Source organism: Artemia sp. Qi Xiang Cuo, chromosome 14, assembly GCF_049724085.1.
Source record: "Artemia sp. Qi Xiang Cuo chromosome 14, ASM4972408v1, whole genome shotgun sequence".
NCBI lineage: Eukaryota > Metazoa > Arthropoda > Branchiopoda > Anostraca > Artemiidae > Artemia > Artemia sp. Qi Xiang Cuo.
In genome coordinates, this window is record NC_142807.1 from 26,645,415 (window position 1) to 26,789,593 (window position 144,179).

The 144,179-nt window shown below is 35.3% G+C and overlaps 2 protein-coding genes across 2 annotated transcripts; both read left to right on the forward strand.

Moving 5' to 3' along the window:
• The first annotated feature begins 5,995 nt into the window (after positions 1-5,995).
• sona (sol narae metalloprotease) lies at positions 5,996-79,466 on the forward strand. The gene is made up of 17 exons (XM_089100740.1): positions 5,996-6,205; positions 13,719-13,823; positions 19,963-20,026; positions 23,982-24,208; positions 31,771-31,860; positions 39,325-39,583; positions 44,938-45,055; positions 48,854-48,983; positions 53,977-54,119; positions 57,826-57,881; positions 61,369-61,495; positions 63,139-63,303; positions 72,699-72,825; positions 74,298-74,402; positions 74,773-75,011; positions 75,884-76,182; positions 79,179-79,466. The coding sequence occupies exons 2-17, from the start codon at positions 13,761-13,763 to the stop codon at positions 79,328-79,330; spliced, it is 2,364 nt and encodes a 787-aa protein (XP_088956866.1). The 5' UTR covers positions 5,996-6,205; positions 13,719-13,760; the 3' UTR covers positions 79,331-79,466.
• Positions 79,467-88,466: 9,000 nt separating this feature from the next.
• On the forward strand, positions 88,467-106,755 carry Manf (mesencephalic astrocyte-derived neurotrophic factor). Its single transcript, XM_089100631.1, has 5 exons — positions 88,467-88,603; positions 92,313-92,385; positions 99,428-99,552; positions 103,953-104,094; positions 106,476-106,755. Exons 2-5 carry the CDS (start codon positions 92,319-92,321, stop codon positions 106,640-106,642), a joined length of 501 nt encoding a protein of 166 aa, XP_088956757.1. The 5' UTR covers positions 88,467-88,603; positions 92,313-92,318; the 3' UTR covers positions 106,643-106,755.
• Positions 106,756-144,179: the final 37,424 nt, after the last annotated feature.

Below are 144,179 nucleotides of genomic sequence, written 5' to 3' on the forward strand. Positions count from 1 at the left end.
GCTCAGAAAAGTCAAAAATAGCAAATTAACCACCCCAAATGATAGGTTTCAGTCAACACACACCTACGAATGGCTAAGAAATCCAGCTCAGAAAAGTCAAAAAAATAGCAAGCCACACATCCCAAATCATAGGTTTCAGACACCACACACCTACGAAAGACTAAGAAATCCGGTTATGAAAAGTCGGAAATAGCAAATTACATATCCTAAATCATAGGTTTCAGACATCATTCACCTATAAAAGACTAAGAAACCTAGCTCAGAAAAGTCAAAAATAGCAAACTAGTCATCCCAAACTATAGGTTTCAGACAACAAACACCTATGAAAGACTAAGAAATCCAGCTCAGAAAAGTCAAAAATAGCAAACTACATATCCCAAATCATCGGTTTCAGTCAACACACACCAACGAAAGACTAAGAAACCTAGCTCAGAAAAGTCAAAAATAGCAAACTACTCATCCCAATCATAGGTTTCAGTCAACACACACCTATGAAAGGCTAATAAATCCAGCTCAGAAAATTCAAAAATAGCAAACTACATATCCCAAATCATAAGTTTCAGTCAACACACACCAACAAAAGACTAAGAAACCTAGCTCACCAAAGTCAAAAATAGCAAAGGACTCATCCCAAACTATTGGTTTCAGACAGCATTCACCTACGAAATACTAGAAAACCTTAGCTCAGAAAAGCCTGAAATATCAAACTATACATCCCAAATCATAATTTTCTGACAACTCAGACCTATGAAAGGCTAAGAAATCCAACTCAAAAAAGTCAAAAATAGCAAACCACCCATCCCAAATCATAGGTTTCAGACACCACACACCTATGAAAGACTGAGAAATCCAACTCTGAAAAGTCAGAAATAGCAAACTAAATATCCCAAATCATATGTTTCAGTCAACACACACCAACGACAGGCTAAGAAACCTAGATCAGAAAAGCCAGAAATAGCAAACTACTCATCCCAAACTATTGGTTTCTGACAACATTCACCGAGGAAAGACTAGGAAACCTTGGCTCAGAAAAGCCTGAAGTAACAAACTACACACCCCAAATCATAGGTTTCAGACAACACACATCAACGAAAGACGGGTGCACGGGGAGAGCCTTTGAGGGTCTGTGGGTCCCTTGACGGCCGGTGGTCCTTTGGGAGCTCGGGGGGACCTTTGGGGACCGGGGGAGGGCCTTTGGGGGTCTGAGGAGGGCGTTTGGGTGATAACATTTCGAAATTTTTACTTTTTAGTTTACTTTTTTTTGCGGCGCATCCCTGCGGCACATCCTGCGGCACTTTCATGGCCCAAAGTGCATCCCGGCTGCGCTTCTCGGGCCGGAGGGACCTTTGGAGACCGGGGGAGGGCCTTTGGGACACAGGGAGGGCCTTTGGGGCACAGGGAGGGCCTTTGGGGGTCCGGGGGGCGGTGGGGGGTCGGGGGCGGCGTTGAGGACCAGTGGAGGGCCTTTGGGACCCCGTTGGGCCTTGGGGCGCTCGATGGGCCTTTGGGGGGCCCGGGGATGTCCTGTGGGGGTCTGGGTGGGCGTTTGGGGGCGCCGGTGGCCCTTTAGGTGCCCGGGGGACCTTTGAGGACCGGGGGTTTCCTTCGGGGCTGGGGTAGGAGGATTGGAACCCTGTGGGGTTGGGTAGACGACCTCACAACACTGTTCAAATGAAACTTGTGTATTATAACGACCATAGAGTTTCACCATTAAATTCTCTTCTAAAATCTCTTCAAAAATCATCTTTTAAAATGTCTCTAACTGTTTCGCCGAAATAGTTCCATAACCTGTCTAAAACAGTTTCGCCCAAATAATCCCTAAACGTAATTCAGCGTGTTCCCTTTGTTTTTGGCATCTCTGCGCTAATGCATTTCAAATTAATAAGAAACCTGATTCCCGCGCTAAAACAATTCATCGGTAAGATGTTTCTTGGAGAATTGTTTCCATGGCCTTTGGCTATTAATATCCTTTGGAGTTCGACCAAAAGCGTTGTTTCCGAGGCAAAGACATTAATGACATGGATCTATTCCTGGAGAATCGTTTCTATGCGAAAATTTTTAAAGTCTGACAGATGATGTCATTGGTTGATTGATATGTCAAGAAAGGGGAATTAATTTGTTGTTTCTAAGGGGAATTATTGATTCACGATAGGTGAATTGAGGTCGATAGCACAGGTGTTCCAAGGTCGATGTTGTTGTTGTTGTAAGTGCACGCTCTCAGCGAATGTCAAGGTTGATGTTGTTGTTGTTGACACATTGGAAAAAGAGGTCATTGACCCCATTAACCACGTGTTCTCCCTAGGGAGGCTATGCCCATATTTGGTGTACTGACAGAGTTAGACTAAATTGTAGATGGCAGCAGGGGTGAGGGATAGGACCTTTACCCCCCATTCTACTCTCATCTGATTGGAAATTGAAAGTTCTGGTTCAGTTTTTGACAGTCAAAAGAGATGGGGGGGGGGGGGAAACTAGCCCCCTCCCTTGTCCCCTTTTCCCCAAATGCATCCGATAACAATTTTGAGATAGCCATTTTGTTGAAAATCGCTCAAAGGTCAGATTACAAAAACTGAGGTGTCGACACAATCCCCCCGGGCCCGGGGCAGGCGTTGTAAGTTCTGCCCTGGGATATATATGGTTCTTAAGAAAGGGATGCTCGTATAAGCTTCAGAGAGGACTCATTTGATTGAAATTGAAAGTTCGAGCTCACTTTTTTAAAATCAAAAAAGATCCGAGGGCAACTGTCGAAACAGCCCCCCAGGGTCAGGCGTTGTAAGCAATTCTCTGGGAGCATATATGGTTCTTATGGAAGGGATACTCGTATAAACTTCAGAGAAGGCTCATATGATCGGAAATTGAAAGTTCTTGTTCACTTTTTAATAGTCAAAGAGAGTGGAGGGCAACTAGCCCCCCCCCCCCGCTCCACGGCTATTTTCCTCAAACCCCTCTGATAAGAACTTTGAGAGAGCCATTTTTTTGAAAGTGGTTCAAAGGTCATATAGCCTAACGAAAATTCCGGGGTCGACACAATCCTTCAGGGTCTGGGGTAGGCGTTGTAAGTTATACCTGGGGGCATATATAGTTGTTATAGAAGGGATGCTCGTACAAGCTTCAGAGAGGGCTCATTTGATTGGAAATTGAAAGTTCTAGTTCAGGTTTAAGAGTCAAAAGAGATCAGAGGGCAACTGTCCCCCCGCGCCCCTTTTCCCCCAAATGCATCCGATAAAAATTTTGAGATAGCCATTTTATTAAAAATAGTTCAAAGGTCAGATAAAATCTCCAGTGTCGGTACAGCCCCACAGGGGCCGGGGACAGGCGTTGCAAGTTATGCCTTGGGGGCATATATGGTTCTTATGGAAGGAATGCTCGTATAAACTTTAGAGAGAGCTGAACTGAATAGCAATTGAGAGTTATGGTTCAATTATTAAGAGTCATAAAAGATCGGTGGGCACCTAGCCCCCCCCCACGCCCTTCTTTCCCCAAACCCATCTGATGCAAATTTTGAGACAGTCATTTTTTTAAGATACTTCAAAGGTCAGATAACAAAATTCCGGTGTCGACACAACCCCCCAGGGCAAAAGTCAAAAGAGCTCCGAGGGCAGCTAGCCCCCTTACCTACGCCTTTTTTTTCCAAACCCATATGATGAAAATTTTGAGATAGCCATTTTGTTAAAAATAGTTCAATGGTAAGACAAGAAAATTTTCAATGCTAAAGTAACCCCCCATGTCCCAGGGGCAGGCATTGTCAGTTATACTCTAGGCTTATATTTGATTCTCATAGAAGGGATGCTCGTGTAAATTTCGGAGAAGGCTCATATGATTGGAAATTGAAAGTTCTCGTTCATTTTTTAAGAGTCAAAGAGAGCGGAGGGCAACTAGCCCCCCCCCTCTCCATGGCCTATTTTCCTCAAACCCATCCGATAAGAACTTTGAGAGAGCCATTTTTTCCAATATGGTTCAAATATCATATAAAGAAAATTCAGGGGTCGACACAATCCTTCTGGGCCCGGGGTGGGCGTTGCAAAGTATGCCTGGGGGCATATATAGCTGATATGGAAGGGATGCTCGTATAAGCTTCAGTGAGGGCTCATTTGATTAGAAATTGAAAGTTCTAGTTGAGTTTTTAACAGTCAAAAGAGATCAGAGGGCAACTGCTCCCCACGCCCCTTTTCCCCCAAATGCGTCCGATAAAAATTTTGAGATAAATATTTTGTTAAAAAAAGTTCAAAGGTCAGAATAAAAATAAACTCCGGTGTCGATACAACCACCCAGTGCCCAGGGGCAGGGGTTGCAATTTATGCCCTGGGGACACATATGGTTCTTATGGAAGGGATGCTCGTATAAACTTCAGAGAAGGGTGATTTGAATGGAAATTGAAAGTTCTAGTTCAACTTTTAAGAGTCAAAAGAGATCGGTAGCCCCCCCCCCCCACGCCCTTCTTTCCCCAAACCCATCTGATACAAATTTTGAGATAGCCATTTTTTTTAAATAGTTCAAAGGTCAGATAACAAAAACTCCGGTGTCGACACAACCCGTACGGCCCGGGGGCATGCATTGTAAGCTATATCCTGGGGCCGTATATAGTTCTTATGAAAGGGATGCATTTATAAACTTCAGAGAGGGCTCATTGGAATGGAAATTAAAAGTTCTAGTTCATTTTCTCAGAGTCAAAAAAGATTGGAGGGCAACTAGCCCCTCCCCCCTCCATTCCTTTTTCTTCCTTTTTCTATTTTGTTAAAAATAGTTCAAGCATCAGTTATTAAAACTCCAGGGTAGACAAACCCCCCTCCAGGGCCCAGGGACAGGCGTTGTAAGTTATACCCTGGGGGCATATATGGTTCTTATAGAAGGGATGCTCGTATCGACTTCAGAGAGGGCTCAATTGATTGAAAATGGAAAGTTCTAGTTCACTTTTAAAGAGTCAAAAGATATCGAAGGGCAACTAGCCTTCCCCCAACCCACGCCCTTCTTTACAAAACCCATCCGTTAAAAATTTTATGATAGCCATTTTTTTTAAATAGTCCAAACATCAGATAATAAAAACTCCGAGGTTGACACAAACCCATTTTTTCACTTTGATATTGTTACTTTGATACCAGTCTTGTAACTTGGATGAACATTTGATTTTAAAAAGAGTTTGATTTTGAAATAAGGAATATTTGGAAACTTAAAACTTTTTGCAATAAAAAACGAACAAAAATTAATTTAAAAAAAAAGCTTTCCTAAAAATAAGTTTTTCAAAGACCAGTAAAGGCCATTTTAAACTTAAGCTCAGCACAAACAAATACCTTTGAAAATTCAAACTAAAAACGACCAGAAATTACTATTAAAGAAAAATGAAACCCAAAACGAACATAAATTAAATAAACAATCATAACAAAAAACATTCAACAAGTAATAATATAAATGAATAAATAGATCTTAAAGCGCGTAATGTTTGGATTGAATATGAAAATCAAGATTAAAACGAAAAAAAATATTTTGCCCCAAAGGTTTTGTGAATTGGTGCCACTAGAGTTGACATACCTATTTAACCTTAGAACAGCTAAAAATAGAAGCTAATATAAATTTTAGTACACATTATTCCTTATATATCATCGGATTATACGGCTTAAATCAGTTAAACGGATTATCTGATATATGGATTATTGGATAACTAGATTTGAATAATCGATTATATGCCGTGCGACGGCAAATCTGCTACACCGCGTGATTCTGTTCGAAACCTTATGGAAGCGTCGTAGAACTGTCTCAACTCCACTTTGTTGTAATAGCAGGCTAAGCATATTTTGATGCTGATTGGATTTTTCTTTGGATGGAAAAATATTGCAAAACGTAAGAGCCCCGTTACAGCACGAGGGTCTTTCTGCTTCGAACTTTGATTAGGACGAGTTTTTACAGATTACGCTAGCAAGGTGGGCGGTAAACGTAAAATGTTACACCGAGATCTGGCTAGTTATATTGTTGTGCAGGCATTGTTCATTCATATGACGGCTTTTGCTACACCTTGAGGCCAACTTGACTTGATTACAGGTGAACTAACCGATACCCAAGCAGCTTAGTGTGCGTCTAAATCTCGTAGTGGACTGTTACAACAATGGCAGAGACTTTATAACAAGTGTTGCGTTCCTGAGATTCAACTACTCTTCCAAACCGGATAGTCATCTGCTTCTTTGGATATATTTTTAATTAAAAATCATCAAATTAGGTAATGAATATTGTCATTTCACTCATGCAAAAATGTATGCGACCCCATTTGAGGAGTATATTCACTGGTAGTATTGTATAAAAATTATCGAAAATGGCGAATGTATTCTAAAGGACAAGGGAGAGTTTTCAAAAGTTCATGCAACTATTGGTCTATCTAGATATTATTTATAAGGTAGGGGTAATTGGCCCTCCAGGGGAAGGGGGTACCATCTTCTGAAAACGCTAGATTTATACTTAATCTGAATTTCTTCACCCCACCCCCTTGAAGGGGTTGAGCATGCAATATAAGTCGAAACTAATCCCTTAAAAGTTTAACCTGGCATAATCCACTTCCAATATGTGGAGAAATGGCTACAAGCTCCCTCAAAAATGACGAAGCTGATACGTAATAAAAATGATAGGGTACTAAAATTTAAGGAGTATCATTAGGTTCCTTATTTTATGCTCTTTCATATCACGCTCAATTTCTTTGTTAAAGGGTTTCTTGCATTCTTGATTCGTAAAAAACATTTGCCCTAAGTGATTGCAATTCAATTGTTGAATTTAAATATTATTTAAAAATTACTTAGAAATGTAGATGACAATGGAAGAAAACGGGATCATCTATTTAGTAGACACAGCCAACATATCATAAAATTAGATTTTCGTTGTTTTAGTGTTTATTGTTTATTTTTCGTTTTTTATATGTTCTATGGCTGTATCTGGGACCATCGGGATGCATTGTCAGAAAAGTAATCATGATATTTGAAAAGATCATAAAATAAGGAATCTAATGGATACTATTTGTTATTTAACAAGTTTCCTTTAGAAGTGACCATGCACTTTAACTTTGGTTTTTCTCAGTAAAAGCAAAAATCTTAAATTTTCGGAGCACTGAATGAGCAATATAAACCCTGAGTTGCATCATAAACCCTATAGTTAGTTACTAAACCAATTTATTGTAGTAAATTTCACTTGTTAAAGTTATTCGATAGTAAAATAACGGTATGGTTAGCTTGATACGCCTCATATTCAGGAGCAGGAATTTCTTTTTACGAGGGGAGGGGGCTAAATACGGTTTATTTCACAAACTTGTGAAAAATATATTTTTAATTTTAAAATATTTTGCATTTCCCGTCATTGTGGTTTTACCGTAAGGTGATGATCTCCTGAGAGTGACGATGTGGATACGATAGGGTTGAGTTTTTTTGCTCCTTGAAGGGATTAAGATTTTAATTTTGGATGTCAATACCAATTCTATGATAATAGTGAATTTTATTAAATTATTCTAGAATTTTTTTTTACTATTTTTCCTTTTTTTTATCCTTTCAAGTTGATGATATTTCCCTCCTGTTTCTTCTTTTCCGAAGGAGGAAGGTTTGCAACTGCAACTTTTTCCTGTTTCTTTTTCCTCATTTTTGCACTCTCTTACTTTTGATAGAAACATCATACTGTGACATTAACTGTCTTTTTGAAACCCTTTGGTTGAAATATCATTGTCTCTTTTTCAACCGACACATAAGATTGACTTAGTGAATTTTTGGTCCCCTATAGAGATGGGATTGAATAAGATATTCGGGACGATGGGCAAACATAAATCCCTCATTTCGGTTCTTTGCGTGTCAGCTAAACCAATCGTGAATTTTTTTTGTCAGAAAATAAATATTGATGAGCAAACGAATCAAATTAAAAACAGTTGTTTACCTTGTTTTGAAAAACAATAAGTACTTTATATGCATGAAGGTTGATAATCGGTACTTGTTACTTATAGAGGCCACACTAAAATTTTGTGCCTCAAATAGGAGACAATAACCAGTTTGCACGGTCTTTATGCCGGAGAATATTAGTTTTGGATCCGTAGGAAATTGAAATGTAGTTGTGTATTAATGAAATATTGAGTTGGTATTTTTGTTAGGTTACGTATTTAATATAATGCGGTCTGGGTGCCTCTCCCCCTTCCATAATTCTTTGTTGTAGTTTTCATAATTTTGTTGGTAAAATGTTAGATTATCATCATATTTTGTTTTTTATTTCATTAGCATTAACCAAACTTCACTCCTCGAAGAACTTGAGTGTGGTGGCTATAAGACACAAGTACCTGATAATCTTACATACATAAAAATAAAAATAGCATCTCCATATAACAATGAAACTCCTGAAAAGTCAATATGCGTATCTATCCGAATAGGCTAAAGATGGTCAAAGAAGGGCCAAAAATATAACTTGGTATTTTTGCAAGTTCAAATCTATCAAGTCCTCCAGCTGTTAATTTGTTGGGTGGATTTGACCCCATCTAGTGTAGAATATTTTGACTAGTGACTAATAAAACCTACAATTTGGTACTATCCTCCCCCGCATATAACACAGCATATTACCAAAATAAATCTGAAACCAGAAGCATATAGCTATGACTACCCTGACGAATTTGTCGAAAGGGGTTGGGCAAAAATAAAAAAAGCTTATTTTACCGAAAATTGATACATTTTTCTAAATATAAAAGTATCTTGCATTTTTGTGCATTTTTCCTTTTCTAAGGTGGTTTTGTTTCTTTTCTACAGCCTTGTAGGTGTTCATGTACATAGCTCTGTAAGGAATCGCTAAATGAACACAGATTCAGGGGGTAAACAGGAGTTTATAATCTTGTTAATTAGAGTGATCACCAAATCGATTTAGTTTGAATGAGTTAAGTATCAAGTCCAGCCATCAATAGATACAAAATGTTTATGGCTACATTTGAACAATATTTTGCACATCTCTACGAGTCCCTCATAAATTCACAGCTTCTACTCTAGGCCTTATTAAGGGAGGGGTTAGAGAGTTTGAACCCCAATCCCCCGGAATGTTTGTACGACTCGTAAAATCGTAACAAAAATGCATAAAACATATTTTTGACTTGTTTTTAAATTTTTTGTTAACCTTCCCCCCTGAAAAATTCCCCACTTTTTTCTAATAAAAATACGGGATATGGTCCTGCTTCTACTATCCTCTGCAGAAGATGCGACGTAGTATATACAACGCATCTTCAGTAAAGATTTCATTCAGAAATGCTAGTTGATTTTCTATGAAAGAAACTTTTCACTTTTCGTATACTAGTTAGTCATTATGGTTGGAACCTCAGTTAAAATAGTGTGCGCTAAAAACCTGTTTGGTTGGTTTTATGGCTCGATTCAGAAATTACTTCATTCACTTCTTGTCTATCCTGTAGAGTTAGCAACTGAAAATACTGGGTTGGATTTTTTTATTGGCATTTAACAAGTTTCCTAAGACAGGTGAAACTTAAAGAACAAGCGAAACAGATGATTCGCACCGAACAGTAATTATTCCAATACCAAACAAAGGATCTTTAGTTAAGCAAAATATCCAAAGGGTCACCAGGGTTGTCACCAAGGTCAGTTCCCTAAGTTCTACAATTGCTCAAATGTGTGTGCTACACAGCGATTTTCGGTGCTACAGTCAAAAAATAGACGGTAATAGTGCTAAAATAGCACTTTTGTGCTACAGCTGGCAACCCTAGGTATGTGCTACAGTGCTACACATAATGAAATAGTGCTAAAATAGCACTTTCGTGCTACAGCTGCCAACCTTCTATGCCGCGAAAGGCTCTTGGTCCGTTCGTGATTTTCTACTAGATGTATTGGCATATACCCGAAAGATATTTTTGTATTGCTTTTTTTAAGATATTACTGATTATCCACCTTATCATTGGTATCTAAATTTAGAAAGGTCATTTAAAGTGAAGATTGGGAGCCAAGGAGCAGACCATAACCTGATATCATCCACTTTCTTTTTAGAAAATTGCCATATTAGGTACAAATTGTCGGTATCTTTTTTTAAACTTCTAGCCTACTAGATACTTTTAAAATCCCCTTTTTATCATATTTTATCCCATTTTTGTATTAGTTATACAACTCCGTTGGATACTGTTCTAATATCTGTAAAACACGGGAGGCATCCACTCGACAAAAGCAAATATCTGGCGCTACATAATGCTGTATAAGCAAATATTCAGGGGTTTCTCACTCTGGGAACTATATTTAAACTTTAGTTTTTTGAGGTTTAGGGGGGAAAACCTAGGTTAGGTTACGTATTTAATATATGCTATGATTTACCCCCGCCCCCCTATTGTGCAAATATATAGCCCAATTTTGTTCATAAACTATTATACTTTCATCATATTTTGTTTTATTTCATTAGCATTAACCAAACTTCACTTCTCGCGTGTTTTACAGATATTAGAACAGTACCCTCCGTTGTTTGAAAAAGTGCCCAAAAATCTTTTATCTAAGAGCTTATAGTTCTCACATCGGAATATATTCCTGGATAAGATTAAAGCTCCCGTGGTTGGCTCTAATTTAAAACATTAAGCTTACCTCTTGATTTTAAATTTGACTAATTTTTTATTGACTCTGCTTTTACCTTTGCTTTCATTTGGTCTTTCAAAGGAATGCTTATACAAAAATCAACTCCAGCAGGAGAATATAACCATCCACATATGGACGTAGAAACTTATTTCAAGGAGGGCTAAATTTTGGGAAGAGGGGAAATATTACAAAAAAACTGCAGAAATTGGGTAATTATAAGAATAAGGAATTACCAGGAAATAGTAACAATGTGGAAGTTCAGGTCCTAAAAGTCCCCCCTCCCTCTTTTGCTTATATGCCTAGGTCCAATATTTCGGGAACGGACAAGTTTGAAAGAAAAACAGTTATTTGAAACATTTAGGAAGTTAAGCGGAAAATTTTAAACATGTCAGGATACCTTCTCGACCTCCCCACCCCCCCCCCCCCGCTCCATTTCCATGCAATTGTCTGTTTTCAGATATATGCTTATCTGATTAATCAAACAGTTCGTGGTAACGAACTGTAAGTAAGGAGCGACCCGGCTCAATGGTAACCGAAACTCTAAAAAACGGAATTTTGATACCAATAGATAAATCAAAAGAATCAGATTTTGATTATTATTTCGAATATATAAATTTCATCAAGTTTAGTCTTACCAATCAAAAGTTACGCGCCTGAGAAAATTTGGCTGATTTTTGAGAAAAGGGGAAAAGATCCCCTAAAAGTTATAGAAACTTAATGAAAATCACACCATCATATTCAGTGTATCAGAGAACCCTACTGTAGAGGTTTCAAGCTCCTATCTACAAAAATGTGGAATTTTGTATTTTTTGCCAGAAGAAAGATCACGGATGCGTGTTTATTTGTTTTTTTTTTTTTTTACAGGGGTGATCATTTAGACACAGTGGTCCAAGAATATTGCAGGAGGGCTCGGTGGAATAGAAATTAAAAGTTCTAGTACCCTGTTTAAGTGACCAAAAAAAATGAAGGGCAACTAGGCCCCCTTCCACGCTCATTTTTTTCCCAAAGTCACCCGATCAAAATTTTGACATTGCCAGGTCGTTCAACATAGTCGAAGATCTTACAAATATGTCTTTTAAGATGACTTAATCCCCCCACAGTTCCCAGGGGAATGGCTGCGAATTTTGAACTTTGCCCATTGCTTACATATTGTATTGGTTATTGGAAAGCATACAGACATTTTCAGGAAGAATTTTTTCTGGTAGGGGGGCTGAAAGAGGGGGCTACTCGGGAGAATCGTTCCGTGGAGGATGTTTCTTTGGGGTAAGGGACATTTCTATGAAGGGGGCGCCGGATTTCCAAGCATTATTTAAAATACGATCAGAAATTAAATTTAAAAAAACAAGTTTTTTCAACTGAAAGTAAGAAGCAACATTAGAACTTAAAATGAACAGAAATTATTACGTATATGAGGGGTTCTCCCCTAAGTCAATACCTCGCTCTTTACGCTATAGTTTTTTTTAGTGCCTTCAAAAGAGCTATCTATTCTAATTAACGGCCTTTGTGATTAAGGGGTCATTTTTCAAGAATTGGAACAAAATTTGAACTTTAGCTTAAAGAGCAAGGTCTTGACTAGGGGGAAAACCCCTTAATATACGTATTAAAAATATATGAATATAGAAGTTTGTTACGTAAGTTAATTCGTAAGGTACGTATATTTATTACTATAAAAACGTTTGTAAATAAAATTCAACAAGTTTCGAGAAAGCCATTTAACCAAACAAAAGTAAAATTAATATGCAAATTTCGTTTTAATTATTCATGCACGGTGAGCCAAAATCAAAACCTGCATTAATTAAAAAATGTTCACAAATTAAATAAAAAAAACAAGTTTTTTAAACTGAAAGTAAGGAGCGACATTAAAACTTAAAACGAACAGAAATTGTTCCGTATATGGAAGGGGCTTTCCCCTCCTCAACGCCTCGCTCTTTACGCTAAAGTTTGACTCTGTCTCAAAACTTTATTTTTAAAAAAAATAAAAACTTTAGCGTAAAGAGCGAGGTGTTGAGGAGGGGAAAGCCCCTTCCATATACGGAACAATTTCTGTTCGTTTTAAGTTTTAATGTCGCTCCTTACTTTCAGTTTAAAAAACTTTTTTTTATTAGTACAAGCTTGAAGATTTTCTCTTGTATTCTACTGACATTTCGCTACTTTCGAAAACTTGTCAGTTCTTTGACCTTAGCAATTCACTGGAAAAAGTCAAAGAATCAACACTTCTGAATTCCTCACTTTCTTTATTAATCTAAAAACAATTTTAGGTGTGGCTTCACTAGTTTTTATCCTTTTTCAAGTTCTTTCAGTTTATCCTTTTATGGGTGTTCACCATCCGATTTCTTGCAAAAATTATAAGCTGGTTGGGATAATGAAGTGTGTGTATATTTTTCTTTTTTTTTTTTTTTTTTTTTTTGTCTAGGTTTTATGTTCCAACGTGAACCCCATAAAAGGGCTTTCTAATCTCTTTACTTTCTTTCATAGTAAAATAAATTCATGGTTTTTGGGTATATAGCGGCTACAAGGGCGGATCCAGGATTTTTTTTCGGGGGAGGGGAGGTTTACTAATTTTTGACTCAGTTTTCGACTAATTTTACTGATTTTTATCTAGGTTTTACTAATTTTCGACTCGGTAAAAAATTTCGGGGGGGGGGGGCCAAACCCGGGAAACCCCCCCCCCCCCCCTGGATACGGCCTTGAGCGGCTATGTGCTTTCTATGTATTCAGTTTTTACTGAATCAAAGTTGAATTGTATGCAAGCCATCGTTACAAAGAGACGTTAATGGATTCCTCTTCACAACTAGTCGTTGAGCCCTCCTACAAAAATGAAGATGCTTGAAAAAAAAATTCTCTTTGAGCCTGGAAAGATTTTTTGGCCGCTAAATGTCACCCCAGCCATCTTCTAAAGATGTGGCACTTCTGAAGAATTACCATTTGAAGCTACTTGGATATATAAACACCAACTGTAGTCAAGGCCGTATCGAGGGGCAGGGGGAGGGTAGGGATTTTGATCCCCTCCCTGAAATGTTTATCCGACTCATAAAAACCTGACAAAAATGAATATAGACAAAATCTTTATGCGTTTTTTATCCTTTCCATCTAAAAGTCAAGGCCTTTACGTCGCTTTTTTCTGGGACGATTTAGAATTGGTTAGAACTTGATTTTATTTTCCTTTTGCAGGATTTGTGCATTTAATTAGAAATTCCCAATCGAAGCTCCACAATGGCACACCTTTTCAATCTAGTCATTTTATTACAATGTTCTTTCGGATGTTTAACTCTGAAGGTAAGGAAAGTTCACTTAATTTGCCCGCGAAAATATGCACATTTCATTGGCATAGATTCAAAATGCTAAGGTATTCTAATTTTCCTGGTCGCCTAATTGACAAGTTACCAAACATGGAACCAAATAGGAGGCTAATTGAGTAGAATTAAAAGTCAGCCATGCTCAGAATTTGTAATGATTGAATTATTTGAAATTATTGGTGACACGAAGCTCGTCTGACAGAATGGTTGAGATTTAAGGTCAATAGCGACCCTAGTATCATATGAAAAATATTAATTTCTTCTATATACTTAAAGTTAAAAAAAGAAACTAAAATTTTCGTGTTTGTCTAATCAATTAGCCCCATAAAATAGCACCATATAAAAAGATAATTGAGCAGGACAAAAGATTAGGATTAGTTGCACTTTAGTAACTAATACAAATTTTAAAGTTACTTGAAACCATATGAGTGACTTGAAAAGGCCACCCCTAAGAACGGCTGGGATTTGAAGTTACAAACGGTATAAACACAGAATGCCGTATATTTATTTCTTCTATACAATCAAGGAGGCACACTTGTGCCTCTATAAAGAGGCGACCCACCAAAATGTTAAGCGATTTCCGGTCCTAGCGGTCGCAGAGAGACAGCGGTGATCGCATTTTGTAGCCCAAGCTCAAACTAAGAAACGTGCAAAATTTCAACCCCCTCCGACTTTATCTTCATGGGTGAAAGTGGGCTGGAAGGTTCGACCCTCCGAACACTGCCCCCCGTTGACTTTGTCTGATTTAGAGGTTATGACTCTCTCGGGCCCAGGAGCTTATCCTTGAAATTTCAGCTCCATCCGATCACTCCTTCCCTGTTTTCCAAAAAAAAGATATAGACACTTAAACTTCATTTCTCTTTTTTTTATCAGCCACGCCTACAGGCCACAGTTGGCAACGGATCCGAGTGAATGAGGACTCATTCAAAGCGGAATTCGACCTGTTAGGGCCTTTTGATATTTTCAGACCGAAAAAATTATCCCCAGAATTTACATTTACGAAAAACCTCATTTTCCTATAAGAGCTCATGTTAATTTTTACCACCATCGCCCCCCTTTAACGGTGTCTTAGTGGGCTGAAATATAGAGAATAAGCTTTCCTGTGGCCTGAAAGCTTATCCTTAAAGTTTCTGCCCAATCCGATCACTCCTTCCCTGTTTTCCAAAAAACAAATCTCAAGTTTTGTGGGGGTTTGCTTGCGTCAAAAATATATCGCACAGAATAAAAATAAATGTAATGTCTCTGTGGTACAGTGGTCGCTATTCCTGACTGTCAGGCGGAAGATCCGAGTTCGATTCTCTGTCAGAGAAATTTTTTTATATATTGAATTTAAAGTTTAAAAAAGGAACTAAGTTTCTTTTTTAAATCCAATCTATTAAATCCTTCGGCTCAACAGGCGTCTCCAGAAGAATATCACAGTCGGCCTTCAGGTTACAGGTAAGTCTCCACTGCTTTGATAACATGGGGCCTGGGGCGGCTGATAAGAATCTTATTGTGCATTTGATTTGAGTATTCAGGAATTAAAAGCCTTAACACAAGAATCTTCAAAAGCGGGGGGTTTGGGAGGCGGCAGCCTCCATCTTTAACTCCTCAAAAAATCAGCTAACAATTAGACAAGCAATAATAAGTTATAAACTGTACAAAAACGTGCAGAAATTATTTGAAAAAAACTACGTTTTCTAAAGAGTTAAAGAGGCTGTCACAAGTTCGAACCTTAAAACGTACAGGGATTAGGAGGTGCAGTTGGGGGGCTGCCGCCCCCCAACCCCGCTTCCGTATATGAAAGGGGTTGTGCCCTCCTCAACGCCTCGCTCTTTACGCTAAAGTTTTTATTGTTTAAAAAAAAGAGTTGTGAGAAAGTCAAACTTTAGCTTAAAGAGCGAGGTGTTGAGGAGGGTACAGCACCTTTCATATACGGAAGCGGGGGTTGGGGGGTGGCAGCCCCCCAACTGCACCTCCTAATCCCTGTATGTTTTAAGGTTCGAACTTGTGACTCAGCCTCTTTAACTCTTTAGAAAACGTAGTTTTTTTCGAATAATTATATTAAGAATTCCCTTAGATTGTGAAGCTTGACCTAAGTAATGGTTGGAATTCATGGTCAGTAGCAATGCTATCACAAAACACATTTTTTTTTATCTCTCCCATGCTTAAAATACACTTAATAAGAAACCTAGGATATAAAACGTAAGGGCTGTATTAATTGTTTGACAGGCTAGCTAGGGAAACCATTGAGTATTGATTTATCCTTAAGGGTAAAAAAAGATGAAGAAGAATAAGAATTACAAGCAGAGATAGCTTCAAGGCCGTAGCCAGGATTTTTTTCGGAGGGGGTTTACTCAAAAACAATTTCGGGGGGGGGGGGTTACACAAAAAAAAACTAAAAAAACGCCTACAAAATTTGTCTATATCCGTTTTTGTTACGTTTTCCCGAGTGAGACAAACATTTCGGGGGGGGGGGTCAAACCGGGCAATCCCCCCTGGATATTACCCTGGATCGCTTACTAGTTATTTTTTTTTTCGAAGTAAGTAATTTCTGAGACCACACTGACTAATCCTGATAAAACATAAAATCGCGAAGAAAGGAACAATTAACCGTTACTGAGAAAGGGTCGTCCAATTTTAGTTTTTTGTTTTGTTTTAAGGTTTGGTTTTTTATATTTTTATCAGTTTTATTCAGCACTGAGGACGGTCAAGTGAAGGTCTTGACCGAAATATTTGCTTAATTTTTCAATTGTTTTCACTGGCTGTTAATTGTCCTCGTTTTCCTCCTTTCTTCGCGATTCTATATTTTATCATTTTTTCGAAGTACTAGTTATTTTTCTTATGTCTTTATTTTTTACATTTATGTCTTAACCAGGCTGTCAGGGGCATCAATTAATGAAGATGTAGGGGGGATTTATTTTCAAAATCTAAAGGGGGCATTTTTGTTGTTTTTCCCCTTTCAATTAGAGAACCAAGATAAAGGTATATTTCAATGAAAAGACGATGCAGATGTTTAGCAAATCTAGGGGAGAGGGTATCTAGGATAGCAAAAAACATCTTAAGGAATTGTGTATTTGCTTTTGAAGGAAAACGCTGCTTATTCACTTGAAAAACTCGCAGTGAATCTGAAATAATCTTGGCCTTACCAGATTAATCGTATTCTAGGGAGTTGTTATGTAAATGGGGATGATAAGCTACTTTTGTTGGCGCTGAAACCGGATTCTCTTGAGTATAGCCTATCACAAGATTTTGGTAACTTCGTAGTTAAAATTTAAGATAAATTAGAAAATAAGACGTAATTTTAAAGTTGTTGTATTTTTTACGTATTTATATTTTTTATATTTTGTAGTTTTATATTTTTTAAGTTGTTCATTTTTTTTATGATTGTGACTTTTTTAACCCCTCTCGTCATGATTTTCGTGCCCTTTAAAATGTCACAGTCTAACATTTTTCAATATCCGGTTATTTGCGAAAAACGTGATAAAGGAATTACCGAGCAGAACGTAAAAGCCCTTGTCTGGTGGTCTTATTAAAAAGACTTTATAATCACGGAACCTGTGTCTGCGTTTTTTTAATAACCGCATATTCTGCCATAGAAGTTTCGTTCTTTAGTATTAAATATTGCTATCCAAATTACCTTTTCGGGGCTCAGCATGGGGAATGAATTGCTCTGTATTTCTGGACACAATTTGTTGCAATAGTTCCAAGAAAATAATTTCATCACAAAATTCGTTAAACATTTCATAAGCATTAAGAATTAAAATTTAATTCTTTTACAAATGAAGTTTATGGAGTGAGTTTTTTTTTCAATTAATCAAAAGTCTTCTATATATATATTTAAAAAAAATGACAATATATCTTGGGATCCTGAATCATTTGCATGATATATTTATATTATGTTTTACACTCGTTTCTAAAAGTATATTACTAGTTCCGCTTATACTTCATGTATCGCTAGGATCTTGCCTTGGATGGACAAGACCCAGGTATTTCCTAGGGAGGCGAGCTTCGCGAAAACGTCTTTTTACGTTTTTCTAAGAATATTTGCCTATTTTATAAATCTCATTTTTTTATTCATTTACCTTGGCAGGAGGATGGGGGTGGACAACTACTTCTTCGGCCAACTCCATTTATGCTTTCGTTTCGTTGCTCTACTATGGACGCAGAACCTGTAGTAGCCTATTCAAGGGGAAGGGAGGATTGCCCCCCTCTTTCTCTAGATTTTTGGCCCTTTCCCTGATTTTAAAACACTTTTCTTTGTATTTTCATTGAAGAATAATAACGTGTGGTATTTTCATTAAAAACAAAATGAAAAAATAACAAAATCCTCCCCAGATTAAAAAAAATTACCCCCACCCACATTTTCTTGAACTGTCCTCCCTAGTTCCAACCTTCGACAAAATAGTCCTTTTAATGATTTACACTATAAGAAGCTTAGGTACCCTTTCTATTTGCGTTGCCAATCTCTGAAACAAGAGATTTCCTTTTAAATAGAGGGGCTCATTTTTAGGGCCTATTTGACATTGGCTGCTATGATCTAAACACCTGAACTAAAAAATAACTCGAAATGTAAGCTTCAAATGGATCAAAATATTTACGTCATCGGGCATAAATTTTCCAAGCCGGCAAGAAAGGTACCGACAAGGAACAGTAAGTAATCCATCAAAATGAAATGATTGCCTTGCCCGGAAGCTGCAATTCTAAATGTCAATAAATTGATCAGCTGGCGGTCTGGTAGTAAGTAGTTAGTATCTAAAAATTATGCTACAATTTCTGGGTGTTGTTTTATTGCCCTTCTCAGTTTGCCTTCTCTCTGCCAAAATCTAGTCTATTTGAAGGCTTACTATCAGAGTCAACCAAGCCCTTAAAATTAGTTTGGAGGTACTGAGCTGCAAGAGCTAAATCACTCAATCCTATTGTGGTTTAATAACTAAGTCTCTCAGAAATTATTCAGTCACGAAACAAAAACTTTTCCTATCGTAGGATACAGCAGATGAGACATGTATACAGGAAGGGTCTTTGGCCCATGCCCCCTGAAATTTAATGACGTCTTCAATTCTGTCTTATAGTTTCTTGTATCATTCACCTTTTTTTCGAGTTTTCTTTAGACTGCTTGCCAATATCCTTCCCAAAAATAATCTCGAATGCAGCCCACCTACTGTAGAAGTTATTATTGTCATTATACTTTTCTTATGTGTTGTATTTGAAGTTTGTAGATTCAGCGCTACGTGATTAAAAGCGAATTTGGTTCACCTTAATGCTGAGCCCTTCCTTTGGCACATGACTTCCACTGCAAGATTACCAATAAGTTTTGAAATAATAATCAAAATCTGGTTCTGGGGCATTATACCTAACACACGAAAGAAGTCAAGTTTGGTTAATGCTAATGAAATAAAATAAAATAGGATGAATATATAATAGTTTAGAAACAAAATTGGGCTATATTTGCACACTAGGGGGGTTGGTAAAGCATAGCATATATTAAATACGTAATCTAACCTAGGTACCTTTCCCTCAGGGACGTACGCAGGGGGGGGGGCTCCGGACCCGGCCCCCCCCCCGAAATATCACGATTTTTTTTTTCATTTTCCCATAATTTTCTGATTTTTCTCACAGAATAAGGGGTTTGAAGGATTTGGCCCCCCCCCGAAACAAATTCCTGCGTACGTGCGTGCTTTCCCCCCTTCTAAACCCCCCCCCCCCCAAAAAAAAGTTTAAATATTGTAAATTCAATGAGAAACCACGCTTTGCGATCAATTTAGATAGCAAATACCCGTTTTACGGGTCTCCATGTCTGCATTCCTTGGACAGTCTATAGCGCTGTGTTAGGTCCAGAAGAAATGTCTAAAGCTAAAAAGGCTAAATCATTGATTTAGTTTATCCATTTTTAAGATTTTGTAAATAAACAAAGGGAAAATGATAAATTTGGTGTTCCCCTATCTCATTTTGTATTTTTGATCACATGTTCATCTAGTAAGAAAATATATTATCGCAGGCTTCATTCAAATATCTTTATCAACAAGCAATGGTTAAGAGAAAATTCATTAAGGCCAAACCGTAAACCAATATAGATTATGTTGAAACTCGTGTACACTTCCCTGCTTCTGCATACTTCTAAGTAATTTATTCTGTTTTAGATTCACGAAGAAATGTCTTCAGATGAAATTCGGAGTCTATTTCATATAGAATCACATACAGAAGGTAAGGGCCAGGGAATTAACCTTTTGTTTATTTTATTCATTTCCTTATTTCTCAGAAAACATAGCCTACATCTGCTCTGTGTTCATATGTCTGGAAGACTCTTCGTAAAGCATATTTAAACAATAGCAGTGTCAATATTTAAGGTTTATGAGTTATGTAATATGCATTACAAAATATGGATTCTCTGTTTTACAAGTTATTGACACAATACTAAGACGCATATAAGTTTAAAAATTGTGCATTATCATGTGTGTTCGATGTGTGCTTCAACTGAATCCGAAATCCGAGGAATACTCCGTTCAATATTCCTCTTCATTTATAGTTTCTTCATCATAGTGTTAGCTTGCCTCTGATCGCTTTTTAACTCTGTATTTTTCAAGAAGGACGTATCTATATTGCTATTCTGATGTGATAGGAGTTGAAAACTCCAACCTTTGTTAAAGAGAACCGCTATCCGAAACCAAAATGCATCACAAATTCATTGAACAAGGTTCCTGCATTTTTGCATGCTTTGGACTGCACGAGACCATGCCCAAAAGCCAATCTTCGTTCAGTATTGTCTGCAAATGAGTGCTTACGAATTTTTTGGAACGGTAACACCGTGCATTTTCAAAGGTATTATGGGAAAAGCATCGTTTCCGATTCATCTTTCATGCCAAACAACCAAACTAAAGTGGCAATTTCGGTCTTGCATTTTTCCAATCCACTTTTGTTCAAACTCTACTATGGAGATTCACTTTAAGACCTTGTTCGCCGTAAAAAACTACTAGTTTTATTAGAACCAGTAGGATTAATTCCTAGGTAAGGGGACAGGTTTTTCTGCAGTAGTCTGCGAAAATTCTTGGTTTGTACAAACCAAAAGTCAAAAGGTCGACAGTAGAAACTGATTGGGTATCCTTTAAATATAGTTAGATATATGAGTAACTACCATCTATTTAAAAAAAAAACTTGGTGTGGAAACACACCCAAAAAGTGAAGTTAGGTTAATCCTAACGAAAAATAACAAAACATGATGATAAAATAGTACTTTAGAAACAAAATTATGGAAACCTTACCCAACCAAACGCAAACCTAACCCCCATCGCCACCCATAATGTGTAACAATGCCTTCTATCTAAGTCATCCATCACTTGTTTTTGTAGCTATGAAACCGGTTTTCTGAGATGTAACCTAAGCGTAATTTCTGAATGTGTTTTCAATAACCGACAAGAACCAAAAAAACATTTTTGTGCAGGAATATCCACGATGTCGTGTCTTTTTAAAGAGTTTATCTATCTACAAAACTATAAAATTGAAATCTTTGTCGAACTTTAAGGAAGGACAGGGCACCCAATATATCTTCCTGAGCATGGGAATTGTTTTTCTTATTCTTTGTAGAAATGACTTCGTCGAGAGATAAACGAAGTTAAGCGTGGTAAAGCATAATTGAAAAATAAGGTTTCATTTTTCGCCTCTTAATTTTTGTGGTGAAAAATTGCTGGAGCGTGTAAGCTCTTGAGAACTTCCGTTTTACGTATAATTTCAGCTGTCAATGAGATTTGGAGAATAATATTACTATTTGTAAAATTCAAGGGCTGCTTGTGAAGAAAGGCTCCATAACTTATGCGGTTGCATCGATACTGCTGTGACTACATGTCTCAAAATTGAATTGAGACTTTCAAAAATGCTGATTCTATTCTCCCAGAAATTTTTGTTTAAATTCTTGGAATTTAGAAGCTTAGAATTCCAAAAATAACCTTCATAATGTTTAGGAGACCCCTCTATCATTCAAGAATTTTTTTGTACTACACCACTAAACTAGATTATCAGAGCCTTATACCGGTGGAGTATAGCTAGGAGGGAGAGGTTGCACTTTTCCCCAGGCACAGCATCTATTGGAGCCCCATTTAGACTATTTATATACCGTATATTTCAAGAATGACAAGGCTGTTTACGTTTTTAAGAGTAGAGGGAGTGCGAAAATCAACATTGTCCTGGGTACCAGATCTATCTGTGCTCAGTTCCAAACAATAAGAAAAAAGCAATGTATACTCCAAATAAGGCACCTCTGGAAAGCACTGTTGGTGCGGTTCCCTCGACTTGTCGTATAAACGAACCTGCAAGTCAAGCTAAGACCGGGACATTGCAAACTTCAATTTAAGACTCGATTGTAAGCAGAGGATTTTTTTCTTGTCCGGTTAAGTAAACAGGAAGAAAGATTGCCAACGTGTGTGCAGATTCAATATTCTAGTGGTTAGCTACACCTTTCGCATGTTACCAACTGAGTCAATCTGAGAGACCACAAAAGCTGCGGAACACTCCGGGCTCATATAATTATCCAATATATTTAAGTAATAGCAAAAGGTTCACTGCACTTGCATAACTATATAATGATTCAGATTGTTTACAGTCTTTGTGAGTAGGCTACAATATTAAATATTTGTTAGGCCTTTTAAAGCTTGACCGAGCCAATGACCCATCTTCCTTGGGCTATATAGATTTATAGTATTTATGACTTTAATTTTGATTACCGATTTAAATAGGTCATACAATGAGCTGGTCTTTAGGGAATTAAATAATTTCTTGTGTACTGTATCTAAAAATTATAATTTGATTTTTCTTCTTTTTTTTGGGGGGGGGGGGTGTTCATGGTAATAGACTACTTGTCAGGCTTATGCAGGTCAAATACCTTTTTTCTGAAGTGCTGCTAAGTTAAACTGATAGCTAATTAGAAATTTGACCGCCTTTGGCTTCGTGTATACTTGCAAAGGCATTCACGGAGGATTTCTGGGTAAAGTGCATTAGATGGTCACTTTTATATACTATGCAAGGAAACCAGTCATGCAATGACAGACGAAACCCGCCAGAGACCGGTTATTTTCAAAGAGACCGCTATTAAGAAATGGAATACAGAGTAGTTTTCATTGCGTTTACGATATTTAAACTGTTGTTTTTTGGGGTTTAGAGGGGAGAAAAGGTACCTAAGTTAGGTTACGTATTTAATAAATGCTATTCTTTACCCCCCCCCCCCTAATGCACAAATATATAGCCTAAATTTGTTTCTAAACTATTATATATTCATCCTATTTTATTTTATTTAATTTCATTAGCATTAACCAAACTTGACTTTTTAGAAGCGACCATCTAATGCACCAGTACCGATTTCTCTTGGATAGGGGAGAGGTGTTTTGGGTGGTACCTAACTTCGCCAAAATAGTAAGAAACAAGGTGAACTATGTGAAAATATAGAATACACCATTGCAATTTTTAGTTCCGCGTTTTTCGTTCAGTCAGCTTGGACAGTGGTAAGAAGCCGTACCACGTCATATGACTGAGTATTCTAACACTAATCAAGCACAGAAATAGGGTGCGTAAAAAAAACTAGCTTAAGTCCCAACTGCTAGCTAGATTTTTTGGTTGATTTAGTGATTTTTTTCAATAATCTAGCAATTTATGTGGTGATTTAGTAATTTGTTTGTTTATGCAATTTAAAAAATCACTAGAAATAGTGAAAACCCTGAGCATAATGCAACTGAAGGTTGCCGGTCAAGATTTTAAGCTCTTAGGCCGTGTGCTCATTATGGCTTTTTCAGGCAAAGTCGCCCGTGCTTTTTTACTTTTTCAGGCAGCCTCAGTCTCTATTGGTACTTCTAAGGCTCAAAAGGGCACATTTGGAATGGCTTTTTCATAAAAGTATGTTTTTCGACGAAGAAAAGCTGTTTTTGCACTGCCGACTTCGCCTAAAAAAGCCATATTGAAGAAAGGGCTTTAGTCTACAGAACTTCCGTTGCAAAATCAAGATAAGCTGACTGGTCAACACAACTGATCACATATCATGAAAAGTTTGCTGTAAATTTTTAGTATAATTTAATTAACGCACAGCCACTAATAGGATTTCGAGAAACAGTATAATAATAATAAAGTTGTTTTTATCGTTAAGCATATATATTATTGCAATGAAGTTTTGTCTTTGTAGTTCCTGAATACGAAGTAGCACACATAAGATCAATAGCAAGGAGGAGTGCCCTAGAAGAGCACACTGAGGATGAGGTTCATAGACAAATAAATTTAGAAGCTTTTGGAAAAAAGTATCAACTGAAACTTAGAAGAAATGGGAATCTATTAAAAAGAAGAAATCAAGTTCGCCTTTGGGTTGCTGATTCTGGTGGAATTGGCAACATTAGCTTACAAGAAGTACCACAGGTTAGCTATTTATTTATATATCGTTTTGGAGATGGAAAAACGAGTATTTGGTTTAAATATAATCCAATATTTATTATGACCTCCATATTTCGTATTTCTAATCTCCTTTTATATGTTATTCAAAGGTACATTGTCGCTTTGTGATTAGCAAGATGGTATCTTCAGTTATAGGTGTCTTACAGCGTATTTTGTATCAAGAACAATGAAAAATCAACATAAGTGCTGGTCAACTTTTTTTTGCCATTGTTTCCCAAAAATTCGAAGCATGTGGATACTGAGAAGTTTGACGCTAGGTACGGTAAAGACCTAACTTTTTTATTCTACTTTGCCATCACTTGGTCACTTGCCCTAAACCTCGAAGCCATTTGACCTACCATCATGGTCATGACACCTGATTGACATCTGGGAGGCCGCGTGATTCAAATCCTTCTAATGGCAAATCATTTCCATAATAAGTTTCTACTATCAGTAGCTATAATGGAACAACTATAGCATAATAGGAAGAAAAAATATTAGCATTCAGACTGTAAGAGGTGTAGCAGATATATTAAGTTCTATGGTATAAATACCTATCTGATTCCAGTTGATACTCCGTTCCCTTCAAAGCCTTTCATTTATGTAAAGTGACCATCAAAAAGATGAGTGCATTGAACTGACACCTGAAGATAGAATATTTGAGAGTAAAAACTCAGGCAAAGATACCGCTCTCACACGTATACATGAGTTAACCAGCCCACGCGGCCACACCCTACTTCAATTTTACCGGCATATTGAACTTGTTAGCTTAATTAGTTTTGTCTCAAGGTTAAAAATACATCCGGGTGCTGTATCCCAGTAGTTGGAAAAATCCTACCAATTTGTCTGTTTCCCTAAAGGCTTTTGGTAACGCCAGACTATATGGCGTCGTTGAATAACTTGGACGATTCATTGAATCAGAGTTTTTTCATTGACAAGCATCGCATTCCTCTTAGTTTAATAGATCATGTAATTATGCGTATCTCGACTACTGTCAAATTTGAGGTCAGTTATTTGCTCTGTTTCAGACAGTTGGCTCTAAAAAATACTTTTAATTGTACTTTCCGAACGCGAAATATGGTCGAATCTGACAGGGATGTCTGTGTCAATGAAAACAAATCTTGATTATATCTTTTATATGGCCTGAAATGGACCTGTTTAAGGTTAGCACAATCCTCACCAAGATCTTCGAAATTTTACTTCCAACTTTATTATCTTCAAACGAGTATGAAGCATTCCAGTATCTAATCTTTACAAAATTTCTTATTGGATTTCCAACACTTTTTCTTGCTTTCGCTTTACAGCATCATTTTTATTGGGATAAAACGAATTTTTCATAATTATGTCAGTTTAGAATTTGGTCAAGATCATTTTATTGCTATAAATACTGTGGTAACAAATAATCACATTGAAGAAGTACACTATGGTATCTTTTCCTATTAATTTCTACTCGCTGGTTTGGACAAAAAAAAAAGAGAAAAAAAAAACTGATTTTGATTCCGAAATAAAATGTCATTCGGAGCCACAAATAAATAGTCCTTGGGATTTTGGGGGTTAATTTTATTCTGAAGAAACATAATCAAATAATAAATTACTTTTTTTCTCAAAGAAAATAGCTATACACGGATCCGACTGCTAGGGATGGATGTCAGACCTTTTTTGAAGGGAGAGATCCCGTTTGCGACAGGTGGAGTTTAACCCCCAATTCTTCAATTTTTCCTGGGAAATCATTGGGATCAATCTCCAGGGGGAGAGGAGTGTTGCACTCCCACCTTTATCCCACACTTTGTACAGGTATGCCAAAAAATTGGCGTTTCAAAGGGCAGTAAATTAGATCGTTCTATCGAATTAAAACCTGAAGTGATAATTGGAGTTTTTGTTCCCTAGTATTAAGTTACAGCATTGCCGGCTTAACTTAGCAAGTTTCTGATTACTTGATAGAGGAAAAGGTAACAAAAAAAGCTTGTATCCGCTGTCAATAAAGATAATAACCATAGGTTTCAAGAAAACAGCTTCTCCAACTAGAACTAATTTAAAAAGGTGTACTTTTCGATGCGTTATTATTTTTCCGAAGCGTTTTAAATGGCTCATCGTTCATAAAATTACTATAATATATATTCAGTAGTCAAATGCAATCATGGTAAATAAGGCAAGTCATGAGCCATGTCATCAGTCCATTTAATACTATTAATCTAACTTGATCACACAGTTGTCACAGGTCTCACTGATGTCGAACCTCTGAATTCCCTGTACAGTTCGTAAAGCGTTAGATTATAAATATATGTTCTGTTCTTGTAAATTTTGGAGAGATTCTAAGAAAGTTTTCTAAGAGGTACTGGACCAAGCAATATTCTACTTCATCTACTATAGTTTCTATTCCAAAAGAGTGGATGTTTACTCCACTCAGCACCCTTGTGCACGAGCATGACTTTAAAAACACGAAGAGAGAGGCGGGGGCTCAGTTGCATAAATATAGAGTGAAATAATTCTATTTAATTCTAGGGCTATTTTTTTAGTTTTCATTTAGTTTCATGGGGACTGCAAGGTTGATTCACCCCCTTGCTCTCCTCCAGATTGTGCTCTTGACTCGTATGAAATGTTTTGCCCAGTGGGGTATAAGAAAAGGTCTACAGACTTTTTTTTGAATTTTAGTCATTCTATGGGCTGTACATATGGCGATGTTGCTACTTGAATTGCAGCCGTCATCAACTATTAAAAGATGCCGTGTTTTTCAATTGTATTATGCATATATGCATACTTCTATACATGGTTGCAACCTGTTGCTCAGATAAGGGCATGGAATCTGTGTGTAATTTTTTGCCTTCCTTTGGTCCCTTTTCAATGAACAAGTGTATACGGACGATTCATTGATTATATCAACCACAGTGAGCCGGAATGGTTATCTGCCCTTCTTTTTTCTTTTAACCAATGTAATGAGCTAGTATTTGCTTAGTTTATCTTCTAATTTTTCTGTTAGAAAAATGATAACAAATGATTAATGATAGACAAAGAATAATAGATAATAACGAAAATATACGCTACCCATAAGTTTAATAATAAAGAACAACAGAGCGTAGGAGTGCAGAAAATTAATTTCTTGAGGAGGTGAGTGCCTATAATTGTATGATTTGCAAGAAATAGCTGTTTAATCAAAAGTGTCATGGATCTAAGCTTCTAATAAGTATAATTCGAAATTTCATTGTGCTTAACTGTATAATTTTACGCCATTTGCGCATTTTTTTTTTTTTAACTTAACATTTTATTTTTTTCTTCATTTTTTTGTGTGGCCATAAATGGGCCTTTTCGTACTTACCTGCATTAGCACTTTAGGCGATAATTGAAGTAGATGTGACGCTAAACAGGACCGATTGTTCGCGGAAGATATTCGCGACAAGGCTTGTCTTAACGGTAAAATATGCTGGTCTTGAAAAATGTCTTAAAACGAATACTGCAAATATCGATTAAAAAAAAAAAAATTACTTGGAATTTGACCGAGCTTCCGCCGTCCTAGTCAACTCATCTCTATAGACTGACATTATGAATTGGGTCTGAATCATGGTTTTGCATGACCTTCAAAAACATTATCCATTTCATGAAATTATTGATTTACAAAATAAAAAGAGCACTAAAATTCATAGTTTTTTTTTTTAATTCACGAGGACAATAATTTGAATTTGGGGCCAGAAATCAATAACCAGAAACGCTTCCTACTAGAAGATTTGATTCACTTTCCAAGTCGAGCTAATTCTTGCTAAATCTCGAATCTCGATGTGGAATATTGTTGTGAATATAAATAAATATGATATTTATTTCAACATTTTTGCCATCAGACATCAGACCCGAATATTACCTTGGATTCCTATTCGGCCCACTGTTTCAACGTCATCGTAGAATACATCGACGAATTGCATGCCATACGTATGACAAATTATATGTCAAAAACGAATGGATTAAGTCACTACCAGTACTGACCTCATCTAAGGCAATTCGGTTGCTTTAGATACTATTTTTGGGCAAGTTCCACGATCAAGCCGCATCCGGGCTCTCATCATGCTGTCCAGTAGACGACTAAACACGTCTTTCCAGACATTTTGTTCGAGGGTGGTAGGCTCCATGATGTCAAGCCAGTGACGATCCAAGCGTCGACAAATTTTCGGTAGCCCTGATTGACTCAAGCTGATATGTGACTATCGGGAGCCACGTCTTTTTCTGTCCTCTAGGTTCCTTCTTCCATCCTGGTGGTGGTAGGCATTTGAGGCAATTTTTGTTTATATGGTCTTCTGATCTCCGCACGGTTTGGCCAATCCACATCAGACTCCTTACCTTGACAACCTCAGATATTAGTGGGTAATCGCCACGTCTTCTTCTTTCTTCTTTATTCAAAACCCTGTCTGAATGGCGAATGTCTAATATGTATATCCACACGATGGAATATGCCCACATCCGACGCTTTCACTGCTTTCAGTGACCAGTTTTCATACCCGTAGGGAAAGTAAACAGAGTATCAAGGCCTCGTAAACACTGAGCTTTATAGAAGCAGAGGTTTTGCTGTACTTCTAATAAGAGTCCTTCAGGTGTAGAAACACCTTCTATACAGATCATATGCGATAACAGATCTCCTTCGAGGATCCGTAAGTTACGTTTATCATTGAGCCAAAATTTCTGAATGACTGAATGGCTCGACTACCATTTAGGGCCACAGAGGTGTCATCCATCCCATCCATCCGCATCGTTTTCGTCGTCGGTAGACTTATTTGGAGACTAGTCGAAGGGGCTCAGTTTCCCACTTCATTGATCATATCCATCAGCAACAGATTAAAAAAGTGCATCGACTTTATCAGCGCATTCTAGATCTGTATTGGAGAAGAACGGGCTAAATACTACATGTTTATACTTGTCGAAAGTCATAAGAGTCCAATCGAAGGCAAAGTTGAATAAAGTCGAGGAGAGGGTGCAGCGTTGATATATACCCTCTTAAATTAGGATCAGATTCGAAAACTCACTATCAAATCTAGCTTGAACCTTGATCTCATCATAGTTTGCCTTTAACAATCTGGCAATCGTTTCAGGGGCACCGTCTTCTCTCAAAGCTACCAACCTAGCGTTCCAATGGACATAATCGAAGGCAGCGATGAAATCAATGAGGACCTGGTTTTTCCCCTGCTGGTGTTTGAAACGGTGTCCTATGATAGCTAAAGGCTCCCTGAAAGTATTTTTGAAGATTTTTCTATTCACTGAAGATGTTCTTTGATGCCGCATTAATGCATTTATCTCATAAACTTTTAGCAACAAAAAATAATACAGTTTTTAAGCTTTGGATGCTTTGGACGAAATTCTCTAATCGACTATCCTGTTAATGAGAGTTGGTCCGAATAAGTGACTTAGTGACATAGAATATTTTAAGCTATCCACAGGCATTGAAAGGCTTGAAAAGGAAAGAAAATTAGGAAACCATAAGACTATAATGCATGAAGTAAAGTTGAGCAGTCAAATAATTGACATAACATATTATTTTAAGCGTGAATAATTTATTTCAGTAGATCTAATCTCACCATATTTTTGTTTTGCTTTTTTGTTTTTTTTTATCGCCCCTTCCCAATCATCCTCAAAATTACTCTGTAACATTTCAGCCAACACGGGGTAGAGCAGCTATTTGTAATTTGTTGGTATCCTAACGAAATATGGGCAAAGTGAATCAGGAGTGACCGAGAGTTAAGTTTATGTACAAGTTAAGAACATGTAACTTAGCTGAACAAATCTAGTCATTTAGTAGGCTTCAATCCAGAACTATATTTAGAATAGAACTAGCAAAAAAGTGTTCGATGAATTCATATCTTCAGTTATATTGTACAAAAAAGGAAGCTTTGGACGACCACTGAAATGATTCGATGTTTGATGGAGCAATTAGATTTACAAACTCTACTTTAAAAAGACTATGAAGTCCTTAATAGTAATATTGATCGGTGTATCTAATTAAATATAACTCTTAACGATTATCTTGCCTGTCAATGATTGAATGTTTCTCCGGCACAACACCTGAGAGGAACAGAGAGTTGAAGTAAGGGTCTTCTTAATTCAATATTTTGTAAGAGACTGACATACCTTATACCTTAAGACTGACAAAACTTGTAGAGCTATTGTGCTGAATCGCTTATAGTTTAGGCAAGAGGGAAAACCATCAAAAATCGTGCATAGCTCGTGGTGGGCGTGCCATTCATGGCGGCAGTTTGCCACACAGGACCTGAAGCATGCTTATCATAGTGTGACAAGGAGCGACTTGGCATGCAATGATACTTATTAAATAGCTGGCCAGCAGAAATTGGCAGCTGACCAACGGTTTAAGAACAGCAGCTAACGAACAAGCCTTAAATTGCAGACACTGACGATGATTAACATGTGTTCCAGAATGTTTTCCCAGTCGAGACAGTTTCATAAGCTATTTTATGATGAACTTTAGCACAGATCTCTGCTTGATATTTCTATCATAGAATCAGGAGACACGGCTAGAACTACCATTGCTAAGTAAATTCAAGCTCCATGAAAACACCTGCTGGGGTACAGTTACGTCTGAAATATAGAAGTTTCTTAATGCCAAGTGATTTTAATTAAAAAGAGCTGGCCTGTACATCATTAACATTCTTTTTACCTTTTCTAGAATTTCAGTGAAAAAAATCTATTTAATTACCGTACACATTTCCATTTATGTCATCCATCCAAAGCTGATGTACTAGGTTCTCATACATTCCATGTTCCTAGTATGGTCTCTTAATGATTTCAATTCATTGAACCTTTAGTAGTTCTTACATTTCGCCAGGATAATTGACTGTAATTTTACAGGGTCCGGAAGCTCCCAAAGGATACCAATATATATTTTCTGAAGGTTCCATTATTTTAAGACACTGAACCCTTTATAAAATGTCGGATGCCTTTACAAGTTCGCACTTGCATTGATGACTTTCCACAGTTGGTGGTCTTAAATAATTGCTACTTATGATATATGAGTAGCAATTAAGCTGGTCTTCAACTGTATTTATGCTAAATAAAAATGTTAAAATGTTTATGAATAATCAAAGGCAGTACAGAACCTATTTTTCCCTGAAGTACACCGTCTGATAAGTACTTGAAATACAGATATCCGTTACTTTAATTTAAACCATCCACTGAAAACCGATTAAAAAGTACCACCCCCCGTAATAAGGGGAATTTTTTAGCTGAGTTCATGGAAAATATTCCTAATGCGTTTTTGAGTGCGGCTCTGCTTTATAACGTTCGAAGAGAATGGATAGAGTATGCTGAGCCATTATTCTCAAATGGAAGTTACTCTTATCATTAAATTGAATCAACATGGTAAAATAGAAAGTTTTTTATCTTCTGTCTGACATCTTTTAAATTGAGAACTACAAAAGTATGATTTTATGGATGGAATTCACCCTTTATCCTCCCTCTTTTGAGAAATTTCTAAGGACCTATAGTAGAATATAATCCCTTCTACCATCCTCTGTTTCCAAGTACTATTAATATATGTTTTTATTCATTATATATTTTAGTCGGACGACATTGGTGATATCTATCAAGATATTGAAAATGAGGCTGCAATCATTGTTAATCATGACCCAGAGGATGATGAACTTCAATTGGTAAGTTTATATTCCCGATTATTCAGAGCCGAATCTAGGCGGGGAACAAAAGGGGGCAAGGGCCCGGGTGACACGCCCGGGAAGCGGCAAATAAAGTTAAAATTGTAATACTTATTGGCAAAAATTGTAATATTTACAGTATGATGGTGCAGCGGGGGGTGGCAAAGTCAACAATCGCACCCCCTTAGAAAAGGCCTATCCCCAGCTCCGTAATTCTTTCACCCCATTTTTGTCATTATAAAATGGGTTGAATTTAGTTCTGGTGATATCCCAAGGTTCAATTCCTTTTTCGGCCTTATTTGATTCAAGAATTTGTGTTCCAATTATGGATTACCCATTTCTTAAAAAAAAATTCCATCTCAATAAAATGGGAATAGTGTAAAAAATTTCGAACACACTGCTTAATATGCAATCCCAAGAATTAACTACCACCTTAAGTAGGCATCAAAAGCACAAACTTAATTTAATTTTTTCTCTTTTTTTACTTGATGTGATATATTCAAATATTCACGCTGTATAGTCTATTAAATTCGATAATGATAGTTTCTAATTAATTTTTTACCTTTTGTTATCTCTTTCCGCGAATAATTCTATTGAAATTATGTTTTTATCATAAATTTAAGATTGCTGAGCCATCTTCTACCTTTGGCAAAGAATAAGCTTAAAACAAGAAGTTGTTTTTTAATTCCGTCTTTCCAATTTTACTGGTAGTGCTGGAATGTTTGTATCGCTGATATAAAAACTGTTTAAACATTCACGAGAACGCGTTGGAATCTTGCTGGCTTAGATGTCAAAATTAAACTGTTTTAGTGAAGCATAAACCTTAGTCTCAGGGTATCTTTTGGAAAATTTTTGCCAACTAACAGCTAAACTTAACCAGGGGATATCCCGATTTTAAAACTTTTTGGGATACATTTCTTCGAAAACATTCGAATTCTTCCGCACAAGAAATAACAAATACTTGGAAATTGCTCCTTCCATTGTTCAATATTGGAATGAAGTCATACTATTGCTATTGTAAGATCTGAGCTAGGGAGGATTACACCCACCAAACCCTGTAGATCAGAAAATAAAAATGAAAAGTGGCACAGTTCACGGATATATAGGGTGTGTATGTGTGATTGTCAGAGACTAAGGGAAGGGCAATTTTGTAGTTTTCCTAATTTTTCTATGAAATGCCAAAAACGCGGCATCTTCAGCGAAAAAAAGGTTGTTTTTCCAAAGGTATTTTTCACAGCCTACTGGGATGGGGGCACAAATCTTGGGGGCGACTGTCCCCCATTGACACCACTGCTAACGGGGAGGGGTAGGTGCACGTATCCTTAGGGGAAAAGGAGGTCTAGAGAGTGATTGTTAGAAAGAATTTATAAATGATTTCCATACAATTTCTTGCCACGGTATTTGCATAAACTTGAATTTGAGCAAAGACTCTCCGGTCTATTCTAAATGAGGTGTGAGATAGTATCTTAAGATTCAAAACGATGGGGATCCACACAAAAGCTGAGAATCCCTATTCAAGAGCATCTTCAAAGTACGCTGCTAGTCCATCTGAATGCACATAAGCTGAAGTAAATTCGTATAGTAATTCTGTGTTTATGTCTTGTACATTCTTGAGAATACCAATATAACCATAAAGTTAACTTGAAATTTCTAAATTAGGATGGTCTCTGGCATTGAATGTACTAGGTAACAACCATGCTCTGCTGGTCACCATATCTTACAATAGCTTATCAATGAGAATGAAAGTGCACAAATCACTGTAAAAAATAAATAGAAATAAACAATCCTTGGGCATTTTAACGCGGACCAAATATAAGGTACCAAGTTTTAGCCCAGAAATGGACCAAATGTTTGATCAAACAAAATCAGAAGGCGCAGATAGCTTTACTCCACTTTCACCATCATCAAGGCAAAAGAACTCGGCAAGGACTACAGGTTGGTTCGGCAGAAGTTCAGATGGTTACTATGTTGACCACACCTTTTTTTTGAAGACCGTATACTGAGACTAGTAATTAGAAAGATGTTGCTGATAATATGTCCTGTTAAAGACAAAAATATGTGTGTAACCTAAAGAGTTGTATTACGGGTGAAATAATTGCCGGAAATTCCAAACTCCAAGATTTATCACGAGAAGCAATGTGCTGGATAACAATTTTTTCAATTTGTAAGCTATAATGCTTGTTACGAAGTTATAAAGATAACTGGACACAACGGGGAGTCCCTTTATAACATTTATCCGTTAAGCCCCAGCACCCAGAAAAAAGGTTGATTACCTTGGTGCCACTAGTTGGTAGGCTGGTAATTTCCCTGCCCCCTCTCTTAGAAAACCAAAGTTTACGAAAAAGGTGTCTTAATTGTTAATCACACAGAAAACATGAGATATGACACTTCCCCACATAGGCTTCATTTACTTGAGTTAATTCCCTGTGGTGGGCCAGCGTAGAAAAAGATGGAATTCTTTGCGTCAAATTTGAACGGCCCGAGGTTAGTCTGATGGGTTTCTCTTGTTTGCAAACGATCATTAAGATGAACTGACCTAAGTTATCCCCTATCTGGGACCGGAGCTTCCAGCTTTGTATTGAGGGGCCAAAAAAGTAATTCGGACAGTGTTTCTGTTGGTGTTTGGACTATGTGACCAAGCAATGGTCGAGTTCGTAATAACAAGCCTTTGGGAATTGAGAGTCTCGCTCATAAGTGGCAGTAGTTGGGTAATGGGAATGAGGTCATACACCTATAAAAATTTTCATTGGTGCCCATTGTGGTATTAATTAATTTGTTCAAATTTACGGGTATTTGGAAATAAAACTATTCTTCAAGTAATCATACTCCCACTCATCCTCTGTTGAGAAACTCCGTCCGTCCACAGGTTGTAGTCTGGAATTTTTATACCTGAAGTTATAAACCTAAAGGAATTCTAACATAAATTTAAGCTTTCACAAAGTAGATATTAAATTAACAAAACTATGCTTTTATTTGTGTATACCATTTTAAAATTATTCAATATAAATAAGGTTTCAACCCAGCCAGGATTTGGTTTTCCTATCCATATTTTAAATTATCGTCTGACGGTATTGGTTGAGATGCAAGTGATTCCATACCTTGATTATTTTCAATAGTTTGTAGTAATATTAATTCTTTACTAAATACCGCTGAGTAACCAACCGCAAAAGCCTTTTTGTAGCGGATCAGACCTTCAATATTTTTGCATCCTGGTACAGCACAATTGTTTTTGAAGAATCATGGCCTTTTTGTCTTTTTTTTTAGAAAATAAAAATCCATTAAATTCGTTTTGTGCAGGTGTCCTTATAATTGCAAAAATTTACATTTATACTACATTAATTGAACGCTGATAGAATTGAAATAAGTTATAATAAGAAAACAAATTTGACCAAGGCTGTCCTGGAAAGAAATTCAGGTTATTTTTCTGTCTTCTTATGTAGGCTAAAGTAATATTAATCTGTGATATTAGTTACTTTTTCGTGTTAAAGTTTTTTGTTGTACAAATTCCGAATAATGAAAAAAGAATACTTATTACAAAATTTAGAATGATTAAAATTGGGTAGTCGACTTGCAATTGGCGAATTGGCTCCAAGGTCTGAAGTACATGTCAGTAACATAATTTTCTCTAAAAGCATACTTGACTACTAAATTCACTAGAAATTTTTAAAATTTTTTTCTTTTTACCTGAAGTTAAAATGACCCTTAGAAAATCTTTCTAAGTTTGTATTATTTTTTTTATCTTTCTTGGTACTACAAGTAATTTGTACTACTTTATAATTTTGAAACTTCACGTTGAATATAACTAGCTTGGTTTTCTTGAATTTAATTTTTATGTTTTGAGTTTTTCGAGACAAGAGACTGAAGGCATTCCTCTGGTTTAACGGACCGTCACCTACTATTTATATATAAAAGCTGGGTACTGTTATATTATCTGTAACACACGCGCGATATTGTACATTGAACATGCTAAAGAAACTAGTCAAACAGGTTTCTTTCAACAGATAATTCCTATGCTGAGGATTGTAAACAAGGATTTATCACTGCGTTTACAATATTTAAACTTTGTTTTTTTGGGGTTTAGGCGCAAAAAAAATACATAGGTTAGGTTACGTATTTAATATATGCTATGCTTTACCCTCCACCCACCTGATGTGCAAATATATAGCCGAGATTTGTTTCTAAACTGTTATATTTTTATTCTATTTGGTTTTATCTCAATAGCATTAACCAAACTTCACTTCTCGCGTCTGGTACAGATAATCCGGCAGTACCAAAAGCTGTTTTCTCGTTTCTACTGATTTTAAAAACTTTAAATTATATTATAACAAAATCTGTCATTTTTAAAGTGTTAATTGACACGGCACTAAAACAAACCACCACCTATACAGATTGTAGATTGACAATGAATAACTTTTCATTCACTGTCTAAACTCATTATTATTGCCATTCTTGTATTAAAAGAAAATTTTGTGAGAATCAGGCATCATTCTTTAATTATTTTCCCTTGACTAGTTTTTCTTTAAGAGTTGATATCACGGTGTGATAACCGTCACGTTTTCAACCTTTGATTTTGGTGCAATGTGACATACTATCAGATACTGCAAAGAATCTCAAACCTTTTCCCTATAACCGGTCCCTATCAGGCCATGAAATAAAGACGGGCAACAATGATATAATCTGTCCCATAGCTATGACAGTCATGGCTTAATCTCCTGTTTGTATGGGTACTATTTCTCTCAGTTTAATTTTTTTTTCTTAATGTGAAAAGATGTTTTATTTGTCTATACATGAAACATCACGTAACTTGAGTAGCCGGTTAGTTAATATGTAAGAAATGTCTGGAGCTATTCATCGTCAATTTATGTACCTCTAAGTCTGATTTTCCCGTTATGAGTCGATATCTTGGTCGACATATTTCGCAACTTCAAATTAATTTTTTTTAGGCTTTGTTTAGCATTAACACTCAACAGGGCATGATCCGGTTTTTCTATATTTTAATCTTTTGAATACATTCATTACCATAGAAAACGACAGTAAATATATACTCCAGGAACTTACAGTGTATTGGTTACATTGTCGTCAGTGGGTCCCATAAAGAGGCTTTCTATGGTACTCTTGCATTATGTGGGCCTTTCTAAAAGGTCAAGTTTGGTTAATGCTAATGAAATAGAATAAAATAGGATGAATATATAATAGTTTAGAAACAAATTTGGGCTATATATTTGCACATTAGGGGAGGGGGGTTAAAGCATAGCATATATTAAATACGTAACCTAACTTAACCTAGGTACCTTCCCCCCTAAACCCCCCAAAAAACACCGGTTAATATCGTATACCCAATGAAAACCACGCTCTCATTGCCTAGTCTATAGCGGTAAACATGTCAAAAACGGGTTTTATTATTGCCTACTCTATAGTAGTTAACCCGAGAGGCCCGCATAATGCAAGAGTACCTTTTCTATTCAAGAATAACGACTCCTCGGGTGGAGAAGGCCTTGTGATAGCCAGGTTTGAACCAGAATTCGAAAAGTTCTAAGTGCGGCCTTATTCACGGCACTGTCACAAAGTCGAATTTGGTTATGTGCGAAGCGTAAGCGCCATAAATCAGGTGAAATAGGTTGAGTGGAAAATTTGAGAAGCAGTGACCTTGACTATTTTAGTCGAAGAGGGGTCAAATCGAAAGTTTTTGTTTTGACACAAGTATGTTATTAATTTTTCTCAAACTCTCAATTTTTCAAACTGAATTCAACTATCAATTCGAATTTGTTTTTGTCAAGCGTATCCTTTCGTTTGTCTGTAACTGCTGAACGTTGTGACACAGCATAGTATTAAAGGATTTACGCGTTTTTTATTTGTCCAAAACCGTCTTTTTCGCCAACAATGCTTCAGAATTTATTTGCCAAATCTCAAGTAATCTTTTCTTTCAACTACTGTAGATCCTTTTTCAGTACGGCAAGAACGTGGAAGCATTCACGTGTGAACCTCTGAATATGGCAAAAACGAAATTTTTTGGCTAAGTTTCTACGTGAATATTTCTTAGATATGCTCATATTTTGTTGCTATGGGTATGTGCTACTGATAATTAAATTGTAAATTTTAATTACTGCCTGAGCAGGTTCTGCTTTAAAAAACAAACAAAAATTGTATTTATCTTAAAGCTCTAAGAGAAATGACTTAAGTACAGTTAGTGCGTTTTGAAGTAGCGGTTTCACATTCTTTCATGTTAGATAAAATCAAGGATGTAGTGAGGGTTTCTGTGGTTTCAAGCCACCTCAGAAATTCACCAAAGTTCCAATTTCGTATCTTTCTTTTTTTTGAAAAATAGGTAAACAATTTAATTTTCTTGTAAAAGTCTTGCACTCACATTTTTCCAAACGAAAATTGTGGGCATATTTTGGACTTTGGAATTCGTTTACAACATCTTAGAAATATTTAACTCGAAATCAGTTTATTTCAGACTTCCAATTATTTAAAACAAAACAATTTTATATGTTTTACAATCCCTTTCTTTACCTTTTATTTTTATCGGGGCAATCTATTGTCTAAAATTTAAGTGAGCTTTCAACCTAAATGGGCGACTGTTTATTTTTTTTTTTTATTAATTCCACCATCAAATTTTTACTTAGGTCGCGGGATTTGTTTGACAGTATGTAAGCCTACCTATTATTTAGACTGCTATTTTAAGAGATTCGAAGCGCCGAAACCCAAATAAGCTAGTGGCATCTCTCTGATGAGCCATATTTGATAGCACGTGGCCACTTAATTTTATTTAAGTTAATTTTTTTTTACTAAATGGAGTGCTGTCATATCTTTCTTGGGTGTCATTCATTTCAATTTAAAATTTGCTCGGCTGTTCACCACGAGCCGGCTTGCTGTTTGTTTGCTCAATGGGTATTTTGTTGGTTGTTGGCTGTTTTCCCTTGAAATTGCACACGGTCTTCCACAGGCGGGTTCATCTGGGCAAGCTGTTCCAGGCACCGTGGCTAGGGGTCCTGCAGCCTAGATTTTGTTTTTAAGGCTATTGCGTTTGTCCTTTTCTAGTTCACACCCAACTTTTTTTGAAGGGGGACGAGATTAATTTTGGTAATCTCGAACACCAGCCCTTGGAACGGCCCTGATAATGGACAATCCTTTAGCAATACCTCTTTATTGAAGTGCATGGTTTTTGCAGTGTCTTTAAAGAAAGAAATTGTTTGTTTTTTTAAATTTTTGTTTCTAGTACTTTATTAATGTTGTCTGAAACTTTTTGCCATGATTTTTGGAGCACTGTTCATCAGGGAGCACCTGTCATGCTTGGTGGAACTGTTCCAGAAGGTAATGCAAAGTTTGTCATGTATGGTGGCGAGTGGCTTAAGTGCCATGTGTGGTGTAATAAGTGGTGCTCATAGACATTTACCAGGTGGTGGTGATTGTGTGACCCCTCAATTTATGTGAACTATGAAGTAATGTGGCGCTTTTTTTCAGCATGGCACTCTCGGTAACGACTTTGTCATCAAACCAGTACCATCAAAACTGAAGAAAAAGATATTACCCAAATTAGCTAAATATCAACGTCCAAATAAGGAGCTCTTTATGTCAGAAGAAGAATTCTTCGGGTCAGAGCTTTTGGGTAGTAGAATGCAAAACATAAGTCGGACAAGAAGATCGTCAATGCCCGTTGTTCATTCAGCTGGCACTCATGTCATCTTCAGACGAAAAAATAAGGAATCTACGACAGATTACAGTTAGTACCTTGTTTTTTTTCTCGTTTCATTGTCAACTGTTACATTTAAACGATACTAAAAGATTGCCATAGCTGTCAAGACGAGATTTCATCCTTTTTTGATATTCTAAAAGGAAAAAGGGAAGTCGGGTATTGAAGGGGGTGAATAAACTTTAAAAAACGCATCAAAAATGTGTTTTTATGCACATTTAGCCTATTACGTTGTTACGAGTCGGACAAATACTTTGAGGTGGGGTGGGGTTGGGGGTTCAAACCCCCCTAGTCCCTACTCTGAATGCAGCCTTGATCATGGGCGCCCATAAGCTGAATTCAAGGGGGGGGCAAACTTCGTCTAATTGCTACTTTTAATGCTATATAATAGAAATCTCAGAACAAAAATATAAAAATAAGGCAGCATCATTCAGCCAGGGGGGGGGGGGAAAGAGCCCCCCCCACCCTGCCGCCTCCCCCAGAGGGGCGCCCATGGCCTTGGTTGAAATTATTGCAGCGAATCGCGAACTTTAAATTTAAAAATTTGGTAAATTTGTTGTGGTTGACCACACCTAAGAGAAACTTGCTAATAAAATAAAAGTAGTAACAGTTGATTTTTTATGCTCTTTCTAAATATTATAGTCGCTTTCCCAACAATGGATCTCCCCTTGATGATACCAAGTGTAACCCTAAATTAAAAAAAAAACTAAAAGAAAATAATGAAATCCGTAGTTTATAATATGCAGCATGTTTCTATTAATGAAATTATCATATGTCCTTCCATTCTTATGCACTTTTTTAAATCGCTTAAAATAATATTTCTATCCGATAATTATATTGAAATATCTTGGCGGGATGTTTTTCATCGGACCATCCAATCTTTCCTCCCCCTAATTCTATGACTATCTACCTTAGTTCTGTCCTACGAATGAACCATGGATGGATGATAGATAGACTTATCTATCAACAAATGAAATGACATCATTTTTATACAATCCTAAAAAGGGCTTATCCCAGATTTGCCTCTAAATTACTCGGACTATCTGTCTTGGCTTTTTCCACAATTAGCCATGTCTTGATGCCAACTGCAAAATACTCGATTTTAATTTTTGTCGGATGACAAGGAATTGACAGAATTTGACAAACGGAAACTTATTTGCAAAGGGCTATTCAGATGTTTCCGAAAAAGTTAATTTTTTAGTTAACAAGAGACAGGATTAAAAAAGCAAGAAAAGAAAAAACGGAATTTCTTTAATAAGAATTTCAAAAAAGAGAAATTCCATAATTTTACGATTGTCGATCAAGTGTTATTTGCATAATAAAATGTGTATAATCTTAGAAAGAGAGGAAGAAACTCCATAAGCAAGGCCGTACCCACAGCGGGGGTTAGGGGGTTTTGTCCCCCCCCCCGAAATGTTGTCTGACTCGTAAAAACGTAACAAAAATTGATATAAACAAATTGTATATGCGTTTTTTGTGTTTTTTTGTGTACCCCCCCCCCCTAAAATTTTTTTGAGTAAATAAAACTTCCTCCGAAAAAAAAATCCTGGATACGGCCTTGCCCGTAAAAAATGAGATTTTAAACAAATTACCTAGTCAAATCCAACATGTCAGGAAACCCATCAAGAGGTTGTAAGTCTCCCTTTGTATAAATACATTTTTTAGTAATTTTTCTCTTCTTCAAAATAGTATTCGAAGTTAATCTGTATAATGGTTAAATTTTAGATGCTATAAATCAATTACAGTATATTCTTTGAGTTCCTGTTGTGCAAGAGAAAACAACTTTTAAGCATGTTTTTACAGATCTTGTTTATTAAACAACCACGTGACTTCCTCATAAACATACCCACAGTTTCACGGTGGTTGCCTCTCATACCATGAAATCAGAGTTTCCATCCTTTATTTGTTTTTATCTTCCCTTGGTAACGGGTTCTTTCTACCACTTTTCTGCTATGTTTTACGTGTGTTTATGACAGTCTATGCCTTTTTTTGTGAATGGGAGATAAAGCTAAGACTTGCGCCATAAATAGTTTTAGAGCTTCCCTATTTGTGAATTATGATACTATAGTGGCTTGTTTGCTTAGGTTTAGCTTAATTGTAGGCTATTGGTATTAAAGAATTTATAACTTTCTTTGATAGGTACTTGTGTCTTATAGCCACCACACTCAAGTTCTGTCGAAAAGTGAAGTTTGATTACTGCTATAAACAAGTGAAGTTTGAATAATGAAATAAAACAAAATATGAGGAGAAAAATAATACTTTATCAACAAAATTATGAAAACTACAACAAAGAGTTATGGGAGGGGGGCCACCCAGACCGCATTATATTAAATACGTAACCTAAACTAACCTAAACAAAATACCAACTCAATATTTAATTATAAATAAAAGTTCAAATAGGGATAAAATCCTTTTAATAGACAGTGTTTTTTATAACAGTGATAGAAATTCACAAAAATACCAGATATTTCGGTCACATATACAGTGACCGTCATCAGTGGTCACTGATGACGGTGATATACAGTGACATATACAGTGTCCGTCATCAGTTTTACCACTGATGACGGTCACTGTAGATGTGACAGAAATATCTGGTATTTTTGTGAATTTCTATCACTTTTATAAAAAACACTGTCTATTAAAAGGATTTTATCCCTATTTGAACTTTTATTTATCGTCATGGAAAGGCAGTGTGGTCTCCGAAATTATCTACTTAATATTTAATTAAAATATAGCTACAATGTAGTTACCCACCGAGCCGAAACTAATATTGTCCGGTTTGAAGACCAAAAAAACCGGTTATTTTCTCATGTTCGCGATACAAGATTTTTAGTGTGGTGGTTATAAGACAAAAGTACCCTTTGGTATGATATATCTGAAAACAAATACCTGTCTAAGAAATGCACCTTCTATTAAAAAAAAAAATGATACCTTTTCCTTAACATATCAGATTCCCGCGTGACTTAAGTCAATAACACAACAACCAATTTATGATTTTTAAACTTATACTCTCACTTCCAGTAACAGATCAGCCGTTTAAAATCGTACAAAGCTTCAAAATTATTATCTATATATATTTAAATATTACACTTGCTTTATCAATTGGTAAAGTCTGAGTTTTTTTGTTCTGAATTGACAATGGTTTCAAGCAGTGTCGTTACTAGCCAAAATGTTTGGTGGGGGGAGAGCTAGAGATTGTACCGACAGGCTGGTAATTTTTACTGACTATTTTTTGTCAATAATTAGCATAATGTCCGTTTTGAATACAATAAGTAAAATCACTACACAAGTCAGTAAAATCACTGCACTTACCAACCAAGATTTAGATTTCGCTAAATATCATGTCACTATTTTAATGTTGTTAATTTAACCAGATAGAAAATTGTGGCACCATCCGTAAAATTATGGTAGGAGTCGGTAAAACTGCTGTGTTTACCGACCAAGTTCAAAATTTCTGTAGATGACATGTCAGTATTCTCGTGATCTTTATTGAACTGAACAAAGAATTTTAGCTGCGTCGGAAAAGTCGTGGCGCTTCGCGCCACGATTTTACCGACTTATTTTTTTTTTTTTACCGAATGACAAAAACACTGAGAGGGGGCTTCCCCCTCCCCCCATACGTGACGGCCCTGGTTCCAAGCACACTACTTGTATACCAACATTAATAGTTCAAGTTCAATATGGGTTTTAATTTAAAAATACCAACATTAATAGTTTCAAACTATGCTTTTTCCAAACCTTTTATTTTTACCTTAATGTGTTAATTACCGCCTCCAGAAAATACTAGTAAGTTTAACATCTTTGCACAGATGTTATTGAATTTCTACAAAAGGTTAGCCAGGCATAGGTTAGATAAATTACTCAGTAATCAAGTACTCTCGCCAGAGGGAAGGCGCAGTTACCCTTTTCCTCAAAGATAAATGTGCATTTTAGCTAAAGTTTTCAATGTCTAGAAAACAATAAATTTCCTTGCCATAAAGCCCTTTTTTCAAAAGTTGGTCCTCCTTGACAACTCTTCGCCAGCTTGTCTCTCTGGAAAACTTTCAGTGGCTCACGATTTAAACTTTATTTGGATACACTGTCACAACTTTTCTAGAACCCAGATAATTGTTTTTTTTTTATATTTGATAAGTGAAGTAAAACTTCATAAAACATCAAAACACCACACTTAGTGATTTATATCTCATATTTTTAGACTGGTTATTTTCACTTGGTTTAAAAGCGTCTATACCACGAGTCTAAACAGTTATAATCTATCTGTCCATGTAGGGAACCGCAGGAGAGAGAAAATTTTATTCATAGACTCACGTGTGTTAAGCATTTAAAAGAGAAGGAACCATTATAGACAATTCCGATAGTTATCAGTAGGCCTCCCTGTAATTTTCTTAGACTTGTATTTCATCTCCCGTCCCATTTTCTTGATACGATGCATGCAAGTAGAGAATACAGTTTACGACAAACCCTCTAGCGAGGATTTTTTTCGAAGGGGAAGATGAAGAAATTCAAATGGGTGTGAACGATTTTGTGGTATAAGATAAATAACAAGGTGTTATAATTATATCAGATTTATTGCTTTTGTGCAACTAGAGAGGAGATAAGTGCCCTTTTGGAGGCATGTATATATAATATGATGCTTGTTGATGGTGGATTCAATTCTGGTTATAACGGAGATAACTTCAAGCCTTCCTTGAAATTTTGACTAGTAACACAAATGAGGGGAGAACTAAGATATGCAGATCTAATTGCAAATTCTAAAAAAAATTACCTAAGATTACTGGGGTGACCTGGATTGCGAACATTGTTTCCACTATCACTGAATTTTTCTATATCTCTTCGAATTTCTCCAAAGAAATCTAGGTTCTCTGAAATGTCTCCTAAAATTCACGCAAAAAGTACACGAACGTTACAACGAACTACAAATCGTCAATTTTCGCTATTGTTAATTATCGAGCGAAATTTTGGAGAATTTTTTTTGGGGGGGGGAATTTGTGGCAATCTTGAAAAATTCAGGGATAGTAATCGCAAAATCCAGAACACAGTGGGAAATGAACTTGTGTTGCATCACTGCTGTGCTTGAATATGAAAAACCTCAGTATTTCAAATAAATAAACAATTCTTTAACAGAATAAGTTTAATGATTTAATGCTTCTCTTTCATTCGCGACTGCGTACGAATCAATCCTTCAAGAAGTATAATCAAGCAATGTAGAAAAGAATTTTGACGTTGCGTAAATACAAAGAAATTTGAATATGCATATCATGTTTTTTTATCACACAGAAATTACTTTTGTAAGTTAAGCTCTTACTGCTTAAACAGAAGTTGTAAATTATTCGTCCTTGTTTGGTGAAAAGAAACAATGTTTAATGATTGTTTGTCCATTTTAGTGTTTATGGAACCAGATCACTTACCCTCGAAAAAGAAAAGATCATTAAAAAGCAAGCGAGAGGCTCCTGCTATAATTTTTCCTGAAATTCTAGTCATTGTCGACTATGATGGTTACAGGTACTTTTTTTTATCCTTTATTTAAGCTAGTCAGGAGCATGGGCGTCCATAAGGGGGACAGGGGGCGCGAATACCCCCCTCCCCCCGGCTGAATGACGGTGTCATATATTTGTATTAATTTAAAAAAAAACTTTTTCCACAGAATAAGTTTTCAAAGAAAAGTAGAGCTCTATTAAGTCAAAAATGGGCAGAAATAAAGTCAAATAATCTTCCAAGCGTAAAACTACCACAAATCACTATCAACGATTAAATGAAACTCAAAACGAACAGAAATTATAATAAATAGCCGAGTCAAACTCAAAACGAGCAACAATTACCTAGGACTGACAACCCCCATGCCTTCTCAAGACCAGAACATAGCTTAGGCTTTACTGGAAAAAAAGAAAACAAAAACAAATGACTGTGGATTGTCAGTTTGATTTACCTATAAACTCAAAACAAAGTGCCGATTAGACCAGGCACCCCCCCCCCAAAAAAAAAATCCGCCTATGGGCGCCCATGGTCAGGGGTGCAATTTGGTATAGGGCAGGGAGGCAGTTGCCTCCCCAGACCCCATTCCCCCCAGTTGAAATTTAGTGTCTTCAAAGATCTTGTCAAAACTATGAGAGGCCGGTACTTTCCCATTATATGGGCAGTTCGGCTATAGACAGTCGAATGAATGCAGTGATGGAGACTCGTAAACCGGGTAATTGCTATCTAAATTGATCGAAGAGCGTGGTTTCACATTGAATTTACAATATTTAAACTATTGTTTTTTTTTGGGGTTTAGGGGGAGAAAAGGCACCTAGGTTAGGTTACGTATTTAATATATGCAATGCTTTACCCTCCACTCCTCACCCTCCCCCCCCAAAAGTGCAAATATGTAGCCCAATTTTGTTTATAAACTATTATATATACATCCTATTTTATTTTAATTCATTAGGATTAACCAAACTTGACTTTTTAGAAGTGCCCATATAATGGGAAAGTACCGAGATGCCTACATAATTGAAGCACCCACAGAAACAGATCAGTGTTCTTTAGTATACCTTTGCCTTTATCGTGCTATATGACCCAAGTTTCATTCTTCAGTTGGTCATTTTCACTTGACTTGGGAAAATTGGCTCCATCTTTGCCCCCTTCCACTAGGATTTTGACGAAATTACGCCCCTGAATCTAGTGTGCTTAAAACATCATTTAAAATAAGTATTATAAGTCTCTTTCAATCTGTTTGCTCCTTAATCGACAGCCAGGGGCGGATCTATGATTTTTTAGGGGGGACGCAAAATAGGTTGATCCGATAAGAATTTTTTTAGGCGGGGGCAGGGGGGGTAGGTTGATCCGATAAACCTGCGTTAGGAGCAAGTTTAATTAACGCAAACTTGAGTTAATTAAGTAAATTACACTACTTTAGACTACGCTAGGGGGCACGTGCCCCCTTGCCCCCTGGATCCGCCACTGTCGACAGCACTGTTTTACAAAGGAGATTAAAATTGCCAAAATTATGTAGTTTCATAAGGAAAGCTACATCTATTTTTAGAGAAGAAAGTTTTTTTGCAGATTTTTTGCCATCCTCCAAAAAGCGGCCATACCACCGTTTCCGTGTATGTGCAGGCCTTCATCCCTCGTGAAATTAACTTTCATCCCTCGTGAATTTAGTTTCATCCCTCGCAAATTTGATTTCACCTAATAACTCTTGCTCAACTCGGGATCATATACACCGTAGTCTCAACTCCACCGTATATTTATGTCAAAAAATTTTCAAAAATAAGCATTTCATTTTAAAGGAGATTCGTAATTCTATGACTATTAGACTATTAAGAAACGTGCCGGAGCTTCGAGTCGAGCGAAATATTTTTTTCCTTTTTATTTGAAAGAATGATTGTTCTGTGCAGTGTTTTAAACTAGATTGATTGACCATTATTTTGCATGATTTACCACTCCCTTGGCCGGAAGTATTTTTCATATCAATCGAAACAGCCATTAGATGGTTTTCTCAGAGTACTAGGTTGATGTTACCTGTTGAGAAATATTAGTTAAACATGATTCGTCTTCCTATCGATCAATAGCTATTTGCATTTTTTCTTGTACAATTGATGACTCTACTAGCCCTATTGGTGGTTGTTCTGATTGATATATAATTAGAAATTCTCTATTCAACTAAGTTGCCTCCAATGGAGCTACGTGGATAGTAATGCTAGTGACCGTCGGCTTGTATGTTTTTAAGGAGAGATCGTAATGGACATCTATATATACATATAAAAACTTATTTTAAATTCTGTCACTTGGCCAAGCTACAAAATACTATCATCATATCTAATAATGGTTGGTCATACTAATATTAGCCTTTGATCATTCGATCATAAATCTGTAGCTTGGCGTATAAAGAGACCAGATGTAATTGTATTGTAGTAAATCAAGTACAATTTTACATCTAAAGACTATATCCAGGTCGGTTTTCAGGCTCCATCTTTCCAAACTTTTCTTGCGCGAATTTAAAAAAAGCTATGATTTTGAGTGTTTCCAGGGAAAGGCTTGGCAGTGCTTTGTACCAAACTCTAAATTCTATTAAATTTCGAAATTTGCTGCATTTCCCCAACAATTTCCGTTGTAAAATTTCTGGATATTTTTGTTGGTGATTTCATCGACTTAATTAACTATATTTAGTTCATTGTATGGACAAATTTGATTTTTGAATCAGTTATTATATATATTGTTTAACTGAAAACTCTAAAAAAGCTATAATTGGACTACCTGGCATCTTTAAACGTTAGCCTTGTAACAGTTTAGCTTTTTCTTACAAAACAGTAAAAAGGAAAAAAGACCTTAACTAATTTTTAGTTCCCTTTGTCTTTTGGCTATTGTACTATATTCATCCTGACATTTACCTTGACGTGGCTTATTTGAATTGTGTTTTTTTTTGGATTGCAGATGAATATATAAAACAAACAAAATCCATGGCGTTTCAATGCACCAATTGGTTGCGAAAGCGCCTTGCGAACAAGATAAGGTCAAAAAGTTATTCGTGATCCATCTCATGTTTTTCACAGGAAACCGTGCATAAAAAAACCTTTTGTTTCGGTGCTTATAGGCGTATTCTTTCGGTATTTTCCTTACAATGTTTTCCTTGTATATGTCCTTGCCCTTAAATAAAAAAAAAAACTTTGTACAACCGTATAATTACTTATTTCCTTCCTGTTAGCAAGCTACGTGACAATAACTGTCAATCCGAAAAGATTATTTGTTAACAAGATGATTCTCAGAGGAAATTTTACATAAATTATTGTATAAATAATTTTGTTTTAAAGGTCTTAAGCAAAGCAAGTAGATTTTCCACTTACTTTGTTATTGCCATGATCTAAAAAGTCATTTTCTAGACTTGCAAATTTACAGAAGCTCATTCGCTTACTTGAAAAAGTTGTACTTCATCATATTCAATTTTTTAGGTATTCAACGCAGTTCTTTAAAGAAAAACGCCTTTATTAATATTAACTATAAACTACGAATATATTTGATTACATATAAGAAAAGCCAAAAGCCCGTGAAATATTGAAAAAATGGCTAAATAGTATTTTTTTTCGTTGTTAGCAAACATCAAAGCATTTTCAAATTACATGGTTTCAATGGCATTTTCTGAACTCATGAAATAGAGATTTATTAGAAAGACTTTCAAACCTGATTTTGGTCTTTGGCTTATAGCCTTCCTCCTCTTGCAATGTAATGTGAATTTTTGTGCTTTTAATGTTCATTGAGTAATTATCATGTTTGCTTGGGGGAGGGGGGTGAAGCACAAACTAATTTGGTTGGTTTTGCTTATAGGTTACATGGTGGAGATAATGCTGAAATTAAAAAGTATTTCGTTTCATTTTGGAATGGTGTCGATTTGAGGTATAAGCTCCTAAAGTCTCCAAGAGTGAGAATTAGCATCGCTGGAATCATCATATCACGTGTAAGTTTGTTTACTACTTTATTTTCAGGTGCTACTATAATGTCACCTTAAGCTTAAAAGAAGACTACCTTTTTTACTTAGTGGTGTTACTTGTCGCTCCCATTTAATAGTACTTCTTATTTGGCTATTGATTTATCCAAGTTCTAAGTAAGTTTGTGACTAGGAACAGGTCTTTCGATTTGATATGCTCATTATCCATACTTGAACACCCAAAAAAGTGGCAAAAAATTTATAACCGTTTCTGCTTAGTGATTGGCATCATGCAGAAGTGCATCCATGATTTTTGTTCTGGGGGGGGGGGTGTTACTAATTTTTTTCAGGTGGGGGGGTTACCCAAAAAACCTCAAAAAACACATACAAAATTTGTTTATGTTCATTTATGTTATGTTTTTACGAGTCAAACAAACATTTCGGGGGGGGGGGGGTCAAAAAGGGTACCCCCCCTGGATACGGCCTTGGCATAGTGTGTGGTAAAAACTGTTTGGGTTAATTTTTACCTTGTTCAAATAATTGTTCCATAAAAAGAACATTGCAAGGAATTATTCAATATATTCAAACTTTTGGATAACTAAAAGGCAAGCTAATTTATAGAGAAAGTTAATGAAGTTAAATTAATACTAACTAGACTAGGGGTGGCCAAACTGTGGCACCTATGCCAAACTTGGCGCGCTAAATAATTAAGTCGCGTAAGCATTCTTACGTCTCTATGAGTCTTTTTTAAATACACGGTAATTAAAAATCAACCACCGAAAAAAAAATACCAAATAAATACTACTTGTCAAGTGAGTTGACTTGAGACGCGTTGTTTCCCCAACAAAATAGTTTTAAACTTTTTTAATTTACCTTTGGTTACTTTTGTTTAAATTTACGGCACTTGGGCATTATATGGGCAGTTACAAGGAAACCAGTCACGAAAAACCCGTTTTGGACGGGTTAATTCAAGACACCGCTATAAAGTAATGGAATGCATAGCGTGGTTTTGATTGCGTATACGGTATTTAAACTGTTGTTTTTTGGGGTTTAGGGGGGGGGAGCTACCTAGGTTAGGTTACGTATTTAATATATGCAATGTTTACGCCCCCCCCCCCTATTGTGCAAATATATAGCCCAAATTTGTTTATAAACTGTTATATATTCATCCTATTTTATTTCATTAGCATTAACCAAACTTGACTTTTTAGAAATGCCCATATAATGCCCAAGTACCAGATTTACTTAAATATATCGCGGGTTTTGAAGTATAGAGCATCATTGGCAATGAATGTATCTTTATTTTCATTTCGTAAACCAGTCAGTTCAGATTTAGCCTTAGCCATCGTGGTTTCGAGTTTGGAAGAAGAAGTTTATGCATTACATTGCAAAATACAATGATAAAAAGAAACACAGAAAGAAAAAGCAGGTACAGGGTATGAAAATATTGGTGCATAGTATTTAAAAGGTTGGCCACCCCTGAACTATACAATTTAACTGGCACGGATTTGTTTCTCATGACAGTTTTTCTAATCTTTGTAGATTCATTAAAAGCAAAAACAGAAAAAAAACATTGTTTTATTGTAAAGCCATAGGGTATTGTTCTTGTATTTTTAATTCTTTTTTTTTACAATTTTTCCGATACATTTTAGCATACAGAATATTCTTGCACGTCTTAACTCAGAAACCCAAACTAAACGGAGACATTTTCTTCTATAGCCAATGACAAGGCCTCTAACACGTCAAATTTTTTTTCGCTTCTATGAGTTTAAAATTTGCTTTAGGTCACAAGTTTTTTTTAGATAAATTGGGCGTCAATTCACAGAAATTCAGGGTGGGTTTATATATCAAAATTTAGGGGGCCAATTGTGTTGTTTTTTCAATATTTTCAATGTAAATTCCAAAAAAGGTATTGTTCAAAATTGCGCCCTTGTTTACTAGAATCGTCTACACTGTTTGATTTATCACCACTTTTTAAATAAAGAAATAAGTATTTTTTGCAATTACTCCATTTGGAACCGGTTTGGCGCGTTACGCTTGTTTTTTGCCCTATATTCTTTGTCCAGGTGCCTTTATATAGGACTTCCATCTACGTCGCCTCACTGTGAGAGACCCATCCATCTCTAAGACATTTAAGGATTACGGATCGCATTCTCAAAGAAGGCAAAGCCATGGCGTTCTGAAGAGTATTTCTTTCATAAGAACTTAAATTTCAAAAAATGGAAGGAAAGCTTCTGCTGAAAATGTCCGTTATCGAAATAATTGCTGTAATGTATCTAAGCCTTATGAATTCTGGGTACCGTCTCGGAACAAATATTGCCTTTTCAAGTTGGGAGTTTCGATGATTTCAACTGACTTACCATCCAGCAGAATTCTTGATGACTTCATTCCTTGGAATAGAAATTATGTCCTTGAACCTCAACCGACTTTTCCAGACAAGTTTGCGGAAGTCTCTTTTGCTAGTCAGTATAAGTGCCGCCGATATATACCACGTACCGGTAAATATATATATCACGTTTTAAATTTTTACCAGTCATGGAATTTTGTTGTATTCAGTCAGTAACAGTCCGTGTCTTTGCTGACATTACAGTCTTTTGAGACACAAAAACTTCCGATCCTTGAACTTGAAATTAATGAATAGAACATTCACTTTCATCGGCTAATATGCAAGCTAGTTGCCAAAATATAATAATTAAACTGTGCAGCTCTTTATTGAATCCGTAATTTAAACGGTTGACTAAGATATGGTTGGGGCTAGGCTCTATTGTTTCCGGTGAAACTTTACAATGTTGCTAATTTCTTTCTCAGATTAAAAATCCCATTTTTCAACTGTTCAGAAACGGTTGTTAAAAGCAACCGATTTTTCACGCTAAATATACCCTCCCGTGAAAAAAAAACACGTTTGGAGTTTTTGCCAGTATAGAGCAGGGTTGCCACCATGGTCAGTTCCTAAAGTGCTATAATTGCCCAAATTTGGGCGGAATACAGTGATTTTCGGTGCTATAGTAAACAAAATTGACTCTAGTAGTGCTAAAATAGTACTTTCGCGCTATTTTAGTAACCCTGAGCATGTGCTACAGTGCTAGACATAATGAAATAGTGCTAAAATAGTACTTTCGCGCTACAGGTGGCAACCTAGGTAGGAAGATTCTCGCTGTTTTAATTTTTATACCATACAGCTTAACGTTACATTGATAACAAAAGTTAATGAATCCATGAAAGACGTCATGTTTTATATTTGCAAAGTAGGACTTATGTCATTTTTTTTTTAACATAACGTTTTTCTATTGCTTTTTTATTCAATGTGTAATGTCAAAATTCGTCCAATCTCAAATTCATTCAGTGCCAAAAATGACTAGACACTTCCAATTTTTATTGTATTTTTCAGTTTCAATGCATTTTTAATATACTATTTCAAGGTCGCAATGATAACGTCTATTTAAAACAAACGGTATTTAGTAAATTTCTGTAGTGTTGTCCCGCTATTCCTGATAGTGTTAATTTTTATTCTCGTTTAAATTGAAATTTAATGTCATAATATTCACATTTTAGGAGATCGGAAAGTAATCTTACTTTCTAAAATATTTTTTTCTAAGGAATTTGATGATGGACAAAGAAAAATCGCTCGGTCTTCAAGAAAAAAGAAGGAAAAGGTCGAGCCTTCTAAATGTTTACAATTTATGGGGGACTTTCAAAATCCAAAGGTAGGAATAATGTGGGCTTCTCATCCACAATTATTCCTTTAGATTTATAGTGCATCTCCTTCTGTTCTATGAGTCCTGTGTACGGGAATATTTTTTTGTCCTAAATGAGGGATGTTCCGTTTCCGAGATAGGTGAAGAAACTGTAAATTTTTTGTTTCAAATTCTGTATCCGCATTCTTCAAAAATTGATACACGGCCCCCCCCCCAAGAAAAAACTGAACAAAGCCTAAAACCAGAACCCATTGTGTGCCATCCGAAGGAATCAAGCGGCTAAACGATTTCAAAGCCTTCACACAACTGAGCTGAATAAGGCAATCAGTTGATTAGGAGTAATATGGCTAGCCATCGTGTTAGTAAGTGAGCGATTTGTGGTATCTAATTTCTCTTTTTCCCATATTAGACGGAGCCAACTAAGCAGAGCTTAACATTCTCGGCTCCATATACGGATTAATTCGATAGAGCGATTACATTGCTCAAGAAAGTTAACCTGACGTCTGAATGTACTCCTAAATTAAATTTTTGTACGTCAGTAAATTAGGTTTGACTTTTCTCATTGTATCTCTGCCTATACCAAGATTTACTTCAACAATTAATTTTTCTCTATTTCTCGGCCTTTAAGTAAAGGGCTGTTAGCAGTGGCAGTTTAAGATTTGTTACGCGCTCAATTTGCTGCAGACATTTAAACCGAGTTTGTGTTTTATATAGGTTTGATTTTAATCTTGATGCTTTGCATGCGTCAAGCGGTAATTAGTTCTGATTTATTTTTAATATTAGGTTGTTCATTTTGGTTCAAAGATGTAAGTCAGTTCGCCCATTCTTAGGGTTTTTAGAAACAATAGCCTCATTTAACTATTCTTTACAAACCTTGTTTCAATACATTATAAAACAAAATTCTGAAGTTTCCAGTTCAGTTAAGTTGTTTAGGAGCAACTTTTCATATTTAACTAGCTTAAATGCTAGTTTAAAATTTATCCCCAAGGAATTCTAACTGTATTTTGCTTTAAATGACCCGAGCTTTGAAAGTCTGAGTGGAAGTTTCTTCAAATATACGTGCATACACATTTTTTGTTCAAAAGTAAATTTTCAGTCCAACACAAAATTGGCAAGTCTAAATCCCTTAAGCCCATTTAAAGGCGGGTTCGCGACCCAGATAATAACAAATATTCTGATTTTGCCTATGGTATGATTGAAGCTTTTTTTTTCAGTTTAGTATAAAAAAAATGGAAATCTGACACACAAATTTTTAAAGTCTGGGATTATAAAAGAGTTTGATACGGTTTTTAATTATTTAGTTCTTAATTCTGACTAATTCCTTTCAGGGACGTGATGCTACTCCCTATTTTGAACAAAATCGAGTTGGAAGAAACGCGATCGACTCAACTGCAGCTCTCACAGATATGGGGAAATACTTATTCCAAGAAAGAAGACTTCCTGTGTATGATATTGCTGTTGCAGTCACAAAGTAAGTGTTTCCCCTAGAACTTCGTTATGGTGCTACAATAATATAAACTTTTTCAAAGCTCTCGAGCTTGAACCTTGTTAAGGTTATTGTCGAAATTATTGCGTGGGACATATCATCTCTTACACAGGATTTTAATTGAGAGGTTGCTGACACTTTGAATGGGGTTGGCTAGAAAAAACAAAATCGGTGACTGTATGGGACATATAAGAAGCTTAGGACTATCATTACAATCTCAAAAGTATCTACAGGAGGGGGGGGGGTTAGGTATGAGAAATGAGCCCCCCTACCCCTAAAAACTAGCATCGTATAAAACAATCAGCATTCAGAAAATAAAAAAAAAACGACCCGCAAGTTGCCGCGTAAAAAATTTAATTTCTCTTCTTTCTCAGATAGTTTACTATGTGTATACTAGTCTTGCGTCTCAAAACATATTCTTGTTGCTTTTGGGTTTCCATCATCTTTCTTATAGACACCATGCCTGTCAGTGATGATCGGAAATAGAAAGCGAAAAAAGATACTTGCCTTCTACGATGCTAGATGAATACGGTTTGACTGGTATTTTACTTTTTTCATTGAACGACCTTCTTCTACCAAAGGTTACGCAGGTCAAAGTTACAACACCAAATTCATCACACCTTCCCTGTATAAGGTAGCATCTTAATGCCTCATTGCTCTGCTTGGCAGTGGCTATTTTTTTCTCATTTATAAATAAATGGCTTCAAAGTACAATCATGCTTCTAATCGCATTTCATTACCAGAAACAATAAGTAATCTGACTATGAAATCAGTACCCTTCCATGCCCTGTTGATTCTACCGAGCAGTGATTTTTATTAGAGTCGGATCATGGATAAAATTACTAAAAAAAAAACTTTAGTTACCAACCAAAAACCATATTGATACATATTGCCAATAACCAAAATGGGAACCTCAGATCAGACGCCTTGGCACCTGTTGTACCATTCGTTTGCCAAGAAAGGGATTTTCTAATTAAATTCATATCTAGTACACACTGATGCAAATACCGAACGTCAATTGTGAACTTAAAAAACAATAAAATGTTTTCTGTCCAAATTTATTACAAAACCTTTAGAAATATGGCTGTGGTAACCATGTAAAGGCTCGTCAAGGATTACATTATATATAATTGGGGATATTAGAGTGAAGATATTCTTAGACCGGGTTGACGGATAAAAAAGCACGTTCTGTACTGGCAGGCAGAAATGGCGGCTCTTTGTCCGAATGAACAGGAAGTGGGAAAAAGAAAAATATTTGCCACCACTTCACCCCTCTCGCTGCAGCTTCACATTAAAAAAATAGAGACGTCAGTCTATTTAAGGCAAGGAGGCTACGCAGTGCAAGTTCATTCAAGAGAAAATTTCAATTTCCTGAAATGAGGCATTGCTAGTGTCGTTGAGTCTGAGCTTTCCAGTAATTTTTTTCAATCTTGCGCCCCATAAAAAAAGTTGAAATGGCGTATGGGCTTACTGTGGAATTATTAAAGAAAAAAAAAGAAAAACAACTTCGAGGAAAAATCCATAGAAACTTTTCCGATCATAAGAAAGTAGTTTCTCGATAAGGCGAAGCAAGGCAAAGATACTCGAGCATTGGGTGATAATGGAGCGGAATTTATCAGCAAAAAGTATCGTTTTAACTATTCTTGTCTTTGTTTTCCCCGAATTTCAACAAATGCTACGTATTTTTTTTATTTGGCTGTTTTACAAGTAAGAGTAAGTAAGTTTTACAATAAGGGTAACTGTGATAAATGAAACACTTAAGGTATAGCTTGCTTATATGTCTGCCAGTTAACTTTTGTCGAGGCATGACTCACATCAGTCAAAAGATGATACATCAAGCTTAACAAACGTCAAACCATTGTTTAAGTTTGGTTTATATTGGAGATAGAAGACTAAGCATTTCAATAGTGGTTCCAATTATATCGAAATAAAGACAATAACATTTGGAATTGAGATAGATAGATAGATAGATAGGTTTATTTTCCATATATCAGTTAAATAATTACATAACAATCTACAAATCCCCACAAAGGCTCCATGGCCTGTAGGAGGGGGATTATGAAAATATCAAATAAACATTAAACAATTAAATGCTTAAGATTTAAACAATATAGACATAACATTAATATTTAAACATATAAACATAAGCATTTGAACTTTTAACATGTGAAGCATTTGCTTCATAAAAAAAAAAAAAAAAAAAAAAAAAAAAAAAAAAAAAAAAAAAAAAACAAGGACGGTTCACTAAATAAACTTTATCAAACTACAGTGAATCAAAACAGACTCCTATCGTTTCTTGATTTATGATATCAATTATAATTTACAAATATGGCTACAAGATAATCTTTTTTCAAAATTTAATTCAAATATAAAGGGGTATTGTATGAAATACTCGTAATGAAACAAAACTATAAATGGCTTTATTTGGTTACAAGAAGAAAAACAATTTGAAATATTCACCTGTCAATTCTAAAACTACGGTAGCTTGAAAAATGTACAAAAAATTAGCCGAAACAATTCACGCACATTTCCAGAATATTCGGCTTAATTTGTTGCTTGTAAAAATGAAGATACCATATAAAAAAAAAACATAAAATAATACATTACCAAGAAATAACTTTGTTTTAAAAGTTGAATTTTCATTGGCTCATTCTTGCTAAATATGTTGCATCCCGGCATATTGAGCGAGACCACTAATTTCTATAAAAAGAAAAAAAAACATCATTTTTGAAAAAAAGAAATATATTAAAATTTAAGCACCTTTGTTGTAACTAGGAAAGTGAAGATACTTATCGGATTCACTTGTTAAGTAAGCCACCCAGAAGCCAAATCGTATGATCACATAAGCATTAAGGAAGATAAATTGCTGGTATTGGGTATGGTGCCATTCATATAGTAGAAAGTATATTCATATTGGCTTTATTTTGCTTGCCTCTTTGAGTCTGGAGAATGCATTGAAGTAAATAATTCCTTAGACACACTGCCTTTCCTCGTAATATTAAAACAAAAAAGAACTATTGAAAGGGTAAAATTTCTTATTCAGACTAATAGGTTATAACCTTTTTTGTGTTTTCATTTTATTTTATTATGGATTGAAGCGCAATTCAGCAGCACATTTCCAGTGTTAAGTCGCTTGAAAACAGAAATAATCTTATTGGGATCTGAATGGCTCGTTTTTCAACTTGATGTTCTGGAATACAATTTAACCCAAGTATGACTGGGACTCTGGGGTTCGGTTATGATGTCGAAAAAGATAAGCTATAAGCTCTTGACATTGAAACTGTATATAATATTGACTTGTTCTTTTGTTTTTCCTGTCTGCATTCACCAGGAAATCGGTCTCTGTCAACAAATACCTTATAAAACTATGACAGTTAATTTGCAAGAACTCTCTTAAAATTCACCATCGGATTTTTTCGTTCACCACAGGTCTGATCTTTGTCGTCGACAGAGAAATGGAAGTTGTTCTCAAGGAACTGCCGGTAAATAATTTGAGAATTGATTGCTATTCGGTGCTGGTATTGTATAAAGGCGGTGGGAATAAAAATAACTTTTCTAAAATATGTTCCCACTTGAACGCATTTTTAAAATAATGTTTGGCTACCTCTCATGGGTCTTAATATCTGCTGTGGAGTTGTTAGCTTTAGTTGCTTTTGTATGTCTTCTAATTTATTTCTTTTATATTTCGCAGATTAGACATGTGCAGACGAGAATTCCCTACTGATGACTGCAACAGAGGGACGGCTGGTAAGTGACTTTGACTGACTTCCCCGGCACAAAAGCACACCATTTTCACTTTTATTTGAATTTTTTGTACTTTTTTAAGATTTAAATAAAAAAAAGTAAACTTATTTTCATTATTTAATTCATTATGGCAGGGCATTATCTAGCCATTATGTAGTTTTGAGTATCTGCACTCAAGCGCAGCCTGATGTAAAATTCTCGGTATATGCATTGTTTTTTTATATCAAGTGCTTACGTTTCCAAGCATTTTTAATATTCATTTAATCCAATTGATTTGATACATTGTCTATAAATTGAAAGGTAGAGAAATTGCTGTTTCTCAATTATTTATCGACACTAAATTCAACAAATCCTGAAAAATATCTTTAATTAGTGGCATTGAAATCCACAATACCGTGTGAATCTCTTATATCAACCCCAGTTTTTTAATTTCACTTTCTTTACGTTCAATGTCGACATATGGCTGTATAGTATATTTATAAACCACTTAGTACCTTTTATTTTCATTATTATGCAATGAAACTTTCTCTATTAATTTAAGTCATCTTTTTTCTGTTAAGCGAGCGACATTTTATTGCATAAACTCTGGCTGGTTGATATTTATCCTAAGTTTTCTTCTTTTCATGTATTTAACGGCCTTTTCCCATTCCTAGCCTAAAAAAAATTTTTTTTTGAATTTTTAAATCTTATAAAGATAGCGAATTTTATTAAGGCTATGATTAATACGACAAAAATCTCACTTACAAATATAATTAAATGACTGAAGAAACATATCATAAAATGATTGTAGAAACGTTTATAGTCAAGAAGATGATAGCAATAATTAGTATAATTTTCTGGTGTGATAATGCTGGATAATAATTGTTATAAATGAAATTTTTATTGCAAAAATTGTACTGCATTTGGTTAGTAAACAAAATCTGTACATGAGCAGGAAAACATTCTTGTAAATATAAGAATCTCAAAATTTTAGTCAATATAAACATTCTGTTGATTTTTGTGATATTTTTTTGGCTTTTAAAAAATAAATTTGATCGTTGAAATTATTTGAAAATAAGCATAAGGTCATTTATTCCATACTATTACACACAATTGTTCATGCGCTGTCACTTTTGTTTACTCTGTCTTTTCTTTCAATGACCTCATAAAATAACAACCTTTACTGACAATTTCACTATAGAACAGTTTGACATCGTGGTTACAAAACTTGTTTACCTACTAGTAACTGACGTTGACGCTGACAAATACAGATTAATTGTAACTAAAGTGACTAACTATTATTAAGACCTCAAGTCACGCCCCTGAGAAGAAGGAGTACATCTCATTGCTACTAGTTAGGAGATAAAATAAACTTACACTCATTATTTTATTACTTATCTGAATACTAAATTTAACTATTTAATTAAAAAAAAAAAAAATTATATGATTCAGTTAAGCTAATAGAAAAAAATTGGAACGACTTGCTGAAAAAAAAAGAAGCAAAAACATATCTTAAAACCAAATTTCGAAGATGGCAGTTTGAAGTCAAAACACTAAATTTAATTTACAAAAACTCTTTTACTGGTATGATTATTTTGCTTAAAATTGAGAAAGCAGTGGTGTCAATTCACGAAGATGTAGGGAGGAGATGTTAAATGTATTTTCATTGTCGTTTTTCCAATCTTTGCAATGAAAATACCAAAAAAAGTCACTTTCAATGACCCCCTCCCCCCAAAAAGGATATATTTTAAAATATAGAGGGCAATGAAACAAATTTAGGGGACACATCCCCCGCCCCCGCCTAATTGACACCACTACAAAAAAGATAGAATATGAATAAAAATATTTTTTATCAATACATTAGCTAGGAAGTGACTTTTTTTGTAAAGAAAGAGGTATCCACATTTCTAAATTGCTCGTGTGGTTCCTAAGAGGAATGAGGAAAGTTACTGGTAAAGTGTTTCGTTGAAAATTTTTCCAATAGATCTCTAAAATAGTCCTTAAAAATAACTTGTTTCGGTAGTCCGTGGCATTATCTATTCGTCCTTAAAAAAAGAACTTATCTATAATTATAGAAGTAGGAGTGGGATTAAGTTACGTCAATAGCCCATGCCTCCTGGATATGACCATAAATATAAACAAATGATTATAAATGTGGTGCAATTATTCTATGATTTCTTTCTGCAATTGAATTGAAATAGACAGCTACAGCTGAACATAATACTGTAAATTGAGAAAGTAAATAGTTCTTCCCATCAGGCCCTCTAAACGCAAAGGCCCAATGAAGACTTGTCTGGAGGGCCAAATAATTAAGAGACCCTAAAAGTATAGAGATCTATTCTGTTTTGGTACTTTAAGTTAACCTAAGTAACATTTAAACTTGGACCCAGAGAACTATCTCATCTGGTGGCTCTTTTCACCATAAAAACTGACCCGATTTTCACGTTTGCCAATCTTTCTTCCTCTTTTCTGTCCTATAACTAGACTATAACTATATAGCTATAACTATAACTAAATGTCCTATAACTATAGGGTGACAACTTTAACTCTCTATGGTTTATCTGCTTGGTTTTTGAGGTTTGGTTTGCATGTTTATGTAAATATTGGTGCTTCTTAGAATATCTACCCAAGGTTAATGTGTTCAAACCTTTCTTTTTAATAATGATCACTGATGGTATCCCCTACCTTTTGTGTTTTTGAGGGTGTACAAGTAACTCACCCCGTTCAAGTCAACACATTCAACTCAAACCTCATCTAAATGAACCCTTTTTAACTCATCTCCCATTGAGATCAACTCTGTGCTACATGACCTCATTTAACTCGACCCGTTTTGAATTGGAAAAACCTATGGAGAGAAAATCGAGACCAAAGGCCTCAGGGATTTCATATAGAAGTAGCAAAAAGAGAAATTGAATTACAATGATTCTTAGTAAATTTAGTAATTTTAGTGATTTTAGTAAGTAATAGGGTAAGTTTTCAGCAATTTAAACCTCGCATAGTTTTATTTTCAATCCCTTTTTGTCACATTTCAATCTCAATCTTGTAAAATTTGTTTTACCAGTTTCTTCTTTTATTTATTTTTGAAGTTACAACTTTTGTCCTTTCGTTTTCTGAAGTTTTTAAGCAATATAGTCAAAGATTTATTCCTACTTCTTGCGGGGTAAATTGTAATTTCTGAAACTGCCAAAGTTGGTCCTCTCGTGATTTAGAGTATTTGCTAATTTTTTTGAGGGGCATCATATTGGGGCTTGCACGTATATCATGGTTTTGAGCCCTCTTTCCAATTTCTTACTGCTTATTTTATTTTATTCGCGCGTAATTTTCTTAAAAGCTTCTTCTTCTATTAGCTATTTCCTGGAAATCCTACTTGGTATTTTTTTTTATTATTATTTTTTTTTAGTCTTTCGTTCTGCTACCCTTGTTCCATAATTACCATTTTAATTTATTAGGCTCATGGACTTTCTAATTAGGAGCAAACAACGGTATTTATTTGTTTGTTTTGTTTTTTTAGGTTTTGCCTATGTTGGCGGTGCATGCGTTGTTAACAAACGTTTGGAAAAGGTTAATAGCGTCGCCATTGTTGAAGACACTGGAGGATTTTCTGGGATTATAGTTGCAGCGCATGAAGTCGGTCACCTGTAAGAATACTTTTAATTTTTTTTAGCCTTTTAAGGGAAATAATATGCTACTAAAGTATGTACAATTTTTTGTCTTTTTTAAAATAGAATATCGATTTTCCTACATTTTAGTTTTTCTTTTTTTATTCTGAATTACTTATTTTGCGTCTCGGGAAGAACAAATGCAGGAATTGTACAATAAGGTTTTTAGTCAATTCAGTAATTCACAAAAATTTAGAGGTGGGCAAATTGTATTTTTCAAAACCTAAGAATTTTTCTTTTTTTCAGTTGTTGACCGGAAATACCAAAGAAGACATTTTTCAATGAAAATACCCACAAAAAAAAGTATTTTTCAATATCTAGGGTGAAGGTGCGCAAAAAAAATCTTGAAAAAAACGTGGCTTCCCACGCTTCCCCATCCCCCCCTGATGCCACTGAGGGCATGTCTCACAATTTATTCTACCCGTAGTCTATTTAGAATAACTGGCACTTAGCGCAGAAGTCTTGAAGATGTAACTTTGTAAACCTGGGTGACATAAATGATATAAGAACTGAATAAAATTTAGGTTATGTTAGCTAAACTTAAGCATCATATACTAAATCTACAATCAAACGGAAGACGGATCAAAGGACATTGGCAAAGCGACGCAAGACATGGACAACCTATTGACATTGGACCTATCCTTAGCTGGTTGCTTGTCTTAACTCAACGGGAATTTTCGCGGCTTTCTTTGACCTATGGAGAATATACCATTTAGATACACAGGTGGTCTCAAAAGCTGATGTCCATTTAGCCAGTTAAATGGCGATTTGGGTGTGTTTGATGTTGCTGACAAGAGAAAATCAAACAAAAATATTACTGATGTCATTAACATCTATGACATAGAGAGAAAACTATAGAAGCAGTCTGGAAGCATCACACCTCTGTGATCATTCATCATGACCTCATCTCTTGTCTAATCTTTTGGTATTTCCACAGTACCTACTATCCAGGTACCTAGGCTTTTTCGAACAAGTTTTTTAAACAGTAAAATTAATTCACCAATAAAATTAATTTGTCTGAATTTGGGTAACTTGTCTATTCTAGGTTTGAATATCAGGAATATTTCACTATCAACTTTTATCAATCAATTGGATTAAAGGACATAACACGAGTATTATTATGGGAATAACTGCCTTAAGGAAGCCATATATCTGTGGCCAGGATACTTTTTGTCTTTTCAAATATGAAAAAAGTATTCCCTATACATTTGTGTCTTTGCTTATGGAAATGTCTTTTGCAAATAAGCTGAAAAATAGTCCGTATTCTAACGCGTATGAAAAGAAATCCATTGTTACATTACCAAAAAACATAGGACAAAAAATGATGTATCTTGTGCAACTGTTTACGTCCCTCTATTTCCCTCGGGAACCCGCTCTTTGCCCAAATCCCCTTTGCCCAAACTGCTCATTTAGATATTTAGGTATTTAGACACTAGAAATTTTAGATTAAACATTAGACATTTAGATACAAAACTTTGTGCTTTTTGTTTGTGCTTCTCGATTTCTTTGGTGTATTTAATTGGGGAAATACACCTGGAACTCTAAATACCTTTAAAAACTCCAAAAATAAGCCTCAGACTTTTGCATTCATCTTACAAGTTTTGATAACAACTTTGTTTCAGTCTTGGTTCAGTCCATGATGGATCTCCTCCTCCCAGCTATTTGGGAGGACCAGGGGCGACACGCTGTCGCTGGGAAGATGGATATATTATGTCGGATCTTCGTCACACTGACAGGGGATTCCGGTGGTCTCCGTGCTCCGTTTCTCAATTTCATCACTTTTTAAAGTAAGTAAAAGCTTTACTGTTGCTTACATTGCACACATAAGTACGTTCATTGGTCCACCAATTAAAATGTAAAAACGTGTAAAAAATAAGTCAAGGTGCAAGGTGTTTTTTTTTACAGCTGAAAAAAGTTTGGAGGGATATTAAGCTAAGCGTTTGAACTAAGACCAAGATACCAAAAGTCGGGGTAATGACAGTGGTCAAGCATAGCCCTGAAACTTGGCTGTTTCGAAAAGTTGAGAAAGGTGTGCTATATTTTCCATAGCAATGGCCTAGGGTTGTTGCAAGTCACTTGTTTGAATGACCGAATATATAAGAATAAGCTGAACGAAAAATATGACTTGGTACCACTTTCTTAGGCTATGAGGAAAGAAAGACCAACATAGTTGCGTCATGTTTTACAGAAAAAGGATGATAAGTTTCCATAATTCGTGCTTTTTGAAAATTCGTCGGGGACCCAGGCAAAAGCTGGTGGGAAGTGGTCATTAGTAAGGAATCTGATGAAGTATGAACTTCATGAAAAGTAGTAAATGGTGAACCTCTGGATAAAGGGGACAGAAGAGGTGGTGTGTTGCTATCAGATGGCTTGAGGCTAACAACAAAAGCACGAAGAACAACAGGGAAATCTTTTTGTAAGACAGTGAAGATAATTTGAAGGAATTTTCGGCCCTACGTCCAAGGGCTGTCCTCAGCAAAACAAAAATATATAAAAGAAAAAAGACTCACAACAATTTTTTTTTGTTTATTTGTTTTTTAAAATTTTTATATTTTAATTTTCGGTTTGATTGGTCGCATGTTGTTGTGAGTCTTTTTTCTTTTATATATTTTTTTTTTATGAGGACGGCCCCTGGACATAGGGCCGAAATATTTATCAAATTATCAAAAGATTTCCTTATTGTACTTCGTGCTTTTGTTGTTTGTTATGGAAAGGCAGTGTGGTCTTCGTCACTGTTTTCGGCTTGAGGCTGTTATGAGTCGTTAGTGGTAGCAGTAGTAGAAGCTGCCAAATGCACTTTGGACCATTCATTACACTCAAACACACTGCTAAAGATCAAAATATTTTTGGCAGTATTTATACCAGCTGATTGATGCATTAAAATGAAACCTAGTAACAAATTTCCCCACTTTTTATCGAATGAACTTGACCAAATTGGTCTCTGAATAGCTCATGTTGTGAAAACAAGCTCAAGATAATTTACATCGCTTTTGTGAAGGGCTTTACAATCTTTCAGAGTTAAAAACACACAAAAGGCACACTTTCATCTAAGTGACATAATACTGTTAGAAATAACAAGCCGAATCAAATTTTAGTTACAACTAGACCCCTAGACCAATTGCTATTGGAAGTCGTAAAATCAAATTATGTGTGTGATTCACTTGTCTTGAATAAATTTAACACTTAATGATAAAAGTCCTGAGGATTTTTGAAACTTTTCCTTTCATTAATCAGTGTAAATAAATTATCAGAATTACTGATTTTCAGGACCCACCATAAACCAGAACTAAATAGTTAATATTATTTGATTACCACGCACTTTGAATGGCAATCTATGAAAATTCGAAGAAGTGCATTATGCACTCTTACGCTTAGGTGGCTGGGGGCCGGGTATTCCGATTTATTTTAAGCGAATGTAACAGCCAGTCATTTTTAATTATTAAAAGATAAAATTTCCCCCAATATTCGTCAATAATATACTAATGAAAGATGGTAGTATTTCATAGTCCTTTAATTAATGGCTCCTAATATGGAAAACTTTATGAACAAGCTGTTATCCATGAAAGGGAAAAGGAGAAAAAAAAAAGATTAATCGATTGACTAAAATGTAACTCACATGCATAATATACGTGAGAAAGATCCTAAAATATTCAATACTTAAGTATATTTACAGCTACTAATGTCATCGCTAATAATATCATAACTGCGAAACAGAATTAGCATATATCGCCCTATAGAAACTGCAAGAAACCAGTGCTGACACGGAACAGTATTTTAAAATAGCAACTGTTTAAAACACTTATATCTTTAGCAGTGGCCTTCGTAATAAAGAAAGAAAATGGAAGAAAGGATATTTTTAGAAAGAACTCGTGTTTAGATACATATCTCCCCTCCCCCACCCAAATGTCCCTGATATGCCAAAGGGCACTCTACATAATAAAACTACTAATGTAAATATTTGTGCCCACTTTGATAAATTTTATCAAGCATTGTTTAGAAGTTTCGGTTTTGCTAAAAGCAACTCAATCTCCAGAAAAAAAGAGCGAGATATAACCACCAAGGGTTTGAAATGCCCAACGTGAGTCCAGTATCAAAATGAAGGCTAAAGATTAAAAATTCCTATATAAACATAGGATAATATAGCTATAGAAAAAGAAGTCTAAACGCACAGAGTTTGGTCAAGAGAAAAAGAGGGATTACTTTCATAGAATTTTGTGCCAAAAGTTTTTGTTTTTTTTTGTTAATGTCTCTGGTATATTTTTATATGCCAATCACATTTTTCCTTAAGCGTGTGTCAGAGAAGGGAAGCCAAATAGCCCTGCCTTATCAAGGCCAATTGATTTTCCAGTTTTCACTGTGTGGGATTCTAAGCCAGCAAATAGACTGAAAAGTTAAATTTGCCCTTATTGGTTCTCCTGTCTGAAATTTTAGACTAGAAAAACAACGGAAAGTTTAAGAATCACAATGTTTTACAAGTAGTCCCTCTGTTTCTCTGTGATTTGGTAGCCACCACCTTTTAAACTGAATGTACAGTTTTGAGACATAGCGATTCAACTTTATGCCAACTAAAATTGTATTTTTCGAAGGTTATTTAAGGAAATTACTTAGCGCTAACCAGGTATTTTTTGTGTTTTCTGCGGATCATTTTGTTTGCTCTTAAAATTTGGTTTTCTTTTATTTGCCTTGCTGAGTGATATTGAAACTCACCCTTTCAAAATCTCCCAATAGAAGGCTCTACTTTAGAGATGGCAAGTGTTGTCTATACTTGCGTAAGTGCTTTACTTTGTACTGAAATAGGGCAAAAATAAAGGTTCCTCCTATAAAATTTATAAACAATTGGGGCCGGAAAGATTCAAAGGCAGGGCTAAGTGTAGTAAGTTGTTTCATGTTTCCCTTCTCACGAAAGTCTTTGCTTGTATCCGTTCGTACACTTTGTCGATCTCTTCGATAATTTCTTTGTGCTAAAAATATTTATTTATAATCAAAAAAATTAGTTTTGGTTGTGGCTATTCAAAAGACTGCATATTAAACCGTACTGAGTTTACGTGAGAGCTGAATAACTGAACAATGTATTTCAGGTTTTTTTCACTGTTTTTCTCTAGCGGTGTTTATGAAAATGGATTATCTTAGGTATCAATGATCCGATAAAAAAAACCTTTGAAATCAAACCATCTAATTTCCAGACATTCTGTAAGCAAACACAGAAAATATTTCACATTAAGAAAAGAAAGATACTCCTGAATATTCAAGAACGTATCCAGGATTTTATTTCGGGGGGAGGTCACAATTTTTTTTAAACGCATCAAAATTTGTTTATGTTCATTTTTGTTATGTTTTTACGAATCGAACAAACATTTCGGGGGGGGGCGGATTCAAGCCCCCTTACCCCTCCCCCTGGATACGGCCTTGTGAACATCGTATGAACTAAATGCGACAGAAAAAACTGATTGAAATAATATAGTACTCATGGGCACCCATATGGGGGAGGGGGCAGAGGGGAGCTCCAGCCCCCCTGGCTGAATGATGCTGCCTTATATTTTTTTTTTAGATTTCTAATATACAACATTAGAAGTTCCGATTAGACCAGGTAAGCCCTCCCCCTGGAATTCAGCTTATGGGCGCCCATGATAGTACTTGCTCTGTTTGAGGGAGCGGAGTGTAAGTCAACTATTTGAAATATCATCACGTGACACCTTTGAGTTACGACACCCAGTTTTACTCTAACTATTTGAGTGAAATGTGTGTTAAAAGAAGGAAAAAACGGCCAGTTCTCGTTTCCATTTAAGTTTAAGTTTTGTTAAAAACTTTTATTTGAAATTGTAAGAAGATTGAACTGTTGAAAATTGAGAATCATTAAATATAATTGCTTTGTGAGAAAATTGTACTTGCTCAATTTTATTGCGGACTGCCTCTTTCAAAAAGGTTATAAAGAATATAATATGTACTGAAGCCACGCCTCCAATAACTTTTATGATTAGTTCGTCATGAAGTTTAGGCTAAAGTCTTATAATTTATTGCTATAGTTTGAGCAATAATATGCTGGTAATTGCTTGTTACCAAATTAGCTCCACGAAAACAACAAAATTCAAAATTATTTGCTAAAAATAAATTTGGCAGAGGAGCAAAAAAAAAAATAACTACCTTAATGGTTACAGACTTTTTAGTCGTAGGATCAATGTACTTAAGGCTACTAAAACAATTTTAATTTTTCTCAAGCAGTAGCCAAGGAGGGATCACGTATACCCACACACAGATATATGATTAACAAATTTAGCTCACGTATCATATGCAAGTTAAATTACAAACTTAATTATACATAGTAAATCCTACTGAGAAAACCAACTTCGTTCTTCCACATAATCACAGTTTATACTAGCATATAATTTATGGTAATAATACAATGCTATTGCTGAATAGACACTTTATCGTGTTTACATTTTAATAACTGAACATTTATTTTGTCGGGTGGTGTGCTATTGTGATTTTTATGGCCCACTGAAGTTGTACTCAGCGTTTGACAATGAGCTATTTTATTCAATTTTTATGCTTAATCAGTTTATTTTTGATGAAATGACGAGTCGCCGGCAGCCAATAAAAACATTCCTTTAAAATAGACTTTTCGGAAAATTCTCATTTTAGCCGGCATTTCAGAGAAGAAATCAATGCCGTTAGACGCCAAACCAAATATTTTGGGGAAATTCAACACAAACCAAGTGGATTTCATCTACTTATAAAATTATTCTCATTGTAGAAGTTCTCCTAAACGTAAAAATCTTCCGTACTTTCCAATTATATGGGCACATTGGCTATAGACAGTCGAATGCACAGTTCATATAATTATCCAGTAAGCTTATCGCAGATCATTTCTGGTCTTCGTTCTTGGTGCGAACAAAAAGCTCCTCCCACTTCTTTCTGCATTAGCGGGTTAGTCTGTTTCCGATTGTTTCCAACAAAGTGCATTATTCGTAATAGCGGGTTTCCACTTGTTTCCGATTCGATCACAGTCTGAATTATCTACCCGTGAAAAGATCTGATTCCGCTTGTGTTTTTATACGGAAAAACGTTCTCTGGAGCACTCGCACCTTGGTCCGGGTTTTTATAATGGGTGAGATAGGGAAAGATCATACTGGATAATTATATAAACTGTGGTCGAATGAATGCAGTGATGGAGACTCGTAAAGCGCGTAATTATTATCTAAATTGATCGAAGAGCGTGGTTTCTCATTGAATTTACAATATTTAAACTGTTGTTTTTTGGGGTTTAGGGGGAGAAAAAGGTACCTAGGTTAGATTAGGTTACGTATTTAATATATGCAATGGTTTATTCCCCCCCCCACCAAATATATGGCCCAAATTTGTTTATAAAATATTATATATACATCCTATTTTATTTTATTTCATTAGCATTAACCAAACTTGATTTTTTAGAAGTGCCCATATAATGGGAAAGTACCAAATCTTCTTTAGCATAGTTTGTTACCTGGTCATGTTCAAGCTGAACCTAATTTGTCATTATCTGCTTCTTCTTAAAAGTTAACTTTGATTTCTACTACAAAGTTGAGTTTGTCGAAAAGCCTATTTAATCCTTGTCTTCAGAAATTAATAATGGAAATTAAAACCAATGGTGTCCTAAAGGTCACCTGCCTTGAAAGCGTGAATATTATATATTAATACACTTACTCACAAGCTAAGTCCATCAATTATTTTGCTTAAGTACTATAAATACACGCCAAGTCTGGCTTAAGTTTAAGTGAGAAATTGAAAAAGACCGTATACGCCCTTTATACATCTTAGACGTGTTAAAGGTTGTAGATTCAGACTTGAATTTCTTAGAATGGTATAAGTCAGGATTTGGTATGAAGTCTAGAATTGGGAATGTTGAGAAGGAAACATTTTAAGAAAACATTTCTTTCTTCGTAATGTGCAAAACAATTGTTACTAACATATTTTGACTGCTATTCTACTATACTTTACCCCCACCCCCTAATGTGCAAATAAATTGCCCAAATTATATATTTCCCAAGCATCACTCTTGTTTTTACCCGTCTACCTGTAAATCCCTTTCTCGAAAAAATGCTTATTGTCAAATCTGGATTTCCGTCTTCGAAATTAAACAGTCTAATGTAAACTGTCAATAGTCGGGGGCGTCATTTTTGCAAGGGGCAAAAGATTATTATATAGCCTATAACCCTTGACCATCCGGATACGGACCCCTCTTGCCCTCCCCCTCCCTCAATAAAAATGCTGGAGCTACGCCCCTGTCAATAGTTAATCAAGTTAGGTTATCTTTCTCTTCGATTTTTTTTAGGAACTGTTAGAGAAAATTTCAAATTCTGCAAAATTGACTGAGCAAGGAGGACAATTCTTTTCGTTTTTCTATGAGATCAAATTTGCTCATTTAATAGTCCATTGGATTATATAGGAAATCACTACTAATGTTTATGTTTTGAATTAATACTTCAAAATAGTAGTGAGGGCTGTACTTCTATACTGGCAGCTAATCCTTTCCAGTAATACTTTCTAAATTCTGATAGTTCGGGTTTTTCTATTAGATTCATGACAATTTGTTTTCTTATCACGACTCTTACAAGTAGCTTAAAATGTCTAGCTTGTCTCTGCTATTTCCGACGGTAAAAAAAAAAAAAAAAAAACCAGTTAGGACCTGTTTTGAAATGAGTCTCCAACCAAAGATTTTTAAATGTTGTGTCCATGCAGGTTCAAGCCTTATAGAAAAAGTTGTAACGTAAGTGAAAATTCCAATTGAAGCTTTTTCTTGCCACTCGGTAGAACAACTTAAATCCTTTAGTGTCCACAATAAAATCATAATATAGCATAACTATAACGTAACTTACTGATCGTGTCTTTTTTATTTTCAAGGATAAAGTAAGTAAGTTAGTTTATTTATAACCCGCAATATAAAATAAATGCGGAGTAAAAAATAAAAAACAAAATAATATTATCCACATGGAAATAATAAGAAAAATATAACATAAATAACATAACAATATTTATAAATCTCTAATCTGAAAAAAAAAAATAAGTGAGGGGGTCACTGGCATATATCTTCCTTGGAGTATTGGTCCTCAGGTCCTTAGCGATGTTGTCAAACAGCACTAGAGGGTCGATAAGTCCAAAATGAGAAATAATCTTGTGATTTCTTTACCACCTTGGTAAATATAGCAGGAATTTACAATAATTAAAATAGCCTCTCCTTACCTGAAGACAGTCTTTTTTGCACATTAAAGGCTGCAATCAGGAAAGAAAAGAATTGTAGGAGAACAAAAACTATGGTAAAGTTTACATAAGCCTCGGCGGCTGTACCTCCCCTTATTAGGCAAGATTTTACCATATAAGAAGCGAATACACTGTAGAGAACTAGTAACGAAAGACGAGCATATAGTCGAAAGTGTATCAGAAAAACTAATCCCAAGGCATTTCAACTTTGAGACACACTCGAATAGCATTGTACACAAACGTAAAGGAGGAGCAGGGTTAGAAATATTAAAACACAGAAACTCGCATTTTGAAGCATTTATAGGAACTCGAATCATACTCAAAGCGTTATTGAGAACCTTTAGATTTTTTGTGAGGCATGACTAAGTAGCAGAAGATCATTAGTATAGACAATTTGACTAACAGCAGCATTTTTTAACAATACTAAAGGTGACAGTTTTCGCAAACAGCCCGCAAGCGCAGTTTGAAAATATATGGAGACAGCACACCACCTTGCCTGACTCCCTTCTTTGTGCCAAACTGCAACTTCACGATCTTTATAGTGAATATGCTTCAAGTAAGGGCTTAGAATTATTTATTCCGATTTCGGGTTCTATTTTTCAATATTGAATATATATTGTTTTAAAATTAAAGTCGTGACATCGAAGCAATGCTGATTCCATAAGAAAATTTGATGCTTCTTTAAAAGTTTTTATATATACCCCCCCCCCCTCTCCGAAGAAAAAAAACCTCCGAACAAATGTCCTGGATATGCTCTTGCATCAAAGGCAAATGAAAAATTTAATCGCGGTGGATAATATGATGACAAGGGTTGAGTAAAGCCCGGTTCCCTCGTCTGCTTAGCTAGACATCCAGCTCTAGCCATCACCACTACGGAACAATCAGGACAACTTATAAAAAAAAGAAGCAAACTATAATGATAGATAACAGTTATGCCTAGACATTGATGTCTAACTAAAAATGCATGTGAAATGGGCTTAAGCTGACTAGACTAAGATAGTGATGGAGTATTATCAACAGTTCTCTCGTGGGTGCCAAGAATTGACGTCAAAAGTGTCCTTGCAATGTCTGTCTCGTCAGTTATTCTAATATGCTTCGTGCATGATTAAGAAATGATTGGAGAGAACTCGGTACTTTTCCATTATATGGACACCTATAAAAAGTCGAGTTTGGTTAATGCAAATCAAATAAAATAAAATAGGATGAATATATAATAGTTTATAAACAAATTTGGGCTATCTAATTGCACATTAGGGTGGGGGTGGGGGGGTTTCGTAAAGCATTGCATATATTAAATACGTAACCTAACCTAGGTACCTTTTTCTCCCCCTAAACCCCAAAAAACAACAGTTTAAATATTGTAAATTCAATGAGAAACCACGCTCTTCGATCAATTTAGATAACAATTACCCGCTTTACGAGTCTCCATCACTGCATTCATTCGACTGTTTATAGCCTAGGTGTCCACATAATGGGAAAGTACCGAGAACTCCTATTTTACCTTAGTAATATTTTAATTTCTATCCTTCCATTGAATGAAAAAACTGAAATAAAATAATTGCTGCACTATTACATCCAGATAATCCTCATGGATCCTCAGAACTTAATGGTTGTACTATTGAAGGACTTTCTTATTAAAATGTATAAAATCAAGATCTAGAAACTAAATGAATTAGGATAAACAAAAAATGCCAAAACTTTAAAGCCGATAAACTGATAAAAGATCGGATAAGGGAGGGTTGTTTTTTTCAGAGAGAGGGGTCTAGTATCCCTAAATTCGAGATGTATCTATATTTCATGACATTTATAGAAAATCTTGCGAATAATTATAGTGCTTCACCTAAAAAATATTCACGCAGAATAGATTCACCCTGATCTATCATTTCAGAAGCAAATTGTTAAGTTCAGTCCAATTGTAATTATAATTATATATTGTTTGTACTCTTAGTGGAGACACCGCAAGCTGCATGTATAATTCACCACATGAAGACGCGGTTTTGCCTCGAGTATTACCTGGGAAACTCCTAAGCTTGGATGCACAGTGCAGAATGGATAGAGGAACTTCTGCTTGCTTTGTAAGTTTTTTTCTGCTTCTTTTCTTTCTACTTTTAAGTACTGATGCCATCAAGGTAAATATATTCATCTATTATAAGTATCTTAGATGAGAAAAAATAATCTTTTAAGAGTAACTTGAGAGAGTCATTGAAATTTAATTTTGGTTCTCAGCCATTTGAAGTTAAGCTAAAATCAACCACGGTGGTTTTCGAGAGGTTCGCTTTTCAAATCGATTGGCGAAATAAAACAGACAGCGGATCAAAACAGAATAAAGAAGATGGTACATTTGTCTAGATTATAATACATGAACTGTTTTGGCGGATGTTTGGACTGTTTGGCCCTCCCCCCAATATTTCTCTGGCGCCCTCATTCCGTGTCTTTTCTGTTTTTCAATCTTTTTTATTAAACTTGTCAATTTGGTATTATTGGTGCCCTTATCACGTTGGGCCCCTCCCGAGATTTTGCTCTAGATCGGCCCTTGAACTGTTTGCCAGAAATGGCATGCAACACATTTTCTAAGGGCTGAAGCGGACGTCCTTCTTAAAAAAAAATAATGGCCAGTTTTTTTTTTATTATTTTGGGGTGTTGAACCTGTATCTTTAGAGAAAATGTTTACAAAAACAGAGATACTAAAGATTCTAGATTTAACAATGCATTAATTTTCTGCTCTCTGAAATTTAAAAATTTAAATGGCATTCAAAGCCCTATTAGCTTGAGCTTTTATCTAACTAATTTAGAATGATTTAGTAAAAAAAATGCCTATAATGTAAAATTACGGTGCAATTATATTATTATTAGGAGTAATAATTATACAAATTCTAAGGACCGAAATAAGGCTTTTAATTCCAAAATTGTCTGATGGACTGGTATTTATTTACAGATTTCTAGAAGGTGATCTGAGATAATCAAGTTAAATAAAAGATCTGAAGACTTACGTGAGAAAACATAAGCTACTGTGTTCTCACTGAAGTCACTCGCAATTATGTATAGAAATAATTCTGTGGCGCTCAATTGTAGTAGTATCAGTTTTATATTTAGATATTGTTTTTTTTATATTACTTTAAGTTTTAGATCTTATTTAATTTTAGGTTTTATAGATTATTCTAGATTTCATCTTTGTTCTTCGGATACATTTAGCGTTGAAGACGCCTTGTTTTATACAGATGAAATATCCACGTCATTTCTGCTAGTCTTTTCCGCATCGTTTTAGCTAGCATTTTCCTTCTATTGACCGTAGTCCCATCTGTTTTTTCATCTTGAGATTTTTTTTATCACGGTTTTTTAATAAAATTGAAAAAAATAAAACACAACACTGAAGTCAATCAAACACTTAAATACATCCCTGTTTGTTAATTCCCAATTTATATAAAATCACTGTCTATATAATCCATATAATAAGTGAGCAGTGAAAAGTTAGGGTTTTGAACTTTAACAGTGCAAACGTGATGACAAAAACATAACTGCTAATTATTGTATTCCTTTTCCTTTTTAGAAAGATGATCGGGTTTGTGCTCAGCTTTTTTGCTTTGATGCATCTTCAGGCTACTGTGTATCCTACCGACCAGCTGCCGAAGGCTCCCTCTGTGGTGATAATCATGTAAGTTTTTATTCTCTCCATTCAGTTTAGAAGATCAACCGCTAGAACTTGAAGAAATGAACTGGAATACAGAGCTTTAAGACTTTGTCTGTTTTCTAGTACAGATATTACACATTATATAACTATAGGACTCAGTCTGAGTAATGCAATCCCCAACAAGATAGATGTTATTCTAGGAAGGAACCGTGTTGTCTTGCGATGGGATTGCTGCTACAAGCCGCTTATACAAGCGAGCTGCAGCAATTCTTCTACAAAAAATAGTTTGTGTCTCTGCTGTTTATGCTTCTTTTCTTTAACTTTTTGTGCTTAAAACTTTATCGTTGCTAATTTACAATATTTGACGTAAATTAAAGACCTGTTTTTATTACAGATTTGTGTAGCTGGCAAGTGTGTCATTGATAATGACAATGCAATACCTGACTATTCAGAAGATGCGCATTCGTTCTTAAGGAAATCAGAACCAGCCCAAGCAGCAACACAAGCTGTATACCATTACACAAAAGCACCTACCAAAACAACAACTACAACCAAAAAACCAACAACAACCTCTTGGAAGAAGTACAACTATCATTCATCAACCCCATCTTCTGGATTAGCAACAACAACTCAGTAAGTTATAATTCTTTGAATAGTGCCGAAGTGTTATGAATCTAAAAATGAGTTAGCTCTCTAATGGGCACTATTCTGGTGTTCCACTAAACCTGCATCTTGAAATTCCCAAAATATTTTTAGCGTTAAAAAACAGTTCAATAGGGACAATCTTTGTTTGACAGTGAAACAAACAACAAATCTCTGGATATATCGGTCACACATACAGTGGCCGTCTTGCTACTATGGTTAACATTGATAAACTCTAAAAGTAAAATTAGCTTTAATATTATATACGAAAAAGGAAGATAGAAAGAGGAAGGAAAAGGGAGGGAGAACGGTACACATTAAAACTTAAAAAAAGAGCTCTCTAGCTTGTGTATCACAATTGAAGGACTGGGCTTTTGTTTTGAACTTTTGAATAGGGGCCATTCCCTACTTGATGACTTTCTAACCGCAAATTACTGTCAAACACCTTTTAATGGAGTGTCGAAATAATTATCATCTCTTGTTATTAGTTGCATTATGGCTTCCAAAGGTGGCTTCCAAAGGTACCTAGAGATCGAGTCCCGTATCTCCAGCATTTGACTACCTGACTCGAAGGGGTAAGGGGTATGGATGATACGTTTAAGATTCCCTACTTCAGGCTCTGCTTTGAAAACCAAAATCGGGATTTTATTTCATTTTCCTCGTTGCTAATTATTTTATTTTTTATATATTCTTGTTACAAACTAGCTTAATTATCAACAAAAAGTTCCAGTCTTGGCAGTCTTCTTTTTACCCCTGGCAAGTGAATTCAAGGTACACAAGCAGGAAAATTATAAGCCTAGATATTTATTATAAATACCAATTCTTCTCTCACCATTTTTCTCAATTTCCTACTTATTTTTCAGATACAACTGGTGGAATTATTGGTTAAAGCGAACACCATCTGAAAACAAGTACACTTATTCCTCAAAGTCAACTACTACCTCCACCACAGCAAAAGTAACGACAACAACAACTACGAGGGCCCCAACATCAAAAGTAACAAAGCGTCAAATTTCAGAAGAGGCAGGAGAGAAATCACGAGTAACAGCATATACTACGCCAAAGAAAGCCTATAAGTGGGGCTACTGGCTACCATCAAGTACGGAGAAGACCGTTTCTTCATTTTCAAACTTAAATAAAAAATCAGTTGGCTCAACTTCAGGTATAATCTTTTCTTCTTTTTTTGTTTACAATCACTTAATAAAAACGTTAAAATACTCGATTACCGAGAAGTCATATTGCATCTTTTGGTCATAGAGTGAAAGCTACCCAATTGCAGGAAAATTTTATTTAAAGAAAAAACTTTAGATTTTATTAGTTTAGCATAAACTTGTGTAATATACAATTGTATTTTATTTATCTCATTTGTCAAAATCCGTAACAAAATCTTAGAAACAATGACTGAATGATTAAGAGTGGGGTAGTTACAACTGAATGTCAGTCATAATGAAAATCATGGTTGTAAAATTCGCTGCAACCTAGTAAAGGTTGAAGTTCAGTCCATAGTAACCGGAGTGATTTTAAAAGACATATTATCTGTACCGCTATTCAAAAACTCGGGCTTCTAGATCAGAGCTTTGAGGATTTTACTTATTAATTGGCCCTCTGTTCAAAAAACTGTACTGTCTAAGCTTTTATGAAGTGAAGATAAGACTCGTTTAGTTTTTTTTATCTTTAATATTTAAATTTGTTTCTCTTTATGGAATTTCGCGAATGTTATATTGACTATTAGTTGCAAATTTAGAATATATGGATTATACTTATCCGTTGTCAACATCGCTGAAAAGTTCGCATTTAGAAAAGTTCTCCACAATGAGAATAAGGTTTTTGATTGTTTAATTCAAGTAACATATTTGAAATTATAGCCAGTGAACAGGAAATCACAACTTTAGTCAAACTCTTGGTGCAATTTGTCAGGCCTTATGGCTTTTCAAAGTAAAGGCTAAGAATGAATTCCATACAAGATCCATAATTCCGGTTTTGTTGAAGACCGTTTCTTTGCTAAAAATTTTTTCCTATTTCCATTAAATCCCAGATAGTAAAATTGGTATTAAAAGCCAGAAAATAAGTCAGTAAATAAATCTATTTACAAATTCAAATACGATTACAACGTTATACATAATATGAATAATTTTATTGAACCTATTTATTTAAATTGTTGGCAAGATTAATTCGGTATTGCGGTTTTTGTTAACGCTGTGTCTTGATAAAAATGATGAATGAACCTGTTGATTGCAGAAATTATCAGTAATAAATACATAAATTACTACAGGGCCGTCAGTTGGGACGGGGGGAATCGCCCCCCCCCCGAGTTACACATTACCGTTTGTATTTTGATAGAAGAATCGACCCCCCACCTCCTCTATATTTTGTGAATGGCACCCCTGAATTGCTAGTATAAGCAGTAGTTTGAATTTTGGAACTCCTTAGTCGTTGCTTCTCCAAAGATCAAATAAACTTGAAAATCTTGTATTTGCTTGTGCTTTGTAAACTTGATTTTTTATAAACGCAAGATAGTTTCAGGATAACGTAATGGCATATTTTGCTCTTGTATTATAATTCGGGTGTAAATGTTCATTTTCATTTCTATTTTCTGAATGCCACGTCGCTCGTTAAACATGTCGGCTTCCAAAGGAAGCAGTGTCTTTATGGATGTTGTTTTTGAATTCGTATACAAGAAAAGTTTATTGCCATGTTCATATAATATTATCATATTCCATAATTGTATTTTTATTGGTTGTTAAAAAGTAAATTGGCTCAAGACATAGAAGTTGGAAATATATGACCAGTTGGTTACATATCGTTTCTTACCGGTTTATTATAATGATTTTTGAATATTTGCCATTTTATGTTAAAATACGATAATATTCTCCATGGGAGTGGTACAAACCCCAAAAATCGCATTTCTGAAAAATCAAATTCCATATAAAATAAGAATGTTGTAATAAAATTCAGTGCATACATCTTCGCTAAGGGCAGACGTGTAGGTAGGTTTTTCAGCATCTAGGGACCATCTTCGCACCCCTACCTCTAACAACGCAGGTGAATCTACCTCTTATGGACTATATGGTATAGATTATCTAAATGGTATCCCGAAAGATACAGTACCTTAGCTATGCTACTAGCCAAGGGATAGTAGTTAAGTCCTTAGTAGAGGAAATTAAGGTGGCCATTTAGCTTTGGAAGATCTGAAAAACGGTTTCACTAGTCTTCCTCTGTACTTTTTGAAGTTCGTATCTTGGAAGAGAAGTTTGGGACAGATATTTAGCGAACAGGCAAGATTCTCTTGAAAAGGGTTTGGCAAGTTTCAAAAGTTTAAAAATTAGAATTACCTAAGAAATTGGTTCTTTTAAAGGAATGACTTCCCCCTACACTTGGAAATTCCTAGGATTATTTCCATCAACGCCCCATAAAGTTTGACCGAGCACATTTATGGCCAAGAAGCAGGCAGGTTCTGAAAACGTTTTTAAACCTGGCACAGCGGAGGAGTTTATCAAACTGCATCTCTTACAAATAACTATTCAATAGGGAGAAATACTTTTATTAGACAGTGAAAACAGTAACAAAATCATTGGATATTTTGGTCACACACACAGTGGCCGTCCTCAGCAGATAAAGCTATTTATCTGCTGAGGACGGCCACTATGTATGTGACCGAAATATTCAGAGATTTTGTCTCACTGTCTAATAAAAGAATTTTTCCTATTGAACTGTTATTTCTATGTTATGGAAATGCATTGTGGTCTTTGAAAATACTTGTGAAATATCTTATGGACAGGGCTGAATCGACACAGGGTCTGAATCGGTTTTACTTCACTCGGAGCTAGCTGAGCTGTCAGCTGGTCTTCGGGAATTCTAGACTGATGAATAGGTCTCCTCTGCTAGGTTTAAAAAGCTTCCGCATGCTGATTTTTAAATTATCTATGTAAGTAGACTAACAATATAAATGAAACACATGTATTTTGAAGGTATTTTCTAGATAGATGGAGAAAAAAGTAGTTCCAGCTCTATTTATTAGCCAGTGTTTCTAAGGCATTTTCATTGTTCTATTTATCTATTTTCCTTTTGATTTGTTCTTCTTTTATGTCATTTATTTAGTATTTAGTATTATAGTATTATTTATTTAGTATTATGATAAATTATAATTATTTCTTTCAGCTGACCAAAAGTGTGAAGACAAAATCACTAATATCGCTGGAAGCATGTCTTGTGAGGAGTTCTTAAGCAGATACGGATTCCAGTATTGCAAGCATTCTTATATAACTAGGAACTGTTGTGCTGCACAAAGAAAATTATGTCGAAATAGTTGAGATCTCAGTAAAGCCTAGGTAATTTGTTCCAATCTCCCGGTGCGAGGCTGCACTGAATGTGCAGCAAATTCCACACTGCCTTTAGAAATTCCTCCGTTTTATCACTCTTTTTGGGGGAAAACCGTTTCCAGTTCCGTACTTGTCTTTCCAGTGCAATCGTCTGTGCAAAACTGTTTTATTAACATTTAAGGATCATACTACAACACTACTTTAGAGTGAAATGAGTGATTATCTGAAAAACCAAACTTTCTTATATCAAAGCATGTTCCCGAAGGAAGGAATGATGCTATTGAGAAGGTGAAATCACAAAAATAGGAGGAGAAAGACACCCTACCAAACTTAAGCATGGCGATCTTTCAAGATTTGATAGTTGACCTTCACAATAGATGTATTCGAAATTTAAAAAAATTGTGGTAGCATAAGTTCACTATTTTTCAAAACAAACAGAAAGAGATCTGATATCTTTGCTCGGTAGCTGTGCAGCTGTGCAGCGAACACTTCAGTAAGAAAACCGTTATTTTTATGTACAGCTGTACCAACGAATGAACAATTTTAGCAAGACGTTTAGTGGTTAATTAATTACTATTTATGCACAATTTCAGGGTAAATGTATTCCGTGTATTAAATAATTAAGTACATATAAAGCATGATCACAGGAAATGGCTGTATTTTTGGGTATTATTTTATGATCGATAAAATATCTTTTCTGTTCTCATAGGCTCAACATGGCTTTTTCCGTACCGTCAAGATCTTTATTTTACCATGAAGCTCCAATAGAAAGTTCTAAAATCACTCTTGAAACTAGTTTAGCTTTGTTTTCTCTGATTTTGAGGTTGTCAAAATTTACTGCTAACTAAATCGATGGCTAAAGCCTTTAACTGACAGTGCCTTTTACCTCTAAATTATGCTTAAAGCAAGAATTTGTCCATGCATATTCTCGAATACAGCTCAATTTATTATTGATAATTTACTTGTAAGGATATAATGAGATTTATGAAATTGCAAATTATTTTATTGAAGTTTTACTGAAACTTCGTGGAGACGATACAAATGTATTAATTTTATCATTGTTCTTTTGCGCGACAGATGTTCTCATTTGAATGTATATTTTATTATCTCGCGTTCAGATTTTACTATATAACTATGTTTTCACATTTTGTAGGAATAAAATTTTCTTTCGTTATATATGTCTTTGTTTCTTGTTTAACTGACTTATCCTTAGCTTTTTGAATCCTTTTGCTAAAAATCCAAGGAACTAGGGAATATAATTGGAGACCAACTTGGGGCAGTTATATCAGACTTGTTTTTCTTTTCTTACTCCAAAGACTTTCAGCCACCTATACCAATTTTTCAAATATCAGCTCATTCATTGCCGAACATCTTTTGGTGTTAAAAACGCGTAAATTGAGCCAATGAGAGAAGTGAGCATTGATACTCTGTACAAATTTACCATCTAAATTCAAAAGCCCTTTTTGCTTGATTAAGTTTCAAGAATTATCATTCTTAAAATAACTCTGCAAATCTACTTTCTTGTGGATTTCAAATTTGACAGTGCGACAATTTTGTCGCATTCATATTCTCTTGCAAGATTAAACTTCATGCTTCCTCGTGTTCAGTTTTTCTAAGAAGTGAGCATTGGTACTCTGTAAAAATTTACCATCTAAATTCAAAAGCCTTTTTTTCTTGATTAAGTTTGAAGAATTATCATTCTTAAAATAACTGCAAATCTACTTTCTTGTGGATTTCAAATTTGACAGCGCGACAATTTTGTCGCATTCATATTCTCTTGCCAGATTAAACTTCGTGCTTCTTCGTGTTCAGTTTTTCTAAGAAGTGAGCATTGGTACTCTGTACAAATTTACCATCTAAATTCAAAAGCCCTTTTTGCTTGATTAAGTTTTGAAGAATTATCATTCTTAAAATAACTCTGCAAATCTACTTTCTTGTGGATTTCAAATTTGACAGCGTGACAATTTTGTCGCATTCATATTCTCTTGCAAGAGTAAACTTCGTGCTTCTTCGTGTTCAGTTTTCTAAGAAATGAGCATGGTGAGCATGAAGTGAGTAAACTCGAAGAAAGAGCTTTTTCACTCATTTTATTTGTCGATGATCTAGAAACTGCCGCAAATTCAGCGGAAGATATGCATGGTTTCCATGAGACTCCATATAATCTTAGAGGCAAAACTAAAGCTGAGATATTTAACAAATTGGATCTAAGGGAACATAATACACATTTATAATGACAGTAAGGAGCTTCAAATAGTCCAAGATCGAAAATATCTTGGTTTTTGTTCTTAACAACAACAAAAATTAGAAAAAAAACGTGTTTCAACCTTATTGTCAAACGGACGTTGATACTTTGCTATCAACATTTTCTCTCTTCAGAAATAAAATTCCAATGAAAGATACAAGTCGACAGTCTCAATTCACAGAGGAAGATTCCGATGAACAAACATAGCCATTACTTGATTATGATCATCAGCCAAAAGGAACAGAAGCGGCAATGAATCTTGAGACAGTTCGTTTAATTTACAACAAAATGATCTGTGGTTCTTACGCTATTTCTCTTTCTTGAATCATTGAGTTTGAACATGGAATTTTTTCATTAGATTTAAATAGAAAGCTACAAAGTGTGGGTCGCTTAGCTGGATACCATATTCAAAGTGTCTTTTTCAGATGGGGGTCTATTAGATACAGCAAGAAGTCTTCGATCACTTTTCGCCTCGGGATTCGCTTATGTGAGTGGTTTAGGGGAGGACGCAGCTTATAGATATGCTGTCCACTCCTAGCTATATAGTAACGTGAGCAGCTTCATTCTTTTGTACTTTTTTTAATAAAGTGGATAGTTTAATCAGTCAAATTTTACTAGTGAATTCAAATTCTGCGATTTCATTTAAATATATTGTTTTGCTATCTTCTATAGAGTTATATGTTTATCCTAAGTGACTTAAAAACTTTTTTGCACAATATTGTTACTATTCTATTCATAAATTAAATTTGAACCGCAATACTACTAACCAGGTTTTTTTATCTTCGATATTTGTTTGAAACCACTTCCATGGCTCTCTCATTTCGTGTGATATGCACTTATTTATAGTGGAGCCAGTTTTGGAGAAAAGAGTGCTACGAGCCAGCACATAATATTTTAGACTTAGGATTTTGTATTTCAAACAAAATGTCCGCTTATGTTTGCTTCTGTTAACCTCACTGACTTCTGAATTGTGTATATAAAATTGCTAGAAATCTGAAAATAGGTTATATACGTAAGATGTTCCATCTCTGAATTTGTTAGCATCGCAGTATCCATCAGCAGTAAAAAATACTTTATAATGTAAAATCTCATAAAGTATGAAGACAATTACTTTGTCAACAGTTATGTCTCTCGTATTTGAGGTTAAGACAGCATGCGCAACATACTTAAAATTAACGGATTCTTTTGAAAGATTAAGGTTAAAAATTTAAAGCTACTTATTTCAAGGATATAATCATAATTTTATACAGCCATAAATTTGGCATATAAACGGTTTTAATTCTTTTAAAACGATCTGCTGCGCCTTACGTATTACATATTTACGTATTACGTATTTGAGGTTAAGACAGCATGCACAGCACACTTAAAATTAACAGATTATTTCGGAAGATTAAGGCTAAAAATTTAAAGCTACTTATTTCATGGATATTATCATAATTTTATGTAGCCATAAATTTTGCATATAAACGGTTTTAATTCTTTTAAAACGATCTGCTGCGTATACAAAGAAAATAGTAAAATCTAAAAAAAAACAGGGTCAGTTTTAGAGCCAGATTGAGAAGTTAGGCTAAAAAAAACTTAGGTGCTTTGCATATAAGAGTCCCCAAACTGTTGTCACTTTTATAAAATGCAAAACTTTAGACGAAGAGCTTTGCTTCTATGTCTCAAATAAAAAACCATAATTCTACTGGACTTTCATATTCGAAGATTTTCTTATTCAGCTTAGCAGTTTTAATTTCAACCTTAATGCGCATTAATTGATTGTGCAGAAACTAAAAAAAAAAATATTCGTTTCTTGGAAAAATTCAGAGATCAACGTGTGGGGGCCCTTAACTACAGCTTTTATTAATCTGTTGGGTAACGTGGAATGGGTTGTTTTGTACATGATAGTAGATAGCATGATGGTAATCTTACGCAATGATGGCAAAATTCGGTTTTCCCCATGCTCTTTTAGGGTCCTACGCTTCAGTTTTTAAATTGAGAAAAAACTAAAAGGAAAAGGGAAGGACAAATAGATGGTCATAACAAAAGACAGTCAAGTTTATTTTTTGAAAATACCAGCTTTATCATGGTCCTTAGCAATGGTAGACCAAAATGAGCTAAATGGGATTCCCTTCCTATATCAGGACTAATGCTGAACATCCCCTAAACTGAACACGCTACATCATTCCTTTACAGGAATGATGTAGCGTGTTCAGCAAGGAAACATCTTTTAAGTCAAATTTGTCCGACTTTTTAGCATGGCAAATTTCATATTAAGAAAACCCGAAGGATCTATTGTAGAACAAGATATCAGGAAAAGCATTCGGAAAATCAGTATAATTCTACAATTTAGTAATTATTATTGACTCTTCAAATTCAATTTGACTGATTGTAATGCTTCAATTTTGAAACCTTAAATTTTGATTTTACTCTGAAACCGCAAATTTAGATTTTACTCTGAAAGTATTAATAGTCTGGGTCATTTTTTTTAGGGGGGGGGGGGGATTAGAGACTAATTTTACTTTCCACACAAACTAATTTTACCTATGCTCATTTGGCTGTGGCTTGTACGAATGGTGTCAATTGACAGACAAGGGAGAGGGGCATGTGTTCAACCCCTAGAATTTTTGACTCTCCCAAGATTTTGGAAAATACTGTTTTTTTTTGGAATTTTATCCGAAAAATGCGTTTTTTGGTATTTTCATTGAAATAATGAGTAACAACAAAAATATCCCCCCAAGGTGTCAAAAAATAATTTCATCCCCTCTATATTTTTGTAAGTGGCGCCACTGGTTTCTATATGTTTTTTTTTAGCAAGAAATTCAGCTGTTTCCAGCATTTAAATATTCAAGAGAGAGAGAAACACTTAATTTAAAATTTCATTACTATGTACATCTTGTCTGAAAACGAGACTGGAGCGTTGCCAGGATTTTTCCCAGAAGAGGGGCTAATATTTTACTTCGTTTTAGAATCACTGCATTTTTAAAATGCAATTTTATTAGTTTTTAGGTTTCCTGGAAAAAATTTTCCCATGCTCCTAAGAAACATGTTTTTCCTCTATATCATACTCACGAGCACACATAATGTCGTTCTGACTCAAAGAATCTTGTGCCTGCAATGCAAAAAGTTTACCCAGTTAAAATGTGCCTCGATGTCTCTCCCTCCTTAACCAAAAGTTTGTGCGTAGAACTATTCACATATTTTAATATTTTTTCGTTACATGTGTGTCAATTCCCTTTTTTGTTTCGTTTGGCCGGTTTGTGTTTTCTAAGAGTAGACCACTCTTATCAGCATAGGCTTACAGAGCCAAGACCTACGGAGGGAAGGGCTTATAAAGTTTTTCTAAGGTGTTAAGTTTTTGAAAAACGTGTTTTGTACCTCAAACACCAGATTTTCATGCACTTTTAACATTTTCATGCACTTTTAACATTTCCCTCCAAAAACTGCAAGGACAGTTAAAAATAAAAGAAGCAATCAAGATCCTCCAACATAACCCTCTTCCTCCGACCCTCCCCCCCCACACACACACACCAGAAAAAATCCCCCCAAAAACGTATGTATACTTCCCAGTAACCAATACTATATGTAAACAATGGGCAAAGTTCATGACTTGCAGCCCTTTTCCGGGGGACTGTGGGGATTAAGTCATGCTCAAAGACATAGTTATTAGAATTTTCGACTATCTTGAACAAAATGGCTATCTCAGAATTTTGATCGGGTGACTTTGGGGAAAAAATGAGCGTGGGAGGGGGCCTAGTTGCCCTCCAATTTTTAGGTCAATTAAAAAGAGCACTAGAACTTTTAATTTCCATTCAAATGAGCCCTCTCGTGATGTTCAAGGACCACTGGGTCGATGTGATCACCCCTGGAAAAAAAGAAAACAAATAACCTCGCATCCGTGATCTTTCTACTGGCAAAAATACAAAATTCCACATTTTTGCCGATAGGACCTTAAAACCTCTACAGTAGGGTTATCTGATACGCTGAATCTGATGGTGTGATTTTCATTAAGATTCTATGACTTTTAGGGGGTGTTTCCTCCCTTTTTTTCGAAAATAAGGCAGATTTTCTCAGGCGCGTAACTTTTGACTCAACTTTGTAAGACTACACTTGGTGAAACTTATATATTTGAAATCAGAATAAAAAACCGATTCTTTTGATGCATCTATTGGTATCAAAATATGATGGGGTCGGTATGGCCTTAGCACTTCAAATGGCCAAAAATTATGCAGATTTTCAGTCCGTTAGTTGCATAACAAATAAACTTTCAAATGGGGATAAATCCATTTATTTATGCACTAAAAAAAACAGGTACAGAATTCCAGATATTTAGATCACATATACAGCGACGGTCGTTGTATATGTGATCGAAATATCTGGACTTTCGTACCTGTTTTTTCATTGTCTAAATAAATGGATTCTTCCCCATTTGAAAGTTTATCTGTTCGTCATAGAACGGTTGACGAGTCTCCGAACCACTCCGAACGAACTTTGGTCTTTGGCACAAGATCGGTCAAGCTGGAGGTCAACCGTCGCTGCCCTATGCGCCCCAGGCGTAGGAGGATCTAAGTATAAGCAAGTAAGTCATAGAACGGCAGCGTGGTCTAAGAAAACAATACCTAGTTTAAGGGGTTAAGTCGAAAAAAAGTTAGTTGAATAATATTCCCCCCACCCATCCACCCAAGGCTATACAGTATAATCGTTAATTTGTTTACAAATTAATACAAATATTCTTTCTTTTAACTAACAAAACATACAAACAATTTTTGCTAAAAAACAAACAGAAGTTTTTCAAAGAAAAGTAAAGAGCTGCATTAAGCCAAAGATGAGCAGAAACAAAGTAAAATAATGAATCAAACCTTAAACAAAGAGAGATTACCATCAATAAACAAATGAGACAAAAAACTAATAGACACTACAATGAGTTATCAAGTCAAACCTAAAACGAACAGAAATTAGCACAGGAAGGAGCAGGGGTAACATTTCCTAAGCCTTCTAAATATCATATACCGACCAGTCCCAAAACCCCCACCTTATTACTTGGTATCTTTACTGTTCTTCCATTCCCAGTGCCTTCATGATATCTATACGCAGGTACCAATCTAGAGTCCCCAGATGAGAATAAAATTCTGGCAGCAATAAGAAACTAAAAAAAATAAAATACAATCAGAGAATTATAAGGGAAGCTTAACACTTCTTGGTCTCCAGATCCAGAAACTTTTGAAGCAGCTTTGGGAACTAAAAAGCTCCCGGATGAATTTGAAGTGTCAATCATTATCTTCCTACAAACAATTATCTTTTTACAAAATCTTTCGTAGGCATTCCTGCCAAAATAATAGCCATAGTTTTTCTCAATGGTTTTAGCTTGGTAAGAAGCGCGACCTTACGCACAAAACAATTGGGATTTCCCCCTGAAATAAGCTGAATTGACCAGATTTATGAATGCAGTGCAATACATATACTAGAGCACCACATGATACACAACCAAAATATATGTAGCCATCTTCATACATTTCATAACAGTCTTCGGACAGATCTAAAGAGATAGCATATAGGTGGTGTTGTGGGAAGATGGTGTACTGAAAAGTTGACCTGCTTCATCCGGTGATACTTCACATCGCCACGTACCTCCACACAAGGCAGCGATTTTCTTTTTTCTCTTTTAAAATGAACTAGAACTTTCGAGAGGAATTAAAGTGGAGTAAAAACATGTTAAGAATGACAACTTTTGTAGTTTATGAACTTTTAATTTAATATTTACGAACTGAAAAAATTTAAAGTTTGAGATTGTGTACATTTTTTTTTTATTTCATGTTATATTATTGAGTACGGCCACTTTAAAAATGCCACTGCTCATGGAGGGATTCAACCCAAAAACTTAATAACTTTTCTATTTTTGATTGGCCAAATTTGAGCCTTAACTTTTATATTTCATAATTCTTTTTAGTCTCTTTCTTTAATATCTTGATGAAAAATCTTGAGCAATTGAAACTGTATAGAAAAATAGAAGTTGGAATTAATGCGTTAACGACTACTACCCAAAACCTAAAGGCCTCTGCATGATTTTGAAATTACGACACGGAGATATGTTCAATTTTTATCTACAACCTTAATAAAATACTGTATAAAAAGTTTTCCTAAAGTACTCGAAGCAAATGTTGTATGTTTTTGAAACATACATGGGATTTAACATCAAAAGCCATTTAAAAGGTTCAACACATTTTGCTGCCTCTAACTTTTCACTGAAGCATCTCGCAAAGAAAGAAATTTGGACCAAATGTGCCTTCGTTGACAGAAAAAGACTGTATCTGAAATGCTCTCTTAAGGAGCATATCGCCATGAAGGAGATGCTATTTTCTCTAATGTCGCTAGAAATTAGGTAGAATTTATAATCCATTCTCAGTGGTGTCAATGAGTGAGGGATGGGCAAGGGGTTTGAGTCCCTTAGATCTTTTTAGCCCCCCTCTAGCTTTTTAAAATACATTTTTTATGAGTATTTCTATTAAAAATGTTATTGGTATCGTCATTGAAAAAATTGAAAATATTGATAAATTTCATACTCCTAGATTCTGAAAAATAAATTTGCCCTTTCCCCTGAATGTTTCCGTAAATCGACCCCGCTGCCCCTTCCTCCAAGGCTTTTGAACAGCTGGAAATAAGATGATCTGTATACAACCCTAAGTCTTTAGACCTTTCGCAGCCTCAAGAAGGACTAACAATTCGGAGACATTTTTTAGAAATTGTATCACTCTACTTTAATTTCTAAGTACAAATTTCTTAGAGTTATATGTCATTATTTTTTTTCAAGGGCTTTGGATTACAACATTAGAGCCACTTTCTAGCTTTCATGCCATCTACTTTACCTTATTAAAAGACCTCATAAAAGACAGATAGGTGAGTTTCACCAATCAGAACGAGACAAATTTAAATTGCAACAAGAACGATATAGAATAAAATATAGTTTGCTACGAGAAGATTCTAACATATAAACTTACAGGTCCTGAATATCGAGTGGTGTTCAAGCAATATTTATTTCACAGGTAACTTATCAGGTTTAATTTGTTTTTCAAACTTGACTAGCCTATAGCCTTAGGCTATCCCTTGGTTAGCCTACATTTTTGGGTAAATTTCTACCAAACCATATTATTGACTTACGCATAAAGTGAATATACCACTCGATGCCTTTTTTTTGCTGATTACGAATTTAGTAATCATTTCTATTGGAAATGAATTTCAGCACCCCCCCCCCCCTATATAGGCCTATGCCAATTCAGGGTATATAGCCTAGGCCTAGGCCTATTTCTACAACCTAACCTAACACTGAATTGGCATATATAGGGGGGGGGGCTGAAATTAATTTCCCATAGAAATGATTATTATAGCCTATTCATAATCAGCATAAAAAAAGGCATCAAGTGGTGTGTTCACTTTATTCCTAACTCAATAATATGATTTGATAGAACTTTACCCATTTTTGTTACTTTGCCTGTAAGTTGTTTTGACTTTAAGAATGGGGTTGTAGGTGAAGCTTGAAGCTGATAAAATTCTAGTTAAGGAACTTCTTGCCATTTTGTAAACTATTTAAGGTAGATGAATGGGACTTTCACAAATGAATATTGGGACTAAAATACAGTGAAATTTGTAGCTAACAACATATTTAAGCTAGTATGAAAGTAAAGCTGACAACATAGTTTAGCTAGGATGAAAGTGAATATGGTATGTAACTTGATGCCTTTTTTATCCCCTTTTGTAATTCAATAATCACTATTGGGAAAATAAGATGCTGTAGACAAAATTTTAAAAGAAGAACAGTGTGGTTTTAGAAAAGGTAGAGGATATGTCAACCAAATTTTCACTCTTGTCTTAATAATTGAAAAGTGCCTTAGCTGTCAAACACCTTTGGTTCTCAGTTTTATAGATTATGAGCAAGCATTCAATTCTGTTGACAGAAGAGCTTTAGCAAAGGTCTTACCCGTTGTATGATATACAAGACAAATACATTAAAGTGATTAGTGCTATGTATGAATAACACTGCTGCAGTTAAGGCAGAAATGAGGTTAGCAGCTGGTTTTGTATTAAACCAGTGGTTAACTAGGGTTGTCTTCTATCCTCCTTTAAATATATCATTTTGAGGGGCTTTGTCTTAAGGACCATAGGAAAGGCAATGGGAGACCATGGAATCAACTAGGATGCTGATGACTTAAGCATCCTAGATGAAAGTGTGAGCAAAATGAATGCACTTTTAGAGGTTTTGCAAGTTCACGGTGCTAGAATAGGTTTGAAAATTAATGTTAAGAAGACTCAAGTCACTAAGGCTAGGAATAAGTGAAGATGAAAAGGTGACATTAGGTAATAAAACTATTGATCAGATGGACAGCTTCACTTACCTTGGTAGTATTATTAGTAAAGATGATGGGAGTAGTGAAGATGTTGAAAGTAGAATAGCCAAGGCTTAGGTTTTTTTTACAGTTAAAAAAAGTTTAGAAGAATAGGAAGATAAGTCTACAAACCAAAATTAGAATATTGGAAGGTACAGTGACAATAGTGGTCAAATATTGAAGAATGACAGATTGCCAACCATCTAGGGCTAAACAGAAAGCAGGTCATCCTCATCTGGGGTAGGAGGATGTCATAAAGAGAGATTTAAAGGAAATGGGAACTTCCTGGGAGGGTGTAAAGAGGGAGGCTTTGAAAGGATTAGGATGGAGGAGTAGCATGCATAGCTGTTTTGGCCTCAGGTGGCTTGATGGTGTGGTGAGTTGTTAGTAGTAGTAGTAGCTAATAGTAAAAGAGCCAAAAACCTCTCAAAATGACATTACTTTTGCTGTTATGTCATTTTTGAGGGGTTTCAGGCTCTTTTTGAAAACGTCTTTTTATTTGTTTTCAAAGTAATGTTGTACTATTAAGATAGAGGAAAAATAATAGTTTACATTCCTGAATCAGCTACAAATGACAATTTTTTCTCACTAGACAGTTTTTTAAACATATTCTTAAACATTTGGTTACTATGGACTGTTTGACCTTTTGGGGCCCCATCAAGGGTTCAAAATGTAATAATGCTGTCAGTTGCAAATTTACCTGAATTTCTAGATTAACTGAGATTGATAAAGCTAAGAAATGCACATACCTTTAGGATCAAAATTTTATCATCTCTCTCTGCCTTCCCTCTCCCTCATAGTCAAATATATATCCTGAATAGAAGAGGCCTATGTACAATGAATTTTTGATTGTTTTATTAATAAATGTGATGGTATATGGAAACTTTGGTGCATATTTACAATTCAAGGTATATATTTCACCAGTAGATGAGGGAATGATGATGGAGAAGTAAATGTAAGTGAATGTTATATTTGAACTCAAGAGGAAATTCTGATTCTAAAGGTATAGCTATTCCTTAACTACCTCAATTGTCAGTTAATCTAGAATTTTACCAATTATACCCTAGGATGGTATTGCCAAGCTACAATGTCTACCCTTTTCTTATTTCTAGGGATTAGAAGATTGCATATGTGACAGGTCTATATTTATCTAAATTCTGACATAAAACTTTTTACCTTAATTCTGAGTTTTAATCTCTTTTTCATTGGTTTTAGTGTTTGGAAATGCAATATTGTACCTGTTTGAGTTATAAGCCATATCAAAAGTTTTTTTTTCTAAATTCAAGAAAACGATCAACAGTTCTTTTAAACCTTCCAGGACATCGTTATTGCTTTTGATGCATTCCAGGGAGTTTCATTCACCTAGTTCAACTACTTTTCTAAGTAGCAAAAAGCCTCTCATCTAGAATTTCATCAAATTTTTTGATGTTTTGATTACTTTAATAGCTAAAAGATGAATATACCAATTGATATGCTTTTTCAATGCTCAATCCAAATGAACTAATCCATAAGAAGCTCTATTTTAAGCCATAAGAGGGGTTTTGAAATATAAGATTATGGTGCCACATGGTTCTTTATATTTTTGGTTGTAGAACTGAGAAAATTTAGGGGAGAGGGGGGCTAGTATGCAGTTCAATTGGAAGCAACTCCCAAAATCCAATAGACATTTTCTGAATGCAATAAAGTAAAGATGTTGTAATATTAGTATTTAGTTCAGAGGAGTGGATAGACTAGACTGCTAATTCAGAAAGCTATTGATAGAGGCAGAATTAACTTTTAGCAATGAATCTACAGGTCTGAGAAGATATTTTCAAATTTATGCTTCCATCCTTCCCTATTTGTAAGACTTGAGATCTCAGGGAAAATGATCATATTGCAGATGTAATTGCATTTTGGACTTGAGTATGACAACATTGGACTATATCTAAAAATGAGCTCTTGCTGAATTTGCTGGCTAAAACATAAACATACCACTTGATGTGTATACTCGTGCCCTTTCCAACCATAGACCAAGTAAGCACTAATATCACAGACATATCCCTCTCCCCCCTACACATACACAAACCCACACACACACGCACACACACATATATATATATATATATATATATATATATATATATATATATATATATATATATATATATATGTGTGTGTGTGTGTGTGTGGGTTTGTGTATGTGTAGTTGAAAAAAGGATCAGAACATATGATTAGAAAAAGTATAGGCTCCTCTTTTACCTGTTTTGTAAGTTATATTTTGGTTTTTGCATGATGCTATTTTAAAGAGGTGATATCTTTATGGTTGGGTTCTTGATACAAAAAAAACCTTTTCCATCCTTCCTTGTTTGTTTTTATTTTCTTTCATTTTCAGGCAAAAATGAAAGTGTATTTCCTGTTGTCTTTTTTTGCTGCAGTTTCTGCATTAAAGAAAGAAGATTGTGAGGGTAAGTAAATTCTTTATCACTAATATTTAACTCCTATTTTTTAAAACACAATGAATTTGATAGCAAAAAATACTCTTTACAAGGCAGTAAATCCTACATCCTTCCAGCAACCTACACATATTTTATATTTTAAAACAATGCTGGGCAGAGTTCATTTGGCTTAATGGGGAATCATTTAAGGTAAAATGGAGAATCAATGCATTTCCATTAAATTTTGTAAGGGTACAATTTCTTGAACTGTCTATGATTTGGTTCTTGAGGTGAATCCCAGGAAGAAGAAGACAGAACCTCAGGAGAAAAAGCATTTGAAGGTTGATATTTCTTACCAACACTAATTCATGAAAACTTCTTTTTTTTGGAAATTGTCCTATTAATTTGTAACAGTCCTTTCCCTGGTTTCCCAGCATTTCTTGACAACTTTCCTCCATGCTGTAGCTTGTCCCTAAATGTTATTCCTACCAAGCATGAATCTGTGCAATATTGTTGTAGTCAAACCTGTTCAAAATGTTTTGCAATGTTGCTCATTTAATTATTCACTATTTTTTTATATGCAATCTGAATGTGTGTGGCAATTAGGTTATGAACTGTAAATGCTCTCTTTAGTATTTTGATTCATGAGACCTAACCTCCCCCAAAGGGTTCAGTCTGTATTTGTTTACGTATTAATTTCTACTCTCAAGGATACAGACAAAATTTGAAATATGAGAAAAGTCTATTGGCTGACTATTCCTTGGTTTTTAGATACTTTGGGGGATGAGAATGAATAGACTAGTTAAAATATGTAAAGCTACTAAAGTACTGCTTCTATTTGATGCTATTGGGCAGCCACCAGATTAACTTTCATCTGTTCAAAAAATTTACTCCAATGTGGCTTTTTTTTCACTTTAGACCTCAAAAGTAAAAGCAAAGACTAGTATATATCATTAGATTGTTTCAGGAATGAACTGCATTAGCAGAAGAGAGAGATAGAGGAAAAAGAAAGCAAATTACTAGGGATAGCAACCTTGTCATAATGAATATAGAAGTTTCTTTGAGTCTAATAACAAGCAAATAAGTATAAACTAACAAATCGTCTAAAATTGAGATTTCTATTAGAAATCTAACTTTTATGTTTTTTTATAAAGATATTTGCTGTAAATTGGTTTTTTTTTTTTTTTTTCTCGGTGGATTGTTTTGAGCAACTGGTTGCTTTGTGTGGGTGAAGGGACTATTTGCATATAAATTTTAAGCTCTTGTATGCTTTTTAAGCAGTAAAAGAGGTCACAGCACATTGGTTCTTTGGATCAGTTTGTACTGCAAAAGAAAATAAAAATTGCTCTAAAATGACCAAAATGCTATCAAGCATAAGTTCCAAGGAGACTAATTAGTTTAAAACCATCAAAAACCATTGTAAAAACCTTTCAGTTTCATACAACCTTTTTGAAAAAAGGTTCTACTGATCTTTCTAGAGTCTGATAGGGGGGGGGGGAGTGGACAAAATACCACCTGAATACTTTTCATTTAAATTAAAATATTTGGTTTAGATGTTAACAATGAGTGTTTAAGGGTTGCAAGCTCCCCATGTATTGCAGAGATATTTCGTGTTTAAAATGGCGGATTAGGTTCATTTGATTAACCAAATAGAAGGTAGGAGACGCCTCCAAAAATTAAGATTATCCATAAACTTTTTCTTCGTTCCAAAAAGAAAGATATTCCTATCAATTTACTTTTTTTTTGGTATTTCAGGGCCCTCCATTTTTAGGGTTTCTTTTCTCAGAGGTTACCTTATCAAATCGGTGGTGATAAAATCATTTATAAACTCCAATGCCCTTTTTAAAATAAAGAAATTTGCGCTTTACTAAAAACAAAAACAAAAAAACAAACAAATGACCATGGATTGTCAGTTTAATTGACATAAACTGCCATTTCCTCCTTAAGGTTTTGATAATTTTTCATTTATGAAAGTAAGAGATGGGAAAACATTTCAAACGTGTTTGTTTTCAGTAAAGCGCAAATTGTGTTCTGGGGTCTTGAGAAGGCTTAGGGGTTATCAGTACTACTCATGCTAATTTTTGCCCTTGTTTTAGTTTGATTTGACTATTTATTGTAATTTCTGTTCGTTTTGAATTTGATTTATTTATTGAAAGTGATTTGTGGTAGTTCTACGCTTGGAAGATTATTCAACTTTATTTTTGCTCATTCTTGGCTTAATGGAGCTCTTTACTTTTCTTTTAAAAAACTGTCTTGTGGAAGAAGTTTTTTAAATTAATTTCTGTTCTTTTTTTATTGACTGTATTTTTCACGGAAAAGATAATATTGTACATCTTTTCCATTTTCTTCTATAAGAATCCATAGTATGGGTTGCTATTTGTATCCTCAAAGACATAATTTCCGGACGTTTCAATTCCGTTGAAGAAAATACCTATCTAAAATTTTAATTGGATGTGTTTGGGGAAATGTTGAGCGTGAGAGGGGGGTTAGTTGACCTCCAATCACTTTCGACTATTAAAAAAGGCACTAGCCCTTTCGGTTTCCAATCAAATGAGCTCGTTTCAAAGTTCCAAAGACAACAAAATGGCCATCTCAAAATTTCTGTCCAATGCATTTCGGGGGAATATGAGGTGGGGAGGGGGGTATTCACCCTCCGATCACTCTGAATCTTAAAAAGGGCCCTAGAACTTCTGATTACCAATCCAATGAGCCCCTCAAAAGTTTATACGATCACCCTTTCTATATATACCTTATATGCCCCCAGGTCATAACATACAACCTTGCCCTGAGGGCTGTAGGGGGGGGGGGTTGTCATCCTTAAAGACATAATTTCCGGACCTTTCAACCATGTTGAACGAAATGGCTATCTCAAAATTTTGATTGGGTGTGTTTGGGGAAATGTTAGGCGTGGGGGGGGGGGTAGTTGCCCTCCAATCACTCTTGACTATTAAAAATAGCACTAGCCTTTCCAATTTAGAATCGAATGAGCTCTTTTTGAAGTTTCTACGACAACAAATAGCCATCTCAAAATTTCTATCAGTTACTTTTTGGGAAAATACGAGGTGTGTGTGTGTGGGGAGGGGGCTATCCACCCTCCGATCATTCTGAATCTTAAAAAGGACACTATAAATTCTGATTAGCAATCCAGTAAGCCCCTCCGAAGTTTATACGATCATCGTTTCCATATAAACCTTAAATGCCCCCAGGGCATAACTTACAAACCTTTTCTACAAGCCCTGAGGGCTGTGGGGGGGGGCGGTTGTCATCCTCAAAGACATAATTTCTGGATCTTTCAACTACGTTGAACAAAATTTTGTTGAACAAATGAACAAATGGCTATCTCAAAATTTTGATTGAATGTGTTTGGGGAAATTGTGGACGTGGAAGGGGGTCTGTCGCCCTCCAATCACTTTTGATTGTTAAAAACAGCACTAGCCCTTTCAATTTTCAATTGAATGAGCCCTTTTCGAAGTTTATACGACAACTCCTTCGATCCGAAGTGCCCTGGTCTAAACAAACAAAATAAATAAATAATACATTGTGCCCACATCGCTCTTTACTTAGGCAGCGCTGTTTTGCTGCCCATGATTCCAAATATATACGATTCATTAAGTTTAGTGTTATCCACAAAAGGCTACGAACCTGAGAAAATTTGCCTGATTTTAAAAAAAGGGGGAAACGCCCTAAAATCAAGAAATCTTATTGAAAATCCCACCATCAGATTCAATATAATCTGCAAAAATCTGGAATTTTGTATTTTTTGTCAGACGAAAAACCATGGATGCATTTTATCTGTTTTTTCCCCCAGAGGCGATCGTGTTGAACCAGGGGGAGAGGCAGATTTTGTGTTTGGGATGGGTTTCTATGGGGATAATTTTCCGCGTTGAGTGAAATTTTCGGGAGCGAACTTAACAGGGGTTATTTTACACTGGGGAGATTTGACAGAATTCCTATACGGGCACGAAATTCTTACGGGGGAATTGTCCAAGGGAAATTTTCTGCGTATTTGGATTTCCAGGAAATAATATCTATGGAAGGGGGGATTTCTGGAGTGTTCAGAAAATCGATTAGAATTTAGTCTTTTTCAAATGAAAGTATGCTAAGGAGAATTTTTCAGACTGAATCTTCTGCAAGAAATTTTACGGAGGCGGGAAGAAATTTTCAGCGAGGATGGAATTGTTCGGAGGAAATTTCACGGGGGGATGTATTTTACGCGAGAGGAACTCTCCAAGGAGGAGTTTCCCCTGAGGGGAGGGATTTTTCATAGAGGGCGAGCCAGATTTACCGGCAATATTTGAAAAACGATCAGAAATTATAAGAAAAAAGTTCAATATTAAAACTCAAAACGAACAGAAATTTTCCGTATATGAAGGGGTTGCCCCTCCTCAATACCTTGCTCTTTATGCTAAAGTTTGAGTGTTTGTCCCAATATTTAAAGAACGACTCTTGAAACATAAGGGCCGTTTGATAAGAATAGGAATCTTTTTTTTTTAAGTACTAAAACTTAAGCGTGAAGAGCCAGATATTGAGAAGAGGGCAACCTCTTCATATGCGGAATAATTTCTTTTCATTTTCAGTTTATTATTGCTCCTTACTCTCAGCTAAAAAAAAACTTGATTTTTATATTAATTTCTGCAAGGAATGATATCACTTACATCACTAGGCAATATGTTTTGATATTTGGGTGACATTCTGGCAGAACAGGTAATATGTCGGGGCAGCCGTTTGCACCAAAATTTTACGTCTCCAATTCTGTTTCATCAACTGGTTGAATGTATCGGTTGGAATTCTATTACTGAAAACTTTTATAAACTTGAAACTGATTGATCGGTTTTGCCATGGGCCCAAAAGTATGATATCATCATGCCTGGATATGGCTCTGCAATATGCCTTGGCATTGAAGTTGCATTTTACTTAAGTGTCACTATGGATGTATAAAATCAGCATGAATACGGAAGGAATGTAAAGGCGCATTTTTGGTTGTGTAATGACTATATAAAAACGTTTTTTTCATAGCTGAACTAATACTGCTGATGGAAAGAAAACAGGCACCACTTGGCAGTTCTATAGCGGCCTGTTGAATCAGTGTCTCAAATAATGTAGAACTAAAAACAAAAACTAGCTACAGGAAAAATATTTTATTATATACTTCTGAAAGATTGAGTAAAATGCTACTTTTCTACATAGTCACCAAACAAATTAAGGCACTTATCGTAGCGCTGGACAGGCTTCGAAAATCCTTCGTCATGGAAATTCTCCGCCTACGATCTCAGCCACTCAGTGACGCACGCCCGGAGCTCGTAGTCGTCATCAAAACGCTGTGTCTCTAGCCAGTTCGTCATCTTCGGGAACAAGTGAAAATCACTTGGTGCTAGGTCAGGACTGTAGGGTGGATGTGAGAAAATCTCCCATTTAAATGAGTCAAGAAGTTCTGCAGTTCGATTTGCCGTGTGAGCCATTGTCATGAAAAAAAAAACAAATTTTTGACGATAACTTTCCTCGGCGCTTGTTTTGCACTGCTCGCCTAAGCTTGCGCAATGTTTGGCAGTACCGATCAGAGTTGATTGTTGCACCACGCTCGAGAAAGTCAATAAGCAGCACACCTTGCCTATCTAAAAAAACAGTAGCCATAATCTTCCTCGCTGACAAGGTTTGCAATTTTTTTTTTTGGGAGGGGGAATTTGTGTGCCCCCACTCCATGGACTGCAATTTTTTCTTGCAATTGACGTGCTTCACCCACGTCTCGTCACCCGTTACGATTCGATCCAGTAAAGAATCACCATGTGTGTGGTAGGCGTCAAGAAATGTTAAGGCTGACCTTTATGGAGGTCTGTAAGCATTTTTGGCACCCATCTTGCACAAAATTTATGGTAGCCAAGCTTGTGAGTCATAATTTCAAACAACAAAGTCCGTGAAACTTATAGGAAGCAAAGCGAAAGCTCCGTTACTGTGAAGCGACGGTTTTCATGAATCTTCTCATGAATTTTGGCTAGAAGATCGTCTCTCACAATGATCGGGTGTCCACTCCTTTCTTCATCATGCTCGTTGGTTCCGCCATTTTTGAACCAGATGCATCATTTTCGCACTGAACTTTCATTCATTAGGTCGTTGCCATACACTTCGCACAGTTGCCGATGAATTTCTATCGGTTTTTCGCTAACAAAAACCGTATTACGGACCGCACTTCACAACTGGCGGGATTTGAAATTGCAGCGCACATTTTAAATTGGAATATTGGGAAAACGGGCAGTGCGGAGATATTCTCGTTCTCACGGCTGGATGCCGACTGAAGCTACGAGCACGCGCATACCAAAACATACGCGATCGCCGCGTGTCTAGCGGCGTCAGACGGAAACGTTCCCTAGTTTCTGAATAGCCCTCGTAGAAGCGTTGACAGGTTTTTTCGTCTGTAGATAGTACTGGAAAAAATCTAAATATACAGCGAAAACTCTAGAAGCGAAACGGTAAATTTCTCGTAGAACCGTTAACAGGTTTTTTCGTCTGTAGATAGTACTGGAAAAAATCTGAATATACAGCGAAAACTTTAGAAGCGAAACGGTAAAATTGTCGTTATTCATATTATTGACTTATGAATAAAGTAAACATACCACTGGATGCCTTTTTTTAATGCTCTTTCCAAATATAAGAATAATCTCCTCTATTAAAATCCTAAATTTGGATTATTTTCCTAGAAATCCAGCTTATAACTCTATTGCTGAGACATTCAAAAAGACAAGGTTTTCTTGAATTCTAAATTCGCGTAATGAGTTACTTTCCACTGTAAGGGTTTACGAAGGTTCGTGTGATCAAATCATGAACCCAGACACGTACCTGGGAATTAGATAATGAGTGGCTTTTGGCACATGTCCCCCATATCCCTTCTCCTTACGAAATATCTTAGGTTTTGCGGTTTCTTTATAATTTCTTATATTTCCCATAAAATTCGCCTACTTTATATAGTTTTTTTCGAAGCTGGGACAATAGAAACCTAATTCAGAGCACGTGCCTTCCAGATCTCCAGCCCCTTTATACTGTGTCTCTTTTTACCTAATTTAATTTATTTTCTTTTAAGTATGTTTCAACGTCTTGGACGTATTCAGAGCTACGTTGACAGAGGACCAGCTGAAGACACCAGCCAAGATTGAAGATGCCTTTAGAAAATATTGCAAGGGGACGAAAGGAAAAGATAACCGATTCGTAAGTTTATTCTCATTTTATATTGAAGCATAAATAAAATTGATAGCTTCTTGCCTAGGGGCCGTAAGTTAGATGCTGATATTAACACATTTCTAGATTTCCCAGAAGTAGGTTTCATGAAACTCAGCAATTTTTTCCCTGAATTTTTCTCCTTTTTTTTCTTTTCGAGACCTTTCATGCAGAATTTTTTTTTTATTATTTTGAGACTTAAAGCACATCAAAATATAAAACTTACAAGTTCTGTCTTAAGATGTTTAGACTCAGTGGCGGATCCAAGGGGGGTGCGCCCCCTAATATAGTCTAAAATAGTGTAATTTACTTAATTAACGCAAGTTTATCGGGATCAACCTATTTTGCACCCCCCCCCTCTAGAAAAATCCTGGATCTGCCACTGTTAAGACCATTCTTGCATTAAAAAATGAAAAAAGGTGCTAACGACGGAAAAAGAAACGGTTATACAGTCTTCGTAAACATTGCTGATCCTTTTGGCATTCGGCATATAAGCCTTTCTAGAAGAAAAGGCTATTCAAGGCTAGCATTGCTAACTTCACTTACCTAGGTCGAGGATGCAGTCAAGGTGCAGTTTGTCCTTTTGTGGTTAAAAAACAATGAGAAGATTAGAAGAGCCTGAGAAGAACCAAGTTTAAGATAGTGGAAGCAACGGTAGTAACACTGGCAAGTAAGACTCTGAAAAGTGGGGGCTTCGAAGGGTTGAGAAAGATATGCTAGGGGTTTTCTATCAGAGTTATTTAAGGGTAACATTCGGTACTTGTTTCATTGGACATATATGAAAAAGGAAACCAATAATGAATTGAATCTTTTCACATCATTGAAGACAAATACTAAGGCTGTCTCTTCGAAACATAATTCGCATCATCCTTATTTACTGACTACTTTTGATCAAATTTTCTTTTTTGGTTAATATATGAAAACAATCTGTCTAATACTCTCTGGAGGCTAGAAAGATTGTTCTGATTTACGAATGCAAATTTTCAAACAGCTTTCAATTTTTGTTGAAAGAGAATTGCACAAATACATTTATCACGTAATATCTTTTTCATTACATGGTCTTACGTTTTACTTCATATGTATTACCTAGTCTACTGATAGCCATAATTGTTACTGCTACTTCTCCACTACATGACGTTAATATTTTCTTAATCCTCCAGTAAAATGTTGCTTACATCGTCTACATCTTTCTCCTAACATTGCCAATATACTTCTTTATAATTTTGAAAAGTAGCATAGCGGTTGATTGTTTTTAATGTATAGTAGCCAGTGAGGAAGGCACACTACCAATAAAATAACAAAAAACCAATGTTCTTCCTGTTCCTGGTTGTTTCCCCTCTTCTTAACAATAAAAAAAACAAGTTTTTTAAACTGAAAGTAAGGAGCGATATTAAAACTTAGAACGAACTGAAATTATTCCGTATATGAAAGGGGTTGTCCCCTTCTCAATGCCTCGCTCTTCACGCTAAAGTTTGACTCTGTCTCACAACTTTATTTTTTAAAACAATAAAAAGCTTTAGCGTAAAGAGCGAGGCGTTGAGGAGGGGACAGCCCCTTTTATATACGGTATAATTTCTGTTCGTTTTAAGTTTTAATGTCGCTCCTTATTTTCAGTTTAAAAAGCTTGTTTTTTTTATTTAATTTCTGATCGTTTTTTAGTTAATGCAGCTTTTATTTTGGCTCACTGTCATTGAATCAGTAAACAAAATTTGCATAAAAATTTTATTTTTCTTTTGCTAAATGGCTTGTCTCTAAATTTGGTTCTGACGTAACTTACGAATTAACTTACGTAACGAACTTCTATATTCATATATTTTTAATACGTATATTAGGGGGTTCGCCCCCTAGTCAATACCTTGCTCTTTAAGCGAAAGTTCGAATTTTGTTCCAATTCTTTAAAAATGACCACTTAATCAAAAAGGCCGTTAATTAGAATAAATATATATTATTAAATTACTAAAAAATATTTGGATTAAAGAGTTAGGTATTGACTAGGGGGTGAACCCAATCATATATGTAATATTTTCTGTTCGTTTAAAGTTTTGATGTTGCTGCTGTTGCAGCTCAAAAACTTGTTTTTTTATATTTAATTTCCGATCTTTTTTTAAATAATGCTGGGAAGTCCGGCGTCCCCTTCATAGCAATGCCCCTTCCCCCATGAAAACTTCCTTCATGGATATATCCTTCCACATAACCCCCGACCAACCCCCCCCCCCACTACCAGAAAAAATCTCCCCTGAAAACGTCTGTATACTTCCCAAAAACCAATACTATATGTTAATATTGGGTAGAGTTCATAACTTTCAGCCCTCCCCCCGGGAACTTCGGGGTATTAAGTCATCCTAAAAGACATACTTATAATATTTTGGACCATGATGAAAAAATGACTATCTTAAAATTTTGATCGGGTGACTTTGGTGAAAAATGAGCGTGGGAGGGGGCCTAGTTGCCCTCCATTTTTTTTGGTCACTTAAAAAGGGCACTAGAACTTTAAATTTCCGTTCGAATTAGTCCTCCCACATATTTTAGGACCACTGGGTCGATACGATCACCCCTGGGGAAAAAAACAAAAAAACAAATCAACACGTATCCGTGTTCTTTCTTCTGGCAAATCATGCGATATTCCCCATTTTGTAGATAGGAGTTTGAAACCTCTACAGTAGGGTTCTCTGATACGCTAAATATGTTGGTCGGATATTCATTGAAGTTTTATAGCTTTTAGGGGGTCTTTAACCCTTTTTACGAAAAGCAGCCAAATTTTCTCAGGCGCCTAACTTATATGAAACTTATACATTTGAAATCAGCATTAAAATTTGATTCTTTTGATGTATCTATTTGTATCAAAATAGCGTTTTCTAGAGTTTCGGTTACCATTGAGCCGGGTCGCTCCTTACTTACAGTTCTTTACCACGAACTGTTTGAAAAAACCCCTTTTCACTAGTATAAATAAGTCAACACCTAAGTCAGTGTTTGTTTTTGCAAAAATTGCTCATTAACCGCCATCCTTGACCTTGAATAAAATAAATTGAGAGAGGTCCTTGTGTATTACATCGCTTTTTTCTTCCTTATATTTAAGATGATTTATTTGTAACAACTTTACAGAATTTAAGAGAGAGAAAAATAAGTATAATTTAAATAAAACAGCGGAAAAAAACAAAACAATAAACTTTAAATGATAAAAATCTGAATATTTCGACTATACGTCCTGGAGTCTTTATCGACGAAAAAAAAAACATTAAAATTAAATTAACACAATATATAAAGAAAAGAAAAAAACTCACATCCTATTAGCCTCCAAAAGGGTTATTAAGATGATGTTGTAATGATTTTTTTCTTTTTTCTTTAAATGTTGTGTATAATTTAATTTAACTTTAATTTTCTTTTCCGTTGATAAAGGCTCCTTTGTTGATAATTTAAAGTTTGTTGCTGTTCTTTTTGTTTCATTCCACTGTTTTATTTAAATTATATTAGTTTTTCTCTCTTAAATTCTGTAAATGGAAAAGCAGTGGGGTCGAAGAAATTACATACTAACTTTAGTTTTTCATGGAAATTTCCACAAAGCTCTGTGCTGGAAAATTTGGAGCTTTGTTGTAGAAGGAGAAGTAAGTTGTGAAAATGGATTTTTGTACCTCAGGATAGTGTTATGGAGATAAACCGCTTGAAATATACAACTATTAAATAATATATAAAATAATAATAGATATTAGTACTAATAATAATACTAGATAATGCTGGACGCATATAAATAACACTAGCTATAATATATAAAATTATAGTAAATATTAGTACTATTAATAATGCTAGCTATATATAAATTATATAAATAATACTGGATATAATATAGATATAAATAATACTAGATATACCATATAAAATAATACTATATAAAAATAATACCCAGATAAACCACTTGAAATATAGTTTAAGATTTGCTTATTTGTACACATGTCTGTATAGTTGATAAGGTCCATGAGAGGATTAAATCTACGAAATTTTCGTCAAAATATAAGATCATGTCATAACATGGTTGTGCTTGGATGAAACGAACTCTGCGAAATCAATCTGCTAAATCAGTTGATGATTCTCATGATTGATCAAGTTATATATCAACAATGTTATACTTTCTCATAAGCTATGAATTACAAGTTCATAGGGGAAACGTTGAAAACAGAATGAAGTTTGGATTTGTCCAAATTAGTTAATATTCTCTGGAACAGTGCAGTATATAAAAGTAACGCGGGAGAGCTGTCGAATGGACAGTATCAAAGGAAGACGCCTGTTAAAAGGTAGCTTATTTATTATACAAAGATGTATCGGAAAGCTTATTGTTTAAAAAGTTTAATGATTTGTTTCTAAACAATTAATTCTGCATGATTTTTCTTCCATTTTAGTGTTATTTTCTTGGTGGTCTAGAAGAGTCAGCAACAAGTATCCTTGGCGAATTGTCCAAACCACTCTCTTGGTCATTGCCAACTGATAAAATTTGTGAAAAACTGAAAAAGAAAGACAATCAAATCTGTGAACTTCGCTATGGTAAGCTTTTTGTGTTAAATTTGTAAACCTTTTCTTTGTTCTGATAAAGGGTTTACTTTAATAAGCGTTTTGGTAACGTAGCCGAATCATTCAGTTATGGGTTCTCGTGAAGGAGGTAGAAGAGTCTCTTACTATAACTATACGTTTATTGTACAAACAAATACTGTACAAGAGCTTGACTGCATCAAGGCAAGAGAGGAACTAACTCTAAGCGCTTCAGAAATTCATATATATAATCACTTCCAAGGTCTGTTAAATTGCAAATCAACAAATCAAAAACCCCATATCTGTAAACTTTGGAAGTGGGCCCTTCCGGGTCGAAACCCATAATTAAACTTCCGAATATTACTATATCAAAAGTCCACTTCCTAGTCAAATCCCATTTCCTTGATAACTATATTAATTCTGAATATTCTGTCAAAAATCCATTTCCTAGTCAAATCCCATTTCCTTGATAACTATATTAATTCTGAATATTTGCTGTGATTCCTAAAAGTTTACAAATTTATGTCGAATTGTAAATTAGTTTCATACTCTATTATGGAGACTTTTGCTGTTCTTCAACCAAAAGATTGGCTAACTTTTCTTTTTCATGCGAACGACAGAAATTGTCTAACCTGAATTCTTTTTGGCAAAAAGAGTATTTGCCAAACTTTGGTGTTAACTTAGCAAATCTTAAAAACCCAAAGAAAAATTTACCATTAAATTTTTGCAATTTTATATTGATAGTTTTCATTGGGGTATTTAAAACAATAATAGAAGACTTATTAACATTCTCTAAGTATAATGTAGTGTATTAAAAATTAAACCAAGAAAAAAGGAGAGAAATTGTCTTTTTATGCAACTCAAATCACAGCTATATTTATGATATTATTTAATGTTGAGACTATTTAGCTTAACCTTGGGCAGAATAAAGACTTGACAGAAGATGCGGTAGGATGTTTGAAATAAAATAAAAAGGGTTGACTAGTATTTTTTTTACTGGAGAAATTTACAAAGTTTATTTTCGTAATTTGAATTTACTCAAGCTCAAAATTCGTTGGTATGTTTCTCATTCTAAATTTCTTCATATCGAAGAAGCTAATTAATGATTGCTAAGGCACGCAGAAATATTTTATTTCTAAAATTTGTTCGTGAAGTTCGCTTTTATTATAGCTTAGAAAGGCAGAAGCAATTTTTTTTTTTACTGAAGAGGTTCAAGCATAATGGGTTTCGAATTACTATAAAGCAAGCTTTCATTCGAGGGGGGGGGGCATTTAATGTTACAAGCGATATGCTTAGTTTCTAAGTGAAATTGAATATAGGTAGCATTTGAAAAGTATGTAGTTATATATACGTCATCTATGTTCTATTCATTCGAAAAATACATATACAAGTGCAAATTTCCTTACGCTTTAGAAGAGAAAAAGCCTAATTCGAAATGAATTAGGGGCCACAGTGAAAGAAAGAAAGTAAGCAGGGGTCTCAAAGGCCAAAAATTGCATTGACTGTTTCAGTTCAAAGCTACTTTCTTTAAAATCGTACTCATTACATGATACAATGCAACTTGTTGCAAATAGTTACAGATATGAAATAATAGTCCGCGAAATGGTGTAAATATAAGCGGTATGTAAGCGCTTGTAAGCACATCACACACGTCTCATGTAGATGTCTACATCTTTGGTTTGCATTCTATTTGTAAAAGTTTCAAGCTTAATCCAAGCGATAACAATTAGTCCACTGTCTGTCATAATACTACCGAGTTTTTGTAAAATATCTATCTTCTAGTGTTATCCTTCCATCTATGCTTACCCAGGACAATGTATATGCCCTGGCTGTCGTATCGAAATGAAAACTACATCATTGAAATCGCCATTGCCGAACTCCCCATTAAGGAAAGTTACCGCCCCCCCCATCTTGACCAACAAAGAAAATTACTCTTTGCATGGGGAGCACTGCTGTGAGATTTTTTTTTTATTCTTGTTTCTTTCCTTCACCTCTAGCAGGGTATTGAAACAATATAGAGAGCTGTTTAAGGGTTCATTTGAAAGGAAGTTGCAAAATCTAGTGCCTTTTGCAATTAACAAAAGATAATACCGTAAATGTAATTGTTGACAGAAATCTGCATCTTTTTGACAAAAAAAAACTGTAATTGTACAATGTTAAAAGAAGTATTTAGATTTAAAAATAAATCGGTCCTTGTGTGAACCTCAAAACTCTTCTAGTAGATACTCCATGAAATACAAAATGCCAAGGCGTTTGGCGGTTCCTATATCACTGAATATTTTTATAAATTTTTATGGTTGCACTGAACTTTAATGTCGTTCTTTGTCACAAAATGTTATTTCTACTGATTGATTTTGCCTATCATTTACTGATTGATATACATTTCTGTTTTTTAGAGAAGAGTATTGACTTGAAATCCGTGAATTTAAAGAAGCTCAAGGTCCGTGACTTGAAGAAAATCCTAAGTGATTGGGACGAGGAATGTGAGGACTGTTTGGAAAAGGGCGATTTTATTCGGAAGATTGAGGACTTGAAACCCAAATATTTGAAGTCAGAGCTGTGAGAAATTTGTGTCTTAGGATTCTTCTGTTTCAAAACTAGGGACTGTTTTTAATTATTTTTTACTGTTAAATTCACAATGATTGAGAAGTAAAGAATAAAATAAGTTTTTGAATATCTTTACTGTTCTAAACAATTTTATTAAGCGGTTATTTCTGCATACTTGCGTGATGACTTGTCTTCTAACACAAAGACTGTGACATTTTTTTTTAGAAATTTGCATCGAGAAAAGGTATGGTTTTCACAGTATAATTATGGAATATTTGAAACTCAAATGGTGTCTGTGTAATACGATGTAATTATAATAAAAAAGATGGTTGATGTAAATGCAAAAACCAGAAGAAAAATGTGTCAGTTAGGGTGTTTTCACACTGTATCTCAATTTTGAAAATAGTCCATATTTGTTGCGATTTTACCTCTTCATAAATTTTCTTTAGGCAGCATAAGTGGCGGCTTTAAATATAGCATACTATTTCAAACTATTGAAGTTCGATTATTACTGTTATTGCTATTATTATTATTATCAGCGGACTCACAGAACTGAGTCGTGGCTCTGGCCACATGGGCTCATTGTATCCTCCCCGCCCCATCAACAAAAATGTAGATCTAATAATGGCTGGGCTATAGGCACCCCTTTGGGTGTAGTATTCTGAGAAACGAATTTCTTTCCTCCTTTTGAGAAGAGCCAGGTGTCCACCATTGTTTTCCCCCATCCAGAGAACCCTACCCTCCAGCCAGGGCAGGCAACAGTCCTCCCTCAAAAGAGAGGAAAGTTGTCCATCGCTGCCAGCCATCAGTAGAAAATGGCACCTGATTCCCAGAAACGGTACTGGCAAATTAACTTCTGTCTCCCACCTTGGATCACTTCTCAGAGGATCTCTTCTTGCGCAACGGTTTCCGCTTCTCATGACGAGTGGGATTAACCCCCCCCCCCTCCTCCTAGGTAATATTTTGGCGGCAGTGCAGTCTGCAAAATATCATGCCTGTAAAATAGACACGATACTGGCTTCAATCTACTCAATCTCGGCAGCGCGACGGCCATTGGCTACATGACGACTGGAATTAGCAGTAGTAGATCTCTATTTGTGCTTACTGTTATCAGGAGCACCCCGCAAAGGTTATCACACTACACCTTTGTAATACTGTTAGTGCACAAAGTTTGCTTCAAATAAGTCACATTTGATGCTTTCCCTACAGCGGAGGTTTCCTTTTTCAAAGCTTTCCTTTGACACCTTTCTTCAGCGCCAGAGTCTTAAACAATATAGGAAAATATGGCTCCGTCGATAGTATGTTGAGATTCTTTTATAATAGGAAGCCTTTTTGGCATAATTGAAGCTGAAAATATGTAACCCATGGTATGGTGAAATAGCTACTACACAATTTTTAAGTCGAATGCCGCCTTATGCAATTCTTTAGGATAGCCCGCTACTGAGTTTGAAACTCGGAAAAAAGACAAGCATGTTACATAAAAAGGTTAAAAGGATCAATTCCTACGAAATTACGCGCGCATAAGATATTACATTCAAATCTGCTGGAAAAAACTAGAGAATATTTTAGGCGCGAAATCATTGTGTAAATGAACTTAAAGAATATGTCGTATGTGCGAAGTTTATTAAAATTATTAACAAGCTATATTTTCCCTATAATATTTCTACAAACACTGAGAAAAATTTAGAGAGCACAATAATAATGATTAAGTGACTGAAGCCTATAGTTTATTAACTAAAAAAACAAGTTTTTTTTAACTGAAAGTAAGGAGGGACATTAAAACTTAAAACGAACAGAAATTATTCCGTATATCAATGGGGCTGTCCCCTCCTCAACGCCACGCTCTTTACGCTAAAGTTTTTTATTGTTTTAAAAAATAAAGTTGTGAGACAGAGTCAAACTTTAGCGAAAAGAGCGAGGCGTTGAGGAGGGGACAACCCCTTTCATATACGGAATAATTTCTGTTCGTTTTAAGTTTTAATGTCGCTCCTTACTTTGAGTTAACAAAAATTGTTTTTTTAGTTAATTTCTGAACGTTTTTTGATTTAACGTGTTTTCGATTTTGGCTCACCGTCCATGAATAATCAAACGTAGTATCCGATTCAATTTTCCTTTTTTTGTCTAAATTACTTTTATAACATTTTTTTCTGACGAAACTTGCGAATCTACTTACTCAACGAATTTCTACATTCGTATGTTTTATTACACAATATTAGGGAGTTCACTCCCAAGTCAATACCTCCCTCTTTACGCTAAAGTTCGAATTTTGTTCGAATCACAAACCCCTGAATCACAAAGGCTGGTTAATTAGAATAGATAGGTCTTTTGAAAGTACTAAGAAACGTTAGCGTAAAGATCGAGGTATTGACTAGGGGGTGAACCCTCTCATATACATAATAATTTTTGTTCGTTTTAAGTTTTAACGTTGCTCCTTATTTTCAGTTGAAAAAAACTTTTCAACTGAAAATAACTGAAGTTTTTTTATTTATTTTTTGATCGTTTAAAATAATGCTGGGAAATCTGGCGCCCCTTCATGGAAATGTTCCTTTCCCCAAGGAAATATCCTCCCCCTTAACCCCTACTCCGACCCCCACCCCCCACTAGAAAAAATTCCTCCTGAAAATACCTGTATACTTCCCAATAACCAATGCTAGATGTAAATTAAATAAAAAAAAACAAGTTTTTTTAACTGAAAGTAAGGAACGACGATAAAACTTAAAGGGGCTGTCCCCTCCTCAACGCCTCGCTCTTTACGCTAAAGTTTTTTATTGTTTTAAAAAATAAAGTTGTGAGACAGAGTCAAACATTAACGTAAAGAGCGAGGCGTTTCGGAGGGGACAGCCCCTTTCATATACGGAATAATTTCTGTTCGTTTGAATCTTTATTGCCGCTCCTTACTTTAAGTTTAAAAAACTTGTTTTTTTAATTTAATTTTTGAAATTTTTTGAATAAATGAAGCTTTTGATATTGGCTCACCGTACATGAATAATTAAAACAAAATTTTCATATTAATTTACTTTTATTTAGTTAAATGGCTTTCTCGAAACTTGTTTGATTATATTTACGAACGTTTTTATTATTAATAAATATACGTAACTTACGAATTAACTTACGTAACGAACTTCTATATTCATATATTTTTAATTTGTTTATTAGGGGGTTCGCCCCTAGTCAATACCTTGCTCTTTAAGCGAAAGTTCGAATTTTGTTCCAATTCTTTAAAAATGACCGCTTAATCACAAAGGCCGTTAATTAGAATAAATAGCTCTTATGAAAGTACTAAGAAATCTTTGGCTTAAAGAGCAGGGTATTGACTACGGGGTGAACCCAATCATATAAGTAATATTTTCTGTTCGTTTGAAGTTTCGATGTTGCTGCTATTGCAGTTGAAATACTTGTTTTTTTATATTAAATTTCTGATCTTTTTTTAAATAATGCTGGGAAGTCCGGCATCCCCTTCATAGCAATGTCCCTTCCCCCATGAAAACTTCCTTCATGGAAAGATCCTCCCACATAACCCCCGACCCACCCCCCCCACTACCAGGAAAAATCTCACCTGAAAACGTCTGTATACTTCCAAATAACCAATACTATATGTTAACATTGGGTAAAGTTCATAACTTTCAGCCCTCCCCCAGGAATTTCGGGGGATTAAGTCATCCTAAAAGACATACTTATTATATTTTAGAACATGCTGAACAAAATGGCTATCTCAAAATTTTTATCAGGTGGCTTTGGGAAAAAAATTAGCGTGGGAGGGGGCCTAGTTGCCCTCCATTTTTTTGGTCACTTAAAAAGGGCACTAGAACTTTTAATTTTTATTCCAATGAGCCCTCCCACGATATTCTAGGACAACTGGTACTATACGATCACCCCTGGGGAAAAAAAACAAAAAAACAAACACGCATCCGTGATCTCTCTTATGGCAAAAAAATGCAAATTTCCACATTTTTGTTGCTAGGAGCTTGAAGCCTCTACAGCAGGCTTCTATGATACGCTGAATATGATGGTGTTATTTTCATTAAGGTTCTATAACTTTTAGGGGGTCTTTCCTCCTTTTTTTGAAAATCAGCCAAATTTTCTCAGGCGCCTAACTTTTGATGGGTACAATTAAACTTAATGAAATTGAAATCTTATATATTTGAAATCAGTATTAAAATCTGATTCTTTTTATGTATCTATTTGTATCAAAATACCATTTTCTAGAGTTTCGGTTACCATTGAGCCGGGTCGCTCCTTACTTACAGTTCGTTACCACGAACTGTTTGACAACGGGCGAAGTTTATAACTTGCAGCCCTTCCCCCGAGAACTGTGGGGGATTAAGTCATCCTTAAAGACATATTAATTAGATTTTCGACTATGCTGAACAAAATGGCTGTCTCAAAATTTTGATTGGTGTTACTTCGGGAAATAAATGAGCGCGGGGGGGGCCAAGTTGCCCTCCAATTTTTTTGGTCACTTAAAAAGGGCACTAGAACCTTTAATTTCCGTTTAATTGGGCCCTCTCATGGTATTACAGGACCATTGAGTCGATACGATCACCCCTGGGGGAAATACAAAAAACAACAAAGAAATAAACACGCATCCATGATCTTTCTTCTGACAAAAAATAAAAAAGTCCACATTTTTGCAGATAGGAGCTTGAAACTTGTTCAGTAGGGTGCTCTAGTACACTAAATGTGAGGGTGTGATTTTCATTAAATTTCTCTAACTTTTAGGGGTTGTTTCTCCCTTTCTTTTGATGGGTAAGACTAAACTTGATGAAACTTATATATTTAAAATCAGCATAAAAATCTGATTCTTCTGATGTATCTATTGGTATCAAAATTCCGTTTTTGAGAGTCTCGGTTCCTATTGAGCCGGGTCACTCCTTACTTACAGTTGGTTACCAAGAACTGTTTGATCGTTCTATATGGTTTCATACAAGTGACTAAAAAACAAAAACACCAAAATGCAAGAGAGTATATATCGTACACGATATTAATCACCTCTGGGCACAGGAAGGCGTGGTTGGACATGTTTGGTAACATTTTTTTCGTATGTATAAGAGTAAAGTAACGTAAGCGAAGGGGTGGACGTTCTCATCCCGCTCCCCAAAAGAAAAAAAAACTGTTTTCAAGTGAGATGCTTGAAAAAATTCAGCATTGCAACTACATTCTAAACTCTGGAAGATGATATATCCTTGCCCAATACGTAAAATATACTCCTGGTCTTCCTAATTTTGGCCTTTCTTTAATAAAATCCAAAAACAAAAAGTTGGTTTTAAATTATTTGAGTTAACTATATAACATGGTTTAGTCAATTGGCTGTTTTGGATTATTGGTTGGCCATGAAGGAGACCAATTGAATAATCAGCTTATTCTGAGCATTTGTATTCTTTTATGCCCGTGACTTTGGTTTAGAGACATCCCAAGGAGGGGACAAAGAGCAGCTTCCCCTCTGTGGATGTCCTTAGTGAAATATTTCTTGTCTTCATTTGAGGGTTATGCTTACAAGCCGATGTCACGTTAACCGTTTAATCGCAAATTTCAGGCAATTTTGGACTTGGTTTTGTAAAAAACAAAAAAACAAAACAAAAAAAACATAAAAATAAAACAGACAAAACTAGCCTCATTCAAAACAAAACCTCACCATTAATCTGCTATGCTAAATGCACTATTTATTTATAATGCAATACAAGAAGTATTAAATAATATAAAGCAATAATAATAAGTATTATACGTGTATTGATTAAAAAAAAAACTTCCCGAAAAATGAGTTTTTCAAAGAAAAGTACAGGCCATTTTAAACTTAAGCTCAGCAGATACAAATACCTGTTAAAATTCAAACTCAAAATGATAAGAAATTACTATTAAGGACCAAATGAAATCCAAAACGAACAGTATTTAATTAAACAATCATAGCAAAAAACATGAAAAAAGTAATAACATAAATGCATGAATAGATCTTAAGGCGAGTAGTGCTTAGATTAAATTAGGAAATCAAGCTTAAAAATAAAAAAAATATATTGTTATTGAAGTATATACAAAACTTAAACTGAATATAAATTAAATAGAGAATCAATGTAAACAAACATATAATCGATATCAAAGTAAATGAATAAATAAATCTTAAAACGAGTGAAACTTAAATTGAATATGCAAATCAAGCTTGAAACGAACAAAAATCACTACAAACTAGAATTTGGGTATCGCTTCCTTCTCTCACTGTAAAAGTCTAAAACCCATTGCGTCATTATTGTTAGCATGCGCCTATTGTATGTAACCGTAATAGCATGAATACATATGCCTGTATTGTATAAACGAATTTTGTGCTGCAACTTTTTCGCTACGTCTTTTTTATGTAGTACATTTTTGGTACTTGGCATAATTTTCATGGAGCTAGTCCATTTGTCTACTCTTGAAATATGAACAGGGGCGTAGCTACAGTATTTTTAATGGGGGGGGGGGCGGGGGCGCTATTGAAGTAGGTGCTATTCAAGCGGTGGCGAAGAAAAGTAACTATTTAACTGAGACACTACTTGATGAAGTTAAAAATATTACGCAATACATTATCAACAATAAACAAACTTTAAAAAATCATAAATATAAGTGCTGGTGTTTGGCTTTTACTAAAATTGTCAGCAATGAGCTGCTGCAGACGACAGTAATATAGCGTGAACAAGCTTTCGGGGGGGGGGGGGGCGTAAAGGTGAATGTCGTATACACTCGGCTTTTTCAGCAAGATTCACCACTAATGCTGCAGTACATATCTCCCTCCACTTCCCCCAGCCCCACTTCTAGCACAGAATGCTCAGTTTCATAATTGAACCAAGCTCTATTCTAGTAGCCCCGGATATCTCGCTATTCATTTGCTCGTAATTTTGAATGGATTTTGACTGTAAAATTTAATTTGCTGTACTAAACTTTTAACATACGTTATTTATTGAAATATCATTTATGATTTTTGTTAAATTGATTTGCTTGTGGGTTCGCCAATTTATACTAATAAATAGCATTGATATCAGCGGGCCAAATAAAGCCAAAACAAAAAATTATAGGCAGCGCAATAGCTCTGTCTAAGTAAAGATACAGGATAAGTCAAAGTATTATCGCAGATTGTGTAATATTGTATTGTGACATATTCCCCATATTTAAATAATGGATTTATTAAAAATTTGAAAGTATTCGAAAAATAAAGATAGAATTGTTAACTTACCCCTTGGGCATTGTTTGACAAAGAATATCCGGGATATCTTAACAAATCTTGGCATTATTGCGACAGAAACTTCAATTAATAAAAATTTGTCAGGGATACCAATTGGAAAGGAAAATTGATTCCTAGAGTTTAAAAATTACCTTCCCCTTTGTATCTTTATTTAAAAAAACGAATTCTACAAGAATTACATAAAAAAATTTCTTGTGTAAATGAGGGTATGGGGGTATACATTTCCGGAGGGGGTTGCACTGAATGTTGTTTTTTATGTTTATAATTCCCTTCGCAAGCAAAACTAGGTCTCCTATTGCTAAATTATGAAACTGATCAGAGGAAACGCTATAGCGTTGCCTATAATAAAGGCCATACGGCTCAAATGTTTATTAATATTATTTTTTTTCCTAGAGGCACCTCATATGGAAGGGGTCGTCGTAAAAACTTCAAAGAGGGCTCATCGATTAGAAATCGAGAGTTCTAGTGCCCTTTTTAAGGGTCAAAAGTGTTTGGAAGGCAACGAACAGCCCTTCCACGCCCAGCATTTCCCCAAACACATCCGATCAAAATTTTGAGATAGCCATTTTGTTCTACGTAGTTGATTTCCATAAAAATTATATTTTTGAGGAGGACACTCCCCCCACAGCCCCCAGGGCAAGGGTTGTAAGTTATGCCCTAGAGGCATATAAGCTTTTTATAGAAAGCTTTGTCATAGAAACTTTGAAAAGGGGTCATTCGATTGGAAATTCAAAGGGCTAGTGCCCTTTTTAAGGCAACTAACACCCCTTCCACGCCCACCATTTCCCCAAACACATCCAATCAAAATTTTGAGATAGCCAGTTTGTTAAACACAGTTGAAATTTCTGGAAATTATATCTTTGAGCATGACACTCCCCCCCTCCCCAAGGTCTTCAGGGCCGGGGTTATAAGTTATGCCCTGGGGGCATATAATATTCTTATGGAAGGAGTGCTCGTATAAACTTCAGAGAGGGCTCATTTGATTTGAACTTGAAAGCTCTAGTTCACTTTTTAAGCGTAAAAAGATATCGGGGGGTAACCAACCCCCCCCCCCTCCAACGCCATTTTTCCCAACTGCATCCGATAAAAATTTTGAGATAGCTATTTTGTTAAAAATAGTTCAAAGATCATAAAACAAAACTCCCGTGCCGACACTAACCCCAAGGGCCTGGGGCTAGGTATTTTAAGTTAAGCGCTGGGGACATATATAGTTATTATAGAGGCGATGCTCGTATAAACTTCAAAGAGGGCTTATTTGATTGGAAATTTTTAAGTTCTAGTTCACTTTTTAAGAGTCAAAAGAGATTGGAGGGAACCTAGCCCCCCCCCTCCTTTACGCCCTTTTTTCTCTAACCCATCCGATAAGAACTTTGAGATAGCCATTTTTTAAAGAAATAGTTCAAAGACCATATAAAGAAAACTCCAGGGTCGGACCTATCCCCCCAGGGCCCGGAGGCTGGCGTTGTAAAGTTATGCCCTGGGGGAGTATATGGTTCTTATGGAAGGGATGCTCGGAAGAACTTCAGAGAGGGCTGATTTGATAAGAAATTGAAAGTTCTAGTTCAGTTTTTGAGAGTCAAAAGACATTGGAGGGAAACTTGACCCCCAACGTCCCTTTTTCCTCGAATGCATCCGATAAAAATTTTAGATAGCCATTAAGTTAAAAATTGTTCAAAAGTCAAATAACAAAACTCAGGTGTCGACACAACCCCCCAGGGACCGGGGGCAGGCGTTGTAAGTTATGCCCTAGGGCATATATGGTTCTTATGAAAGGGATACTCGTATAAACTTCAGAGAGGGATAATTTGATTGGAAATTGAAAGTTCGAGTTTACTTTTTAATAGTTAAAAGAGATCTGAAGGCAACTAGCCCCCCCCCCCCACACACCCTTTTTCGCCAAGCCTATCCGATAAAATTTTTAAAATAGGCATTTCATTAAAAATAATTCAAAGGTCAGATAAGAAAAACTCTGTGTCGACGCAACCCCCAGGGCGCAGAGGCAGACTTTGTGCTCTGGGGGCACAACGTAATGCTCTGGGGGCATATATAGTTTTTATGGAAGAGACGCTCGTATAAACTTCGGAGAGGGTTCATTTGATTGGAAATTAAAATTTCTCGTTTACTTTTTAAGAGTCAAAAGAGATCGGAGGGCAACTAGCCCCCCCCCCCCACCCCTCCAAGCCCTAAATGCATCAGATAAAAATTTTGACATAGAGATTCTGTTAAAAATAGTTTAAAGTTCAGATGACAAAACCCAGGTGTTGACACAGCCCCCTAGGGCCCGAGGGTAGGCGTTGCAATTTATGCCCTGGGGATATATATGGTTGTTATGGAAGGGATGCTCGTATAAACTTCATAGAGGGCTCGTTCGATTGGAAATTGAAAGTTGTAATTCACTTTTTAAGAGTAAGTGGTCGTCGTATAAACTTTAAAGGGGGCTCAATTCAAAGGGGGCAAACTTTTTTTACTTTTATATTGTTACTTTGATACCAGTTTTGATACTTTTATGAACATTTTTTTTTTTTTTAAAGTTTGATTTTGAAATAAAGAATTTTTTAAAACTTGAAACTTTATGTAATCAAAAACGAACAAAAATTAATTAAAAAAAACTTTCCGAAGGCCATTTTAAACTTAAGCTCAGCAGATAAGAATACATGTTAAAATTCAAACTCAAAACGACAAGAAATCATTGGCACCGCAATCGCGCTGCCTAAGTAAAGAAAGATGTTGGCACAATGTATTATTTTTTTTTCCATACCAGGGCACTTCGTATCGAAGAAGTTGTCGTAGAAAATTCGAAAAGCGCTCATTCAATTGGAAATTGGAGTGGCTTGTGCCCTTTTTAATTGTCGAAAGTGATTGGAAGACAACTAACACCCCTTCCACGCCCACCATTTACCGAAACACACCCAATCAAAATTTTGTGATAGCCATTTTGTTCAGCGTAGTTGATTTCCAGATAGAAATTATGTTTTTGAGGACGAAACTCCCCCACATCCCTCAGGGCAAGTGTTGTAAGTTATGTCCTGGGGGGATATAAGGTTTTTATAGAAGGTGTTGTCGTAGAAACTTCAAAAAAGGCTCATTCGATTGAAAATTCAAAGGGATAGTGCCCTTTTTAATAGTCGAAAGTGATTGGAGGGCAACTTACCCCCTCTTACGCCCACTTTTTCCCCAAACACATCCAATCAAAATTTTGAGATAGCCATTTTATTCAACGTAGTCTTAAGCTCTGAAAATTAAATCTTTGAGGATTACAACCCCCCCACAGCCTTCAGGGCAAGGGTTGTAAGTTATGCCCTGGGGGCATATAAGGATTTATAGAACGCGTTGTCGTAGAAACTTCAAAAAGGGCTTATTCAATTGGAAATTAAAATGGCTAGTACTCTTTTTAATAGTTGAAAGTGATTGGAAGGCAACTAACACCCCTTCCACGCCCACCATTTCCCCAAGCATAGCCAATAAAATTTTTGTAATAACGAATTTGTTCCATGAAGTTCAAAGTTCTGGAAACTATACCTTTGAGCAGGACACTCCCCCCCACAGCCTTCAGGGCATGGGTTATAAGTTTTGCTCTGGGGACATGTGAGATTCTTATTAGAAGTTTTGCCGTAGAAATTCGAAAAAGGGCTCATTCTATTGGAAATTCAAAGGCCTAGTGTCCTTTTTAATAGTCGAAAGTGCTTGGAGGGTAACTAATCCCCCTCTCACGCCCACCTTTTCCCCAAACACATTCAATAAACGTTATTAGACACTCATTTTGTTCAACGAAGTCAAAAATTTGGGAAATTGGATCTGTGATGATGACAGCCCTTCCCCTCCACAGCCCTCAGGTAAAGGGTTTTAAGTTATACCCTGGGGGCACATAAATTTTATATTGAAAGCGTTGTCGTAGAAACTTCAAAAGGGCTCATTCAATTGGAAATTGAAAGGGCTAGTGCCTGTTTTAATAGTTGAAAGTGATTGGATAGCGATTAACGCCCCCCTCACGCCCACCATTTTCCCAAACACATCCAATCAAAATTTTGAGATATCCATTTTGTTCAACGTAGTTAAAAGTTCTGGAAATTAGGTCTTTTAGGATAATAACCCCCTCAGAGACCTCAGTCAAAGGGTTGTAAGTTATGGCCTGGGGGCATAAAAGGTTTATATAAAAATTTGTTGTAGAAGTTTCAAAACGGCTCATTTGATTGGAAATTGAAATTGCCCTTTTTCATAGGCAGCGCAATCGCGATGCCTAAGTAAAGAACGATTTTGGCACAATGTATTATTTTTTTTTTCATACCAGGGTACTCCGTATCGAAGGAGTTGTCGTAGAAACTTAGAAAGGGCTCATTCGATTGGAAATTGGAATGGCTAGTGCCCTTTTTAATAGTTAACAGAGATTGGAAGGCAGCTAACACCCCTCCCACGCCCAGCATTTTCCCCAAACACATCCAATCATAATTTTGAGATAGCCATTTTGCTCAGTGTTGGGGTTCCAAACCTGTTTCTTTCCTTTCAGATAAATGACCTGTTTTCCTTTTCTTAATTACATTTGCTTATAGTATAATTTCAAAAGACAGGTTAAATTCCCGTTACTAAGCGATAGTGGTTTTGCAATAGGTAAGCTTTGAACCAAGTTTTATTTTTTTACTTCCTGGAATTGGGATTGAATGGGGATGTAGCTGATTGGCTGTGCCAAGCGGAGGTCCACCCCTATGAATAGTTTCCGTAACACAGGCAGGGTAGGAATAGATCTACGAGGTACCGTCATTATTATATTGACAGGGAGGTTTGTTACCTCCAAGGAGAGAGCTAAGAGATTTTCTAGCCGTAACCCAAGGCGGGTACATTTGGCCTTAGAAAGTTGCCATTTGACCACTCGATCGCGTTATCATACCCTGGGACAGGGTATACTGTAAATAGGGTAGTACCAAACCCGATATTTACGGAACCGTTGGGGTAAGAGCGGGAATCCCACTAACATTTGGGCCGACAAAGGGTTCTCCCCTTTGAGTAAGTGGCATAGCAACCTTTTTGCGCCATTTTTGCATCAATATGTGACGACACCCGTGCATACACCTCCAATAAGTGGTGGCAGCAAGAAACGGAGCTATTAACAGCACTGATAGTAAAAAGAATTCCCTAAGAAAAACACCATCAGATAGAACCATATATCACTCAACAGGTGAAATAGACATTTCTGAGACGGGTGAAGAGGAAATCTTCAAAACAAAATCAGTAATAGAGCGATTCCCGGTATAAACCAGGGAAGAAGAAAAAAGTCTAAGGAAACTTAAGATAGAATTATTCCCAGATAGAGAAATCCAGACAAAAGAAGCAGTGGCAATAATACATGAAGAAAACTCACTATATGAAAGGACGAATAAAACAAAACCAACTCACCCTTCAGATGAAGTACAAAATGTAGGGGAGTTGAGGATAAAAGGAAATATAATTATAGAACGAATAGAATCAGAAAACGAATTAAGAGGATATAAAAATAGAGAGTATCATAGTAGGCCAAGTAGCACCAGTAGTAGAAGTTCAATTTCCAGCAGGGGCTCTCGAAAGAGTACTCGAATAGATACAACACAACAAATATTAAATTTCATGATAGAAAGAGAGGTAGCCAAAGAAAAAAAGGAGGAGGAAGATACAAAAGAAAGAGAGAAAGATAGGATAGCCAGAGAACAAAAGGAGGAGGCAGACAGAGAGGAAAGAAAATACATAATGGAAATTATTGCGGGGAGAAATTCCCAAGAGCCTCAGAAATCGTCTACAATATAGGTAATGCAGGCAATAAACCTTCAACCAATGAAAGAAAATGAAGATGTGCATTTATACAATTTTGAAAAAACCGGCGGAATTAAGCAGATTGCCGAGAGAAAATTGGGTGACAAGAATACAGCCCCTCCTTAACTACAAAGCACAAATTGCATATAAAGCATTACCAATGCACTACTCAAAAGATTTTGAAAGACTAAAACAAGCCATTTTTGAAAAGTTTCAACTCTTCCCCGAACATTTTCAAAGAAGGTTTAGAAGCGAAAGAAAACGAGACAACGACACATATAAAGAATTCTGGTACAAATTGCAAGATATGTGTTTTAAGTGGCTAGAGTTACAAAATTATAGAATGTTAGAAAGCCCTGAAGAAATAAAAGATAAGATAACGGAAATAATAGATAAAACAGTAATGGAACAATTTTTAGAAAACACCCACAGAGAATTTAAAATATATTTGAAAGAAAAGAACCCCAAAACCAGTAAAGAAATTGCGGAAATGACAAATAGGTGGACCGATATAAAAGATGAATTTGAGGAGACAAACATATTTCAATGTAGAGAGTATAACAAAATAGGCTCTATAACACAGAGCAAGTAGAATTAACTTGGCATAATTGTGGAATCTCGGGGCATTTTGCAAGTAACTGCCCCAGTAAGCATGACAAAAAACCACATAACACGACAGCATTGGCCAAGGTCCATAATAAGGAAAAAAAATATGAACTTGCAGAGTCGCATAAAATATCAGAAAAGTTTTACGGGGAATTAGTCGAAATGGCAATTGATTCTAGCAGTGACCAAACCTATGCGCGAACTGGCTTAATAAAGAGAACGGAGATAGACCATAAAAATAAGATTACAACTTTATATTATTATGGAGACAAGCACCCATGCCCGTCTGCTTGGGTAAGAATAGAAATTGCAAAGAAGGACGGTACGGTCCAGAGAAAGACGATAAAAGTAGGCTTAGTACCTCTTCTAGTAGAGTATGCTTTTATAGGAGGAGACTTTGAAGATATTGGAAATCTCCCGTCGTTAAAAGTGGCTTCTTCAAAAGTGGAAAAATTACAAAATTACACTAAAACGGAAAAATATGCTACTTCGTTGACAAGGCGGGGAGGTGGACCGGCCCATAAAACAAATTGGGAGGTTACGCCACCCTGTCGGAAAAATGAAATACTTGATTATACTATACTGAATTATGAAATACTGAAATACTAGTATTATACGTGTATTGATTAAAAAAAAACTTCCCGAAAAATGAGTTTTTCAAAGAAAATTAAAGGTCATTTTAAACTTAAGCTCAGCAGATACAAATACCTGTTAAAATTCAAACTCAAAACGACCAAAATAAATGAAACCCAAGACGAACCGAAATTAGATAAACAATCATAGCAAAAAACATAAAACAAGTGATAACATAAATGAATAAACAGATCTTAAAGCGAGTAATGCTTAGATTGAATATAAAAATCAAGGTTAAAACGAAAAAAATATTTTGCTATTGAAGTATAAATGAAACTCAAAACGAACAGAAATTAAACAAACAATCAATGAAAACAAACATACAATAGATATTAATGTAAATGAATAAATAAATCTTAAAACGAGTGAAACTTAAATTGAATATGCAAATCAAGCTTGAAACGAACAAAAATCACTACAAACAAGAATTTGGGTATCGTCTCCTTCTCTCACTGTAAAAGTCTAAAACCCATTGCGTCATTATTGTTAGCATGCGCCTATTGTATGTAACCGTAATAGCATGAATACATATGCCTGTATTGTATAAACGAATTTTGTGCTGCAACTTTTTCGCTACGTCTTTTTTATGTAGTACATTTTTGGTACTTGGCATAATTTTCCTGGAGCTAGTCCATTTGTCTACTCTTTAAATATGAACAGGGGCGTAGCTACAGTATTTTTAAGGGGGGGAGGGGGAGGGGGCGCTATTGAAGTAGGTGCTATTCAAGCGGTGGCAAAGAAAAGTAACTATCTAACTAAGACACTGCTTGATGAAGTTAAAAATATTACGCAATACATTATCAACAATAAACAAACTTTAAAAAATCATAAATATAAGTGCTGGTGCTTGGCTTTTACTAAAATTGTCAGCAATGAGCTGCTGCAGACGACAGTAATATAGCGTGAACAAGCTTTCGGGGGGGGGGGGGGGTGTGTAAAGGTGAATGTCGTATACACTCGGCTTTTTTCAGCAAGATTCACCACAAATGCTGCAGTACATATCTCCCTCCACTTCCCCCAGCACCACTACTAGCACAGAATGCTCAGTCTCATAATTGAACCAAGCTCTATTCTAGTAACCCCGGGTATCTCACTATTCATTTGCTCGTAATTTTGAATGGATTTTGACTGTAAAATTTAATTTGCTGTACTAAAATTTTAATATACGTTATTTATTGAAATATTATTTATGATTTTTTTTAAATTGATTTGCTTTTGGGTTCGTTGATTTATATTAATAAATAGCATTGATATCAGCGGGCCAAATAAAGTCGAAACAAAAATCACAGGCAGCGCAATAGCGCTGTCTAAGTAAACATACAGGATAAGTCAAAGTATTACCGCAGATTGTGTAACATTGTATTGTGACATATTCCCCATATTTAAATAATGGATTAATTAAAAATTTAAAAGTATTCGAAAAATAAAGATAGAATTATTAACTTACCCCTTGGGCATTGTTTGACAAAGAATATCCGGCATACCTTAACAAATCTTGGCATCATTGCGACAGAAACTTAAATTAATCAAAATTTATCAGGGATACCAATTGGAAAGGAATATTGATTCCTAGAGTTTAAAAATTACCTTCCCCTTTGTATCTTTATTTAAAAAAACGAATTCTACAAGAGTTACATAAAACTTTTTCTTGTGTAAATGAGGGTATGGGGGGTATACATTTCCGGAGGGGGTTGCACTGAATGTTGTTTTTTATGTTTATAATTTCCTTCGCAAGCAAAACTAGGTCTCCTAGTGCTGCATGATGAAACTGATCAGAGGAAACGCTATAACGTTGCCTATAATAAAGGCCATACGGCTCAAATGTTTATTATTATTATTTTTTTTCCTAGAGGCACTTCATATGGAAGGGGTCGTCGTAAAAACTTCAAAGGGGGCTCATCGATTGGAAATCGAGAGTTCTAGTGCCCTTTTTAAGGGTCAAAAGTGTTTGGAAGGCAACGAATAGCCCTTCCACGCCCAGCATTTCCCCAAAAACATCCAATCAAAATTTTGAGATAGCCATTTTGTTCTACGTAGTTGAGTGGATAGCGACTAACGCCCCTCTCACGCCCACCATTTTCCCAAACACATCCAATCAAAATTTTGAGATAGCCATTTTGTTCTACGTAGTTGATTTCCATAAAAATTTTGTGCTGCAACTTTTTCGCTACGTCTTTTTTATGTAGTACATTTTTGGTACTTGGCATAATTTTCATGGAGCTAGTCCATTTGTCTACTCTTGAAATATGAACAGGGGCGTAGCTAAAGTTTTTTTAATGGGGGGAGGGGGCGGGGGCGCTAGTGAAGTAGGTGCTATTCAAGCGGTGGCAAAGAAAAGTAACTATCTAACTAAGACACTGCTTGATGAAGTTAAAAATATTACGCAATACATTATCAACAATAAACAAACTTTAAAAAATCATAAATATAAGTGCTGGTGCTTGGCTTTTACTAAAATTGTCAGCAATGAGCTCCTGCAGACGACAGTAATATAGCGTGAACAAGCTTTCGGGGGTGTGTGTGTGTAAAGGTGAATGTCGTATACACGCGGATTTTTGCACCAAGATTCACCACAAATGCTGCAGTACATATCTCCCTCCACTTCCCCCAGCACCACTACTAGCACAGAATGCTCAGTCTCATAATTGAACCAAGCTCTATTCTAGTAACCCCGGGTATCTCACTATTCATTTGCTCGTAATTTTGAATGGATTTTGACTGTAAAATTTAATTTGTTGTACTAAAATTTTAATATACGTTATTTATTGAAATATCATTTATGATTTTTGTTAAATTGATTTGCTTTTGGGTTCGTTGATTTATATTAATAAATAGCATTGATATCAGCGGGCCAAATAAAGTCGAAACAAAAATCACAGGCAGCGCAATAGCGCTGTCTAAGTAAACATACAGGATAAGTCAAAGTATTACCGCAGATTGTGTAACATTGTATTGTGACATATTCCCCATATTTAAATAATGGATTAATTAAAAATTTTAAAGTATTCGAAAAATAAAGATAGAATTATTAACTTACCCCTTGGGCATTGTTTGACAAAGAATATCCGGCATACCTTAACAAATCTTGGCATCATTGCGACAGAAACTTAAATTAATCAAAATTTATCAGAGATACCAATTGGAAAGGAATATTGATTCCTAGAGTTTAAAAATTACCTTCCCCTTTGAATCTTTATTTAAAAAAACGAATTCTACAAGAATTACATAAAACTTTTTCTTGTGTAAATGAGGGTATGGGGGGTATACATTTCCGGAGGGGGTTGCACTGAATGTTGTTTTTTATGTTTATAATTTCCTTCGCAAGCAAAACTAGGTCTCCTAGTGCTGCATGATGAAACTGATCAGAGGAAACGCTATAACGTTGCCTATAATAAAGGCCATACGGCTCAAATGTTTATTATTATTATTTTTTTTCCTAGAGGCACTTTATATGGAAGGGGTCGTCGTAAAAACTTCAAAGGAGACACATTCGATTGGAAATCGAGAGTTCTAGTGCCCTTTTTAAGGGTCAAAAGTGATTGGAATGCAACGAATACCCCTTCCACGCCCAACATTTCCCCAAAAACATCCAATCAAAATTTTGAAATAGCCATTTTGTTCTACGCAGTTGAGTGGATAGCGACTAACGCCCCTCTCACGCCCACCATTTTCCCAAACACATCCAATCAAAATTTTGAGATAGCCATTTTGTTCTACGTAGTTGATTTCCATAAAAATTATGTTTTTGAGGAGGACACTCCCCCCACAGCCCCCAGGGCAAGGGTTGTAAGTTATACCCTAGGGGCATATAAGCTTTTTAAAGGAAGCTTTGTCATAGAAACTTCAAAAAGGGGGCATTCGATTTGAACTTCAAAGGGCTAGTGCCCTTTTTAATAGTCGAAAGTGATTGGAGGGCAACTAACCCCCAACCCCTCACGCCCACCTTTTCCCCAAACACATCCAATCAAAATTTTGAGATAGCCATTTTGTTCAACATGGTTAAAAACTCTGGAAATTAGGTCTTTGATGATGACAACTCCCCACAGCCCTCAGGGCAAGGGTTGTAAGTTATGGCCTGGGGACATATAAGGTCTTTATAGAAAGTTTTATCGTAGAGACTTCAAAATGGGCTCATTTGATTGGTAGTTTAAATGGCTAGTGCGTTTTTTAATAGTCGAAAGTGATTGGAAGGCAGCTAACACCCCTTCCATGCCCACCATTTCCCCAAACACATCCAATCAAAATTTTGAGATAGCCATTTTGTTAAACATAGTTGAAAGTTCTTGAAATCATATCTTTGAGCATGACACCCCCCCCCCCCCCCAAGGTCTTCAGGGCAAGGGTTATAAGTTATGCCCTGGGGGCATATAATGTTCTTATGGAAGGAGTGTTCGTATAAACTTCAGAGAGGGCTCATTTGATTTGAACTTGAAAGCTCTAGTTCACTTTTTAAGCACCAAAAGATATCGGAGGGTAACCAGCCCCCCCCCCCTCCAACGCCATTTTTCCCAACTGCATCCGATAAAAATTTTGAGATAGATATTTTGTTAAAAACAGTTCAAAGATCATATAACAAAAACTCCAGTGTCGACACAACCCCCCAGGGCCCGGGGGCAGGCGTTGTAAGTTATGCGCTGGGGGCATATATGGTTCTTATGGAAGGGATGCTCGTATAAACTTCAAAGAGGGCTTATTTGATTGGAAATTTTAAAGTTCTAGTTCACTTTTTAAGAGTCAAAAGAGATTGGAGGGCACCTAGCCCCCCCTCCTCCACGCCCATTTTTCTCTAACCCATCCGATAAGAACAGTAGAAGTGACCCAAAAGCCCCCACGACTCACCCCTGCTGCCATCTACAATTTAGTTTAATGCTGACGGGACATAATTTATTCAAGGATTATCGATCGAGTCTAATGGTGGTCAAGGTCAATCGATCTGTTGTTGTTGTTGTTTGGCCACGTGTAATGGCATGAGGGGTGATTTACATAATCGATGGAGGAATTATTGATTTATGACACTGTGGGGTGATTTACATAATCGATGGGGGAATTATTGGTTCACGAAGGGGGAATTAAGAAACAAACATGTCTTCATTGTTGTTTGGCTAGCCGGGCCTGAGAACTTGATTTACATAATCGCTAGGGGAAATTATTGATTCACGAAGGGGGAATTATGGAACAAACATGACTTCATTATTGTTTGGCTAACCTAACCTGTGAACTTGATTTACATAATCGGCGGGGAAATTGTTGATTCACGAAGAGGGAATTAAGAAACATTAAGGCTTCTTTAATCTTAGGTCTGAGAGATAAACATTCTTTAGGACAGAGAGAAAAATTAATATTCTATTTTTAAATAGCGCTTCATTGTTCTTTAGTGTCAGCAATCATAAATGAAATCACTTGTTATCTTTGAATTATGAGTGAGTATAAAGAGATATAAATATTGATTCACTAAGGTGTTAATTAAGAAACAAAAACGGCTTCATTAATTTTTAGGCCTGAGGGATTTACATAATAGGCGGGGACATTGTTGATTCACGAAGAGGGAATTAAAAAACATTAAGGCTTCTTTAATCTTAGGTCTGAGGGATAAACATTCTTTAGGACAGAGAGAAAAATTAATATTCTATTTTTGAATAGGGCTTCATTGATCTTTAGTGTCAGGAATCATAAATGACATCACTTGTTATCTTGGAATTATGCGGGAGTCTAAAGAGATAGAAATTCTATTTTTAAATACGGCTTCACGGAGCTTTAAGTCGGAGAGGTAAATTGATATTCTAACGAAACCATAATAGTTTAGCTAGGAACATTTATGAGATGAAGAGATTAACGAAGGAAAGGGTTTCCTAGAAATTTGAAATGTGAAAGCACAGAGATGCCAAAAAACAACAGGAACACACAGAAATTACTTTTTGGGGATTATTTGGGCGAAACGGTTTTAGATAGGTTATGGAATTATTTCGGCGAAACCGTTAGAGACCTTTTAAAAGATGATTTTAGAAAGGGTTTTAGAAGAGGTTTTGAGTGTGGTTGTTATAGTAAACAAGTTCTATTTGAACAGTGTCGTGAGGTCCTCTACCCAACCCCAAAGGGTCCCGATCGCCCTACCCCGATCCAAAGGGTTCCAATCCCCATACCCCAATCCAGAAGGAACCCCCGGATCCCCAAAGGTTCCCAGGGCTCCCACCGGCCCCCCAGACCCTCAAAGGCCCACCCCGGGCCCCCCAAAGGCACATCGAGCTCCCAAAAGACCACCGGGGTCCCAAAGGCCATCACCCGGTCTCCAAATGTCCCCCAGGCTCTCAACCGGCCCCCAGGACCCCCAAAGGCCCTCCACCGGCACCCAAAGGTCCCCCAGGCTCCCAAAGGGCCCCCCACCCTCCCTCTCCCTCTCCTCCCCACTCCTCACCGTCACCTCCCCCTCCCCCCAACCCCTCCCCCTCCCCTCCCCCTCTCCTCCCCTCCTCCCCCTCCCCTCCCCCTCCCCCTCCCCATCCTCCCCTCCCCATTTTTTTAATATTTTTTGTGCATTGAGACACAGAAGGGACACCCTCCCCCAAGGGTCCCCCAAACACCCCCCCCCGCCCCCCCCCCCAAAGAGTCCCCTCTCCATTTTTTTTAATACTTTTTTATGGCTTTATTATATCTTCTGAACAAGTTCCATTCATAATGTCATTCCTAAACCCATTTTCCAACCTCAAAGAGTCCCCTCCCCAATTTGTAAATACTTTCTTGAATTTTTTAACATGGTATTTTCTAACTTTTTACGTTCCGACCTTTCTCAAAGAGTCAAATTTAAAGTTCTATTCCAAATATTTTCCAGGAACAAGAAAAGTCCCAAGACATAAAAAATTTAAAGTTCACTTCTAAATTTTTCCGTAGAAGATAGGAAAAGTTATACTACGATTGTGATTATTTTCTATGAAGATAAAAAATTTCACTTTAATTCTAAATTTTCTTAAATTCAGTTCTGACCATTCTCAAAGAGATGAAAAAATTTAAAGTTCTGTTCCAAATATTTCCTCGGAAGAAGAAACGTTGAACTTCAAGTTTGAATTTTTTCAATGAAAATGAACTAAGTTATTGATCAATTCTATTTTCCCAAAATAATATAAAATTTTCCACTTCAATTCAGATGTTTCTCAAAGAGATGAAAAAATTTTAAATATTTTTCCAAATTGTTCTTAGAAGATAGAAAAGATCAAGTTCTAATCTGAATTTTACCAAAGAACACAATTCAATTCTAATTTCTCCAGAGAAAATAAAAAGCTTCCACTTCAGTTTTAAGTTTACCAAGACATAAAAAATTAAAAGTTCAGTTCTAAATTTTTCCTTAGAAGATAGGAAAAGTTTTACTTTGATTGTGATTATTTTCTATGAAGATAAAAAGTTTCACTTTAATTCTAAATTTTCTTAAATTCAGTTCCGACCTTTCTCAAAGAGATGAAAAAATTTAAAGTTCTGTTCAATATATTTTCTCGGAAGAAGAAAAGTTCAACTTCGATTCTGAATTTTCTCATTGAAAATGAAATATGTTATTGATCAATTCTATTTCTCCAAAATAATATAAAAATTTTCCACTTCTGTTCAGATTTTTCTCAAAGAGATGAAAAATTTAAAATACTATACCAAATTTTTCATAGAAGATAGAAATGTTCATGTTCTCTTCTGAATTTTACCTACAAACACAATTCAATTCTAATTTCACCAGAGAAAAAAAAAATCTTCCACTTCAGTTTTAAGTTCACCAAGACATAAAGAAATTTAAAGTTCTGTTCTAAATTTTTCTGTAGAAGATAGATAAAGTTATACTATGATAGTGATTATTTTCCGTGAAGATAAAAAGTTTCACTTTAATTCTAAATTTTCTTAAATTCAGTTCCGACTTTTCACATAGAGATGAAAAAAATTTAAAGTTCTGATCCAAATTTTTCATAGAATACTGGAAAAGTTATACTTTGATCGTGAATATTCAAGTTCTCTTCTGAATTTTATCAAAGAACACAATTCAATTCTAATTTCTCCAGAGAAAATAAAAAGCTGCCACTTCAGTTTTAAGTCCGCCATGACATAAAAAATTTAAAGTTCAGTTCTAAATTTCTACATAGAAGATAGGAAAAGTTATACTATGATTGTGATTATTTTCTATGAAGATTAAAAAGTTTCACTTTAATTTTAAATTTTCTCAATGAAGTGAAGAAAAGTTCAACTTCGATTCTGAATTTTCTCAATGAAAATGAAATAAGTTATTGATCATTTCTATTTTCACAAAATAAATATAAAAATTTTCCACTTCAGTTTAGATTTTTATCAAACAGATGAAAAAATTTAAAATACTGTTCCAAATTTTTCATAGAAGATAGAAAATTTCTTGTTCTCTTCTGAATTTTACCAAAGAACATAATTCATTTCTAATTTCTCCGGAGAAAATGAAAAGTTTCCATATCACTTTTAAGTTTACCAAGACATAAAAATTTTAAGTTCAATTCTAAATTTTTCCATAGAAGATAGGACAATTTATACTATGATTCTGATTATTTTCCATGAAGATAAAAAGTTTCACTTTAATTCTAAATTTTCTTAAATTCAATTCCGACCTTTCTCAAAGAGATGAAAAAAATTAAAGTTCTGTTCCAAATATTTGCCCGGAAGAAGAAAAGTTCAACTTTGATTCTGAATTTTCTCAATGAAAATGAAAAAGTTATCGATCAAATCTTTTTTCCCAAAAATAATATAAAAATTTCCACTTCAGTTCAGATTTTTTTCTCAAAGAGATAAAGAAATTTAAAGTTCTGTTCTAAATTTTTCATAGAAGATAGGAAAAGTTATACTTTGATCGTGAATATTCGAGTTCTATTCTGAATTTTACCAAAGAACACAATTCAATTCTAATTTCCTCAATAAAAAATTTAAAGTTCAATTCTAAATTTTTCGGTGGAAGATAGAAAAAGTAATACCATACGTGTGAATATTTTCCCGGAAGATAAAAAGTTCTAGTTCAATTTAAAATTTTCTCAATGAAGTGAAGAAGAATTCAAGTTCTCTTCTGAATTTTACCAAAGAACACAATTCATTTCTAATTTCACCAGGGAAAATAAAAATATTCCACTTCAGTTCCTTATTTCACAAAGACATAAAGAAATTTAAAGTTCAATTCTAAATTTTTCGGTGGAAGATAGAAAAAGTAATACCATACTTGTGAATATTTTCATGGAAGATAAAAAGTTCTAGTTCAATTTAAAATTTTCTCAACGAAGTGAAGGAAAGTTCGAGTTCTCTTCTGAATTTTCTCAATGAAAAAGAAATTAGTCATTGATCATTTCTATTTTTCCAAATAATATAAAAATTTTTCACTTTAGTTCAGATCTGAATCGAAGAGATGGAAAATTTAAAATACTGTTCCAAATTTTTCACTGAAGATAAAAAAGTTCAATCTGGCTCGAAGAGATGAAAAATTTTAAATACTGTTCCAAATTTTTCACTGAAGATAAGAAAGTTCAAGTTCTCTTCGGAATTTTACCAAAGAACACAATTCAATTCTAATTTCTCCAGAGGAAATAAAAAGCTTCCACTTCAGTTCTTTATTTCACAAAGACAAAGAAATTTAAAGTTCATTTCTAAATTTTTCGGTGGAAGATAGAATAATTAATACCATACTTGTGAATATTTTCACGGAAGATAAAAAGTTCTAGTTCAATTTAAAATTTTCCTAACGAAGTGAAGAAGAATTCAAGTTCTCTTCTGAACTTTACCAAAGAACACACTTCAATTCTAATTTCTCCAGAGAAAACTAAAATCTTCCACTTCAGTTCTTTATTTGACAAACACATAGAGAAATTTAAAGTTCAATTCTAATTTTTCGGTGGAAGATAGAAAAAGTAATACCATACTTGAGAATATTTTCACGGAAGATAAAAAGTTCTAGTTCAATTTAAAATTTTCTCAACGATGTCAAGGAAAGTTCAAGTTCTCTTCTGAACTTTACCAAAGAACACACTTCAATTCTAATTTCTCCGGAGAAAACAAAAATCTTTCACTTCAGTTCTTTATTTCACAACGACATAAAGAAATTTAAAATTCAATTCTAAATTTTTCGGTGGAAGATAGAAAAAGTAATACCATACTATTGAATGTTTTCACGGAAGATAAAAAGCTCTACTTCAATTTAAAATTTTCTCAACGATGTCAAGGAAAGTTCAAGTTCTCTTCTGAACTTTACCAAAGAACACACTTCAATTCTAATTTCTCCAGAGAAAACAAAAAGCTGCCACTTCAGTTCTTTATTTCACAAAGACATAAATAAATTTAAAGTTCAATTCTAAATTTTTCGGTGGGAGATAGAAAAATTAATACCATACTTGTGAGACTAAAAATGAAGATATTTATGCAGAGTTTCAACTAGCTATGGCTAAGTTTGCTAAAGACAAGCTATTTTCTTGCGAAATCACACAAACTCAGAAAAAATGGTCAATGTTCCTTTAGTACCTACGCAATGAGACTAAAACTGAAGATATTTATGCAGAGTTTCAACTAGCTATGGCTAAGTTTGCTAAAGACAAGCTATTTTCGTGCGAAAACACACAAAATCAGAAAAAATGTTCAATGTTCCTTTAGTACCTATGCAATTAGGCTTAAATGAAGATATTTATGAAGAGTTTTAACTAGCTAGGGCTAAGTTTGCTAAAGACAATCTATTTTCTTGCAAAAACACACAAAATCAGAAGTAAAATGTTCATTGTTCCTCTAGTACCTACGCAATTAGGCTTAAATGAAGATATTTATGCAGAGTTTCAACTATCTATGGCTAAGTTTGCTAAAGACAAGCTATTTTCGTGCGAAAACACACAAAATCAGAAAAAATGTTCAATGTTCCTTTAGTACCTATGCAATTAGGCTTAAATGAAGATATTTATGCAGAGTTTCAACTATCTATGGCTAATTTTGCTAAAGACAATCTATTTTCTTACAAAAACACACAAAATCAGAAGTAAAATGTTCAATTTTCATCTAGTACCTACTCAATTAGGCTTAAATTAAGATATTTATGCAGAGTTTCAACTAGCCATGGCTAAGTTTGCTAAAGACAAGCTATTTTCTTGCAAAAACACACAAAATCAGAAAAAATGTTCAATGTTCATTTAGTACCTACGCAATTAGGCTTAAATGAAGATATTTATTCAGAGTTTCAACTATCTATGTCTAATATTTCTAAAGACACGCTATTTTATTGAGAAAACACAAACAAAATCAGAAAAAATGTTCAATTTTCCTTTAGTACCGACTCAATTAGGCTAAAAATGAAGGTATTTATGCAGAGTTTCAACTAGCTATGGCTAAGTTTGCTAAAGACATGCTATTTTTCTTGCTAAAACATACAAAATCAGAAAAAATTTTCAGTGTTCCTTTAGTACATACACAATTAGGCTAAAAATGAAGATATCAATGCACAGTTTCAACTAGCTATGGCTAAGTTTGCTAAAGACAAGCTATTTTCATGCAAAAACACACAAAATATGAAAAAATGTTCAGTGTCCCTGTAGTACCTACGCAATTAGTCTGAAATTAAGATATTTTTGACGATTTTAAACTAAATATTGCTAAGTTTGCTAACGAAAATCCTTTTAATTGCGAAAACACACAAAATAAGAAAAAATGTTCAATGTTCCTTTAGTACCTACGCAATTAGGCTTAAATGAAGATATTTATGCAGAGTTTCAACTAACTATGGCTAAGTTTGCTAAAGACAATCTATTTTCTTGCGAAAACTCACACAAAATCAGAAAAAATGTTCAATGTTCCTTTAGTACCTACGCAATTAGGATAAAAATGAAGATATTTATGCATAGTTTCAACTAGCTATGGCTAAGTTTGCTAAAGACAAGCTATTTTCTTGCGAAAACACACAAAATCAGAAAAAATGTTCAATGTTCCTTTAGTACCTACGCAATTAGGATAAAAAGGTAGATATTTATGCACTGTTTCAACTAGGTATAGCTAAGTTTGCTAAAGACAAGCTATTTACTTGCGAAAACACACAAAATCAGAAAAAATATTGTTAGGTTAGGTTAAGTTAGATTAGGTTAGGTTAGCCTAGGTACGCGCGCATATAGGTTAGGTTAGGTTGGATTAAGTTAGGTTAGGTTAAGTTAGGTTAGGTTAGATTAAGTTAGGTTAGGTTAAGTTAGGTGAGGCTAGGTTAGCCTACGTACGCGCGCGTACGTAGGCTAACCTAGCCTAACCTAACTTAACCTAACCTAACTTAATCTAACCTAACCTAACCTAACTTAACCTAACCTAACTTAATCCAACCTAACCTAACCTATATGCGCGCGTACGTAGGCTAACCTAACCTAATCTAACTTAACCTAACCTAACAGTATTTTTTCTGATTTTGTGTGTTTTCGCAAGAAAATAGCTTGTCTTTAGCAAACTTAGCCATAGCTAGTTGAAACTATGCATAAATATCTTCATTTTTATCCTAATTGCGTAGGTACTAAAGGAACATAGAAAATTATTTCTGATTTTGTGTGTTTTCGCTAGAAAATAGCTTGTCTTTAGCAAACTTAGCCATAGCTATTTGAAACTGCATTAATATCTTCATTTTTATTCTAAGTGTGTATATACTAAAGGACCATTGAACATATTTTCTGATTTTGTTTGTGTTTTCGCAAGAAAATAGCTTGTCTTTAGCAAACTTAGCCATAGTTAGTTGAAACTCTGCATAAATATCTTCATTTAAGTCTATGAGATTTTGTTATACATGAAATTTGAACATTTTTTCTGTGTTTTTGTGTTTTCGCAAGAAAATAGCTTGTATTTAGCAAACTTAGACATAACTAGTTGAAACTGTGCATAAATATCTTCATTTAAGCCTAATTGCGTAGGTACTAAAGGAACATTGAACATTTTTTCTGATTTTGTTTGTTTTTTCGCAAGAAAATAGCTTGTCTTTAGCAAACTTAGCCATAGTTAGTTGAAACTCTGCATAAATATCTTCATTTTTAGCCTAATTGTGTATGTACTAAAGGAACATTGAACATTTTTTCTGATTTTGAGTGTTTTAGCAAGAAAATAGCTTGTCTTCAGCAAACTTAGCCAAAGCTATATGAAAATCTGCATAAATATCTTCATTTTTAGTATAATTGCGTCGGTACTAAAGGACAATAGAAAATTTTTTCTGATTTTGTGTGTTTTTGCATGAAAATAGCTTTTCTTTAGCAAACTTCTCCATAGCTAGATGAAATTCTGCATATATATCTTCATTTAACTCTAATTACGTGCGTACTATAGGAACATTGAACATTTCTTCTGATTTTGTGTGTTTTCGCAAGAAAATAGCTTGTCTTTAGCAAACTTAGCCATAGCTAGTTGAAACTCTGCATAAATATCTTCATTTAAGTCTAATTGCGTAAGTACTAAAGGAACATTGAACATTTTTTCTGATTTTGTGTGTTTTCTCAAGAAAATAGCTTGCCTTTAGCAAACTTAGCCATAGCTAGTTGAAACTGTGCATAAATATCTTCAATTTTTGACTAATTGTGTATGTACTAAAGGAACACTGAACATTTTTTCTGATTTTGTGTGTTTTCGCAAGAAAATAGCTTGTCTTTAGCAAACTTAGCCATAGATAGTTGAAACTCTGCATAAATATCTTCATTTTTAGCCTAATTGCGTAGGTACTAAAGGAACATTGAACATTTTGTCTGAGTTTGTTTGTGTTTTCGCAAGAAAATAGCTTGTCTTTAGCAAACTTAGCCATAACTAGTTGAAACTCTGCATAAATATCTTCATTTAATCCTAATTGCGTAGGTACTAAATGAACATTGAACATTTTATCTGATTTTGTGTGTTTTCGCAAGAAAAAAGCTTGTCTTTAGCAAACTTAGCCATAGATAGTTGAAACTCTGCATAAATATCTTCATTTAAGCCTAATTGAGTAGGTACTAGAGGAACATTGAACATTTTACTTCTGATTGTGTGTGTTTTTGTAAGAAAATAGCTTGTCTTTAGAAAACTTACCCATAGATAGTTGAAACTCTGCATAAATATCTTCATTTAAGCCTAATTGCATAGGTACTAAAGGAACATTGAAAATTTTTTCTGATTTTGTGTGTTTTCGCACAAAAATAGCTTGTCTTTTGCAAACTTAGCCATAGATAGTTGAAACTCTGCATAAATATCTTCATTTAAGCCTAATTGAGTAGGTACTAGAGGAACATTGAACATTTTACTTCTGATTTTGTGTGTTTTTGAAAGAAAATAGCTTGTCTTTAGCAAACTTAGCCATAGCTAGTTGAAACTCTGCATAAATATCTTCATTTAAGCATAATTGCATATGTACTAAAGGAACATTTAACATTTTTTCTGATTTTGTGTGTTTTCGCACGAAAATAGCTTGTCTTTAGCAAACTTAGCCATAGATAGTTGAAACTCTGCATAAATATCTTCATCTTTAGTCTAATTGTGTAGGTACTAAAGGAAAATTGAACATTTTTTCTGAGTTTGTGTGTTTTCGCAAGAAAATAGCTTGTCTTTAGCAAACTTAGCCATAGCTAGTTGAAACACTGCATAAATATCTTCATTTTTAGTCTCACAAGTATGGTATTAATTTTTCTATCTCCCACCGAAAAATTTAGAATTGAACTTTAAATTTCTTTATGTCTTTGTGAAATAAAGAACTGAAGTGGCAGCTTTTTGTTTTCTCTGGAGAAATTAGAATTGAAGAGTGTTCTTTGGTAAAGTTCAGAAGAGAACTTGAACTTTCCTTGACATCGTTGAGAAAATTTTAAATTGAACTAGAACTTTTTATCTTCCGTGAAGATATTCACAAGTATGGTATTACTTTTTCTATCTTCCACCGAAAAATTTAGAATTGAACTTTAAATTTCTTTATGTCTTTGTGAAATAAAGAACTGAAGTGGAAGATTTTTGTTTTCTCCGGAGAAATTAGAATTGAAGTGTGTTCTTTGGTAAAGTTCAGAAGAGAACTTGAACTTTCCTTGACATCGTTGAGAAAATTTTAAATTGAACTAGAACTTTTTATCTTTCGTAAAAATATTCACAAGTATGGTATTACTTTTTCTATCTTCCACCGAAAAATTAGAATTGAACTTTATATTTCTCTTTTTCTTTGTGAAATAAAGAACTGAAGTGGAAGATTTTTGTTTTCTCTGGAGAAATTAAAATTGAAGTGTGTTCTTTGGTAAAGTTCAGAAGAGAACTCGAACTTTTATTCACTTCGTTGAGAAAATTTTAAATTAAACTAGAACTTTTTATCTTCCGTGAAAATATTCACAAGTATGGTATTACTTTTTCTATCTTCAACCGAAAAATTTAGAAATGAACTTTAAATTTCTTTGTCTTTGTGAAATAAAGAACTGAAGTGGAAGATTTTCATTTTCTCTGGAGAAATTAGAATTGAATTGTCTTCTTTTGTAAAATTCCGAAGAGAACTTGAACTTTTTTATCGTCAGTGAAAAATTTTGAACAGTATTTTAAATTTTTCATCTCTTCGAGCCAGATTGAACTTTTTTATCTTCAGTGAAAAATTTGGAAAAGTATTTTAAATTTTTCATCTCTTCAAGTCATATCTAAACTAAAGTGAAAAATTTTTATATTATTTGGAGAAATAGAAATGATCAATGACTAATTTCTTTTTCATTGAGAAAATTCAGAAGAGAACTTGAACTTTCCTTCACTTCGTTGAGAAAATTTTAAATTGAACTAGAGCTTTTTATCTTCCATGAAAATATTCACAAGTATGGTATTACTTTTTCTATCTTCCACCGAAAAATTTAGAATTGAACTTTAAATTTCTTTATGTCTTTGTGAAATAAGGAACTGAAGTGGAATATTTTTATTTTCCCTGGTGAAATTAGAAATGAATTGTGTTCTTTGGTAAAATTCAGAAGAGAACTTGAATTCTTCTTCACTTCATTGAGAAAATTTTAAATTGAACTAGAACTTTTTATCTTCCGGGAAAATATTCACACGTATGGTATTACTTTTTCTATCTTCCACCGAAAAATTTAGAATTGAACTTTAAATTTTTTATTGAGGAAATTAGAATTGAATTTTGTTCTTTGGTAAAATTCAGAATAGAACTCAAATATTCGCGTTCAAAGTATAACATTTCCTGTATTCTAAGAAAAATTTGGAACAGAAATTTAAATTTCTTCATCTCTTTGAGAAAAAAAATTTGAGCCGAAGCGAAAATTCATATATTATTTTTGGGGAAATAGATTTGAATATTAACTTTTTCATTTTCATTTAGAAAATTCAGAATCGAAGTTGAATTTTTCTTCTTCCGGGAAAATATTTGGAACAGAACTTTAATTTTTTTCATCTCTTTGAGAAAGGTCGGAATTGAATTTAAGAAAATTTAGAATTAAAGTGAAACTTTTTATCTTCATAGAAAATAATCACAATCATAGTATAACTTTTCCTATCTTCTATGGAAAAATTTAGAATTGAACTTAAAATTTTTATGTCTTGGTAAACTTAAAAGTGATATGGAAACTTTTTATTTTCTCTGGAGAAATTAGAAATGAATTATGTTCTTTGGTAAAATTCAGAAGAGAACAAGAACTTTTCTATCTTCTATGAAAAATTTGGAACAGTATTTTAAATTTTTTCATCTGTTTGAGAAAAATCTGAACTGAAGTAGAAAATTTTTATATTATTTTGGGAAAATAGAAATGATCAATAACTTATTTCATTTTTATTGAGAAAATTCAGAATCGAAGTTGAACTTTTCTTCACTTCATTGAGAAAATTTAAAATTGAAGTGAAACTTTTTAATCTTCATAGAAAATAATCGCAATCATAGTATAACTTTTCCTATCTTCTATATAGAAATTTAGAACTGAACTTTAAATTTTTTATGTCATGGCGAACTTAAAACTGAAGTGGCAGCTTTTTATTTTCTCTGGAGAAATTAGAATTGAATTGTGTTCTTTGATAAAATTCAGAAGAGAACTTGAATAATACGGTCAAAGTATAACTTTTCCAATATTCTATGAAAAATTTGGAACAGAACTTTAAATTTTTTTCATCTCTATGTGAAAAGTCGGAACTGAATTTAAGAAAATTTAGAATTAAAGTGAAACTTTTTATCTTCATGGAAAATAATCACTATCATAGTATAACTTTTCCTATTTTCTACAGAAAAATTTAGAATAGAACTTTAAATTTTTTATGTCTTGGTGAACTTAAAACTGAAGTGGAAGCTTTTTTTTTTCTCTGGAGAAATTAGAATTGAATTGTGTTTGTAGGTAAAATTCAGAAGAGAACTTGAACTTTTCTATCTTCTATGAAAAATTTGGTATAGTATTTTAAATTTTTCATCTCTTTGAGAAAAATATGAACTGATGTGGAAAATTTTTATATTATTTTTGAGAAATAGAATTGATCAATAACATATTTAATTTTCAATGAGAAAATTCAGACTGGAAGTTGAACTTTTCTTCTTCCGCGAAAATATATTGAACAGAACTTTAAATTTTTTCCTCTCTTTGAGAAAGGTCGGAACTGAATTTAAGAAAATTTAGAATTAAAGTGAAACTTTTTATCTACATAGAAAATAATCACAATCACAGTATAACTTTTCCTATATTCTAAGAAAAAATTTAGAGCTGAACTTTAAATTTTGTATGTCTTGGTAAACTTAAAACTGAAGTGGAAGCTTTTTATTTTCTCTGGAGAAATTAGAATTGAATTGTGTTCTTTGGTAAAATTAAGATTAGAACTTGATCTTTTCTATCTTCTAAGAAAAATTTGGAACAATTTTTTAAAATTTTTTCATCTCTTTGAGAAAAATCTGAATTGAAGTGGAAAATTTTATATTATTTTGGGAAAATAGAATTGATCAATAACTTATTTCATTTTCATTGAGAAAATTCAGAATCGAAGTTGAACTTTTCTTCTTCCGGGGAAATATTTTGAACAGAACTTTAAATTTTTTCATCTCTTTGAGAATGGTCAGAACTGAATTTAAGAAAATTTAAAATTAAAGTGAGACTTTTTATCTTCATAGAAAATAATCACAATCAAAGTATAACTTTTCCTATCTTCTACGGAAAAATTTAGAAGTGAACTTTAAATTTTTTATGTCTTGGGACTTTTCTTGTTCCGGGGAAATATTTGGAATAGAACTTTAAATTTGACTCTTTGAGAAAGGTCGGAACGTAAAAAGTTAAAAAATACCATGTTAAAAAATTCAAGAAAGTATTTACAAATTGGGGAGGGGACTCTTTGAGGTTGGAAAATGGGTTTAGGAATGACATTATGAATGGAACTTGTTCAGAATATATAATAAAGCCATAAAAAAGTATTAAAAAAAAGGGCGAGGGGACGCTTTGGGGGGGCCCGGGGTGGGTGTTGGGGGGACCCTTGGGGGAGGGTGTCCCTTCTGTGTCTCAATGCACAAAAAATATTAAAAAAATGGGGAGGGGAGGATGGGGAGGGGGAGGGGGGGAGGAGGGGAGGGGGGAGGAGGGGAGGAGAGGGGGAGGAGGGGAGGGGAGGTGGTTGGGAGGAGGGGGTTGGGGGGAGGGGGAGGTGACGGTGAGGAGTGGGGAGGAGAGGGAGAGGGAGGGTGGGGGGCCCTTTGGGAGCCTGGGGGACCTTTGGGTGCCGGTGGAGGGCCTTTGGGGGTCCTGGGGGCCGGTTGAGAGCCTGGGGGACATTTGGAGACCGGGTGATGGCCTTTGGGACCCTGGTGGTCTTTTGGGAGCTCAATGTGCCTTTTGGGGGCCTGGGGTGGGCCTTTGAGGGTGTGGGGGGCCGGTGGGAGCCCTGGGAACCTTTGGGGACTGGGGGGTTCCTTCTGGATTGGGGTAGGGGGATTGGAACCCTTTGGATCGGGGTAGGGCGTTCGGGGCCCTTTGGGGATGTGTAGAGGACCTCACGACACTGTTCAAATAGAACTTGTTTACTATAACGATCACACTCAAAACCTCTTCTGAAACCCTTTCTAAAATCATCTTTTAAAACTTCTCTAACGGTTTCGCCGAAATAATTCCATAACCTATCTAAAACCGTTTCGCCCAAATAATCCCCAAAAAGTAATGTCTGTGTGTTCCCTTTGTTTTTTGGCATCTCTGTGCTTTCACATTTCAAATTTCTAGGAAACCCTTTCCTTCGTTAATCTCTTCATCTCATAAATGTTCCTAGCTAAACTATTATGGTTTCGTTAGAATATCAATTTACCTCTCAGACTTAAAGCTCCGTGAAGCCGTATTTAAAAATAGAATTTCTATCTCTTTAGACTCCCGCATAATTCCAAGATAACAAGTGATGTCATTTATGATTCCTGACACTAAAGATCAATGAAGCCCTATTTAAAAATAGAATATTAATTTTTCTCTCAGTCCTAAAGAACATTTATCCCTCAGACCTAAGATTAAAGAAGCCTTAATGTTTTTTAATTCCCTCTTCGTGAATCAACAATGTCCCCGCCGATTATGTAAATCCCTCAGGCCTAAAAATTAATGAAGCCGTGTTTGTTTCTTAATTCCCCCCTTAGTGAATCAATATTTATATCTCTTTAGACTCCCGCATAATTCCAAGATAACAAGTGATGTCATTTATGATTCCTGACACTAAAGAACAATGAAGCCCTATTTAAAAATAGAATATTAATTTTTCTCTCTGTCCTAAAGAACGTTTATCTCTCAGACCTAAGATTAAAGAAGCCTTAATGTTTCTTAAGTCCCTCTTCGTGAATCAACAATGTCCCCGCCGATTATGTAAATCAAGTTCACAGGTTAGGCTAGCCATACAATAATGAAGTCATGTTTGTTTAATAAGTCCTCCTTCGTGAATCAATAATTTCCCCGAGCGATTATTTAAATCAAGTTCTCAGACCAGGCTAGCCAAACAATACTGAAGCCATGTTTGTTTCTTAATTCCCCCTACGTGAACCAATAATTCCCCCATCGATTATGTAAATCACCCCACAGTGTCATAAATCAATAATTCCTCCATCGATTATGTAAATCACCCCTCATGCCATTACACGTGGCCAAACAACAACAACAACAGATCGATTGACCTTGACCACCATTAGACTCGATCGATAATCCTTGAATAAATTATGTCCCGTCAGCATTAAACTAAATTGTAGATGGCAGCAGGGGTGACTCGTGGGGGCTTTAGGGTCACTTCTACTAAGAACTTTGAGATAGCCATTTTTTAAAGAAATAGTTCAAAGACCATATAACGAAAACTCCTGGGTCAAACCTTTCCCCCCAGGGCCCGGAGGCTGGTGTTGTAAAGTTATGCCCTGGGGGAGTATATGGTTCTCATGGAAGGGATGCTCGGAAGAACTTCAGAGAGGGCTGATTTGATAAGAAATTGAAAGTTCTAGTTCAGTTTTTGAGAGTCAAAAGACATTGGAGGGAAACTTGACCCCCAACGCCCCTTTTTCCCGAATGCATCCGATAAAAATTTTAAATAGCCATTAAGTTAAAAATTGTTCAAAAGTCAAATAACAAAACTCAGGTGTCGACACAACCCCCCAGGGTCCGGGGGCAGGCTTCGTAAGTTATGCCCTAGGGCACATATGGTTCTTATGAAAGGGATCCTCGTATAAACTTCAGAGAGGGCTAATTTGATTGGAAATTGAAAGTTCGAGTTCACTTTTTAATAGTTAAAAGAGATCTGAAGGCAACTAGCCCCCCCCCCCCACACACCCTTTTTCGCCAAGCCTATCCGATAAAATTTTTAAAATAGGCATTTCATTAAAAATAATTCAATGGTCAGATAAGAAAAACTCTGTGTCGACACAACCCCCAGGGCGCAGAGGCAGACTTTGTGCTCTGGGGGCACAACGTAATGCTCTGGGGGCATATATAGTTTTTATGGAAGAGATGCTCGTATAAACTTCGGAGAGGGTTCACTTGATTGTAAATTGAAAGTTCTCGTTTACTTTTTAAGAGTCAAAAGAGATCGGAGGGCAACTAGCCAACCCCCCCCCCCTCCAAGCCCTAAATGCATCAGATAAAAATTTTGACATAGAGATTCTGTTATAAATAATTTAAAGTTCAGATGACAAAACCCAGGTGTCGACACAGCCCCCTAGGGCTCGAGGGTAGGTGTTGCAATTTATGCCCTGGGGATATATATGGTTGTTATGGAATGGATGCTCGTATAAACTTCATAGAGGGCTCGTTCGATTGGAAATTGAAAGTTGTAATTCACTTTTTAAGAGTAAGTCGTCATCGTATAAACTTTAAAGGGGGCTCAATTCAAAGGGGGCAAACTTTCTTCACTTTGATATTGTTACTTTGATACCAGTTTTGATACTTTGGTGAAGATTTGATTTTTTTTTTTTTTTTAAGTTTGATTTTTAAATAAGGAATTTTTAAAAACTTGAAACTTTTTGCAATCAAAAAAGAAAAAAAATTAATTAAAAAAAAACTTCCGAAAAATAAGTTTTCCAAGAAAAGTAAAGGCCATTTTAAACTTAAGCTCAGCAGATAAGAATACATGTTAAAATTCAAACTCAAAACGACAAGAAATCATTGGCAGCGTAATCGCGCTGCCTAAGTAAAGAAAGATGTTGGTACAATGTATTGTTGTTTTTTTTTCATACCAGGGCACTTCGTATCGAAGGAGTTGTCGTAGAAACTTCGAAAAGGGGTCATTCAATTGGAAATTGGAGTGGCTTGTGCCCTTTTTAATAGTCGAAAGTGATTGGAAGGCGACTAACACCCCTTCCACGCCCACCATTTCCCGAAACACACCCAATCAAAATAGTCTTAAGCGCTGAAAATTAGGTCTTTGAGGATGACAACCCCCCCCCCCCCCCCGCCTTCAGGGCAAGGGTTGGACGTTATGCCCTGGGGGCATATAAGGGTTTATAGAACGCGTTGTCGTAGAAACTTCAAAAAGGGCTTATTCAATTGGAAATTAAAATGGCTAGTACTCTTTTTAATAGTTGAAAGTGATTGGAAGGCTACTAACACCCCTTCCACGCCCACCATTTCCCCAAACACATCCAATAAAAATTCTGAGATAGCCATTTTGTCCCACGCAGTTCAAAGTTCAGGAAATTATATCTTTGAGCAGGACACTCCCCCCAAAGTCTTCAGGGCAAGAATTTTAATATTTGCCCTGCGGGTATATAAGGTTTTTATCTAAATTTTCCTTATAGAAACCTGCAAAATGGCTCATTCGATTTAAAATCAATGGACTAGTGCCCTTTTAAACGGTCAAAAGTGATTTTAGGAAAACTAATCCCCCAATCACCCTCACCTTTCTCTCAAACACAACAATCATAATTTTTAAATAGCCATTTTATTCAACGTAGTTGAAAGTTTTGGAAATTAGGTCTTTAAGGATGACAACCCCTCCCCCCACAGCCCTCAGGTAAAGGGTTTTAAGTTATACCCTGGGGGCACATAAATTTTATATTGAAAGCGTTGTCGTAGAAACTTCAAAAGGGATCATTCAATTGGAAATTGAAAGGGCTAGTGACTTTTTCAATAGTTGAAAGTGATTGGATAGCGATTAACGCCCCTGTCATGCCCACCATTTCCCCAAACACATCTAATCAAAATTTTGAGATATCCATTTTGTTCAACGTAGTTGAAAGTTCTGGAAATTAGGTCTTTTAGGATAATAACCCCCTCAGAGACCTCAGTGACAGGGTTGTAAGTTATGCCCTGGGGGCATAAAAGGTTTATATAAAAATTTGTTGTAGAAGTTTCAAAACGGCTCATTTGATTGGAAATTGAAATTGCCCTTTTTCATAGGCAGCGCAATCGCGATGGATATTGTAAAGTTGAAGTTAAGTGTTTATGTTTCTAAAGGTGGACCAAGGTAGCGCGTGGGCGGTCATTTATCTTACGGGGGGAGGTGTTGGGGTTCCACCCCTGTTTCTTTTCCTTTCAGGTAAATGACCTGTTTTCCTTTTCTTAATTACATTTGCATATAGTATAATTTCAAGAGACAGGTTAAATTCCCGTTACTAAGCGATAGTGGTTTTGCAATAGGCAAGCTTTGAACCAAGTTCTATTTTTGTACTTTCTGGTTTGGGAGTCATTGATTGATAAATCTAAGAGGTAGAATTGGGTTTGAATGGGGATGTAGCTGATTGGCTGGGCCAAGCGGAGGTCCACCCCTATGAATATTTGTGTGAAAAATATTATTTTGTTTTAGTGTGTGTTCGAGGATATAGATTTATGTGGGATTATTGTGACCCTTTTGGAAGAATACAAGTAAGGTATTTTCAACAAACTGTGCACTAGTTTCCGTAACCCAGGCAGGGTAGGAATAGAGCTACGAGGTACCGTCATTATTATATTGAGGTAGAATATAAGAG

What these genes read in the sequence shown, in the direction of transcription:
- sona (XM_089100740.1), top strand. Translation starts at nt 13,761, where the DNA reads ATGGCACACCTTTTCAATCTAGTCATTTTATTACAATGTTCTTTCGGA. An exon ending in GTCGACTATGATGGTTACAG is followed by an intron (nt 45,056 to 48,853) that starts GTACTTTTTTTT and finishes TTTTGCTTATAG; the next exon opens with GTTACATGGTGGAGATAATG. An exon ending in ATTGCTGTTGCAGTCACAAA is followed by an intron (nt 54,120 to 57,825) that starts GTAAGTGTTTCC and finishes TATATTTCGCAG; the next exon opens with ATTAGACATGTGCAGACGAG.
- Manf (XM_089100631.1), top strand. Translation starts at nt 92,319, where the DNA reads ATGAAAGTGTATTTCCTGTTGTCTTTTTTTGCTGCAGTTTCTGCATTA. An exon ending in AAGGAAAAGATAACCGATTC is followed by an intron (nt 99,553 to 103,952) that starts GTAAGTTTATTC and finishes CTTCCATTTTAG; the next exon opens with TGTTATTTTCTTGGTGGTCT. An exon ending in AATCTGTGAACTTCGCTATG is followed by an intron (nt 104,095 to 106,475) that starts GTAAGCTTTTTG and finishes TCTGTTTTTTAG; the next exon opens with AGAAGAGTATTGACTTGAAA.